Source organism: Orcinus orca, chromosome 8 (genome assembly GCF_937001465.1).
Source record: "Orcinus orca chromosome 8, mOrcOrc1.1, whole genome shotgun sequence".
Lineage (NCBI taxonomy): Eukaryota > Metazoa > Chordata > Mammalia > Artiodactyla > Delphinidae > Orcinus > Orcinus orca.
In genome coordinates, this window is record NC_064566.1 from 95,085,686 (window position 1) to 95,206,276 (window position 120,591).

At 43.6% G+C, this 120,591-nt stretch overlaps 4 protein-coding genes and 1 long non-coding RNA gene across 32 annotated transcripts; 3 read left to right on the forward strand and 2 right to left on the reverse strand.

Annotated features, from left to right (window-relative positions):
- The first annotated feature begins 6,311 nt into the window (after positions 1 to 6,311).
- On the forward strand, positions 6,312 to 82,554 carry KMT2A (lysine methyltransferase 2A). 11 transcript variants are annotated; one of them, XM_049712896.1, is made up of 37 exons: positions 6,312 to 6,785; positions 8,884 to 8,982; positions 32,253 to 32,322; positions 35,514 to 38,167; positions 39,493 to 39,670; positions 40,729 to 40,963; positions 42,830 to 42,894; positions 43,326 to 43,703; positions 44,231 to 44,304; positions 45,282 to 45,413; positions 45,990 to 46,103; positions 49,596 to 49,742; positions 50,168 to 50,263; positions 50,475 to 50,595; positions 51,591 to 51,713; positions 52,138 to 52,322; positions 53,313 to 53,486; positions 54,226 to 54,336; positions 54,640 to 54,713; positions 55,851 to 56,044; positions 56,370 to 56,476; positions 57,538 to 57,675; positions 58,696 to 58,854; positions 59,128 to 59,245; positions 59,368 to 59,446; positions 60,510 to 60,670; positions 60,867 to 61,052; positions 61,264 to 65,509; positions 66,398 to 66,478; positions 67,827 to 67,891; positions 68,978 to 69,148; positions 69,989 to 70,063; positions 75,076 to 75,254; positions 75,417 to 75,520; positions 76,551 to 76,634; positions 77,052 to 77,181; positions 77,637 to 82,554. In XM_049712896.1, the coding sequence occupies exons 1-37, from the start codon at positions 6,333 to 6,335 to the stop codon at positions 77,910 to 77,912; spliced, it is 12,036 nt and encodes a 4,011-aa protein (XP_049568853.1). In that variant the 5' UTR covers positions 6,312 to 6,332; the 3' UTR covers positions 77,913 to 82,554. The 11 variants fall into 11 exon arrangements, with proteins under 11 accessions (XP_049568853.1, XP_049568855.1, XP_049568856.1 ...); XM_049712898.1 differs by having other exon boundaries at positions 55,854 to 56,044; XM_049712899.1 differs by having other exon boundaries at positions 51,591 to 51,704.
- On the reverse strand, positions 82,364 to 87,167 carry LOC125965095 (uncharacterized). Its single transcript, XR_007478594.1, has 4 exons — positions 87,030 to 87,167; positions 84,983 to 86,575; positions 83,219 to 83,325; positions 82,364 to 82,884 (listed from the first exon to the last, which is right to left on the reverse strand). It is a non-coding gene; the product is annotated as an uncharacterized LOC125965095 (long non-coding RNA).
- TTC36 (tetratricopeptide repeat domain 36) lies at positions 83,228 to 87,048 on the forward strand. The gene is made up of 3 exons (XM_004273338.4): positions 83,228 to 83,362; positions 84,365 to 84,553; positions 86,716 to 87,048. The coding sequence occupies exons 1-3, from the start codon at positions 83,245 to 83,247 to the stop codon at positions 86,976 to 86,978; spliced, it is 570 nt and encodes a 189-aa protein (XP_004273386.1). The 5' UTR covers positions 83,228 to 83,244; the 3' UTR covers positions 86,979 to 87,048.
- Positions 87,164 to 110,831, forward strand: TMEM25 (transmembrane protein 25). 16 transcript variants are annotated; one of them, XM_049712911.1, is made up of 10 exons: positions 87,164 to 87,297; positions 87,822 to 87,915; positions 88,183 to 88,494; positions 88,953 to 89,243; positions 89,450 to 89,581; positions 89,875 to 89,905; positions 90,060 to 90,160; positions 90,302 to 90,388; positions 95,242 to 95,385; positions 108,700 to 110,831. In XM_049712911.1, coding segments are annotated over exons 2-10 (1,170 nt in total). In that variant the 5' UTR covers positions 87,164 to 87,297; positions 87,822 to 87,845; the 3' UTR covers positions 108,702 to 110,831. The 16 variants fall into 16 exon arrangements, 14 of the variants coding, with proteins under 14 accessions (XP_049568868.1, XP_049568865.1, XP_049568871.1 ...); XM_049712913.1 differs by lacking the exon at positions 87,164 to 87,297 and adding an exon at positions 87,389 to 87,409; XM_049712912.1 differs by lacking the exon at positions 87,164 to 87,297 and adding an exon at positions 87,497 to 87,630.
- Positions 99,927 to 116,155, reverse strand: IFT46 (intraflagellar transport 46). 3 transcript variants are annotated; one of them, XM_033434499.2, is made up of 11 exons: positions 115,988 to 116,155; positions 115,152 to 115,248; positions 108,983 to 109,119; positions 107,229 to 107,303; positions 106,980 to 107,073; positions 106,405 to 106,533; positions 104,590 to 104,711; positions 104,167 to 104,233; positions 101,150 to 101,210; positions 100,779 to 100,864; positions 99,927 to 100,419 (listed from the first exon to the last, which is right to left on the reverse strand). In XM_033434499.2, the coding sequence occupies exons 2-11, from the start codon at positions 115,188 to 115,190 to the stop codon at positions 100,324 to 100,326; spliced, it is 906 nt and encodes a 301-aa protein (XP_033290390.1). In that variant the 5' UTR covers positions 115,191 to 115,248; positions 115,988 to 116,155; the 3' UTR covers positions 99,927 to 100,323. The 3 variants fall into 3 exon arrangements, with proteins under 3 accessions (XP_033290390.1, XP_049568875.1, XP_049568874.1); XM_049712918.1 differs by lacking the exon at positions 115,988 to 116,155 and adding an exon at positions 111,603 to 111,682 and having other exon boundaries at positions 115,152 to 115,203; XM_049712917.1 differs by lacking the exons at positions 115,152 to 115,248; positions 115,988 to 116,155 and adding exons at positions 111,603 to 111,682; positions 114,166 to 114,189.
- Positions 116,156 to 120,591: the final 4,436 nt, after the last annotated feature.

Genomic DNA, 120,591 nt, shown 5'->3' on the forward strand with positions numbered 1-120,591 from the left:
TCAGAAAGCACAGAGGTTGAAGGTAAGAACACCAATCAGAAGACTTACTATAAGAGTACAATTTAGGGACTTCCCTGGTGGTGCAGTGGATAAGACTCCACACTCCCAATGCAGGGGGCCCAGGTTCAATCCCTGGTCAGGGAACTAGATCCCACATGCATGCCACAACTAAGAGTTTGCATGCCACCACAACTAAGGAGCCCTGGAGCCACAACTAAGGAGCCTGCCTGCCGCAATGAAGAGCCGATGCAACCAAATAAATATTTGTTTTTAAATTTTTTTTAAATTTTATTTATTTTTTGGCTGTGCTGCGTCTTTGTTGCTGCGCGTGGGCTTTCTCTAGTTGCGGCGAGCGGGGGCTACTCTTCGCTGCGGTGCATGAGCTTCTCATTGCGGTGGCTTCTCTTGTTGCAGAGCACAGGCTCCAGGTGCACGGGCTTCAGTAGTTGCGGCTCGCAGGGCCTAGAGTGCGCGGGCTCAGTAGTTATGGCACACGGGCTTAGTTGCTCCGGGGCATGTGGGATCTTCCTGGACCAGGGATCGAACCTATGTCCCCTGCATTGGCAGGCGGATTCTTAACCACTGTGCCACCAGGGAAGTCCCATAACTATTTAAAAAAACAAAAATGAGTACAATTTACAGGTAAACAGGAAGAGAGGGAAAGGAAATGCTTTCGTTCAACATTTCCTTCAAGTTTCTACAAGGTGAAGCAGTAATAATCAAATAATAATTATTCCTATTATTTTTTTCTCTTTGAGAGATATAAACTTTGATCATCGGTACAGTTTCAAATGGAGACAACTTAACTGATTTTAAATAAAATGTATATTTTTAAAACCCAGCACATGCGACTGCCTCTGACAAAATAAGACCCCTTGGATATAAATCCCAAGGTCCAACAGTGCAGCTGGGAAGGGTCATTTATTCCACAAATATTAATTTAGCTGATACAGACACTGCTTGGCACAGGGGATACAAAGAAAAGCAATATACAGCTCCTGTTCTCAAGGAGCTCACGGCCCCCAAATTATCTAGTCTTTGCCTTTGGCCAGGACTACACCTAATCCTTTACAGAAAGCCAGCTGTTCATGCTGGGGTGATTATTTAAAGTCCTTTTAGTCACAGATATAGCTATACCTAATTCTTTTGGAATGGAAACTCATGGAAGGGGCAGTAGCAAAATGCAACCATTGCTTCCTTAATGGAAGGGTGCCTTCGTAGAAGAGTAATGGACTTGGCTCTTCCTTCTACAGAAGAAAGCAGGATCTAAGGACTCTGAACAGTCCTCTCTGTTCAGTGATGATCAAGCCTTCCTATGGGCAAGCTTAAATGACTCAGCCACCATTCTTTTCTTAGTTCCATGACTTTGGGGACTACTAATGCAGCGTTTTCCACTGGGGGCCTGTTTGGAAAAAGGAAATTGCTTATTTGAGAGGGGGTATCTTCACCAATGACTAAGGAAGTGTTTCTATCTGAATGCGAGAGAATGCACTTTACTTGGATTAGGTCATTCAGTCTTCATAATAATCCTGTGAAGTTGCTATTAATATCCTTATTTTTTTTTATTTTTTTATTTTTTTGCGTTATGTGGGCCTCTCACTGTCGTGGCCTCTCTCGTTGCGGAGCACAGGCTCCAGACGTGCTGGCTCAGCGGCCATGGCTTATGGGCCTAGCCGCTCTGCGGCATGTGGGATCTTCCCGGACCAGGGCACGAACCCGCGTCCCCTGCATCGGCAGGCGGACTCTCAACCACTGCGCCACCAGGGAAGCCCTAATATCCTTATTTTTGCAGATTAGGAAACTGAGGCATCATGAGCCTAGGTGCCTGGTTCAAGATCACATAGTTACAATGACTGTATCTGAGTCCATGTTAGTTTCACCACAATACTGGTTTGCGACTAGAAATCTTTCCAGACAGGAGAAAAGGGAATGAACATCTAGAGGTCCCTTTAAACCAGAAGCAATTCATGAGTTTGCAGGAAGGGGCAAAATTTGGGGTGCCCTTCTTAAAAATTTCCTTATATCATTTGGGAAAAAATTTTAAATATGTGCGTGTCTTTTAAGTTGGCAAAAATCAAGAAGTTAAATAATCCTTTTCGGAAGGGTGTGGAGAAAGCACTCAGACATTGCTGGTGGCAGTACGACTAGCACAATCCTTACAGGGCGGCAACTCAATCTTTACAGCGGACAACATGGCATACATTTATCAAAATTATAGGTGCACATACCTTTTTTTTTTTTTTTTTTTTTTTTTTTTTTTGCGGTACACGGGCCTCTCACTGCCGTGGCCTCTCCCATTGCGGAGCACAGGCTCCGGATGCGCAGGCTCAGCGGCCATGGCTCACGGGCCCAGCCGCTCCGCGGCATGTGGGATCTTCCCGGACCGGGGCACGAACCCGTGTGCCCCGCATCGGCAGGCGGACTCTCAACCACCGCGCCACCAGGGAAGCCCTGCACATACCTTTTGACTTAGCAAATTCCACTTCTAGAAATGTATACAACAGATATATTTGCATGCTTGCAAAGTAACATATGTTCAAGGTTGTGCACTGCAGCCTTGTTTGAAATAGCAAAAATTTGGAAATAAATGCCCACTAACAGAGAACTGGTTAAATAAAGTATGCTACATCTATTCCATGCAGCCCCAAGAATGAGGAAATGCTGTCTACTGACCAGAATGATTTCCAAGATATAGATTTCTAAGCAAGATACAGGAAATGGGTTTGATATTTTTTCACTTGAGGAAAAACTTCTATACGTATTTGCTTGTAAAGGTACAGACTACCTCTGGAAGAATATACAAGAGACTGATAATCGTAGTTGCCCCTAAGAAAGGATACGGTATGACTGCGGGAGGAGAGGGTAGTTAAAGTAAGAGTGGAGTGAAAACTTTATTTCTTTAAATTTTTAACCATATTAATATATTATGTAGTCAGGAAAAATAAGCTGAATTAAAATTTAAAATAAAAGATTAAATAAAGCACATGCAGTTTAAGGTAACTTATGAGTAAGGCATAGAATGCCTTTTTTCAAAAATACATTCACATTGCTGTGAAGTTATTTCTACATCCATCCCCATAACTCTTTTCATCTTATAAATCTGAAACTCTATACCTATTAGACAATAACGCCCCATTCTCCCCTCACTCTGTCCGCTGGCAACCACCATTACTTTCTGTCTTTACAATTTTGACTACTCTGAGGACCTCAGATAAGTGGAATCATATTGTGTTTGTCTTTTTGTGTCTGGCTTATTTCACTTAGCATAATGTCCTCAAGATTCATCCATGTTGTAACATATTACAGAATTTCGTTCCTTTTTTTAAGGCTGAATAATATTCTATTGTATGAGTATGCCACATTTTGGTAATCTGTTCACTGGTTGATGGACACTTGGTTTGCTTCCATGTTTTGGCCATTGTGAATAATGCTGCCATGAACATGGGTATACAAATATCTCCTCAAGATCCTGCTTTCAGTTCTTTTGGGTATATACCCAGAAGCGGAACTGCTGGATCATATAGTAATTTTTTTTTTCCCTCAAGGAACCACCATACTGTTTTCCACAATGGCTGCACCATTTTATATTCCTGCCAACTGTGCACAAAGGGTCCAATTTCTCCACATCTTCACCAACACTTGTTGTTTTCCTAATGGGAGTGAGGTGGCATAGTATATCTTTTGGGGAATCAGCAGTATGGTTAGTTGATAGTGGTGTCAGACCCCAATGAGATTTGGTCTTGCCACTTACTAGCTGTGTGACTTTGGACATTACGCCAGTTTCCCCACTGGTAAAATCAGAATTATCTCGGAGGGTTGGTGAGAATTGAATGTGCATAAAGCACTCAGGCTCACAGAAAGCACTCAAGAAATATCAGTTATTATTCTTTCCACCTTAAAAGCTCCAATAATAAACCAAATTCCGACTCGCTCTGGCTCCTTCTGGACGAGTCAGGAGGCAAAGAGACAAACTAGATGATTTTATCAAGGAGTTTTCTACTTAGAGGCTTGAGTCTGAGGACTTCACACAATCTTCACAGACATTCTTCCTTCCTGCTGTCCCCACTCAGCCTGCAGACCTCCCACCTGTGCCCAAAGAAGAGTGCTTGAAAGGAAGAGGTTACTCAGAACCCAGCCGGTTTATGTTTTCTCAGGGGCGGAGGTCGGGAAGAAATCCTGTTGACACAGTTTTGTAAAGCCTGTCACTCAGTCCCCTGCCTATTACCTCTGCAGACCGTTATGCATATTTAAGAAGGGGGGGGGCGGCAAATACAAAAGAAAAATAAGCGAGAGTGAGTGAGAGAGGGAACAAATCAGGATGCTTGAGGGAATCCACGTGGTCGCCAATCTGTAACTGATCAGAGCAGCGACACTGAAGCAAAACCCCCAACGCCTAACGCTAAATATATTGCAATGGAGAAACCGTCCACAATGGGGTGTCTATGTCCTTAGCAGAGTCCTGGGGCTGCCGTTTAAGAGACTCTCCCCGTACTCCCACCCTTTTTGCACCTAGTAAACCACGCGATGTAACAACGGAATCTGGTTCTGTGTGTGCGCTGTGGGAGTGTGAGCTTTGCAAACCATCTGGGCTCCATCCTGCGCGGTTGGAACCACGATCGATCCAGGACGAGTTGGGGGAGTTGGAGCTTGCCTGTGTCTCCTTCCTCTCCCTGCTCCTCTCTAGCCCCCACCCCATCGTTCGCTCTGCACAAACGTTCGCGGGTGGAGGGACGTAGGTTTTCAGCACCAGGAGGCCGTGGACCTTCTCTGGAGGCTGCAGTGCACCCTCCAGAGGGCCAGAGCTGATTGCAACCTGCTCACCACGACCCTCCCCCTCCTCCCCAAATTCGCTGCCCCAGGCTGTTATATTACAGGCGGGGCGCTGTACCGGTGCGGGAGTCCAGGAAGGCTGCGTGACCTTCCAGCGAACTCCACCTCGGCCAGGGGTGGGAGGGATGGAGGCTGCCCCGGGGCCTGCTGGCTGTGTATCGATCCCCCAGCCTCAGCCAACACAAGTTCTCCCGGTACAAACCCCTCCCTCCCTTCTGTGCTTTCCCAGCCTTGCAGGCTTCTAACGCCTAGCTTGTGGCGCCCTCCTCTCTTTCCCGCAATAAAGTGAACCGGGTGGGTATGCATCCCCCGCCCTAACCCTCCCCTTCCCCCTCCCCCCTCTGCCTACTAACCCCGCGCACAGAGCTCGCCGCCGGCGGGCCCCTTCCACCCAGTGTATCATAATGCCCAACGCTCTTCTCCTCCCCCTCTCTTAATCAGAAACGTGGTCGCGAGCCCCCCAGCTCTGCGTGCATACATTAGGGTCTGCTTTGCATGCAGCGGCAGGCAGAGAACTGAGGAAGAAGGGGCGGGGGCGCTTTTGCCCGCCTCTTCCCTCCAGGCCCCGTTAGCCACCCAGTTTCAGCTTCGTTGTAACGCCGCCTCGTTAGCGGAGCACGCCGCGGCCCCAGTGCCCGGGCTGAAGAAACACAACCCAACTCTGCAGAAGGGCACCAAAGCCAGAGGTTTCTCAGCCCCGAGCGCACAGTAGGGCGAGGAGGTGGCGAGAGGCCGACCACTCGGTGTGTGCATTTTGGAGAGAGCTCCAGCCTGAAAATGGGAGGGGCTCTTTTCTTATTATTTTTTAAAGCGCATTCATTGAGGCCCTTTCTATTTTGCATATAGTAAACTGGGCAACAATTCCGTCTTGCCTGTAGCACAATAAGGGCTCTTTTATTCTAGAAGCGTTAAATCCGGGCTAACCCCTCTCGTATCCGTGCCTCGAGGCGGAGAAGGCGCACTCGTCCCCGGCCCGGCAGCCGCGTTAGACTGGAAGCTGCTCTCCCGGGCGGTTCGATTCCCAGCGCATCCCGGGAACGTGTGTAATCGGCCTCTCGGCTCTAGAGGCTGCAGGCGGCCGGCCTCCCTCCGCCTCCATCCTTTCCGTAGTCCTCGCCCCTCCCCCTCTCCCCGGAACCCGCGCTCCGCGTCGGGCTCCTGGGCTTCCTTCCCCCCTCCTTTTCCCGAGTAATGCCGCTCCCGGAGGGCGGGGCACGCAGTTATCCAGGTTGCGGGGCGGGCGGGCGGGCGGCAGGCTGCGGCCCGGGCCTCGGGATGGCGTAGCAGCGGCCTGGCGTCGGCAGCGCGGGGCCGAGCCCGCTATACAGCTTGCTGGGCCGGCTGGCGCGGCCCGGCCCTCGGCATAGCGGCCACGGGGTGCAGGCGGCCGGGCGGCGCCGAGCGGGCCAGGCAGGTTCCGGGGCCCGCGGCCCCCCCCTCCGCCTCCCCGCCCCCCTGTGTTGTCGCCTCTCCCTCTCGCTGCTTCACTTCACGGGGTGAACATGGCGCACAGCTGTCGGTGGCGCTTCCCCGCCCGACCCGGGACCACCGGGGGCGGCGGCGGCGGGGGGCGCCGGGGCCTAGGGGGCGCCCCGCGGCAACGCGTCCCGGCCCTGCTGCTTCCCCCCGGGCCCCTGGTCGGCGGCGGCGGCCCCGGGGCGCCCCCCTCCCCCCCGGCTGTGGCGGCGGCGGCGGCGGCGGCGGCGGCGGCGGCGGCGGCGGCGGGAAGCGGCGGGGTTGGTGTTCCAGGGGGAGCGGCCGCCGCCTCAGCAGCCTCCTCGTCGTCCGCCTCGTCTTCGTCTTCGTCATCGTCCTCAGCCTCCTCTGGGCCGGCCCTGCTCCGGGTGGGCCCGGGCTTCGACGCGGCGCTGCAGGTCTCGGCCGCCATCGGCACCAACCTGCGCCGGTTCCGGGCCGTGTTTGGGGAGAGCGGCGGGGGAGGCGGCAGCGGAGAGGTAAGGGGGCGAGGAACCCCCAGGTCCGGGGTCTCGACCCTCTGCGGAGCCCCCTCCCCTCCCCCATCCGGGATTGTGGAGCATCCCAATTCGGGGACCATCCTGGGGTCCCTGACCCGGGGCAGATGGCCCTCCCATCTCGGGACCCCCATCCAGGGGTGCAGGCCCCCAGGCGTCCCCACCCCGGGGTTCGGACCCATCTGGCCGAGGGCGTTTGACCCCCCACCCTCCTTCCCCTGACCCTTCCCCACATCCTCTGGCACAGACCCCTCGCCCGGGTTTCCCATCCCGGGACTGAACCCCTCCTCCCTTTCACAGATTACCTCATCCGAGCGAGATTCCTCCCTCCCTCCCTCCTAGAGACTTGATCCCGCCACATCCCCGCCTCCCTCTCTGGGCAGATGTTTTACTCCTGGGGCAGTTTTCCTCTTGGGCATCTCTCGGGGAATGGCCTCATCCAAAGCCACGTTCTTCTCCCACCCTTGGGGACCGATGTCCCTTCTAGCACCTTGCTTTCGAAAACCTGATGAACCCTCGCTCCGTCCCCGGGCCAGGTCCCTACACTACCAGCCACTCCCCCTTCCTTCACCTCCACCCGCACCCCCCCTACCCCCAGCGGAGAGGTTCTCCCCTCATCCCGCCCTTCCCCACCAGGAAAAAGCTACTTTCCTCTCCACCTTGCCTCCCTTCGCCTTCTTTCCCTCTGAAGATAACGGCGATCTCCTCCTACAGCAGTCTGTTTCCCCCATTTTACAGAGCTGCAGTTTCTAGCCTATTGGTAGCAGGGGATTACTCTACCTTCACTCCACCCTTTCCCTCCTTTAGAATGAAGGATTAGTGGCATCTTCGAGGGGAAAATTGTCCACTGTTCCCTAGGCTCAGAGAAGAGCAGCTTTCCACCATTCCCCCTGGAGAGGAGGCAGGTTTTCCCTCCAGCTCTGGGGAAGGGGGCCCCCGTGAGGGGCGGTGTTTGTGGGGTACTTGGGCAGCATCCTCCCAGGGGAAGCAGCTGCTCTCCTACCCCACCCACTGCGCCTGAGAGCACGCAGTCTTCAAACCTAGCTCCCTCCCGCCCTTCTCCTTTTCTCCGTCATTTCATTATTGATCCACCTTTTCCTAGGCCAATCCTGGGGCTTGGAAGGGGTGGGGGAAGCAGGGTTGGGGTGAGGAGAGTAGATAAGGGACAGTTTTACTGTAGTGCGGTGGTGGTGGCTGCTTCTGGTTGAGAGAAAGAGGGTTATGAAGAGGTTATGAAGCAAAGTTATTCCTTAGAAGGAGTTAGCATTCTCTCTCTGATTTGTTTGAGGGGGACCCAAGGTGGATGAAGAATCTCCAGCTTTGCCCCTTCCCCATTTAGTACTGGGGCGAGAATGGGGATGCTTTGATAGGCATTATTCAGCTCCCTTCAGCCAAAAGGAAAGTTGCCCTGGGAAGGGAAGTTGAGTTCAGGTTCAGCCAGTGGCGTTGCGCATTTGTTTTACATTGGATGCAGAAGGGGGAGTTTGAATCGTAGGGGAAGGGGGAGAATGGGATGGGGGATGCTAGGAGGAAGAGCAGCTGCTAGGGGCTGAAGCGGAGGGGGGTAGGGGGTTGCTGCTTTGGAGTGCTCTTGATTGAAACAGAAAGGGAAAGATAACAACCAGCCGTTTCCTGCGTGCTCTGCCGTTGGTGCACACAAAATATCCTGGGCAAACCCCTCGTCCCCTATTGTGCCCCGCACCCCTTTAGATCTACAGAAAGATCCTGGGCAGAAGGGGAGGGAGGAGATCCCAGGGACCCTGGCCCCTCCTTTCAAGGAGCTGGCATTTTTTAGTTGTTAGTCTTCCTGCCTCCTTTTTTAAATCGTTTCTAAGGCATCCTGATCAGGAGACTGACAACAACCCGCCTTCTGACAGAGCAAGGAGGACATGATGGGGGCGTGTTCCTTGCGATGTAGCTAGCTGCAGCGTCCCTTTTCCCTGCCTCTCTCTGCTCTCTCTCCACCTCCTTTTCCCAGCCTTCAGAAGGCAGCTGCAGTCAGCAGGGTTGTTTGAGACTATTTATTGGTTGCTGTAGATTATTATTTTTTTTTTGAAAGGCCAATTCTGTATTTTTTAAGCTAACAACACAGATCCCATGTAGTTGGAGAACCAAAGGCCTCATACATGACAAAAAGACTGAACCGTTCAGGTTACTTGCATGGAGTTGGTGCTTAAATGTGAGTTGATTTTGCTTTTTTAAAAGATACAGCAGCAAAAAAAAAAAAATAGACTTACTGACATTTCATTTACCTGCTTGTTTTCAAAATTGAGACTTGCCTGGTTATATGTAGAATATTAGCCCCATGTATATTTGAGTATAATAAGAAAGTCTCTATTAGGAGAAGTTAGTCTATTTTTAAGGGGATCCTGAGAAGCATTTTCTTCTTGTTTAGCATGCTTATTTATTTTATACTGAAGGACCAAGTATTCACATTCCAAATGTTGTTATCACATATTCAAAAGCAAAGTTTTATGCTGACAGCTTCCAATCATAGCTTTTCAAGAGACTGGTTAGAAAGAGAGCCACCTGGATTCAGGGACCTAATGTCTGGGCACCAGAATATTTTATCTGTTGGTCTTTGACAAATCACCTTTAAAGTTTTAATCAGGTGCTAACATTTTCTTATCCACTGGCATTATTTTGCTTAGCAGTAGTATGTAGTGTAAAGCCTGTCAAGGAAATGCAGTAATTTCAAATAAGATCATATTAATACCTTTTTTCTTTAAAACTTTTGCCTGAACAGTAGTTGCTACTTCATCATGAGGAAAGTGGTTGACTCCTTACATTAAACTTCAGTATTTTTTCTGAATTAGGCTTGAATGAGCTGTTGTTCCATTGGTAAGCCTTTTATGTGGTAGTTTGAGTTAATCTAGGATGGGTTAATGGTATGCATTCATGAGTGCTAACCCATGGTATGGCTTAGTACTAAACCATGTGATTATATCCTTTGACCTGGTTGTTTTCAAGGTGGAAACCAAGCATTTTGTTACAGAGTCTTACAAATCAATGATAAAGTTCCAACAAGGAGGTTTAGGGTTCCCACGGGCTGACATAGAGTTCTAAAGATTGTTTCTCAGAAGTTGCTCACAGATCTGTATCAAGGCTTGTGTGGATTCATGAAGACATGGTTTGTGATCCAAAAGGATTCTAGCCTCTTTAAATTCTGGTTCGCTTTCAGTGAATAATGACTATAACTTCATAACAAAACGTAAGTTAATACTTATTGAATACTAAGCTAAGGTGGTTGAAAGGTGACAGAACTTCCATATCAGTTCCCTGTTTAAACTCCTTTAGCTGTAGAAGATTTGTCCTTTACTGCCATAGGTTCTGAACTTCCCTCGGGATTGATATCTCTCTGAGTAATAACTACATGTAAGAGTTCTTCATGACCAAGGTCTGTCAGAATGGGATTATTTTAAAAAATATATAGATGTTGCTGAACTCCTATTTGGGCTTTCTGTGTGACAATTATGAAGTAGAATTAGAGTTTTATTTGATTGAGCACTGTGAGAAATCACGGAGGTCTGCTTTTCCGCCTTCCCTTTCCCCTGCATGGTGTCAGGGTCCCACTTTTCTGAGGATTGTTTCAGGTGGTATATATGTGACTCTACTTTGCCATCTAATTAAACACAGTACAGCATCCTCTCTGTTGACTAGAATTTGGGCTGTTTTAATGTGAACCCCAGAAGTGGTCTATTTATCAGCAAGTAATCTTTATTACTTTCATAATCCAGTTACCATTCCTACCACCTCACAAAATGTTAAAAGCAGAATTTCCACCCTGATCATAACATGGCGAACTTTGATTAGATATAAATGGAAACCGAATCACAACATTGGTATGTATTTGTCTGTATTTGAAATGGCAGTTTAGTTCGGGTGGACTAAGGTGGGCTCTTGGGTTGGGCTTAGAAAAGATGGTGGTCCTGGAGTGGGAGAGTGTCTGTGATTTTTTTTTTTTTTGGATGTTCGTTGGGCATATGTGCCAAGAGTGGGAGTTGCTCCTTCATTACCTTCACAGCTAATCCTGAGCTGGGCAGAAGGAAAGTGAAGCAGAGAACACAAGTAGACTAGAAGAAGCCCCTCCACGTGAAAGTCGATGGACATGGGCTCTCCTCGCACTCGTCTCTGTCACTCACCAGTCTGGACAGTTTCACTTTTAACTTGAAATTTCCGATCAGTAAAATGAAAAGGTTGGGCTAAATGTCAGCGCAGGAATCTTTTCTGCTCCAGTATTCTGATTCCTCTCTGTTATATTAATTATTTGCTCAGGTCAGAACTTCTTATTCTGAATTTATTTAAAAAGTCAGAGTCAGTGAGCTTGTTTGGTAATTTTTTTTTTTCTTTTTTGGCTGCATTGGGTCTTTGTTGCTGTGCGCGGGCTTTCTCTAGTTGTGGCGAACGGGGGCTACTCTTCGTTGCGGTGCGCAGTCTTCTTATTGTGGTGGCTTCCTTCTCTTCTCGCGGAGCACGGGCTTTAGGTGCGCGGGCTTCAGTAGTTGTAGCACGCGAGCTCAGTAGTTGTGGCTTGTGGGCTCTAGAGCGCAGGCTCGGTCGTTGTGGCGCACAGGCTTAGTTGCTCCACGGCATGTGGGATCTTCCCGGACCAGGGATGGAACCCGCGTCTCCTGCATTGGCAGGCGGATTCTCAACCACTGTGCCACCAGGGAAGCCCTGTTTGGTAATTTTTAATGTCAGAGTGTACATTTGCCATTAAACTGCCATTATTATTGGGAAGAGAAATTTGAACTTGGTGGGATAGTTTTCATTGTATGGAAAAAAATGTAAGGATTTTATGGAAAAAGTTCTTTGCTGAAGTTGACCAATTTCATTTATAAGAAAAGTGAAGATAAAATTTTAAGTATAACTCATTATCTGGTGTTGAGAGGCCCTCTTGTTTGGCTAAATTTGTTTTCATGTTTTCAATATTGTAGATTCCTGACTCTCCAAAAGGGAAGTTATTTTCAGTCTAGGTGGTATATTCCTTTAGATGTGTGAGCTTTTAAATGAAAAAAATCCAATACACTAATGTATTTACAAATCCAAAGTGATGGTACCTACATTGCAGGGAGTAGTTGTTAATATGCTCTAAAACGTAGTTTAGTTTGTACTGATCATCACAAGTGCAGTCTTTAGAACTTTTCTTCATCTTTCGCTGAAAGGCATATCACTTGTCCCCATCTTTACCTTCCATCTAATTATCTTAAGGCACATGCTCTTGTAGGAAATCATCGTTCACAAAATAGTGATTGATCTTTTGATTGGAAGTTGAGAAGAGAAAATACTCCCATCTTGACTCCCCTCCCATCTCTGCTCACCTGGGAGCTGGCCTTCCATAGAGCAGCTGTGCAGGCTTAATACCCGTTGCCTTCCTTGCCCTGTGGCTAGGGGGGGTGGCCAACACTTGTTTCGCTTGCTCTGAGGCATAACAGACTGCAGTGCCTCTCTCTCCTTTGGAGACTCACTGTTTTAATTGTAGGTCTCCTAATTAAGATCTCTTTGTGCCTGCCCACATTCCACTAGTGTTGGCACAGAACTTCAGCTTCCTTCTAGCACTTAACTGAAGGCCTTCAATCCGGCCTTTTGTGAATATCTTGTCTCTTTCCATTCTTCCTCTGCCAAGGTGGAGAGCCCAGTGGCATAGACCTATGAGAAAGGGGGAAGCTTTGTGACTATCACTACTTTGGGAGGAATTTATTCTAGGATTGCTGGGATGGGACCTTCTTTTGTTTGCATACGTTATTTTCAGGAATTAAGAAAAGTTAAATTACTAATGAGTCTGACATGAGGTACCTACATTTTAGTCAGATTCTTAACCCTATAGGCACTAGTAGGAAGAAGGAAGCTAAAGAGTTTACTATTAAAAAGTGTTTGTTTGGGTCTTATCTAGATTGATTTAAAGCTTGATAAATAAAAGCTTATGGAGTAAATCACAGACTTCGGGGTTTTGTGGTTGCGAAGACAATCAATCAAATGAAATTACTGATTGTTCCTAAATTGTATCAGATTTTAAAGCATAGAGTTAACTTTCATATTTGAATTAACTTTTTTGATTAGAAAAGACTGCAGGAGGATCTAGAAATTATTGAGTTAATTAAGAAAACTCTTGTAGCCTCCAGTGTTTCCTGAGAAGATCAAGAATTGGCTAGGTTTCTAGAGCAGTTTCAGAAGCAGGGAAAGTAATTTTTCTGGAAAATGTAGCTTCACTTTAGTTCGCGTTATGTTAGTGCTCAAAATACAGCATGTCCTTTAACGGATCTATATGTGCCATGCTAGAGGAAATGCAGTCTTTATTAAGAAGAAGGAATCTTGAGTCCTTCACCTGGACCCAGATGGTTTCATTGATCACATCAGTATGAGGCGGACAAAGGGCTACTTTTTTGTTGTTGTTATTGTCATTTCCTTGGTTGTGAAGAAGGCCTGAAAGAAGGAAGTTTATGGCATGCATGAAATAAAGCTGGAGGCCTGCGCTCTTATACCTGAGTGGGTGGTTTTATGGCCTAATTCTCTAATTGCTGGCATTTATGACAGTGTGGATGCAACTGGCCCTGTGGCTGAGGTGGATTATGTTGGGAATAGGGAGAGAAAAGGGGTCCTTTTGTTAGCCTTTTCATTTTCCCCCTCAATAACTTCTCTGAGAAAGCCCTGAGGAAATACAGAGACACTTGGACTGAGGGAATGGCATCCCATAAAATGGTTCTTTATGTTTTTAAAAAGGATGAGCTGCTTTTCTTGATCTATCCAAAGAAATCCATACCACCACTGTTAAATATTTCAATGAGCTTTGTACCTTGTCAGGTTACACACCAGGGGAAGCCAACCAGGAGGCTGGAGGTGCTGCTAGGCGTTTGCTTTTAAAGACTAAGACATTTGAAAGAAGAATGCTGCTGTGTGACTTGCAGTTGTTTTGGATGATATAAATCCCCTTGTAGGATTCGTATGAAACTTCTTAGAGTTCAAACTTGGTTTAACTTTTTAGATTTTGAATGCAACTATTCTAATGAGTTTTAGTTTTAAGGAAACAAAGATATAAATGTAAGAGTTAGTTGGCAGTTTTCTGTGCAGTGTATGAAAATTCCCCTTTCTTTGAAATGAGTAGTTGTTTTTCTGTTGGACAAATAGACTAAAGGGATTTCCCCAGCTGTTTTACCTTTAATTATCGCTTCAGCAGTGCCTTGTGGGGCACCAGTGGGTAGGAGCTATTCAACTGCCATTTATTTCTGGAGTTGGAGTTTTTTCCATATATTTTATCTGTTTTCTTGAATTTCTGTGTTTTGGGTTTGGTTGGAATGTTTGGGTGTAGATGTTTTGATGTCTCTCATCATTGAGAGCTATGAAGCTTTCTAACATTCGAATTGTTTTAGAGAGATCCAACCCTTATGGTCCACGCTTTGCTGAAGCATCATTGTTTCATTCTCATTTTACAGCATCAAAGTAATTGTGGCTTTCTGTCTTGAATTAGGGGAGTAACATTACTTGTGAGGGGTGTTTTTGGAGAAATTTTTTTCACTAAGCTCTCCTTTGTACCATCTCAGTTCTAAAAACTGGGGAGTAGTTAATCACACGTATCTGTAATAAATATCTACACCTAAAGGAATAAATATTTACACGTGCTTGTATTCAACTTCTGTCCATCCATGAGTATTGACTGATTTTTAGATCAAACACAAGCATACAACATTGTCCCTAGATTATTATTGCCTTTAATTATAAGCAGTAAAACCATGTGGATAACATCTCTTTAAGCTTAGTTAATGAGGAAATCCTTTTGTAATCTCTCCAGCAAGGATTTTTTATTTGTGCATATGTAAATACCTTTACAAAGGAAGGACAGAATCTCATTATGTAATCTGTAATAGTGTGAGATAGTACAGCACAGTAATTAAGAGTTTATTAAGACCATGGGCTCTGGGTTCAGACTGCCTGGGTTCAAATCTTGGCTCCACTATTTATTAGCTGAATGACCTTGAAAAACTTTCTTAACCTCTCTGTGCTTCAGTTTCTTCATTTGTAAATCAGTGGTAATTGTGCTTCATAAGATTATTGTGAGGCTTAATTGAAATTATGCATGCAAAGTACTTAGCACTTTGCCTGGTACAGAGGGATCCCTAATTATTATTTAGGACTCAGTAGGACTCAGATTGTAAGGACAGGAGTGCTTAATCTTTTTTTTTTTTTCCCCCACCGAGGTAACAGGTTTTTTTTACTTGGAGGTATACATATATATGTGTACACATATATACCTATTCGAGTGCTATAATCTTGACTTTAGAATGTTCTTGATTTTGGTATGGGTGTCAAGTTCATCAGTAAGCTAGGTGGAACCAAACTGAAGCCAGTTACACATCTTGGTAACAGTGGGTACCGTTGGTATCCAACTAGAATGTTATTAGCGATAAGGCATAAAAGGGAATAAAAAGAACAGGACAGTAAATAGGCAGGTAGGTAACCAAGGAAGGCAGTGCCTTCATGAGTTGCATAACTGTCAAGCCAAGACAGCTATATTGGGGTTGCTACCCTTGGTCCCTGTAACTAGTGTTCCTTATCTTTTTGAGTATGAGTACTTGGTGATTTCCTAAAACAACTCCGAGGTTCTTCAGGCTTCTTGGCCCCCAAGTTCAGATTCATTAGTCTATACTTGGTAGCTATTTGACATTTGTTCTCAAGTTTTAGCTTAGGGAGAGTGGAGAGTAAGTGTTGGTCTGTGGAGATCAATGCAGCTAACAATTTAATTACAGAAGAAATGCTAAGTTGTAGGTTGGAACTTAACTTGAGAAATAAAAATAACCACGAGCAGAATAGTCAAAAACAAATTAAACTTCACCTAGTAGAGGATAATATGCTTAAGGAGGAAAAATATAGTTCTCTTTTATCTCACTTAAAAAAAAAAGGGTTTGGGCTTCCCTGGTGGCGCAGTGGTTGGGAGTCCGCCTGCCGATGCAGGGGACGCGGGTTCGGGCCCCGGTCCGGAAGGATCCCGCATGCCGCGGAGCGGCTGGGCCCGTGAGCCATGGCCGCTGAGCCTGCGCGTCCGGGGCCTGTGCTCCGCGGCGGGAGAGGCCGCGGCAGTGAGAGGCCCGCGTACTGCAAAAAAAAAAAAAAAAAAAAAGGTTTGCTGAAATACTTAATACACTGCCTTTTACAGATGAAGAAACCGAGGTACAGACACGTTAAATAGGTTTCCTTAAGTCGTATGGCTAGTAAGTGGCAGAGCTAGAATTCAAATCCAAATCTGTAACTATTCGAAGGCTTGTTCACGCTCTCTGCACTGTGGTACCTTCAGTCCCTTTCTCTTCTCAGCCCATCCAATAAATTTTTGAGGCTTGTCTGTGATACTATTGTATTGTTTCTTTAATGTGTCCCTGTTTTTCTGTTTTTACCATCCTACTTTAAATTTCCATTACCTTTGCATGGATTAAAACCATAAGCTCCTAACCGGTCTCACTGCCTTCCTTTTCACTGTATAGTGGTGCCAGTGGTTTTCTTAAATACAGATGTGATTCTGTCACTTTATTCCTAAAACCCTTTGACTACTCACTGAATGTAAAATAAGATTTAGAATTCCCAGCCCTTTATAATCTAGCTGGCCTACATTTCTACATTTTGAACATTATCTCCTGAACACACATTTTCACTTAAAGTGCTTCAACCATATTGAACTACCAGTCTATTAGATGTTCTCCACAGTCTGTGTGTACCTGCCTTTACACCTTTGCTAATGCCTTTCCTTTGCCTTATAATGTTTCCCATCTTGACCTGCCTCTGACTTATTCATCTTTCATGGCTCAGTTCAGATCCCCAGATCCCAACTCTTCCGTGAAGCTTTCAAGATACCACTACTAGCTGAAATTCAACTTCTTTCCTGTTTTCTTACTGTACTTTACCTACCCTTAAAGAATTTACTCCAGAATACTTTGTGTTGTAAATACTTTTGATTGTGTCTGTCTTTCCCCCAATAGATTATGATTTCCTTAAGACACAGACCATTTCTGAGTCATCATTTGTGTTTTATATTGTTTACAGTGGTGACTTTTCATATAGAAGGTGATCAGTGAATGTTTGTTGAACTGAAAATTTGGTATACATACAACTTCTAGGAACACTTTGCAAGGACATATCGCATAAGCTATTATGTTGTTGAAGACTATTAGCAGGATAATTTTGAGTAATTTTGAAAAATAGTAAGCTAACTTAAGTACCGCAGAGGAAAGTCTTAAGAGCCATCAAAGGACATTTTTGTAAAAGTACCGATTAGGGCTTTAAAAGTGATGTTGAGTGTTATAAAGCAGAAACTAACACACCATTGTAAAGCAATTATACTCTAATAGAGATGTTAAAAAAAAAAAAAGTGTTGAGGAATCCTGATGGGATGGCATCATCTTTTTTTTTTGCGGTACGCGGGCCTCTCACTGTTGTGGCCTCTCCCGTTGCAGAGCACAGGCTCCGGACGCACAGGCTCAGCAGCCATGGCTCATGGGCCCAGCCGCTCCGCGGCATGTGGGATCTTCCCGGACCGGGGCACGAACCCGTGTCCCCTGCATCAGCAGGCAGACTCTCAACCACCGCGCCACCAGGGAAGCCCGGCATCATCTTTTATATAGATAATGCTGGCACTGATCACCCACTTACTTGAGTGTTGTTTCCACTTCTAGGTTCCTCAACTTAGAGGGGATGAGGGTACCTTGGAGAGTTTTCTGAGGAGACTCAAAAGATGATTATATGATTGGAAGTCAGACCTATGAGGAAAGGTTGGGAGAATGAAAAGTTAAGAGGCAACTTAATAACTCTTCAAAAAACATGAATGGATCCATTATTAGGAATGGTAACCAGCTGTTTTCCAGCTCTACTGATGCTAAAATAAGAGAAAAATAGGTTTAAATTGAAGCAAAGTAAGGAACTTGTTGCTAATGATGGTTTTCATTATAGTGATGGCGAAAAGATTACCGAAATAATTTTATGATCTTCTCTGGAGGTGAATTTTAAAGGACAGGAGTCCTGCCTATGTATGTGTAAAATGACTTCTCAAGCTACCTTCTCATTCTCTGAATCAATAAGTATATTTCTATTTAGATCCTAGAGGGCATGGATCATGTTTTATACTTTTTAATATTCCCCAAGGGGTCCTAGGGTCTCACTGGCTCCCTAAGAAGTATTTGAATTGTCAGTTTATGGCAATAATTAACTTTCAGTAGTAAGCTCCAAAGAAATGTCTTTATGAAATGATTTTTTTGTGTGTGAAATGATTTTATAGTGGTTTTATAGGAGAATAAAAACTTAGAAAATGAGCTAAGAGGGAGCTAAGAGGGAAACCTTAAACATCAAGAGAAACCAGGGAAAGTAGTAGATGTGGTCTCAATATAGGAAACAAATAAATATTTGTAGCTTTTATGTCCATTTTCAGTTGTAGTCTAAAGAGCTGTGCTTCAGAATATCCCTTGTTAAGGGTATCACTGCTTGTGGATGCATTATAACAAGTGCTTTGTAAATCCTTTCCAGTCTAATAAGTTGGCTTCATGTGAATGAGGATTATAAAGGCCTCTGACCCTTGGCTTTTGAGGCCATGAGGAGGGCTTACATTACTTAGAATGAAACCTTTTTAGATATGTTGGGTTGCGAAAAGCATTTCCGGTACAGTCAGAATGAAAACTGTGAATTGGGATTATTCATATAGATTACCAAAAGTCTGGGCAGAGCTGATATTAACACCAGCTCATTTTCCTACTAGCTCTTAGTCGCAAAACCTTGAGTGGGTTATTGAAGCTTTAGGACTTTGGAATTTAGTACTGGAATTGTGTATAATTTCCTTCTTGTAGATAAATGGATACTAGGCTTATTTAAGGTTATTTGGCTTTAAATATTAAAAATATAATGAATATTTTCTAAGTTTCGTATAGTAAATGCTGTCTACTGTTAACCAGATCATCTCATAAAATGACTGGAGTTCAAAGGTGAAGCTGGATTGTTGCAGGGATTCTGCAAGTGGTGGCAAAGTGAAGGGCAGCTTGATTCCCTAATTGTAAAATTGGTGTCATTTGAGAAACTGGGAATTAGAAATATAAGGGAGGCATACTTTTCCCGTAACTTTTTTTTTTTTAATTTTTATTTATTTTCTTTATTTATTTTTGGCTGCATTGGGTCTTTGTTGCTGTGCGCGGGCTTTCTCTACTTGCAGTGAGCCGGGCTACTCTTCATTGCGGTGCAGCGGGCTTCTCCTTGCAGTGGCTTCTCTTGTTGCAGAGCACAGGCTCTAGGCGCCTGGGCTTCAGTAGTTGTGGCTCACAGGCTCAGTAGTTGTGGTGCACAGGCTTAGTTGCTCCGCGGCATGTGGGATCTTCCTGGGCCAGGGCTCGAACCCGTGTCCCCTGCATTGGCAGTTGGATTCTTTTTTTTAAAAAAAATAATAATAAATAAATAAATTTATTTATTTATTTATTGGCTGAGTAGGGTCTTTGTTGCTGCGCGCAGGCTTTCTCTAGTTGTGGCGAGCAGGGGCTGAGTGGGGGCTACTGTTCATTGCAGTGCGCGGGCTTCTCATTGCGTTGGCTTCTCTTGTTGTGGAGTACGGGCTCTAGGAGCGCGGGTTTCAGTAGTTGCAGCATGCAGGCTCAGTAGTTGTGGCTCACGGGCTCTAGAGCACAGGCTCAGTAGTTGTGGCACATGGGCTTAGTTGCTCCGCGGCATGTGGGATCTTCCTGGACCAGGGATCGAACCCGTGTCCCCTGCTTTGGCAGGCGGATTCTTAACCACTGCGCCACCAGGGAAGCCCTGGCAGGTGGATTCTTAACCACTGCGCCACCAGGGAAGCCCCTTTTCCCGTAACTTTCAATTGCTCCTCATACAAGTAGAAATTCAGAAAACAAAAGATTATAAAACGGCAAAGAATAATTCTCATGATTCTTTTTTTTTTTTTTCGGTACGCGGGCCTCCCACCGCCGCGGCCTCCCCCGTTGTGGGGCGCAGGCTCCGGACACGCAGGCCCAGCGGCCACGGTCCACGGGCCCAGCCGCTCCGCGGCACGCGGCATCCCCCCGGACTGGGGCACGAACCCACGTCCCCCGCATCGGCAGGCAGACTCCCAACCACCGCGCCACCAGAGAAGCCCTCTCCTGATTCTTTATTCTACTTGAGAGATTCCAGTGTTGACTAATAAAATACCAGGGACTTTTTTTTTTAAGTAAGTTAATGCCACCTAATGTGTGCTTCTCAGAATGTGGTGATGAAACTTCCAAATATGATGTAGTAGTCAGAAGAGTCAGTTGGTTTTTTAAGTTAGTAAGAACACAACTTCCCAACTCATATATTGTACATTAATTCCTCAAAAATGTTAGGTCAAAATTGTGTTGGCTGACTTAGTAGCTTTGTTGTTTTGCCAAAGGGATTATTTACTTTTGTCATGTAACTTCACTTTGCTCCTTCAGAAAACTGGCTTTTTGGAGAGATAACTCTTTTTACCTTTAGAGGAAAGAAAGTTGTGAATTTCTCAATGTTACTTTAGTTGCTGTTGATCATTCGACAGCCCAGAAGGAAAGATGCAACCTGACTTTTGCAGCAAGATCAGAACAAGCTGGAAGAAAGAACTACAAATTTTATAATAGAAACTTGTAGTTGAATGAACATATAGCTCAAAATGAAGTTAACTGCTGAAAGTTGGCATATGGAGGACCAAAACCTCTTGTAATAAAAAGAACCATCTCTGAAAACAGTGTTGGTGTTTGTTTAATTTTTCCAGCCTATTCAAGTGGATCTAGTCATTTTGTGGTACTTTCCTGTTAAACAGAGACGAATAAACCCTGTCATTGTGCTGATTAATTTAATTTCTACAGTATATAAGTGGGCTTATTTCTTTTGCTTCAGCAAGTAGATAAACCAGTTCAGACTTGGAACCTAGGAGTTTGGAAGTCCTGATTTTTGTTTGTTTGTTTGTTTTTTAAGGTCGTGTGAAGTGATTTGGGGCATTGCCAAGAATCTGTATAGCTTACTATCTGATGTAGTGCATTCATTTTGCCTTTTTTTTTTTTTTTTTTTTTTTTTAAGACAATGAGCTTCTTTTTGTCGACCTCTTTTTCCGGAGCAGGATGGGTGGAGTTCACCTGTCTCATTTGTTTAGCTGTTTTGAGCATCTTTGCTTCTTGCTCTTGTTGATAATGGAGTGAGGATGAGGAACTACTTCTTTCTTTAATTACAAAGTGGGTATCATTTGTATTTCTTAGGTGAGAGTTGCTAGGTAGAATTGAATTAAATATTTGAAAACAATTTCATTCTTGTGTGGGTGAAAATTTTACCAACTATTGTTATTGAAGAACATTGTGTTACTGTCTTTGCACTCTTTAATCCTAGGTGGCTTTGGGGGTTAACATTTCTCAGTATCAGGCAGAGATCATATTTAAAACAGTGTAAATCTCTTCCTATCTGTTTTGCATTCAAACAGCCACAGTTCTCTTTGAGGCACCAGTAGCCAGAGAGAATCTGGCCTTGGCCCTGTCCCTGCCATTCTGTTGACAAGAGACTATGATGTCAGTTCAGTAACTGTGTACATTTCTAGACTGCTTGGATTTCAGAAACCATCTTGGCTTAAGAAGTTTGTCTCCTGATATCTGTGTAATTGACTACGCTTGAGTATTTTATTCTTTTCCCTTCTTATAAATTCAAAAACACCATTGTTAAATTCACTTTTTGGAAATGATTTACAGGTGTCACTATCTTTTTTTCTTTTACAAATGGTGAAAAACTGCTTGCAAAGAGGCTCATCTTCCTCCTAAATGGCATTCATAAACATAGCACTCTACAGAGTAAGAAACGGTGACTGGAAATCTAATCTGTTTTTCAAAGAACATCTTTTATGTACCAGGCAGATGACCAAGTATTGGGGCATTAGCATTGAACAGGTCCCTTCCCCCCTTCCCTCATGGAACTTACTGTCTGATTTCTCTTTACTGAGCTCGGCTTAAAATATAGCATGAATATAAATACTAAAATTATAATACCTTGCAAGATACTTTGGAAGTTGGTAATTTGAAGGCCAAAGAAAGCTCTCAAAACTAATATTAACAGAACTGTTCTTGGGAGCAATTCAAATAGTAGTCTTCATTTACTGATTTACTGATTCTTGAGAGTCAGTTATACCAGGTGTAATATGTGAATCAAGATATGAATCAAGATATTTAAAGTACGCCCAGGGTATTTTTTTTTTTTTTTTTTTGCGGTACGCGGGCCTCTCACGGTTGTGGCCTCTCCCGTTGCGGAGCACAGGCTCTGGATGCGCAGGCTCAGCGGCCATGGCTCACGGGCCCAGCCGCTCCGCGGCATGTGGGATCTTCCCGGACCGGGGCACGAACCCGCGTCCCCTGCATTGGCAGGCGGACTCTCAAGCACTGCGCCACCAGGGAAGCCCACTCCCAGGGTATTTAATAGCTTTCCCCTTCCTGTTAAAAGGGAACTTAAGCACTAGCACATCCTTTACTGCCTTCTACAACTGAAGAAGTGCCACTCTCCACTTGTACTCTGGATTCCATCCCCTCTCATCTACTCAGGGTCATTCCTGCAGTTATTCCCCCTCTCTCCTGCATCACCAGTTTCTCTCTCATCAACATATAAAACTGTCTTAATATAATCCTTGTTTTAAAAAACCCTTGACCCCAGGTCCTCCCCCAGCTACTACCCAATTTTCTGCTCCCTTTCACAACAGAACTCCTTGAAAGTGCAGTATGTAATTGCAGGTGCCACTTTCTCACCTCTCAGCCACTCCTCAACCCCTGCAATTGGGCTTTTATCCCCATGACTCTAGGAAATTGCTCTTATCAAAATCCTCAAGGGCCTCTCTCTTGCCAGATTGAATAGATAATTCTCAGTCCTCCTCCTGTTCAACCTTTGGGCAGCATTTGAACCAGGTGACCACTCCCTTCTTGAAACACTCTTTTCTTGGATTCTGTAACACTACACTCATCTGCTTTTTTCTTAACTCATTGGTTATTAATTTTCAGTATTCTGTATGGCTTCCTTCCTCTGCTTAACTCCCCTGAATGCTGGCGTCACCTAAGAGTCTGCCTTTGGCCACCTTCTCTATCTGTGCACTTGTCCTCAGTGACCTCATCCAGGCCTCATCTGTATGCTGAGGACTCCTAAATCTTTGTCTCTAAACCTTGACTACTTCTTTGAGTCCCAGGCTTGTATTTCCAGCTGCCTATTTGACGTTCCATTTGCGTAATAATAATAAGCATGTTGAGTGTTTATCGAGTGTTGTGGGTCAGGCAGTATTCTCAGTGCTTCTCATGTATCATCTCACCTAATCTTGCCCACCTGCTGAGGTAGCCACTGCTATTCCCAGACAAGGAAACAGATATGCATTGAAGCACTTGGATATTTAGTAGGTATCTTACACTTCCCATGTCCAGAAAGTCTTGATTTTCTCCTTTCTCCTTGTTTCAGAATGACTCTGCCCTTTACCCAATAGCTCAGGCCTAAAATTTGAGAGTTATCCTTGATTTCTCTCTATATTCACATTCCAAATAACCCATCAGCAAATTCTGTCTGTACTACCTCCAGAATACCTTAAATCCAACTTCCTCTTATTAATTCTCCTACCAAAACCCCACACTTGCCCATTATAATCTTTTGGTTGGACTATTCCCTTATCTCCCTGCTTGTGTTCTTACCTCAGTGAAGTTTGTTCTTCACAGAGCAACTGTAGATTCCATGTGTAAATCAGTCAGATCTTACCATTCCCTCACTTTAAACATGTTGGTATCTCTCCCGCATCTCCCTTCTCCCCACTGCTTGGATAAATCCAGATTTCTTACCCTGTCTGGCAAAGCCGTACATGATCTGGCCTCTGGTCAGGTCTGCTTCTTCCAGCACCACCTCTTCTCATCTCACTCATTCTGCTGCACGGCCACACTGGCCTTTTGGTCTGTCATACATGCCATGCTCGTTGCTGTCTCTGGGCCTTTGCACTTACTATCTAGCTAGAATACTATGCCACCTAGATCTTTATATGTCTGTCTTTTTCTCATCATTTAGGTCTAAATCTGGGTTCAGCCACTTTTTTCTGCAAAGGGCCAGATGGTCTCTGTCGCAATGACTCCCCCCTGCTGTTGTGGTCCAGGAGCAGCCATAGACAATACAGAAATGATGACACATGGGGCTGTGTGCCAATAAAACTTTATTTATGCACACTGAAATTTGAATTTCTTATTAACTTTCATGTGCATAAAATATTCTTCTTTGGATTTTTTTAACCATTTAAAAATGTTAAAAACCATTCTTAGTTCATGGACTGAACAAACCAGGTGGCAGTCCAGATTTGGCCTGTGGCCCACAGTTTGCCAAGGTCAGAAGCCTTTTCTGACCACCCTAGTGAAAACAGCCCTCACAGGTAACCCCCATCAATCCTTCACGCCCTCATTGCGTTCTTTATTTGTTACATGGTTATTTTCTCATGGGGCAGGAATTCTGTCAGTTCTTCACCTGTGTAGTCTAAAACAGTGCCTGGCAACACTCAGTAAATACTTGCTGGAGTGATTGAATGCCAGTCCCATTTGAATTTTGGCTGTAGGCTGCTATCTGCTCTCCAGTTATTCAGTCTCTTTCCTACTCTAATTTCATATGTATGTATCTAGAATAAACTTCAAACTTCAGAGTTATGCCTTGTCTACATTCGAGACCCAAAGGTAGCTCCTGCTGTGTATTGGATGAGCTTTGACCATACCATCCTAGAATTAACAAGGTTCTGATACTTTGTCTTCGATCTTGGCCCTGCTGTGGCTACCCCTTTCCAACCAAATCAATTTTTATCAATTTTTGCATCTGATTTCCCACTTCTCCCCATTACCCCCTCCCATTTATTCTTTTTTTTAAAAAATATTGATCGATTGATTGATTGATTGATTTGGCTGCACCGGGTCTTAGTTGTGGCACTGGGGATCTTTGTTGCAGCATGCGGGATCTCTGTGGGGATCTTTAGTTGTGGCATGCGGGATCTAATTCCCTGACCAGGGATCAAACCTGGGCCCCCTACACTGGGAGCGTGGAGTCTTAACCGCTGGACCACCAGGGAAGTCCCCCCCCCCCATTTATTCTTTTTTTTTTTTAATTCTTTTTTTTTTAAATAAATAAATTATTTATTTATTTTGGCTGCGTTGGGTCTTCGTTGCTGCACGCGGGTTTTCTCTAGTTGCGGTGAGCGGGGCTACTCTTTGTTGCAGTGTGGTGGCTTCTCTAGTTGCAGAGCATGGGCTCTAGGCACGCGGGCTTCAGTAGTTGTGGCATGTGGGCTCAGTAGTTTTGGCTCGCGGGCTCTAGAGCACAGGCTCAGTAGTTGTGGCGCATGGGCTTAGTTGCTCCGCGGCATGTGGGATCTTCCCAGACCAGGGCTCGAACCTGTGTCCCCTGCACTGGCAGGCGGATTCTTAACCACCGCGCCACCAGGGAAGCCCTCCCATTTATTCTTAATCAGCCATTGTCCATGATTTATTTCCTTTAGAGCTACGGTCTAAAAAACTTTTGTAGGTTGTGAGCTGCTTTTTTTCTTTGAGAATCTGAAGAAATCTGTGTCTCTCGTCTGGCAGATGCCCATATAAACAGAGTTTTGCCTGTGATTTCAGCAAACTCTCTAAGCTTAACTCCTGCCTATCAACTTGTCTGCAACTAAATGCACGCTTAGCCCCTTTTCTGATAGAGAGCTCCCTTCCGTTGCACTTTGTCTTCATTCTCTTTCAGTGCCAACCCCTCCTCCCCATCCCTTTCCCATTTATTAGCGATTTGCTGTTGAGAATTTTCAGTCTCTTCCTGGCTGCTGTGTTCTCTTTCAGCATGTAAACACATTCAACTCAAAAAGTAGTCCTGGGGCTTCCCTGGTGGCGCAGTGGTTGAGAGTCCGCCTGCCGATGCAGGGTACACGGGTTCGTGCCCCGGTCCGGGAGGATCCCACATGCCGCGGAGCGGCTGGGCCTGTGAGCCACGGCCGCTGAGCCTGCGCGTCCGGAGCCTGTGCTCCGCAATGGGAGAAGCCACAACAGTGAGAGGCCCGCGTACCGCAAAAAAAAAAAAAAAAAAAAAAAAAGTCCTGGACTTCCCTGGCTGTCCAGTGGTTAAGACTCCACACTGTGGGGAAACTAAGATCCCACATGCTGTGCGGTGCGGCCAATAAACAAACAAACAAACAAATAAGTAATCCCCCCAGGCAAATCTTTTCTTACGTTGTGCCCATCGTGTCCTTTCCCATGTAATTGAGTTTTTCCAAAAAAGTGGTCAATACTGACTTCCATTCTTGTCACTTTTTAATCACACCTTGACCCACTGCGCTTTGGTTCCTCCTGCCTCTAACACTGCCTTGAAGTTGCCCTTGGTAAGGTCATAGGTGACCTCCCAATTTTGATATCCTCTGTACAAAATCCTTTTGTATCCCTCCCCAACTTGGCCATCTCTTGATGCGTATTCTTCCCTTGACTGTTCTGTACTTAGATACATGATCTGTCTCCTTGGCCATTCCATCTCTATCTCCCCCCTTAGCGTCCCTTTCCCCTGTACGTGAAGTGTGGGTATTCCCTGGGGATCTGCCGTGTATCCTCTTTTTCTCTGTATTCTCTCCCTGGGTGACTGTTTATATACACAGTTTCAGCATTCATAAATTCATTGAATCAGATGCGTTTTCTCCAGATCATTGTATCTTACAACTTGGACAGACATTTCAAATTCATGCGTCTAAACTGATTTCCCTCCTGCTCCTAGAAACCTCTCTTCTTTCTTTTTTCCCAGTCTTATAAATATATCACCATAAACCTAATCAACCTAAGCCCAACACCTGCAAGTCTTTACTGATTCTTTCCATCCCCTGAACCCTTTATATTGAAACCTTGTTCATTTTGCCTCCTAACTGTCTATGGAATCTGCCCTTTTCCTTAATCCCCATTGCCACTGCAGTCATTTTATAGCTGTTCTTACTGCCTCTGGTTTTAAAGGCAGTCTCTACTTCCCCACTGCTGTCATAGTGATCTTTTGAAAATATAAATCTAATCATGCTTCTCTCCTGCCCGAAAGTGTTACTGATGAGCTGTAGCCCTCAGGATGAGGCCCACACTTCCTTGAAGATAAACTTCAAACTCAGAAAGGCATTTAAGGCCTTTCATGATCTGCCTCTGCCTTTTTTCCTCCTCAATATCTTATGCTCCTTTCCCACATCAGCTAGGGCCTCAGCCCTACTGAACTGTCTGTAATTTCACTCCATGCCATGCTCTTTTGTATCTCTGTGCCTTTGTATGTGTTATTCTCTCTGCCTGAAATATCTCCCTTCAACCCTAATTTACCATCCTTTAGAAGTTTGAGTAAGCTTTCACCCTTTCTGCAGTGGCTTTCCTGACTCTTTCTCCTTGACTGGGTTAGTCACCTTTCTGCTGTGCTTCCATATTCATTTCTCTGGCATGTGTATTCCTCTGGCATAGCAGGAAACACACTGCATTCCATTAGTTTTTGTGTTTTTTTAAAATTAATTAATTTATTTTTGGCTGTGTTGGGTCTTCGTTGCTGTGCCAGGGCTTTCTCTAGTTGCTGCGAGCAGAGGCTACTCTTGGTTGCAGTGTGTGGGCTTCTCATTGCCAGGCTTCTCTTGTTGCGGAGCACGGGTTCTAGGCGTGCTGGCTTCAGTAGTTGTGGCACGTGGGCTCAGTAGTTGTGGTGCACAGGCTTAGTTGCTCCGTAGCACATGGGATCTTCCTGGACCAGGGCTCAAATCCATGTCCCCTGCACTGGCAGGCGGATTCTTAACCACTGCCACCAGGGAAGACCCCTCCCTATGAATTCTTAAAAGAAGAATCTTATTGTCTAATTCTTTTGAGTGCACCAGTATTTTATGCTACTGTGCTATTACCACGTAATGTTTTTTAAACAGTGTACTGCATTTCCTTTATTTTCATTTTACAAACATTTATTACTCTAAATTTGTGCCAGATACTAAAATACAACAATGAATAAGTAAACTTTCCCTGTCTTTAAAGAGTGAGTGCTCTAGAGAAGGAGACAAACTTGTAAACACATTCTTTATCCATTATGCTAATTAAGTACTGGTGATTATGTATGTCTTTAAAATGCAGCGCTAAGACCTTGGTATTTTATTTTTTAAATTTATTTATCTTTTTGGCCACACTGCCCAGCTTGTGGGATCTTAGTTCCCCAACCAGAGATCGAATGCAGGCCCTTAGCAGTGAAAGCACAGAGTCCTAACCACTGAACCACCAGGGAATTCCCAAGCCCTTGTTATTTTAGAGCTTGTAGCGATAGACACTCAGAGAAATGTGCCAGCAGCAGTGTAGCTAACTGGAATAAATTCCCAAAGGAGAAGTGTTACTCTTCTTTAACTAGAGCTACTGAGATGCACAATATGCCTCCTTGACGTTTCTTCGTCTTCTTTAGTTGTTCTTAGTAATTTTCTTAGTTCTGTGGCCTCCTCATATGATGGAACCATATATGATGATACCAAAAATTATAAGCCTTCAAAACAAAGAATTTCAAACAATTACGTATCGGGTGCTTTTGATACTGTCTATGGTTTTTGATGTTATTTTCAGTTGATTCATCAATAAACCTCTGTAGATGAAGAAATTTGATTTTTTTTTTTAACTCGAAAGACTAACCATTTTGGAGACAGAAGAATGCTAAGGTACTTACCATCTAATTCAGTGCTCTGAAGTGCTGAGTCTCTTGCTAGAAAAGAAAGAAGGTTATGAGAGGTTATCCTAGGCCTTATTCATCAAAGGCCAGGTGTGGCCAAGCTTGTTTAATAGAAGAGTTTTCAAAATAGCTTTGGAACCTCCACATTAGATTGGGAGGTGAAGAACTCCAGGTGAATGGTTTCTGCTCTGACTAAATTGGGAAGAACTTACGGGAGGAGCTAAAATCTATTTTAGTTGGGGGTAGGAAGGAAAAGGCATTGACTTTCTCAGTTGCAAGTTTATCAGATCACTGGTATTACTAGGAACTGTGTCGCATCTAATCACTGCAGATGATTTAGGTCTCGATTACTTAAACTCTCTCAGATTTCTAATGCTGGAGTGGTGCCTAGTACAATACTGAGGCATGGAGATAGACATTGCTATCCTTTGGAAGAATTTTGAGATTTGTTGACTATTTCTCCATGAACCTAATACAAATACAAGTGGAAGAATGAACTATTCCAAGATTTAAGCCAGTTTTTTATTCCAGAATATGAATTACGTAGTAATTTATCCTTCACCGACTTTTTAAGGGATTTTGGCTTTCTAAAGGAAGGCTGAGATTGTGCACCTGCCTGTCTGCTTTAGCTACTTCTTGGGAGCAGGATCATGTCTTACTACTTACCTTTGCATTGGGAACAGATAGCATATAAATGGTTTTTGAATGAATGGACAAGTAAAAGAAATAGTGTTTTGTTTGCAGAGTTGTCCTAGCAGTACATAATTCCTTGAAATACAGAACTTCATGTATTTTTCTAAAATACCTTCGTCATTACATTTTATCTGTAAACATCATTGTCTGTAATACTTTGGGTTCACTTAGATTCACTTGTGGAAAACATATTCCTGTTGCTTCATCACAAATATAATAGCCACTAAAGGATTAAAATTCTGCCATTAAAATAAAAATCAAATGTTAAGATATTTATGGGTAACGTAGAATTTGCTAGTAAACGTATGTTTGGAAGTTCTCAAATAACCCCTAGAGGTAGGGGTAGGGATAATAAAGAAATTCCACACATGTATTATTTTAGAATTAGCTTTCACTTGGGAAACAACATTAGCTTCATTGCATTCCTAATCTCCGGAAGCTAAATATGGTCCAACAGTATTTTATGGTGCTCAACTCGGCAAGGATATTTTTCTATCTTTGGAGGTAAGAAAAGGGTAAAATCTTGACGATCTAGTGACATCATTATCCAGAAGGAATAGGTTTGTTGCCTCTTGCCTATAGTTTGTCTTGGAGTGCTGTGCTCATCAGAGGAAGCCAGAGTGAAAGGAAAAGTATGGATGGCTGTTTGGGCCCAGTTTCCAGGAATACTTCATCCTGTGTAGCGTGGGGTCTTCTGTTTCCTCTCTTCACGAGTGTCCAGGCTTATGATGCCATAGTGCCAAACGTGGATTTAATTGCAGCTTCTCTTGTTACCTTTTTTTGTAGACATTTTGACTTAGTCTTTTGATTTCTAGGCAAGCCTAAATCCCTGGGAAGCTAGCACTGTTACCTTGTTTACTGCATCTTCCAGGAACCCCATGTGTTTAAAGGGGGTGATGGGAGCAACAGGAGAGGCAAAAAGGACTTCATTTGTAGCGCCTTCTTGCAGCATTTTTTTCCCCAGTGCTTTCTCAGCTTGGTTTTCCTTAGATTTTGGGGAACTTCTACGTGGAATTGGAAGTTCAGAGTTAGCTGACCAGAACTCTTTAACATAACAATGATGGCTTTTGTTTTTGGCTAAACTGTCTGGATTGTTTAAACAATGGGTGCTTATTTTTTTAAGCATGCTTCAAGAAGTCAGTCTATATTTGAAGTGAAAAGAAAGCTCTTGGGTGGAAGTCAAGTCATTCTTTTCTTATTCCAACTACAAGACCACAAAGAAAGAGTTAATGCCTTCTGTCATTTTGGAAAGTACTTGGAAACTTTAAACATTGGCAGAGTTAGTTAAATTACTGCTTGACAGCTCAGTAGTACTCTTTTGGAGCACACTGAATTAGGGTTGTACAGCTACATATTGTGAAAGTTAGAAATATAGAAAAGTGACTCACTAAGGTTGCTGATAATAAACATAGCAATGTGGATCTCTTATGTTTCTTTTAAAGATTAAACATTTTTCATTACTTCAGCTGTTGGTTACTTTACCTGTTGGCTATTGTATGTATAGTTGCTAGAACTCTCTCATTGCAACACTTGGAGCATAGAACTTATGCATTTAGCAATGTAGTCCCCTGGCAAGCGTTAGGAAATCCTCAGATGTCTTTGTGAAATGCATAGATTAGCAGTTGTTCCATAAGGATAATGCAGGGAAAGAATGAATTAAATCAGAAACTTTAAGGATTTGAAAATGGGTGTCATGTTACTTTAATAGTAGCTGAAAGAATAGGGTATTTTGTACTGTAGGTGACTTATTGGATTCCTTTACATATTTATTTATAGTTTTAGATTGTAGCCATTATGGTAGGAAGTTATTTGCAAATAACTGTATGATCTTGGGCAAGTCATTTGGCCCTTCAGAACTTCAACTTCTAAAACCACATCAATAATACGAACTACAATATGGACACCACATTATAGTTTTATGAATGATTTTACATAAATTACATAACTTACATAAATTATTTCATTTATTCCTTACAACGCTCCAATAAATAAAAGAATTGAAACCTCAGACAAGCCCTTCCCTCTCTTCAGTGGTGGCACGTGCCAACAAACGAGAGGATGAAGTGGCCCCCTCTACAATTGGGGGTCTTTAACTGTTGGAACTTAGTTTGGGGATTATCAGTATAAATTGGAGGTACAAGAAAATCTGTCTATAATTCCTTATTTCGTTCTTGTTTTATGTGGATTTTGTTTCTGGCATCTGAAATTCTTATCTCTTTGTAGAAAACTCTTAGCTTCTGAATCGGTGAATTTCTATTAATCAGGTTGTTTAAATAGACCATATTTCTTGACAATTTGTTCAAAATCGTTTAAATCCTTAGTATTTTCTTAAAAGGCAGGTTAAAAGTTAGAGGTAAAGAGAAGTTTTTGCCTTTTCTCAGTATGACTGAAAATAAGATGGTTCCTTCAGTTATTCTTGGATGCATTCTTGAATTGGTGTAGTCAATTCATCATCCCTTTCACAAATGCTGCTGCCCACCATTAAGTCTCTTATCACAGGGCATTTAAAAATGATGCCATAAAATGCATGTTGAGAATCTCTGGATCTCAAATGTATAGAAATCACATCTAAATGTCAATTCCTGAGTTAAGGAACTGACGATAATGGCAATTTCAGTCTCTATTAATATTTAGTAGACAGGAGATTATGATATTGTAGATTATTCCTTATGTGTCTATAGACTTAACTACCTGTTGAAAAGGTATTTGTTTTATTGGGGCTGTATATTTCTGCCATTGTACTGATTTGCTTACTTGAATTAAAGTCATTCTTTAATTGTTTTGGGCTGTATCTATAGTTTGAAATTTAGGACTGTCCCCTATGTACTGTGCACCAAAGGTGACTTATCAATGCATTGTTCAATTACTACACAGCTCCTATTGTCTGTAATGAAGCCATATGGCTGGGTCCATTTATTTCAGTATTAAGTTATTTTATAATAATATCCATATGAATGATGATGAGTAATACATAGAGGCTAAATTTTCCAAATTCATTTGTGTCTCCTCTGGGCATTTCTTTGGGATATGTTCAGATTCATGTTTTTTTTGTTGTTTTTTTCCTGATTTTAAAATAATTTTCCTTTGTTATAGGATGAGCAGTTCTTAGGTTTTGGCTCAGATGAAGAAGTCAGAGTACGAAGTCCCACAAGGTCTCCTTCAGGTATGGCCAGTTAAATGCATGGCATCTTTACGTTTTGTTTGTTAAGAGACTGTGACTTCCCCTTGCCTTCTTTGCATGTAAAGGGTGGTCTTAAATACTGGGGTTTTTTGGGTGCATCCTTCCCTTTCCCTCACACTAAGTAGGAAATGGCTTATGAGCTAGACCTCTTTAAGGGACTTCTCTGTCAGGCCGCTTTTGGTTTATCCTTGATAATGCTTCTCTATGGGAACCACCAGAGGCATGGGGGCTGGATTTCCATGGAATGCTTGCAGAACCTGGTAGGCAAATTGAAGGTTACCTACTGAGAGCAGCATCCTCACATTTACACATTTTGAATTGTGTGGCAGTAAATATGACTTTGGAAATAATTTGGCCATTGTTTTTTACAGATGAAATTTGGTCTACTATTGTCAAAGAACTAAAAACAAAATGTTGGCACTGTATGAAACTATTTTATCTGATCCTTGAAAAACTGTGTTAAAATAAAGAAAATAAAAACGACATGGGTATTTCCATTTATTAGCAATATTTGTCATTGTTCTCAATAAGAATATATCTAGAATGTCTTGAAATTCTAGACTTAACAGCAGTTTCCTGCAAGATGATCCTCAGTGGAAATAACATTTAATGGCTTGCAGAATTGTTCTGTATAGGAGAGGGCTATAGATCTTTTGATGAAAAAAACATTCCCCATCTGTGCTGCCATTCTGACTTCTTGTATGGTTGTCTTTGATTTTATGTGCATAGACAGTCTAGTTAAATATGATGTTGTTAGCTGTGCTTTTGGTTCTTGATGTTGACATAGTTTGTGATGTTTGTTAGCATTTGCATTTCATTTGAGTCATCATATATTATATAGTAATCTAACTCAAACACATAAGTTGACAATTTTTCCTTTCCCAAGTGGTGGTGGTATTGCCATTCTAGTTGAGAGGACTTAGCCAGTAGTATTCCAGTATCTGTGCCATTTAGACAGTAGCAATATTCTCTTTAAGATGTGATGAAATCTTAAAACTTCGTATCAGGTGATGTTAGAGATTGTCTGGTCTAACCCTTCATTTATAGATAATAAAATGAGGCCCAGAAAAGACATGATGAGCAGTTTACTTCTGACTGATTTGTGAGTTCTTTGAATGTGTTGTGGATTATGGAAGTTAGCAGAGCAGGACTCTTCTCTATTCTGCTTTTTCTCCCTGTCCACCAAGAGCTTTTTTAAAAAGATGGATAGAAGAGGTTTTCAGAATTAATAAAGGCCTATGAGTAGCCAGCTAGCTTCAAGTCTACCAAGATTGTAAGGAATCTTGTGATGTACTTCTGGGTAGGAGTTTATTTTGTTAATTCACAACCCTTTCTTGATGATTTCCTCAAGTTTTTTTCTTGGCTGTCAGTGTACCTTAAATGTTGTTTTTTGTTTGTTTTTTTAAACCATCTGTGTATACTTTATTAAGAAATGAAACTGTTTCTCTGCTGTCTTCTAGTCCATTACTTTCGTTGTAATTAGTATATATTGAGAACAGATTTGTGAATCTTAATCTATTAAGAGAGGTTTCAAGTTAATTGGTGAGGAAAGCATTTATATTTAGAAAGCTCAACAATAAGACCTTTGTTGATTTCTGTTCTGTTAGAAAGCTGGTTCCATAGTCTAAAATGTTCATCATAATGGCATAAATCTCTTCTGGTGCCTCTTAGGGGAGGTTTTAATCTCAGAAGAATGTTGAGTCATATAAAGCACTGAAAAGTCACGAGAGAAGAGATGATATGATAGAGGAGGCAACTCATAATACATTTAGAAAGTACAGACTATATGTGGTGATCAAGCTGTGGTGTATATAAATCAAATCACTATGTTGTACACCTGGAACTAATGTATTGTATGTCAATTATACTTCAATAACAAAGAATACATCTTTAAAAAGAAAAGAGAGTACAGACTATACAAAGAATTTTAGGGAGTTCCCAGGTGGTCTAGTGGTTAGGATTCCAGGCTTTCACTGCTTTCAGTGCTGGGGCCTGGGTTCAATCCCCGGTCAGGGAACTGAGATCCCGCAAGCTGTGCAGCATGGCCAAAAAAGAAAAACAAAAACAAAAAAAGAGAATTTTAGAAAACAGTGGTTTTTCTGAAGTCTCTTGATAAGCAGCAAATTGAGCTGATTTATAAGTTGGCAAATTCCTTTTATTTAGAATAGAAGAAATCTGATTTAAATTGTCAGTTTGCTCTTGACATCAATTATGGTTAAATCTTTTTTGTAATTTGAGACTAACTAGTTCAAGAACCTGTAGGTAGGGGAATAGATTAATGGACATCTCATGTCATTTCACTGATTAGTTCACCTACCACTGAGTTCAGTGATCTTATTCTGATGTCTCATGAATGAATGTTTTTCTTTTCAGTGAAACTTTTTTTTTTTTTTTTCGGTACGTGGGCCTCTCACTGTTGTGGCCTCTCCCGTTGCGGAGCACAGGCTCTGGACGCGCAGGCTCAGCGGCTATGGCTCACAGGCCCAGCCGCTCCGCGGCATGTGGGATCTTCCCGGACCAGGGCACGAACCCGCGTCCCCTGCATCGGCAGGCGGACTCTCAACCACTGCGCCACCAGGGAAGCCCCAGTGAAACTTTTTAAACTTACTTTGGCAAAGCAGATTGAAAATATAGGAAGCTGAGCTGCCTATAGGAGTTGGTATATTATTGTAGCCTATAGAAGTTGGTATGTTGTTGACTGAAGAGCACCTTGTTCAGATTTATTAAAGCCAAAATTCTGAGTTTAAAAAATGGGATGACTTACTATAAATGTGTTCTCAGATATTAACTCTTGGTGGCTACTATATGGAAAAGCTCATACAGATTTTTTTAAAACACACCTTTTTTTAATTCAGAAAAAACCTTCTTGTTCACCCAAAGTTGTAGGAAAATTAGTTTTATATATTAATTGCTCAGTTGAAAACCTCTTATCATCTTAGTTTTTCTATCAAAAAGGTAGTTAAGTGTTCTTTTAGGTAGGATGTTATTTACTCGATTTCTTTGAGGCAGGTTTTTGGTGAAAAGAAACTAAGCACAATTAAGATGTTTTTTGACTGATTAGACCCAGGTAGAGTTCAGTACAGAATGGCTTGTGCTAAATTATATTCAGCTTAGTTAAGACCTAAACTACAAAGCTAAATATATGCTCTTCATTGTTTAATTTCTATACACAGTTAAAACTAGTCCTCGAAAACCTCGCGGGAGACCTAGAAGTGGCTCTGACCGAAATTCAGCTCTCCTCTCAGACCCATCTGTGTTCTCCCCTCTAAATAAATCAGAGACCAAATCTGGAGATAAGATCAAGAAGAAAGATTCTAAAAGTATAGAAAAGAAGAGAGGAAGACCTCCCACCTTCCCTGGAGTAAAACTCAAAATAACGCATGGAAAGGACATTTCAGAGTTACCAAAGGGAAACAAAGAAGATAGCCTGAAGAAAATGAAACGAACACCTTCTGCTACATTTCAGCAAGCCACAAAGATTAAAAAATTAAGAGCAGGTAAACTCTCTCCTCTCAAGTCAAAGTTTAAGACAGGGAAGCTTCAAATAGGAAGGAAGGGGGTACAGATTGTACGCCGGCGAGGAAGGCCTCCATCAACAGAAAGGATAAAGACCCCTTCAGGTCTCCTCATTAACTCTGAACTGGAAAAGCCCCAGAAGGTCCGGAAAGACAAGGAAGGAACACCTCCACTCACAAAAGAAGATAAGACAGTAGTCAGACAAAGCCCTCGAAGGATTAAGCCGGTTAGGATTATTCCTTCTTCTAAAAGGACAGATGCAACAATTGCTAAGCAGCTCTTGCAGAGGGCAAAAAAGGGGGCTCAAAAGAAAATTGAGAAAGAAGCAGCTCAGCTGCAAGGAAGAAAGGTGAAGACACAGGTCAAAAACATCCGACAGTTCATTATGCCTGTTGTCAGTGCCATCTCCTCGAGGATCATTAAAACTCCTCGGCGGTTCATAGAGGATGAGGATTATGACCCTCCAATTAAAATTGCCCGACTAGAGTCTACACCGAATAGTAGATTCAGTGCCACGTCCTGTGGATCTTCCGAAAAATCAAGTGCAGCTTCTCAGCACTCCTCTCAGATGTCTTCAGACTCCTCCCGGTCCAGTAGCCCCAGTGTTGATACCTCCACAGATTCTCAGGCCTCTGAGGAGATTCAGGTACTTCCTGAAGAGCGGAGCGATACCCCCGAAGTTCACACTCCACTGCCTATTTCCCAGTCCCCAGAAAACGATAGTAATGACAGGAGAAGCAGAAGGTATTCAGTGTCAGAGAGAAGTTTTGGATCTAGAACGACGAAAAAGTTGTCCACCCTACAAAGTGCCCCCCAGCAGCAGACCTCTTCCTCGCCACCTCCACCCCTGCTTACTCCACCGCCCCCGCTGCAGCCAGCCTCCAGTATCTCTGACCACACACCTTGGCTCATGCCTCCAACCATCCCTTTAGCATCACCATTTTTGCCTACTTCTGCCGCTCCCATGCAAGGGAAGCGAAAATCTATTTTGCGAGAACCGACATTTAGGTGGACTTCTTTAAAGCACTCTAGGTCAGAGCCACAGTACTTTTCCTCAGCAAAGTATGCCAAAGAAGGTCTTATTCGCAAACCAATATTTGATAATTTCCGCCCCCCTCCACTGACTCCTGAGGATGTCGGCTTCGCGTCCGGGTTTTCTACATCTGGTACTGCTGCTTCAGCCCGATTGTTTTCGCCACTCCATTCTGGAACAAGGTTTGATATGCACAAAAGGAGCCCTCTTCTGAGAGCTCCACGATTTACTCCAAGTGAGGCTCACTCTAGGATATTTGAGTCTGTAACCTTGCCTAGTAATCGAACTTCTGCTGGAACATCTTCTTCAGGAGTATCTAACAGGAAAAGGAAAAGAAAAGTGTTTAGCCCTATTCGATCGGAACCAAGATCTCCTTCTCACTCCATGAGGACAAGAAGTGGAAGGCTTAGCACTTCTGAGCTGTCACCTCTCACCCCACCGTCTTCTGTCTCTTCCTCGTTAAGCATTTCTGTTAGTCCTCTTGCCACTAGTGCCTTAAACCCAACTTTTACTTTTCCTTCTCACTCCCTGACTCAGTCTGGGGAATCTGCAGAGAAAAACCAGAGACCAAGGAAGCAGACTAGTGCTCCGGCAGAGCCATTTTCGTCCAGTAGTCCCACTCCTCTCTTCCCTTGGTTTACCCCAGGCTCTCAGACTGAGAGAGGGAGAAATAAAGACAAAGCCCCTGAGGAGCTGTCCAAAGAGCGAGATGCTGACAAGAGCGTGGAGAAGGACAAGAGTAGAGAGAGAGACCGGGAGAGAGAGAAAGAGAATAAGCGGGAGTCCAGGAAAGAGAAAAGGAAAAAGGGATCAGAAATTCAGAGTAGCTCTGCTTTGTATCCTGTGGGTAGGGTTTCCAAAGAGAAGGTTGTTGGTGAAGATGTGGCCACTTCATCTTCTGCCAAAAAAGCAACCGGGCGGAAGAAGTCTTCATCACTTGATTCTGGGACTGATATTGCTTCTGTGACTCTTGGGGATACAACAGCTGTCAAAACCAAAATACTTATAAAGAAAGGGAGAGGAAATCTGGAAAAAACCAACTTGGACCTCGGCCCAACTGCCCCATCCCTGGAGAAGGAGAAAACCCTCTGCCTTTCCACTCCTTCATCTAGCACTGTTAAACATTCCACTTCCTCCATAGGCTCCATGTTGGCTCAGGCAGACAAGCTTCCAATGACTGACAAGAGGGTTGCCAGCCTCCTAAAAAAGGCCAAAGCCCAGCTCTGCAAGATTGAGAAGAGTAAGAGTCTTAAACAAACTGACCAGCCCAAAGCACAGGTACTCTTTTCCATCTTGCCCATTAAAATCAACAGTTTCTCGAGCCCCGTCTAGGAGCAAGTTTTAGGCTGAGTGTTTCAGTTAGATCCAGGTATGGGAATCAGGAAAAGATGGTGGCATTCGCAGTGGTCCTTTACGGACGGGTAGGATTTTGGTAGGTAGAAAATGATAGGGGAGAAATTTTTAAGGAGAGGAAACAGTGTAGGGTAGAGATAGAAAAGTATAAAGCATACTTGAGGAACGGGGATAGCTGGACTGGTACGTGTAGGAAAGCGGTGAACCAAGACTGAAAGGTACGTGGGGCCACATTACCCTGAATGCTGAGTTGTTTTGTACTTAATGGGTTTGGTGTGATGGAATCTGTGACTTAATTTTGAAGATGCATTTTTGCAGTCAGATTGTTTTACTGTTGTTTCCTATAGGAAACAGGGACGGGGGGAATCTCTTCCTCTGAGCTGTGAGTGATCAGACCAATAGAAAATAGGTATCTGCAGAATACATATGAGAAGCACTTAGCCTCAAGTTGTGATACAGAAAAGCTGTACAATTCAGTTAGTTAAGATGATGACAAACAGATTTTTGTAAAGAAGAGCTTTTTTTTTTTTTTTTTTTTTTAATTAACAAAGCGAGCTAGGCACTGGTCTTTTCTGAGAAAACCTGCCAATCTTTAGATTGTTTTTAAACATTGTCATGTAGTAGATGCGTGTTTATACCAACGTGTCAAGTTAGGTTAAGATGACCACAAACTTAGGTTTTAATGTTATTCAGCGTAGGGCCACGTTTACATTTAGTAATTCTGCCAGTTGAGAGGTCTAGCGGGAATATGATGAGACTTATTTCCGACACCATTTTGGATGTTTTAGGTTAACCTCCTAGTGGTAGGAGCCGTGGCTCTTTAAAGTGTGAGACATTTCTGTTTGGAGCCGTGGCCTTTTATACTTCCATTTATAGGTTATTTCCCCCTACTTCTCTGTTGATCAGGGAAATATAAGAAATAGTCTGTGGCTCGATAAGCCCAGTTTACACGAGAATGAGCTTCTTGATAATGCAGACTGGCAGCTTGATTTTTTTTTTTGAGGAAAATTTTAAAGAAGTAGTATAATTGGGAATAGAAGCCTAGCTGATTTCTGTTTTTTGATTAGAGTCCTTTTCTGCCAATTTTAGAAGTAGGTGATTTCTATATATTGATGTGGCCTATCAGCTGGGAATAACTAGAGTTGTATGTGTTGAATCTATAAGTTAATCAACTATACCTTGGCTTCATTCAATTATATTTTCAACGCATATGGTTGTTATTGTTTGTTTTTGGCTTGCCTCCTCCTCAGGGTCAAGAAAGTGACTCATCGGAGACCTCTGTGCGAGGACCCCGGATTAAACACGTCTGCAGAAGAGCTGCTGTTGCCCTTGGCCGAAAACGAGCTGTGTTTCCTGATGACATGCCCACCCTGAGTGCCTTACCTTGGGAAGAACGAGAAAAGATTTTGTCTTCCATGGGAAATGATGGTAGGTCGGGGATGTCAACCTTGAGGTCTGAGCAGACACTGGGTTTGTTTGCTGATCATCCTGGGAGTGCCCAGTAGGCTCTTCATAGCATTATATGTTAGGCTGGGTCCTCCAAAAACCAGATGGCGGAGGGTGGGGGGATTAAATGTGTAAGGGTGTTATTAGAGGAAATGCCTGAGAGAGAAAATGGGGAGGGAGTCAGGAAAGGCTGGGAGAGCTGTCAGACTGCTCTGTAAGTCTGACCCTAGTGAAGGAGAGTGGGAAGGAAGGCTGGGCAGAATCTTCCTGGATGCCGTGCAGTGTGAGAAAGCTCGGCAAGGCTGTCAGGGAGCCCTTGAGCAAACATTGACTGTCAGAGGAGTCTCGTGTCTCCCTGGAACAGGCCTACCCTAGTATCCCTGCCACGCTTGTCACTGCCTGAGAGCAACCTCTGTGGTAATTGTGGCCTCTGTACCCCTGGATTTCAGAGCACAGCAGCTGGAGGCCCTGTGGTTTCAGGTCTGTGAGGCACGTTCTCATGGGTGACTGCTCAGATGAAATTTAGAGGTTTAGAGAGTCTTCAGAAGCATTCAATTCATATTCTTTTTTTTTTTTAATGCTTTCTTTACTTTCTTTTTTGTAATCATATTTTCTTTTTTAAAAAACATTAATTATTTTTTGTATTTTGGCCACGCTGCGTGGCTTTCAGGATGTTCCCCAACCAGGGATCGAACCTGGGCCCCTGCAGTGAAAGTGCCAAATCCTAACAACTAGGTCACCAGGGAACTCCCTCAATTCATGTTCTTGACTTTCGGTTACACTGTATTTTGTTTTCATTGTTTGGATTTCTGCTTTCCTTAAGCTGCAAGTTACAGGCATTTTTAAACATTTAATTATTTAAAACAGGCTCTGTGTTCTGCATATGAATATTTTTATTGTAATGAATTTGATTTTTGGAGTCTCAATTAAAACAAGGTTTGAATGTATATACTAACATCAGTAGATTTTGAGAATCTCCCCTCTGCTCCCAGGAAGGAGCCAGATACTCTGTCAGAGCTAATGCCACATTTCTTTAACAGACAAGTCATCGATTGCTGGCTCAGAAGACGCCGAACCTCTTGCTCCGCCCATCAAACCAATTAAACCCGTCACCAGAAACAAGGCGCCGCAGGAACCTCCAGTAAAGAAGGGACGGCGGTCAAGGCGGTGTGGACAGTGTCCCGGCTGCCAGGTGCCTGAGGACTGTGGTGTGTGCACTAACTGCTTGGACAAGCCCAAGTTTGGTGGCCGCAACATAAAGAAGCAGTGCTGCAAGTGAGTGCACATCTCTCTGGGGGGCTGGTCTCAGCCACTGTCCCGCTTGTCACAGAGAAAATGCGCCCGAACGCCCAGTGTGGTTGTACCAAGTCACCTCAAGTTGCAAGATGAGTTGTACGCTTGGATTTTGGGCTGTGCTGGGTTTGGGCTGTGCTTAAATCAGAAATCCTCAGGTGCAGTGCTGTGAATGTTCTGTATCTGCTCAGGTCGGTGTGGTAGCCGTTGGCATATGGCTGTTTAGCACCTGAAACATGGTTGGTGTGACTGAAGAACTCCCTGTAATTTTAAATTCACATAGCCACGTGTGTCTAGAGCTGCCGTATCAGTGCAACTCTGGAGGGTTTCTACTTAATCAGCAATGAGTTTAGGCCTGCTATTTATCAGGTCAACTGAAATTACCTTTATCTTTATGGCATTCAGGAAATATTGGTGACATAAGTCTCTCCACTCGCTAACTCTCAGCATATTTTCATACCTATGAAAGTCTTCCCCCACCCCGCACGCTACTTGCGGAATCTTAGTTCCCCAACCAGGAATCGAACCCGGGCCACAGCAGTGAAAGCGCCGAGTCCTAACCACTGGACCACCAGGGAATTCCCTGGAAGTTTTGATTACTCTAACTTTTTTCCCTTTTTCTAGTCAGTTTGTGGATGCACTTTCTACTCTCTGGGATAATTTGTTTAAAGTGGATCAAGAGAATTGCATAAATAAATTTTGGTGGTTGAGTATCTCATCAAGTGCCTGGCACCAGGAATGGATATTATCCATAGATGTTTGCTGAATGAACGAATAACATGAAAGTGATTTATATAAAACATAATTGGGAGAAATGCTGCATTACTTACTTAAGGGGAGACAGTTTCTAGGAGACACTGAGAAGTTCTGTGCTTTGGTTTAGTCTGGCCTTAAGCAAGAATCTTGTCTCAGTCCCATTAGTGGAAAGAAGTGAGACAATTCACAGAACAGCAAAAAAAATGTACATGATAGCAAGATAAAATGGCACTAAATTTAGGGGTTGCAGTGGATTCAGTTCAATATTAAACTTCAAATTAAGTTTTGAGTTTCAATAAACTGAGGATAGACATATCTCTCAAAGCCCTGAGATAGACCTGTAGCATTGTAGTGGCAGACAAAGGACTCGGGTAATTTTAGTCCATTTTGTATTCAGATTACTATATGAATAATAATCTCATAAGGGAGCAGAACTGATTTGGCTGCGAGAAATAACGATTGATCGTTTTGTGTGTGGCGCTAGTCAGTACTGGGTTGCAAGACATTTGAGTCCCATTTCAAAAATAATTTGATATTTGCTCCTTTTAGATCCTCAAGGTAGGTGAAATTGCTGATCAAAGGATTTAAAGGCTTGAATTTAAATAATGAGCAGTCCTTTTTTCAACTCTCAAAATGAACCTGAGTAAAGGTTCATGGATTCTTTTTTTATTTTTTTAAAATTAATTAATTAATTTATTTTTGGCTGCGTTGGGTCTTTGTTGCTGCGCGCAGGCATTCTCTAGTTGTGGTGAGTGGGGGCTACTCTGTCACGGTGCAGGGGGCTTCTCATTGCAGTGGCTTCTCTTGTTGAGGAGCACAGGCTCTAGGCGCGCGGGCTTCAGTAGTTGTGGCTTGTGGGCTCTAGAGCGCGGGCTCAGTAGTTGTGGTGCTCGGGCTTAGTTGCTCCGCGGCATGTGGGATATTCCCGGACCAGGGCTCTAACGTGTGTCCGCTGCATTGGCAGGTGGGTTCTTAACCACTGCGCCACCAGGGAAGCCCAAGGTTCATGGATTCTTGCAGACAAATTAATACGTGCTTCAATTGCTTCTCTCCTAAATGAAGTTTACTTTATGGTATCCCTTATTATTCTAGGATGAGAAAATGTCAGAATCTACAATGGATGCCTTCCAAAGCCTACCTTCAGAAGCAAGCAAAAGGTAGTGTTGTCAAAAGATCTTCCCCCAAATGCTTCCTGCTTTAATGTCATATAGTTGTGTACATCTAGTGTAAAGAGAATACTAGCCTTTTTTCAAGTACTGCTGTTTCCCAGGGAGCTGTTGGTTGTTGAAGCTGGGTGATAGGTACATGAGTGTTCATTTTACTCTTCCCTTCACCTTGGAGTATGTTTGAATATTTCCATAAGAAAAATTTTTTTAAATTCATACAAAAAATTACATTATATTTCATTTCCTAGAGTAATAAGAGTATACCTGTTTCACTTGCCAACTTGGCATTAACTTTCTTGAGTCTTCCAGTGTCAACTTTAGTTGTAGGAAACTGAGACTAAGATTGTTACATTCCTATACTTATATTTTAAATAAAATTTTCTCACAGAAAAATAATCTTGCATTTCCCCCCCCACCCCCAGCTGTGAAGAAGAAAGAGAAAAAGTCTAAGACCAGTGAAAAGAAAGAGAGCAAAGAGAGCAGTGTTGTGAAGAGCTTGGCGGACTCTAGTCAGAAGTCTACCCCGTCAGCAAGAGAGGATCCCGCCCCCAAGAAAAGCAACAGTGAGCCACCTCCGCGCAAGCCTCCGGAGGACAAGAGTGAGGAAGGGAATGCCTCCATCCCAGGACCTGAGGCCAAACAAGTGGCCACGCCCTCTTCCAGGAAGTCCAGCAAGCAGGTCTCCCAGCCGGCACCAGCCATCCCCCTACAGCCCCCCAGCACAGCACCACCGAGAAAAGAAGTCCCCAAGACCACTCCTAGTGAGCCCAAGAAAAAGCAGCCTCCACCTCCAGAGTCAGGTGAGTGAGGACAGCAGGAAGAGCTGCCGAACCGGAAGTACCAGCCCAGGACACTGACATCTTAAACAGCATTTGGAAACCTGAAATGTATATTGTTAAGTCTTTGGTACAAGAAAACTAGCTCTCTTTTAAATATTTATTTAATTTTTTTTTTGGCTGCGCCGGGTCTTAGTTGTGGCCCAAGGGATCTTTTAGTTGCGGCATGCATGCGGGATCTAGTTCCCTGACTACGGATCAAACCCGGGCCCTCTGCATTGGGAGCGTGGAGTATTAACCACTGGACCACCAGGGAAGTTCCAATTAGCTCTCTTTTAACTGTTATATAATAATAAAGCAATAGAAGCAAAAACCAGTTAAGTTGGAGATACTGTCTTAATTTCCTATTCAAAGCCTAGAGTTTAAATGGTTTTTTGTTTTTTCTAATGCCCCTTTCTTTGCAGGCCAATCAGTGCTAGAGTCATCGTTGCTATTTAGCATTAACTGTCAATTTAGTGGCATCTGACGGCAGTTTATTTTGAATTCTTTAGGTCCAGAGCAAAGCAAGCAGAAAAAAGTGGCTCCTCGCCCCAGTATTCCTGTAAAACAAAAGCCTAAAGAAAAGGTGAGGAAAGATTTGTTTCCCTGCCATTTGTCAAAGATGTGTTCTATTCTGTAGGGAAATAGCCTTATCCTTGACATTTACGTGATTGAGTGAAACTGCATTTCTGCTTCTGTGTAGATGGCAGTGGAATTTCTTAAAATTAGCAAACTTCAGGTTTAGGCTTTAGCTCACTTCCTTTTTTTTTTCTTTTTTTTCCCGTTGTTGTTTTCCCCTTCTTTGTAGCCCCACATGCTTATGCTTATGCTGCAGGCTGATGAGTATAATTTTTTCCCCCTCAACGTCCGTTAGCAGTATTTGTCTATAACAATCGCTCACTATTTTTATTATGTGGAGAGAGAGGTCTTAAAGACTTTTCCAGTTCTTTCTGTGCCCCCATAGTGGTGTGCATGCACGTCCAGGCTGATGCTCTCGAGAGCATCAGCAATGCTGAAAAGAGAGACAAATGCCAGGTTCTTATTAAGTCGTGTTCCAGAGTTACTGTCCAGTTTCAAACTGTGATGATGAAGCATGGTTACATTGGCAAATCTGAAATCATTGACGATCACAGAGCTGGGAAAATTGTTTTGAATCTCATAGGCAGGTTACACAAGTGTGGAGTGATCAGCCCCAGATTTGATGTGTGCAACTCCAAGATCTAGAAAAATGGCAGAATAACCTGCTCCCATCTGGTCAGTGTGGTTTCATTGTACTGACAACCTCAGCTGGCATCGTGGACCACGAGGAAGCAAGATGAAGACACGCAGGAGGGAAAAGCCTGGGATGTGTTTTCTAGGGGTATAAATACATACGTGCCAATAAAATGCTTCAATGGAAAAAAAAAATTCTCCTGAAGATTACTTGTCTGTTTCTCTAGGATACTTATATTGGAAACATGTTTTCCAGATCTATTAAGATTTGTCATTTGCATTATTATCTGTTGCAAGAGTGAAGGCAGGCAGGGTGTGGATTTGTTCTTTATCCATCTTCTATCCCCATAGGAAAAACCACCTGCAGTCAATAAGCAGGAGAATGCAGGCACTTTGAACATCCTCAGCACTCTTTCCAATGGCAATAGTTCAAAGCAAAAAGTCCCAGCAGATGGAGTCCACAGGATCAGAGTGGACTTTAAGGTAAAAGTGTTCAGTGACCATGGAGTATATTGAGTGTTGTGGACTTTAAATCGAGAAAATGATGTTACCAAAGGTGATGAAAGAGAGGAAATTCATTCGGGGGGCGGGGCGGACGAATGAAGCTCTGCCATTAATAGATGGGTTCAGGTGTGTGAGAACTCCGGTCGGTGTTACCAGGTCAGTCTGTGAACTGACTGAAGTACAGAGGCACGGAGCCAGTCCTGCCCATCCTGAGCTGTAAAGTGCTTTTAGATGAGAACAGTATCTGAGGAAGTGCTTCTTTCACATAGGTATTATCAAACCATGATGATCGCTTGAATCAGCAAAACTCTAAGGGAAATTCAATCCCAGTAAATCTTTGCATTGTAGTTAACAGGTGAGCCTTTTAAGAGTTTGTGTCTGAGATTTAAAATTTTTAAAGCGGCAGTTATTTTGAACTCATTGAGATGAAATATTCTCGACATTCTGGTGTCACTCTAATTTTATGCTTTTCGTCCTTATTTTCAATGCAGCGTTTTTTCAGTGCAGCGTTGTGTCGTAAAACTGTCAAAATTATCTTTTCCTCTCTCTCCGCAGGAGGATTGTGAAGCAGAAAATGTGTGGGAGATGGGAGGCTTAGGAATCTTGACCTCTGTTCCTATAACACCCAGGGTGGTTTGCTTTCTCTGTGCCAGTAGTGGGCATGTAGAGGTAAGATATCCTGCTTCTTGGTACCCCAGACAGTATACTGATAGATTATTTTGCTGTGATGAAAGAAATCATTCTATTCTGTTTTGTTGGTATATAGCAGGCACTATATCCTGTTGAAACCTGCAAATGCAATGCTTTGAAGTTTTTTAGAAATTTCAGGAAGGAGTCTGCTTTTTATTAGAGTAGCAGGTTTTTTTTTTAGAGTAGCAGTTATTGAGTGTGAAAAGTTTAATAGTTTCATCTCTTAAATTCACTCATTAGTAGAGTTCTGATTTTTTGCTAGATGTCCAAACATGGAAGAAATAATGTTTTTCTAGAAAAAGAGATATGCTGTTGATAGTTGTTTTATGTTGAATAGCAAAACTTCCTTGTCTATAAAGAACTCTTAGCAATTAATAAGAAAAAGGAAAACACTCAGTAAAAAAAAATAGTCTAAGGGCAGGAGTATATAATTCACAAAACGAGAAGTAAATACATGGTGGGAGGGGAGCGTTAAGCCTTCCGATTACCAAACACTGTAAATTAAAGCATGATAAAAAGGATCAAGTGGAAATGGAGACTTTCTGTTTCTGGAAGTCTAAATTAGTTACAGTCTTTCTGAGAAGATTGTTTGGAAGTATGTATTTATCTTTAAAATGGGTATACCCAGCAATTGCACTCCAGGCATTTATCTTGAGGATATAATTAGATAAATTATATGTGTATGTATGTTTGTATACATGTATGTATATAATAAACCCTTCTATATGTATAAATATTTGTGTATATATAATAAACAGAAGGGTTTATTTCAGTATTTATGATAATAAAAAATTGGAGACAACCCGAAAAGTCATCAATAAGGGGCTGGTACTTCGGTTAAAGTAATTATAGGACATGCGTATAATGGCACGTATGAAGTCCTAAAGATGATAATATAGATTCATATTGACATGGAAAGATGTCCATGACACATCACTGAGTTAAAAGAGCAGGTCACAAAATAGTATGTAAAAAGCATGATCCCATTTTGGTTTGGAAAAATGTTTTTGAAATATATATGTAGAAAGAATTCTGAAGGATGTACACCAAAATCTTAAGAGTGTAGTTGGATTGTAGTTGACTTTTGTTTTTTCTGTATCTTTTTGAGTTTTCCTGCAGTGAGTATGTGCCACCTTTACCATAAGGGGAAAAAAAGGTAGCACAATTTTAACTAGGAAGCAGTAATTTGTCATTCGTACAGTTCTCAATTCCTGAATACCTCCTTAGGTTATTATTTGTCACATATGTATTCTAAGGTCATAAAGAAAACCCAAAGCCAAGTTGTAATCCAGATGTTGAGCAATCATTGAGACTCACTAACTAAGACATTCAGTCCTGCCCACTCGCTATTTTAAATTACACATTAGCAAGTGCAGACAATTAGAGTTCACCAAAACTGCCTCTGTGATTTAGTTCAATGCAAATCCTTTATGTATGCAGATTATATAATCCGATACGCTATTTTTCTTCTACATCTTTAAGCTTTCTAAATAATTTCAAAAGTAAACTATCAGACATAAAGTAATTTTTCTGCAAAATTATATTCACAAATAACCGTATGCTGAAAGTTATATATTAAAGAGTGACTTTTTAAATGAAAATGATACCAGTATATGGATTTTTAAATATGTGAAGAAATAATGGGCAAAAATTAGCAGCTTAAATAGTAATGGGATGAACAATAATTTGGAGGTGTAAGTTTTGTTTTCCTTGGGTTTTTTATTATATGGTTGTATCTTAAATATAGATTTAAGAAATTTAGAAAATATATGACATCATTATATGATAAAGTATATGGAGAAATGCAAAATTGTCATTGTAAACGTTCAGCAGTATTTTTTTAAAAAATTTAGTGATTCAGACATTTAATAAAGGCATTAAAAAATAAATTTAGTGATTCAGACGTTTAATAAAATAAAATAAAGGCATTAAAAAAATAAATTACATTACATTACATTAGCAAAATTATTGCCTGGTATTCGTTAAGGAAATATTTTCTTAGTGCCTGTTACGAACAATATATTGTTCTAAGTGCTGGAGTTGCTTTAGATAGCGTTGAAACTGAGACTGTTCAGTCTATATAAGTGCTAGGGGTCTACTGTACCTCTTTTCCTACATAATCTTAACTTTTGTTACATCCATATACATGTTACCCACAGGAATAACTTATTTTCGTAACACCAGTACTTCAACTTCTGTGTTAAAACAGGTTTTTTTTTTTCCAGAGTATAATTGCTCTAATTTAAATTGCGTAGCTGTGACAGCAATCCCACAGGATTCCTAAAAACTGAAATTAGAAAATGAATAGCCCACTGCCTACATTGCACTCCTAAAGCATAACCAGTGCTTGATGAATTTTCCCTCCATCCAAATTTTTTAAAACTTTTTATGTTGACATGATTTCAGATTTACAGAAAAGCTACAAGAGTGGTACAAAGAATTCCCATAAACCCTTTACCTGGATTCCCCAAGCATTAATTTTTTTTTTTTTTTGGCGGTACGCGGGCCTCTCACTGTTGTGGCCTCTCCCGTTGCGGAGCACAGGCTCCGGACGCGCAGGCTCAGCGGCCGTGGCTCACGGGCCTAGCCGCTCCGGGGCATGTAGGATCTTCCCGGACCGGGACACGAACCCGTGTCCCCTGCATCGGCAGGCGGACTCTCAACCACTGTGCCACCAGGGAAGCCCAATATTTTCTTTTATTGGAGTAAAATTGCTTTAGCGTTAATATTTTTAATTTGCTTTATCCTTTTCTCTTTGTATATGTATTGTACAAAATAAGAAATAAAATATGTACACACATTTTATATGTAGACTTTTTTTTCTTAAAATTTGAGAGCAAGTTGCAGACATATGCCCTTTTACCTCTAAATTTTATACTGTGTATTTCCTAAAACCAAGGACATCCTCTTATATAACCACAATATAATTATCAAAATCAGGAAATTAATGTTGATATATTACAATTATTTAAGTAGACTTTAGTTTTGACCAGTTGTCCCACTGATTCTTTTATGGCAGAAGAAAATTATGAGTCACACTCATTTGAATTTCTGAAAATCTCTTTATCAGTATGAAAATAACTTATTTCTAAAATTAGAGATGGGAAGGACAAACCAGAGCTTACAGTCATTTAGTAGATTATAGAGAGCCTTTAAAGCCATCCCTATTTCCCCTTACCCCACTCTTTTACATTGCCTTAGCTCTTTGTTGATACCTCTTTTATGGCACTTAAGCACATTCTGTGAAATCTTAGATTGTATCTATTTAGTTATTTTATAATTCTACTATTATTACTACTTTAGTCCCCTGAAACTCCCCAGTATTCTCCTTTTTTAACATAGTCATTGCTTAGTGAACATGTTGAATACAGTATGTACACCACTACTCCTAAAGCTCAAAGTAAGCAGATAGGATTTGGTTGATATTTCTACGTGCTATTTGACCGCCTCTGTGTTCCCTTCTTACCCTAGTTTGTGTATTGCCAAGTCTGTTGTGAGCCCTTCCACAAGTTTTGTTTGGAGGAGCACGAGCGCCCTCTGGAGGACCAGCTGGAAAACTGGTGTTGTCGGCGCTGCAAGTTCTGTCATGTTTGTGGAAGGCAGCACCAGGCCACCAAGGTACGACGCTGAGTAATGGGGCCACTTACAGTATTACTCTGTATCTCCATTTCTGCCTTTTAATCTAGGATTTCGTACGCACGTATTTCCTCTGTTGGCTTAGCCTGTTTTTACTGTTTAACTGGGTGTAATCGATTGCCTATTGTTGTGTTTTAATTTAATTTTGGGAGTATAGCAGAAAACGTGGCATTGGATAAGATCCTCAAAATAAACCAAATCTCCTTTATCAGAATGTTCACCACTGAGTGCCTTTGGCAGGACATAAATCCCTATGCCTTGAGAGTAAATAATTTATGAGGAAATTTAAGCCGTCACAGTGATGTGCTGTATTTACTTGATGATAAGTATGAAATGGGGTACTAAGTGACAGGTGTCCAGTGAAGGTGAGGTGATGCCCACCTTTTTGCCTTCTTATTTTCTTACAGCAGCTGCTGGAGTGTAATAAGTGCCGAAACAGCTATCACCCTGAGTGCCTGGGACCAAATTACCCCACCAAACCCACAAAGAAAAAGAAAGTTTGGGTGAGTTTCTCACACAATGGGCAGTTTCAGAGAGAATTGTCATGGGACTGTCAGGCGTGCACAAATTGTAAGAGGGCTATCCTGCTTGAGGAAGAAAAGCCGTCCCAGTAGAGAAGTCAACTCTAGAAATGGATTGCATTTGAGACCTTCTTAAATAAGAAGAGATATTAAAAATAAGAAGTTCCTATTGAATTTCTTTCATGTCTTCCAGATCTGTACCAAGTGTGTTCGCTGCAAGAGCTGTGGATCCACGACTCCCGGCAAAGGGTGGGATGCACAGTGGTCTCACGATTTCTCACTCTGCCATGATTGTGCCAAACTCTTTGCTAAAGGTACCTCAGAAAAGCCAGTTTTGTCAACTTTTAGAGGTTGTACTTAGTGTTTGGGAGGTGAACTGGACACTGCAGTGGAATGAAAAGGTCTCACCATTCTTGTCCAGGATGCCATTTAGACAAATTTCCTAAGTTTCTGGTCTTGCTCTTTTCCTTACACAGAGGCTTAGAGCAACTAGGAAGGTTTTGTTATCTTTGGGGGGATGAATCAAGGAGACTTTTTGTAGTAACTCACCACAAAGAAATGCTCTAAACCAGTATTTCCCAAAGTGAGGTATATATCCATTTGATTGTTTCAGAAATGACTTTAGGTGGTACTGAGTCAAAGATTTGATCTTAATAGTTGTGCTAGAAAAAAATTATAGCCAATACATTAAACTGACTTAGGATGATAACGATATAAAGTTCACTATTGAAGTTATTTAAAATAAGCAAATCAATGTTAAGTCTATTAAATAAAAAATAATAAGAGGTGATACGTGGATAAAACAAATTGATGAAGGGTGTATATTTTTCCGAATTTTAGGAAGCACTGCTCTAAGCTGTAATGTAAAAGCACTAGGAATAAGGGAAAAGTGTAAATTAACTGTGTTTTTTTACTCCCATTACCCTCTCCTCTTTTTTAAAAATTTAAACATTTCTTTGGAATGTTTAAGAGAGAAAGTTCTCTCTTCCATTCTGTTACCTATAACAGAATGTTATCTATAAATATGTTATCTATAAATATTTATGTTATCTATAAAATCTACCTCATGACCTTTAAAAATGGGTCTAAAGAAGAGAACTAGTGGCATATTCTGAGAGCTCAGAATAATCTTGACACTTTACAGATGTGTAAACATTCCATGGTAGATGCATGCTGGCATTTGTAAGTAGTTTCAGAAGCAGAATATGGTGGCTGGCATTTTACATCACATTGGCATATGTGGGTCAAGGGCTTTAGAGGCGTTGGTATGTGAACCAAAGCTCTGCTGAAAACTTTGCTTTGCTTTCAGGAAACTTCTGCCCTCTCTGTGATAAGTGTTATGATGATGATGACTACGAGAGTAAGATGATGCAGTGTGGGAAATGTGATCGATGGGTCCATTCCAAATGTGAGAATCTTTCAGGTACAGAAGGTTGGAGTCTTTTTATTACAGTTTCCTTCTTTCTTGGTACAGCTGCATTTACAGCCCCCAAAGTACTATAAACATAAAATTATGGTAGTGTTGTTACTTGAAGTCTTTTTAAATTTATTTTTTAGTCTCTAAAATAAGAACATTGTGTTAAATTTGTGCTCATTTATCTTGAACACATTCTTTAAGATATTTATTCGCTGTCCTTTGTGGACACCATAACCTATTGATTCTCCAGTGACTAAATCCTGAGTTAGTGTTAATAACGTCCCTTCCGAGATCAATACGTATGAGTTCTTCAGGGGTGTGAGAGTCTTAATACTGTTCTAACATGCAGCTTGATATTAAGTTCAGTGGAATAGCTTTCTCTTTTCCCTGTCTCCCACTCTTCAGAGCACTTCATCATTGTAGGTTTTTGTTTTCCCAGATGAGATGTATGAGATTCTGTCTAATCTTCCGGAAAGTGTGGCCTACACTTGTGTGAACTGTACTGAGCGGCACCCTGCGGAGTGGCGACTGGCCCTTGAAAAAGAGCTCCAGATCTCTCTGAAGCAAGTACTGACAGCCTTGTTGAACTCTCGGACCACCAGCCACTTGCTGCGCTACCGACAGGTAGGCCCGTGTCTCATTTTGTATTCCGAGTGGTGGTTTGTGCCTAATCATGGGATGTGTGCGTTTTTGTGTGTGTGTGCTTTTCAGTTTATTTTCTTTTGCCTCACTCTTTATTTAGTTTTGTAGAGTTCCTTGTTTTGGCCTTAGACTATTAAGAAAATTTTTAGCACCAAGAGTAAAACCCTTCTCTGGGGTAAGAAGAAGGAAGGGGCCATATCTCTTTCAAAGGTCTTGCTGTTGTAATATGAAATTTGGACTTTGTATTCTGAAGGCCATGGGGAGCCCAATGAAGGACTTTACCCAAAAGAGTAACCTGATCAGAGTTGCTTCTTAGAAAAAAATAAAAAAACAAAAAAATGATTCTGACTGGAGTGAGAGGAAGGATTGGAGATGACTGAGCCTACAGGCAGGAGCCGCGGTTAGGAGGCAATGGTGGTGCTCGAGGCAAGAGGGAGCAGGATGGTGGCCTGATCTGCGAGGGTGGTAGTGGGGCCAGAGACCCTTCGGCTCCAGGAAAGTTCCAGGGCTCCTCAGGACACGAATTGAAAATCGCTGCTCCTTGTCCATTTAAGTCATGAACTATATACATAAAGTAGTCATTGGGAACACAGGTATAATGTTGGAAGAACCATATGGATAGCTTTAACTCAGAGCTAGGCTGCTGCTTTATCTTTTAACAGAGTCTGTTTTTTGAATAGGAAAATTAGCTGTATCTGTGTCTTACTCAAAAGGAATTGGACAGTTTCTGTTTCTTCATACTAGGTTGGGAGTTATCAAGCAAAGCTCCTCAGTGATCCTAGCCAAGCTATTAGATAGCCAGCTCGTTTTAACTTTCCTTTTCTAGTATTTGAGAAATCTCTGATTATTTTCAAGTTCTTTAGGTTTTATAATACGCATCATTCAGTACCATCTTTATTCATTTTAGTAGAATCTACATAGGTGCCTCATTTTCAGTGTTAGATAAAAGAAACATATCTTTCCTGACGACAGGCTGCCAAACCTCCGGACTTAAATCCTGAGACAGAGGAGAGTATACCTTCCCGCAGCTCCCCAGAAGGGCCTGATCCACCAGTGCTTACTGAGGTCAGCAAACAGGAAGATCAGCAGCCTTTAGATCTGGAAGGAGTCAAGAGGAAAATGGACCAAGGGAACTACACGTCTGTGGTATGTCTATACAGCAAACTACCCAAATTTCCAGCTCCAGTTTAGCTTCCTTGGGTCTTTTGGGGGATGAGGCTGGGTGTTAGCATTAAAGGATGGTTTGTATTGTATTTAGAAATGTCATGTGGTTTTAAATACCTAAAAATATGTGAGTCATTTTAGTTCTGTGTTTTGGAAGATGGGTTATGATAGGGAAGGTAGTGTCTTTTTATTTGGCTTTCACCTGAGTTCTTCAAAAATTATTTTTATATTAAAATTATTTTTATATTAATACTGTTTATGGAAAATTACTAATGTGCAATTAATTGGTTTGCCCCTTTTGAGATCACATCTGAATAATATGTCTTTTTATAATGGATGTTCATTTCTAGATAGATGCCTTTTAATTTTATGATTTTAAGGAAGTGTAGGAAATGATCATCTGTTATCTCATGGTCCGTGTTTGCTATTCAGTTGTTTATTCATTTTAGTCTAAGTAAAAAATCGTGGCCCTGTTTGGTAACTTACCAGGATACAGCTAATTTATCTGCATTCTTACCTTATTAGCCTGGCATGTCTTGACTGCCACAAGTTAATTATGAACTGAATCCCAAAGGCCTCCACTGAAGAGAAATTGCACTGTATTAAAATGGGGTGTCCGTTTTCTATTGGTTCTCTGTGCTGGATGATTTAGGAGGGAAGAGGAAGTGGTTTTGAGAGCACACTGTTCTATGAATGATTAATGCTTTGTTTTTGTATACAGTTGGAGTTCAGTGATGATATCGTGAAGATCATTCAAGCAGCCATTAACTCAGATGGAGGGCAGCCAGAGATTAAAAAAGCCAACAGCATGGTCAAGTCCTTCTTTATTCGGGTGAATGATATTAATACTTCATGTCATTGATGCTTAATCCGTGGGTTGTTACCACATGAACAGAACAGACTTGTTCTCATCTATGTTTTGCTTTGTCATGTGTATAAATCATTTTTCGTTTAATTCGTTCCTCTGATTCTTTGGGAGGAGATTAGTGAGGTTCCAGAGTGGATGGATCTTTCCTTTGGTGGCCTGAAATCATCCTCATATTGACAGAGAAGCTGGTGTGAAGTTGTTGGTTTTTATGTGCTTTCCAAATGAATGGTCACATGCTTACATTTTGTTTGTTTGTTTTTCTGTTAGCAAATGGAACGTGTTTTTCCATGGTTCAGTGTCAAAAAGTCCAGGTTTTGGGAGCCAAATAAAGTATCAAGCAAGTGAGTAAATTCAGTATTACTTTTTTTCGCTTCATCAGCTAGAAATCTGAGCGTTCTTATATTTTTATATTGAGGGGGTTTTTTAGACTAGGTTTTAATATTAAAGATTAATCATTTGAAATGCCTTTTTAAAAAAAATTAATTTATTTATTTGTTTGTTTTTTGGCTGTGTTGGGTCTTCGTTGCTGTGTGTGGGCTTTCTCTAGTTGCATGAGCAACTAGTTGCGCGAGCGGGGGCTACTCTTCATTGTGGTGCGCGGGCTTCTCATTGTCATGGCTTCTCTTGCTGCAGAGCGCGGGCTCTAGGCGCGTGGGCTCTAGGCGCACAGGCTTCAGTAGTTGTGGCACGCGGGCTCTAGAGCGCAGGCTCAGTAGTTGCGGTGCATGGGCTTAGTTGCTCTGCAGCATGTGGAATCTTCCTGGGCCAGGGATCGAACCCATGTCCCCTGCATTGGCAGACGGATTCTAAACCACTGCGCCACCAGGGAAGCCCTGAAATGCCTTTTTGTTGCTGGTTTAGAGACAACACTTAATGTTTATTGCAGTCTGCTGCCCTTTTTTTCTTTATTTATGTATTTGTTGTTTTAGGGAACTTGTGGCATATGTACAATACATGTACTATATATATAGCCCAGTTATAACTGGGTTCTATCTTATTTAGGAGTTTATTAATTAATTAATTTACTTTTGCTGTGTTGCGTCTTCGTTTCTGTGCGAGGGCTTTCTCTAGTTGCGGCAAGTGGGGGCCACTCTTAATCGCGGTGAGTGGGCCTCTCATTATGGCGGCCTCGTTGCGGAGCACAGGCTCCAGACGCACGGGCTCAGTAGTTCTCAACAGTTCTTGATTCTCCATGTTTAACCTTAAATTTTTATTCCAGTAAATCCTTTTGGCACATTGATAAGGTTATCATTTGTTTCTAGATGTTTAACCAAGAGTCACAATACATCGGGATTATATTTTTAAAAATAATAAAGTCCTGTGTAGGCAGTTTTCAAATTCTGTGACTTGTTCTTACAGTTTGTGAAAGGCTTGTGCCCAGGCCTGAGACCTGATGATATCAAGAATTTGACTGTTTTGTACAGTTCTGGGTATCTTGTAGGAGTTCAATAAATACTTGTTGAATCAATTATTTCCAGCAGTGGGATGTTACCAAACGCAGTGCTTCCACCTTCACTTGACCATAATTATGCTCAGTGGCAGGAGCGAGAGGAAAACAGCCACACTGAGCAGCCTCCTTTAATGAAGAAAATCATTCCAGCTCCCAAACCTAAAGGGCCTGGAGAGCCAGACTCACCAACTCCTCTGCATCCTCCTACACCACCAATTTTGAGTAAGACACCAAATGAAGACTTGTTATCCATTTCTCTCTGGGTGCAAATGATTGACTTTGTGACTCTAAATTTAATGTACTTCCGTATTGGAAAAATTTCCTGGTGATCCTTAAATGTAATAAAATCATTATTTTTGCTCACTTGGAATGTTAACAGAGAATTGATACAAGTAATGTAATGGATAGTAAGGTAGCATAACTTGGAACACTTTTTGAAAGTGTTGATTTCATAGGCTCTAGGCTATCTAAGCTGAATTGTTTTCTTTTTTCCTGGATATCAGACATAGTATTGCCAATTTTAACTGTATGTCTTCTGGGTTCCAAGGTACTGATAGGAGTCGAGAAGACAGTCCAGAACTGAACCCACCCCCAGGCATAGAAGATAATAGACAGTGTGCATTGTGTTTGACGTACGGTGACGACAGTGCTAATGTAAGTACCTTGGTGCACTGGGTCCTGCTTAGTAGACTAGCCAATAATGACCTCTTTGTGTCTAAACTTGGTGACCAGTGCCGTTTATTCAGTGAATATTTGTCACTTAGTTTGTGGCATTTGGGGGTTATTTTTCTATAACTGATTTAATTGATTTAAAAGATGAGTTGCCTTAAATTAACGTGCTGATATCTTGTAATTTCTATTGGCAGTTCCTCAAAAAAAGATTCTATGAAAGTGAATAAAACAGAAGTTGCGCATTAAATAGCTTGTGTTTCATGTAGTCGTTAGCAGTGTGGTTAAGGTCCCCGGGTCTGGTGGTTTGCCTGGATTCATTGCTGTGCTTTGCCGCCTACTTGTTGACCTTGGCAAAGAGTTTTACCTCTCTGACCCTCAGTTTCATTTTTTTTTTTTTTTTTTTTTAATTTATTTATTTATTTATGGCTGTGTTGGGCCTTCCCTGCTGCATGCAGGCTTTCTCTAGCTATGGCGAGCAGAAGCTACTGTTTGTTGCCAAGGCATGTGAGATCTTCCCAGGCCAGGGCATGAACCTGTGTCCCCTGCGTTGGCAGGTAGATTCTTAACCACCACACCACCAGGGAAGTCCCTCAGTTTCATTTTTAAAGTGAGGATAATAATAATCTTACCTCAGAATGGTTATGAGGATTAAAGGAAATAATGTATGTAAAGCCTTATTTGGGTCCTGGCACATAGTAAGCTTACAGTTTTTTTAAAAAAAGGTTTTTAAGGCAAGCTGAGAGAACTGGCTTTGAAATATGGTATTAAAGAAGTCAGTGGGCACTTCTGTAAACCTAACACATATTGCTTGTTCTTTAATCCTTTATGATTATAAAATATTTCCAGCCTGTGGAAAAGGTAATGGAAAAAGGTGAGAAGTGAAAACAAAGAAACTTTGAATTGTGATTTTTGTGTGCACCCCTAAGTTAAAGAATTAGGCTTGATTTACTGAAGTTATCCTGAATGAGGTAAAGCTAATACCAAGGAAAACCCTATTTGACATTATATTCTTCAAAGAAAAAAGGAAATCTCTTGTTTCATAGGATGCTGGCCGTTTGCTGTACATTGGCCAAAACGAATGGACACATGTAAATTGCGCTTTGTGGTCAGCAGAAGTGTTTGAAGATGATGATGGATCACTGAAGAACGTGCATATGGCTGTGATCAGGGGCAAGCAGCTGGTAAGAACCTGTGGGTGAATGTTATGGAAGAGACTCCCTCTCAGTTTCCAGATGTTCTTTCTGGGGCTAAACGCTGCCTCGCTGGTGTTTCTCATAGCTCCTTCAGAATGGTTAGCCAGCAGCAAATATTGGTGTACCCTGTAGGCAGATTGCTAGTCTGACCCTTGGAGGATGGGTACAAAAGAAATAGAAAACAAAGTCTTATCTAGTTGGGGAGATAATTCAGATGCCCAAGAAAGGTATTAATTTATTAAGTGATTTAGACAAAATGACCTCAGAGGTTCCAGTTGAATCAGCACTCTGAGGCTCCATAGGGTAAACCCACAGAATACACACACGAAGATGTGGAAAGTGATTGGTAGCAGCTTAGAGTAATCAGAAAAGGCTATGGAGGAGTAAAATTTTTAAAGCTATATTTTGATGGGGGGAGAAAATGAAGGATTATCAGGAAGAAACAAAAAATAGCACATGCATAAGAAACATAAGTAAAATGTGCGGAGAGCACAAATAAAAAGTCTTCCCTGGAGAGGAGCCCAGACTGTGACTGTGACAGAATGAGGTAGTAACATACAGCCTAGTTGAAGGAAATCTTTGAATCACATAAATTCATCAGTTAGGCCTAGTAATTAAGAACTGTTACGTCTCTGACTAGTATAATCTTACCAGAACTGAGTTCTTTCGGATATAACAGCTTTCTACCAAGATAATGTTTTTAACATCGATCTTAAAAGTTTCATCTTCTCTAAATCAATTGTGTATCCTAGAAAAAACTGTTTTGATTCAAGTTCTAAATCAAATTGTAATATTTAAATTTAATAATCATAGGCCGCATGGGCCATAGGAAAGAAAGGATTTGTAGAGGAGGTTTTATGGCTCATATCACTTCTCTGTAATTCAGCAGATTAGCAATAGCGAAATGAATTGTGGGAAACCCGGAATGGGGTGACTCTCTAGGGGAGATGGAAAATGGCTAAAACTTCTGAAAGTCTGACTTGGACTCTGTTCTTTCTGGGTTGTTAGAGATGTGAATTCTGCCAAAAGCCAGGAGCCACTGTGGGTTGCTGCCTCACATCCTGCACCAGCAACTATCATTTCATGTGTTCCCGAGCCAAGAACTGTGTGTTTCTGGATGATAAAAAAGTATATTGCCAACGACATCGGGATTTGATCAAAGGCGAGGTGAGACAGCTTTAGCTGCTTCTTGAATTCTCTAGGAAGAGAGGCTGAAAATAGCAAGATGGTAAACTGTATTTCACCATCCTCCTAGGTGTTCCTAGTAGGTGATTCTAGGTATTCCTAGAATCCCCTCCTCTTAGGAGCAATAACAGAGGCACTGCTAGTGAAACAGAAGGGTGATTTTGAGATATGCTCTGCACTTTCCCTCTGAGTCAGTATCATGAGTATGGTGTGCAAAAGGGATAGCCTAATAGCTACCCTGGCTTTTCGTTTAAGGTGGTTCCTGAGAATGGATTTGAAGTTTTTAGAAGAGTGTTTGTGGACTTTGAAGGAATCAGCTTGAGAAGGAAGTTTCTCAGTGGCTTAGAACCAGAAAATATCCACATGATGATTGGTATGACATGGGCCTTGGTTGTCGGGGAAGGCTGGCTGTGGCACTGGGGTACTTCCTAGTGTTCAGTTAGAAAGTGGGCCTTCTCATGATTGCCTCTGATCAGTTCTTCTTTTCTTACTCAGGCTCCATGACAATTGACTGCTTAGGGATTCTGAACGATCTCTCTGACTGTGAGGATAAGCTCTTTCCTATTGGATATCAGTAAGTAGCTCTGTAGAGAGAAGACGGCAGCCCCACCCCTTGAGCACCCTGAAGCAGTGAGTAGGTCATTAAATGTAGAGCCATACTTGTTAGCGACTTTTAACTAATTCCTTCTTTTTTTTTTTTTTTTTTTGCTACTTCTCGTAGATTGGGACTAAAGTATCATTTTATGTCAGCTAGATCCAGTTGTAGAAGGAAAGTATTGTTGACATAATTTCAGAATCATTTCCAAATAAAACCTAGGTAGAAAACACCAGGCCAGTCTCTGAAGGTTCCACTAAATTCTGTTCACTTCAGTTCAGAAGTCCAGTTTGTTGTCAGGGATCAAACACCTCATGCCTCTGTCCTCATTTTACATTTTACAGGTCTTTCTAAAAATAACCCCTACAATAACAATCAAATAGTCCAGTAAGAATTTGTAATCTTTCCCACATGAAGCAAATTGTTTAAACTTCTAGCAAACTGACGATATAAATTTAAAATTCGCTTCCTCTCTCTTCCCCTTTGGAGTCTCCCTTTTGTTCTATATACTCTGATTTATTCTGCATTTCAATTGTGAAAACACAGTCTCTACTCCACATTTAGCTGGCAGCTCTTAAAGAGCTAGGCTCCGTCAGCATCCAGCAGACTTGAAGCAGTTCCATTTCTCTTGTCTCGTGGGGCTTTTCTCCCAAAGGAAATATGCCAGGTTTGTTCTTTCCTCACTTTGTACACATGGTGGGGCAGTTATCCCTTCCTGAAGGCCAATAACTATTTCTTATAGTATCAATAGTTAGTTGGGTTTTTTTTCTTTGCATTTTAGGCTGTTTTACTAATTTTGTCCCCTGCTTACAACACAATAAAAAAGGATTTGATGCTGTTTTCTGAGAGGCCAGGAAAAACCAAGGACTTCAAAAAACTTGGAAGACCCTAACCAGGAGACCCTCTAATAAGAATCCATGAAATAAAGCTACATTTTATAAATCAGGGAGGCCAGGGAACCTAGGCTGAGAAGAGGTTTTGACAAATGTCAGTCTCTGCTTCTGTCCTCGCACTCACGGTGATCGTTACCATCTGCGTGCAGGTGTTCTCGGGTGTACTGGAGCACCACGGATGCTCGCAAACGCTGCGTGTACACGTGCAAGATAGTGGAATGCCGTCCTCCGGTTGTAGAGCCAGATATCAACAGCACTGTTGAACATGATGAAAACAGGACCATTGCTCACAGTCCAACATCTTTTGCAGGTTAGTCTTTAATCAAGATGGGACTTGAATTCGATTTGGGGGAATATTGTGATTGACGGGTGGGAAAAAGGCATTGCTTTGGGAGGTCACATTTGCTTCTGTTTTGGTACTTACCTGACAGCTGGCTTTTTCTTGGTTCATTTGTTTGATATCTTAATTAAACTTTTTTAGTAAGAGTTTTTATTTCCTGCCACAGAAATTTCACCTAAAGAAAGTCAAAACACAGCTGAAATTGTAAGTCCTCCATCACCAGATCGACCTCCTCATTCACAAACCTCTGGTTCCTGTTTCTATCACGTCATCTCAAAGGTCCCTAGGATTCGAACACCCAGCTATTCTCCAACACAGAGATCCCCTGGCTGTCGGCCACTGCCTTCTGCAGGTAAAAGACTTCACTGACCTACCCGACCCAAGGAGGTCAGCTCAAAGATTAGTTTGTAATACTGTCAGGCACCTTTATCGTGGTGACTTCTGCCAATGGAAAACGTTGATTTTCCGTTAGCTGTAAACATATCTAGCCAAGTCATTGAAACCAGTGGTATAGCACATGTGTCCGATCTGTAATGGACTGTATTACTTTCTCTCTCGTTTAGGAAGCCCTACCCCAACCACTCATGAGATAGTCACAGTGGGTGACCCTTTACTCTCCTCTGGACTTCGAAGCATTGGCTCCAGGCGTCACAGTACTTCTTCCCTGTCACCCCAGCGGTCTAAACTCCGGATAATGTCTCCAATGAGAACTGGGAGCGCTTACTCCAGGAACAGTGTTTCCTCAGTCGCCACCATAGGGACTGCTGCAGATCTCGAGTCAAGTGCCAAAGCGGTTGATCATGTCTTAGGGCCACTGAATTCTAACACTAATTTAGGGCAGAACACTCCCACCTCTTCACATCTGCAAAGGACGGTAGTTACTATGGGCACTAAAACCAGTCACTTCGATGGCTCTTCATCTTCAGAAATGAAGCATTCCAGTGCTTCAGACTCAACATCCAAGAGCTCCTCTTCGAAGGGAGAGAAGACCAAAATGCCGAGTTCCAAGAACTCAGAGGGATCGGCACATAATGTGGCTTACCCTGGCCTTCCGAAACTGGCCCCACAGGTTCATAATGCAACAGCTGGAGAATTAAATGTTAGTAAAACGGGCACTTTTGCTGAACTGTCTTCAGTGCCATTTTCTTCTAAAGAGGCCCTCCCGTTCCCGCCACTCCATCTGAGAGGGCAGAGGAATGATCGAGACCAACAGACAGATTCCAACCAGTCAGCAAACTCCCCTCCCGATGAAGATACTGAAGTCAAAACCGTGAAGCTATCTGGAGTGAGCAACAGATCGTCCATCATCAACGAACATGTGGGATCCAGCTCCAGAGACAGGAGACAGAAAGGGAAAAAATCTTGTAAAGAAATGTTCAAAGAAAAGCATTCCAGTAAATCTTTTTTGGAACCTGGTCAGGTGGCAACTGGTGAGGAAGGAAACCTAAAGCCAGAGTTTGTTGATGAAGTTTTGCCTCCTGAGTTCATGGGGCAACGACCATGTAATAATGTTTCCTCTGATAAGATTGGGGACAAAGTCCATTCTATTCCAGGAGTCCCCAAAGCTCCATCCATGCAAGTAGAAGGGTCTGCCAAGGAATTACAGACACCCCGGAAACGCACAGTCAAAGTAACACTGACACCTCTGAAAATGGAGGGTGAGAGTCAGTCCAAGAATACCCTAAAAGAAAGTAGTCCTCTTTCCCCTTTGCAGATAGAGTCAGCATCTCCAACAGAACCAATTTCCACTTCCGAAGGTCCAGGAGATGGTCCAGTCGCCCAAGCAAGCCCGAATAATACCTCATCCCAGGATTCTCAAAGTAATAACTATCAGAATCTTCCAGTACAGGACAGAAACCTAATGCTTCCAGATGGCCCCAAACCTCAGGAGGATGGCTCTTTCAAGAGGAGATATCCCCGTCGCAGTGCCCGGGCACGTTCTAACATGTTCTTTGGGCTCACCCCACTCTATGGAGTAAGGTCCTATGGCGAAGAAGACATTCCGTTTTACAGCAGCTCAACTGGGAAGAAGCGAGGCAAGAGATCCGCTGAAGGACAGGTGGACGGGGCTGATGACTTGAGCACTTCCGACGAAGACGATTTATACTATTACAATTTCACTAGGACAGTGATTTCTTCAGGTGGAGAGGAACGGCTGACACCCCATAATTTATTTCGGGAGGAGGAGCAATGTGATCTCCCCAAAATCTCACAGTTGGATGGTGTTGACGATGGGACAGAGAGTGATACTAGCGTCACAGCCACAACGAGGAAAGGCAGCCAGATCCCAAAAAGAAACAGTAAAGAAAACGGAACAGAGAACTTGAAGATGGATCGGCCTGAAGACACTGGTGAGAAAGAGCACGTCATTAAGAGCTCTGTGGGCCACAAAAATGAGCCAAAGATGGATAACTGCCACGCTGTGAGCAGAGTGAAAACACAGGGACAGGATTCCTTGGAAGCTCAGCTCAGCTCATTGGAGTCAAGCCGCAGGGTCCACACAAGCACCCCCTCAGACAAAAACTTACTGGACACCTATAATACTGAGCTCCTGAAATCGGATTCAGACAACAACAACAGTGACGACTGTGGGAACATCCTGCCCTCAGACATTATGGACTTTGTACTGAAGAATACTCCGTCCATGCAGGCTTTGGGTGAGAGCCCAGAGTCCTCTTCGTCGGAACTCCTGAATCTTGGTGAAGGTTTGGGTCTTGATAGTAATCGTGAAAAAGACATGGGTCTTTTCGAAGTGTTTTCTCAGCAGTTGCCGACGACGGAAGCCGTGGACAGCAGTGTCTCTTCCTCCATCTCAGCAGAGGAGCAGTTCGAGTTGCCGCTAGAGCTGCCGTCAGACCTCTCTGTCCTGACCACCCGGAGTCCCACTGTCCCGAGCCAGAACCCCAGTAGGCTAGCTGTAATCTCAGACTCAGGAGAGAAGAGAGGAGCCATCCCAGAAAAATCTGTGGCCTCCTCTGAAGGTGACTCCTCCCTGCTGAGTCCAGGAGTAGATCCCAGCCCTGAAGGCCACATGACTCCTGACCACTTTATCCAAGGTCACATGGATGCAGACCACATCTCCAGCCCTCCTTGTGGTTCGGTGGAGCAAGGTCATGGCAACAATCAGGATTTAACTAGAAATAGTAGCACCCCTGGCCTTCAGGTACCTGTTTCCCCTACCGTTCCTATCCAGAACCAGAAATACGTGCCCAACTCTACCGATAGCCCTGGCCCGTCTCAGATTTCTAATGCCGCTGTCCAGACCACTCCGCCCCACCTGAAACCAGCCACCGAGAAACTCATTGTCGTTAACCAGAACATGCAGCCACTTTATGTTCTCCAGACTCTTCCGAATGGAGTGACCCAAAAAATCCAGCTGACCTCTTCTGTTAGTTCTGCACCCAGTGTGATGGAGACAAACACGTCAGTATTGGGGCCCATGGGAAGTGGTCTCACCCTAACCACAGGACTCAGTCCAAGCCTGCCGACTTCCCAGTCTTTATTCCCTCCTGCTAGCAAAGGATTGCTCCCCATGCCTCATCACCAGCACTTACATTCCTTCCCTGCAGCTACTCAGAGTAGCTTCCCACCAAACATCAGCAGTCCTCCTTCAGGCCTACTTATCGGGGTCCAGCCTCCTCCAGATCCCCAGCTTTTGGTCTCAGAAGCCAGCCAGAGGACAGATCTCAGTACCACAGTAGCCACTCCATCCTCTGGACTCAAGAAGAGACCCATATCTCGCCTGCAGACCCGAAAGAATAAAAAACTCGCTCCCTCTAGTACCCCTTCAAACATCGCCCCTTCCGACGTGGTTTCCAACATGACATTGATTAACTTCACACCCTCCCAGCTTCCAAATCATCCCAATCTGTTAGACTTGGGGTCACTTAATACTTCATCTCACCGAACTGTCCCCAACATCATAAAAAGGTCTAAGTCCGGCATCATGTATTTTGAACAGGCGCCCCTGTTACCGCAGAGTGTGGGAGGAACTGCTGCCCCGGCGGCGGGTGCAGCCACCATGAGCCAGGATACCGGCCACCTCACGTCAGGGCCTGTGTCTGGCTTGGCCTCCGGTTCCTCCGTCTTGAACGTTGTATCCATGCAAACTACAACCGCCCCTACAAGTAGCGCGTCCGTTCCGGGGCATGTCGCGTTAACCAACCCGAGGTTGCTTGGTAGCCCGGATATTGGCTCCATAAGCAATCTTTTAATCAAAGCCAGCCAGCAGAGCCTGGGGATTCAAGACCAGCCTGTGGCTTTACCGCCAAGTTCAGGAATGTTTCCACAACTGGGGACGTCACAGACTCCCACTACTGCTGCAATGACGGCAGCATCTAGCATCTGTGTGCTCCCCTCGACTCAGACTGCGGGCATAACGGCTGCTTCACCTTCAGGGGAAGCAGAAGAACACTATCAGCTCCAGCATGTGAACCAGCTCCTCGCCAGCAAAACCGGGATTCTCTCTTCCCAGCGGGATCTTGATTCTGCTCCAGGGACCCAGGGCTCCAACTTTACCCAGACGGTAGATGCTCCTAATAGCATGGGGCTGGAGCAGAATAAGGCTTTATCCTCAGCTATGCAAGCCAGCTCCACCTCTCCTGGGGGCTCTCCGTCCTCTGGACAGCAGTCAGCAAGTCCCTCAGTGCCGGGGCCCATGAAACCCAAACCAAAAATCAAACGGATTCAGCTGCCCTTGGACAAAGGGAGTGGCAAGAAGCACAAAGTCTCCCACTTGCGGACCAGTTCTTCTGAAGCACACATTCCAGACCAAGAAGCCAGCACGACACCCCTGACCTCAGTCACAGGGTGAGAGATGCAGACCTTGGCTCTGCTGGGTCTGAGGGGTTTCATGCTCTGGAGTAGAGGCTGTTGAAGTGGTCTTCTGGGAGGGACACACCTCGGCCCACGTTACATTACTTGGGTTTTCTGGGCTTTGATTTGATTTTTTTTTTTTTTCCCCCCCTCACAGTGCTGATTTATGGAGTAAAATTTAGTTCCATCCGTTGGCAGTTGGTCCCTTGGATAGAACCACATCTTTTTTTTTTGGTATGCGGGCCTCTCACTCTCGTGGCCTCTCCTCTTGCAGAGCACAGGCTCCGGAAGCGCAGGCTCGGCAGCCATGGCTCACGGGCCCAGCCGCTCCGCGGCATGTGGGATCCTCCCGGACCGGGGCACGAACCCGCGTCCCCTGCATCAGCAGGCGGACTCTCAACCACTGCGCCACCAGGGAAGCCCAGGACTATGTCTTTCATTGCTCTTTGCTCTGACTTAGAACAGTGCTGCTGTTTGCGCCTGTTTCTTTTTCGCTGAGGCTTAGTTAGGATACTAAGGGATGATTATTCCTGTCTGGAGGGCAAAACCACCTGTTGTAGATCTCATGGTGTCCTTTTCTGAAACATTTTCATTAAAATATATGTAAAGTACACAAAGTGAATTTTTATCTAGGTATGCATCCATGTAGCTGCCATTCAGATCATAACATAAAAGATTTCTAGTCTTCCAGAAGGCTCCTGGTGCCCTCTCTTAGTCAGTACCCCCCAAGGTAACCACTGTCTAACCCGTATCACCACGGGTTACTTTTCTCAGCTCATAAATTTTATCAGATCCTGTTAGATTCTTCTTTAGACTGACCTCCTTGTTGGGTACATATTTACTGTTGTTTTTCTTGAAAAAATACAAATGATTCTGTTCCAGGGCTCCAGGAGCAGAGGCTGAGCAGCAGGATATAGCTAACGTGGAGCAGTCGCCACAGAAAGAGTGTGGGCAGCCTGCAGGGTAAGTGTAAGACTTAGTTCCCAGAGGTGAAGCACTCAGTTCTGTCCACCTCATTTAGAAAATAGTCCTTCCTGATTTGTGGTTGTTTTTTTTTTTTTTGGCCAAAGTTTTTTTAATGGAATTAATACATGCTTTTAAAGAAAAAAACAAAACAAAACACAGAATTATTTAAATAATGGGTAACGGTTCCATGTTCTTCCTGCCTACCCTGTTCCCAATTTATTGCCTAGAGGTAATTGTTGCTTGTAATTTGTTTTCATTCACACCAACATTTCTATGCCTACAGATATGCATGGTGTACATTTGAATCTGTATATACCTTTTTTTTTTTTTTTGCGGTACGCGGGCCTCTCACTGTTGTGGCCTCTCACGTTGGGGAGCGCAGGCTCAGCGGCCGTGGCTCAAAGGCCCAGCCGCTCCGCGGCATGTGGGGTCCTCCCAGACCGGGGCATGAACCCGCGTCCCCTGCATCGGCAGGCAGACTCCCAACCACTGTGCCACCAGGGAAGCCCCCGTATATACCTTTTACATAAAATAAATAATGCCGTACATACTGTTCTATACTTGTTTTTTTCAGCTATTGTATCGTGCACATATCTCTGTGCCACTTCATTTTTTAATGGCTGCCTCCAGTTCTGTTGTGTAGACCTACAGTAATTTATTTAACTAGTTCCCTCTTGATCTGCATCTGAATTGTTTGCAGGATTTATTTAATTATAAAAGGTGAAAATAGGTATGATTTACTGGTTCATCATGCAGGCTGCTTTTTTTTTTTTTTGGCGGTACGCGAGCCTCTCACTGCTGTGGCCTCTCCCGTTGCGGGAGCACAGGCTCCGGACGCGCAGGCTCAGCGGCCATGGCTCACGGGCCCAGCCGCTCCGCAGCATGTGGGATCTTCCCGGACCAGGGCACGAACCCGCCTCCCCTGCATCAGCAGGCGGATTCTCAACCACTGCGCCACCAGGGAAACCCAGCTTTTGCTTTTAATTAAACCAGCTAATTCACTTAAGGAACTCCGGAACTGCTTCTAACAAGCGTCCTTTTATTTTCTTCTAACAGTTAAGGGTATGAGAAGAATTTTAAGGACACAGTCTACAACTCCAAAAGCAGAAAATTCATGTCAAATGTTTGGGAGAGAATCTCACAAAAGATAGTTGATGTTATGTATCTTACAGTAGTGTGGTGGTGTGTTCATTCAACAGGTTGTTCACAAAGCATGCTGTGGTTCATGTCTAGTGGTTGTTTTGTATAACTGATACAGCTGTATGGTAGATTGTGGACAGTTTTTATCTTTGAATTGAAGAACTAGCTGGTGTTACATCTCACATTTGGTTTTCTTTTCATGTAGGCAAGTGGCTGTTCTTCCTGAGATTCAGACAACACAGAATCCAGCAGATGAACAAGAAAATTCAGGTATGTGGGTGGGTAACGGGTTAGAATCAGAATTTCCAAGCCAGAAGTACTGTAAAAGTCACCTTCTCTACCTACTGATTTTCTAGATTAAAAAAAAAAAAAAAAGTCAAAGCGCTAAAGATGTTAAGTGATTGGCCAAAGGACACGAAACTAAAACCTATAAATACTCTTCTGCTCTGTTTGCTGTAACAGCAGTGTGACTGAAATAGCTCACAATAAGCTGTCTTCATCCTTTAGTTGTCACTAGTGAAGACCAAGAACCATTTTTATTATATAATATAGCCAGATGTAGGTTATGGCTCCAGATACATCTCCATAGCACTTCTGTCCTGATGCATTTCATCAGTAAACAACTAGTCGCTTCAAGACTAGAGAACTCTGGATATAAGACTCTGTCCTTTTCCGTTGAGGGGATTCCCAGAAGAAAACCAGGCAGAGAAAATGCTTAGCCATACGATTTGGGATGCAGTCACATTCTGCTGATTTGCTGATTCCTGCAGAGGATTGATACGTCTCTGCAAGAAGGCAGTGTGTGGGGTGGTGGCTGAGAGTACAGACTCTGCAGTCAGCTAGGTTGAAATCCCAGCTTTACCACTTACTAGCTCTATGAACATGGGCTGCTCAACCTCTCTCTGCCTCCGTTTTCTCACCTTTAAAATTTAGATCATTTCTCACCTACCTCATTGGATTGTTGTGAGGTTTATCTGAGTTAATACAGGAAGTTCCTAGAAGAGTGCCTCATAGGTAGCGTTTCATACATGTTAACCATCGTTATTTTTTAGCTTTGACTCTGTTGAGGGCAATTACTTATTGAAAAACTGTCAGATTGTCATACCAGAAACTACCAGAGAGACAGCATAACTTCACATTAAAAAAAAAAAAAAATTCTAGTTTTGGTCACTTCCTAGCTCTAACCTCAGGCAAGCTGCTCCACCTCTTTGCACCTCAGGTTTGTTACCTGTAAACGGGAGTAAATAAAACCAGCTGTGTGATGCTGTTAGGCCTGGAGACAAAACGCGCATAAAGTCCTCAGTAAGTGTTTGCTGTGGCATCCACTGTGGCCCCTGTCTGTTTTCTCCCTCACAGAACCTAAGACAGCGGAAGAAGAAGAAAGTAATTTCAGCTCTCCACTGATGCTTTGGCTCCAGCAAGAACAGAAGCGGAAGGAAAGCATTGCTGAGAAAAAGCCCAAAAAAGGACTTGTTTTTGAAATTTCAAGTGACGATGGCTTTCAGATCTGTGCGGAAAGTATCGAAGGTGAGTGGATTAAATTAGGTCAGCCCAACAGCACAGGCTCTGCTCAGCTAGGGCTGCAGTAGTACCATTTATGTGAGCAGCTCCATATGAGATAGATTGAAATGGAGACACTAGGAGGCAAGAGGCCACTAGTGAGAGTATTATTGCAATAGAGATGTCAGGTAATAAAGCCCACTTCCAGTAGAAGAAGAAAGGAAAGGAGAGAAGAACAGACACATTCATGATTGCTTGGATATAGAGGGTTGAGAGAGAGGACTCAAAGATGCCTCTGAAGATTCCGGCCTGGGTGACTGAAAAAAAAAAACATATGTGAGGAGAACAAAAAAATAACTAGTTTGAGTGTACACATTCTGCGTAAGATGTATTTGAGTGTGGAGTGTGGGAAAAATCCAACAGATAGGAAGAGATCGTAGACTCTTAGGTTAGAGCTGGAAGGGATTGTAAAGGTTTTCTAGTTACACCCCTTAATTGTAAGGAACTGAGAGGTTGTGATCTCCTTCCCACAGTCCTGGTTAACCGTTAGTGCTGGTATTGTTTTGGTTAGCAGTAGAGGGAGTAGAGTTAATACCACACATTCAGGTTTGGGACCTGGACTACCCTCAGGGGAAGTGAGTGCTTTGAGGATGCAGGGGTCATTTTCAGAAGGTGGGAACCTCCTCACCACTTCTGTATCCTTTGTAACAGAAAGGAGCACTGTTGGGTGGGGCACCTTCCCAGCTTCTTTCTTATTCACTGAACTGATTTAAACTAAGAAAACAACAAAAAGCTGTTCTAGCAGGGGATCTTTTCACATCATTGGTATTAAGAGATGTTTGACTGAATTATCTTATTTCCTCACAGATGCCTGGAAGTCATTGACAGACAAAGTCCAGGAGGCTCGGTCAAACGCCCGCCTAAAGCAGCTTTCATTTGCAGGTAATGCTGCAGCGGTCATTTTACTCCTGTCTCAGTATCCTCTGGTAACTTGTGGGTCTAAGCTACAGGGTTGATTTCACCAAAAAAAAAAAAATCAACCTTTTTTTAAAAAAAAAAATCATTTTTCACAGCTTTACTGAGATATAAACCTTACACTACACAGTTTACCCATTTAAAGCATACAAATCGATGGCTGTTAGTGTACTCACAGAGTTGTGTAAACCATCACTACTGTGTAATTGCAGAACATTTTCATCATCCCTAAAAGAAGCCCCATACCCACTAGCAGTCATTCCTCAGCCCTAGCCCCTGGCAGCCACTAGTCTATTCTCTGTCTCTCCGGATGTACCTGTTCTGTACATTTCCTACAGAAATGAATCATACAATACGTGGCCTTTTGTGACTGGCTTGTTTCATTTAACATGATGCTTTCAAGATTTCTCTCTACTGTAACGTTGTCTCAGTACTTCATTCGTTTTTTTCTTTTACAGATGAATATTTTTTATTGTGGTAAAATACACATAACATAAAAGTTACTGTCTTAATTATTCTTTTATTTTTTTTAACATCTTTATTGGAGTATAATTGCTTTACAATGGTGTGTTAGTTTCTGCTGTATAACAAAGTGAATCAGCTATACATATACATACATCCCCATATCTCATCTTAATTATTTTTAAGTATACAGTTCAGAGGTGTTAAATACATCCACCTTGTTGTGCAGCCATCACCACCATCCATCCCCATAATTTTTCATCTTGTAAAACTGAAACTCTGTATCCATTAAACGATGACTCCCCATTCTCCTCTTCCCCCAGCTTCTGGTAACCACCATTATTCTTTCTGTCTTTGTGATTTGTAACTATTTTAAGTACCTCATATAAGTGGAATCATACAGTGTTTGTCGTCTTGTGACTGGCTTAGTACACTCAGCATAATGTCCTCAAGGTGCATCCTTGCTGTAGCATGTTGCAGAACTTACTTCCTTTTTCAGGCTGAATAATATTCCATTGTATGTATGTATCACATTTACTTTATCAGTTGATCCATCTGTGGGCACTTGGCTTGCTTCCAAATTTTTGTTGTTTTTTTTGAATAATTCTGCTGTGAACATGGGTGTACAGAGATCTCTTTAAGACTTTGCTTTCAATTCTTTTGGGTATATATCCAGAAGTGGAATTGCTGGATCATATGGTGATGCTATTTTTAATTTTTTGAGAAACCACCATACTGTTTTCTACAGTGGCTGTACCATTTTACGTTCCTACGAATGGTACACAAGAATTCCGATTTCTCCGTATCCTCACCAGTACTTATTGTTTTCTATACATATCCCTAATGACTTGAGATGTCGAGCGTCTTTTCATGTGCTTATTGGCCATTTATATATCTTCTTTAGAGAAATGTTTATTCAAAGTCCTTTGTTTATATTTTCATCAGGTAGGTTGTTTTTTTGTTGTTGAGTTTTATAAGTTCTATGTATTCTGGATATTAATCCCTTATCAGACACATGATTTGCAAATATTTGCTGCTATTCTGTGGGCTGCCTCCATTTTTACTCTGGATAGTGTCTTTTTTGCTTTTTGTTTTTTTTAGATTGGTGAGGGAGATATTTTGGGGGCAGGAAAATATGGTTCATAGGTCCTGCTCTGTCCAACGGTGGCAGTCATTGGGTGAACTATAATTAAATTTGTACATGGCCTCTCCCAGGAGTCACTCTGAAATGATTACTGATAATATGTGTAAGATTCTGCTCCTGGAGGAAACCAGCATCCCAAGCTCAGTGTTCTCAGTCTCAATTTGAGTAGCTCAGCCCTTTTTGCCAACGGCACAAAGATTGCTTTCATTTATCCATGTCTTTTGCTGCCACATGGAATGGTGGTTAGAAACCATGAACTCTGGAGACAGAAACTGAGTTCAAGTCCCATTTCTGCCCTTTCGCTATCAGTATTATTTCAGGTGCAAGCTAATTTACTTCTTCAAGGCTTAATGTCCTTAAGTGGGAATATTAATGCAACCTTCAAAATTTGTTGTGAGGTTTAATTAAAATAATGAACCTGGGAATTCCCTGGCGGTCCAGTGGTTAGGACTCTGTTCTTACTGCCGAGGGCCCAGGTTCAGTCCCTCATCGGGGAACTAAGATCCCACAAGCCGTGCGGTGCAGCCAAAAATTAAAAAATAAAGTAATGAACCTGACATGATTTATTTAAGTACCCTAATATGCCAAATTAAGATCATTATCCTGACTGAAGGGATTTGAGATAGAATTCAGAGAAATCACTGAATACTAGCTTTTTTAAATAGTATCGATGCACAAAATTTTTTAATCATCATGAAGTCCAATTTGTTTTTTCTTTTGTTACCTGTGCCTTTGATGTCATATCCGAGAAATCATTGCTAAATTCAGTGTCATGAAGATTTTGTCCTATGTTTTCTTCTAAGAGTTTTATAGTTTTAGGTCTTACGTTTAGGTCCTTGACTCATTTTGAGTTAATTTTTGTGTATGGTATTAGGTAAGGGTCCAAGGGTTCTGTGACATTAAAGCTGAGACCTGGGCTTCCCTGGTGGCGCAGTGGTTAAGAATCCGCCTGCCAATGCAGGGGACATGGGTTGAGCCCTGGTCCGGGAAGATCCCACATGCCGCAGAACAACTAAACCCATGCACCACAACTGCTGAGCCTGCGCTCTAGAGCCCGCGAGCCACAACTGCTGAGCCCACGTGCCACAACTACTTAGCCTGTGCACTAGAGCCCACGAGCCACAGGTACTGAAGCCCATGTGCCTAGAGCCCATGCTCCGCAACAAGAGAAGCCACCGCAATGAGAAACCCGTGCACCGCAACGAAGAGTAGCCCCCGCTCACTGCAACTAGAGAAAGCCCGCGCACAGCAACAAAGACCCAACTCAGCCAAAAATAAATACATAAATTTATTTAAAAAAAAAAAATCTGAGACCTTTCTGTCTCGGGTACCTTCCTGTCTTGTTCACCTTTGTTTTCCCAAGATTCTGTCCGGCACAGTGGAGAGATGGAAAGAATGCGGGAGATATAGTAGGTGCTCAGTAAATACTTGTTGGATGAACAAGTGAATGGCCCACACGAGAATAGATTGTTCCCTGTTGTAGTACTTTATACTACACCTTTATCTGGTTGCTTTCACATTGCAAGGTCTGTGTTCATATCTGCCTCACTCTGCCAAGGGCTCCTTGAGAACAGGGGCCGTGTGTAACTCATCTTTCTTTTCCCATTATTGACACAGTGTCCAATCTCATTGTAAGCCCTCCAGTGACGGTTGAACACTAGAGTTGAACGCTCAGCCTAAACATTAAAATGAATTTTGTGAAAATACACTTAAGTATGTTTTTTAATGGCTTTTTCTACCTAGGAATCCACAGCAATCTGAAACTCCTAGGAAGGAATTCTTAGGGAAAATCAGTGTTGTATAGAAAAAAAAAAATGTTTGCCGTTGTCTTATATGACTTCAAGCTCTTATATTGTCGACTTGTGTTTTATACTTTTATAGGTTGAGTTCTAATCGGAACAACGATTGTGATCATAAGAATGTTGCTTATCTGGAGACTTAACTTTCTGCTTGCCACTAAAACCAAATTATATCCCTTAGAGATTCTTGTAAGTGAAGTGGAAATTAGGCACCTGATAATAACTTTCCCCTCTTTTAAAAAATTATACAAGATGTAGAATTCTAAAATTTGGAGAAGCTAATCACCACAATAACAAATTGGTGGACGGCGTCCCACCTCCTAGAAGTAATTGTTAACATTTAAACACGGATATCCTTCCAGCCATAGCATATGGCTCCAGATTACACTGGGGTTACATCTCTATACATATGCTTTATAACACAAACGGTGTGTCTGTTGGAACTGCATGTGTGATCCTAACACAGTTATGCCTATGAAATAGTATCTTGTCCACAATAGATGCCATTATTATTTTGGTATCTATTAATACCAAAAACAATCATTGTAAGTGATACACTATTTATTTAACTTGCTATTTGCTAGTGTTAAAAAGAGGTATGGCAATTACTACTATGTCCCATCCTTTAAGGAAAGAAGCCAATCATTTTATTTTTTTATTATTATTTTTTTAAATATTTATTTATTTATTTGGTTACGCCGGGTCTTAGTCACAGCACGTGGGCTCCTTAGTTGCAGCAGGCGGGCTCCTCAGTTGTGGCATGCAAACTTTCAGTTGTGGCATGCATGTTGAATCTAGTTTCCTGACCAGGGATTGAACCTGGGTCCCCTGCATTGGGAACACAGAGTCTTAACCACTGCACCACCAGGGAAGTCCTGAAGCCAATCATTTTAGAAAGCCTTTCACCATCTATGCCAGCAGACTTACATAAATGTCTTTTTTTAAGTAAAAAGAAATAAGAAATGCTCATTAATGGAATAAGACTAAGTGAGTAAAACAAAGTGGCTATTGAGTGTATTTCTCCATAAGCTCACTGTAACAGCACGGAAGAGAGTTCTGTGTTAGGGGTTCACTAACATTCCTTATAAATTTTAGTGAGGTGCCTGTGTGCATGTGAGCTTAGTACTCCATTACCTGTAAACAAAAATGGGATCATAGTTAGAGTTATACAGACCAAGGTTCAAATCCTGTCACAGTAGCTATGTGACCTTGGGTGTGAGCCTAGGTTTACTTACCTTGAGATGAAGCTGGCGCTTCCTGCCTGGTGTGGTCATTATGCCATGAAATGAAATAACACATATAGCATTTCTGTGTACATAGAGAACATAGAAAATAGTCCATAGATTGGTGGCATGCTTTATTCACTTAATCTATCATGAGTGTTTTCCATATTGATGGATCTGTATCCGCATCATTTTAATGGCTATCTAATGTTAATTTCTAGCTTGTCTTTAGTATAATTCACCCTTGAGCAGCCTCTGGCAGAGTGATTCCCTAGCTTAGGCATTTCTGTGGTTGTATGTGGCTTCCTATTGGCTGGGCTCCTCACTACCCTGGTGCCTTTGATCCTGCAGGTGTGAACGGTTTGAGGATGCTGGGGATTCTCCACGATGCAGTTGTGTTCCTGATTGAGCAACTGTCTGGTGCCAAGCACTGTAGGAATTACAAATTCCGTTTCCACAAACCAGAGGAGGCCAATGAGCCTCCACTGAACCCTCATGGCTCGGCCAGGGCTGAAGTCCACCTGAGGCAAGTTCTCTTCCTTTCCATAAGCAGTTTGAGGTCTTGATTTTATGATCTAACGATATAATTATTTTCCCACTTAACCTTTGAGATTTCCAGTGTTAACACTGTCCTTCACTGGTTCTATTAAAGTATTTCTCTAAGTATATTTTCATCTTTTGGCTCCAGGAAGTCAGCATTTGACATGTTTAACTTCCTGGCTTCTAAGCACCGGCAGCCTCCTGAATACAACCCCAATGATGAGGAAGAGGAGGAGGTGCAGCTGAAGTCAGCTCGGTAAGTCTGGAGTGGAGAGCGGTCCTAAGAAACGCTCTCTATGAGTGAAATGCCATTTGCGGCAACATGGAAGGACCTCGAGATTATCCTACTAAGTGAAGTGAGTCAGAGAAAGACAAATACCATATCATATCACTTATATGTGGAATCAAAAATATGATACAAATGAACTTGTTTACAAAACAGACTCACAGACACAGAAAACAAACTTTGGTTACCAAAGGGGAAAGGTGATAGGGATAAATTAGGAGTTTGGGATTAGCAGGTACAAACTACTGTATATAAAATAGGTAAACAACAAGGTGCTACTGTATAGCACAGGGAACCATGTTCAATATCCTGTAATAAACCATGAAGGAAAAGAATGTGAAAAACAATATACGTATAGGGCTATCCCTGGTGGCGCAGTGGTTGAGAGTCGGCCTGCCGATGCTGGGGACACGGGTTCGTGCCCCGGTCCGGGAAGAGCCCACATGCCGCGGAGCGGCTGGGCCCGTGAGCCATGGCCACTGGGCCTGTGCGTCCGGAGGCTGTGCTCCGCAAAGAATATACGTATAACTGAATCACTTTGCTATACACCAGAAACTAACACAACATTGTAAATCAACTATACTTCAATAAAAAATTTAAAAATAAAATAAAAAAATACTCTTTGCTTCCCTCTGTTGTAGTTTTGCTTAGATCACAATTTCCCAGATAACATTTAAGAAGACTGAAATAGAGTTTGTGTTGAAGTAACAGTAGCTGGCTGGCAAAGAGAGGAATGTGTTTTAGAGGAGAAATTCAAATAACTGTAAGATGTATATTTTATTTTCTTTAACTGTAGTGTACTCTGTCAGCTTTGCATGTACCACCACAGACTTCATATATAACATACTATATTTTAGGCCTAATTTTATAAGGCATTTGTTATGCTTGGGATTGAACACACAGAATAGTGTAGTCATACGTTCTAGGAACCTTTGATCCAAGACTCAAAACTGATGATTTCCTGAAGAGAATTCATTAATAACGAACCGTCTCTCTTTAGGAGGGCAACTAGTATGGATCTGCCAATGCCCATGCGTTTCCGGCACTTAAAAAAGACTTCTAAGGAGGCAGTTGGTGTCTACAGGTATGGCTAAAATTGTAGAAAGAATTATAGAAAACTAATGAAGTTTTCCAAAATCAAAGTGGATCAAATGCTGGAGTGACCTCCCTCATTCAGTAAGTGAGGTTTTTATCGATATTTCTAATTTAACCTGATGTCCTGGGACCCTGCAGCTCCTTGTGTTGAACTAGGAATGTAACACAGTAAGCTTTAAAGTATTGCTGCTTCTGGTGGGCTTTGGAACGGAGAAATCTTTAATCCTGGGCTGTTTGTTAGAGTGATTAATATACTCAAATCAGGTGGGTCCAGATTCTTTCCAAGTCTCTGTCTCTCCTGGGGAACTAATAGACCAGGAGATTTTATTCATTTATTCATGTATTCACACATTTAACCTTATTTGCAAAATCTGCAGCTGATGTCTTTTCCGTCTTTATGTCCTAGGTCTCCCATCCATGGCCGGGGTCTTTTTTGTAAGAGAAACATCGATGCAGGTGAGATGGTGATTGAGTACGCTGGCAATGTCATCCGTTCCATACAGACTGACAAGCGAGAGAAGTACTATGACAGCAAGGTGAGTTCCACACTTTCATTCCCCAGTTCTTTCGTTATAGAAAGGGGCCATCAACTATAAAGATGATCCCTAGATTGCAGAAGAATTAGTATATTCTAATTAGACTTTTTTTTTTTTTTTTTTTTTTTACATTTTAACATCTCTGAATTTGTAGTGGGCCCAGTCCACTCTCGGGATTAGCACACAAAGATACTCTTTGAAGGTTTGTCTGAATGGATCCCAGGATCACAAGCACACAGTTCTCTTGCCTGTGGAGACATTAAGAAACCTCTAGTCTAGTGCCTGTAATCTAGGAATTTGTCATGGAAGCATCCTGAAAGATGGGAGAAATCCAGAAATTTTACCAGAAGAACCTGTTCATCAGTGGCTAAGGTCACATCAGAAAAAGGTTGGGAAATGTTGTCAAGCCTGCGCTGTAATAAATAACAGGTTCTTCTCCGCTCTCCTTCCTGTAGGGCATTGGCTGCTACATGTTCCGGATCGATGACTCCGAGGTGGTAGATGCCACCATGCATGGAAACGCTGCCCGCTTCATCAATCACTCATGTGAGCCTAACTGCTACTCTCGGGTTATTAATATCGATGGGCAGAAGCACATTGTCATCTTTGCCATGCGCAAAATCTACCGAGGGGAGGAACTCACTTACGACTATAAGTTCCCCATTGAGGATGCCAGCAACAAGCTACCCTGCAACTGTGGTGCCAAGAAATGCCGGAAGTTCCTAAACTAAAGCTGCTCTTCTCCCCACTGTTGGAGCACTAGGACCCAGGGCCTCCAAAACAGTGCCGAAGGCCTTTGCCAGCAGCCAGGAGTTCCAGGATTGAGTGGGCACAGTTGAGGGGCCTCCGTGATGGCTGGGCTCCCTTAGGTCCCATATTCACATTATACATGTGATCATAGTCCTGGAGAGAGATGAGGTCTCGAAGAAAAGATCCGCGATAGGCTTTCTGCTGGGGCCCCTCTGATTGTGTGCCGTTAAAAAGCGGGAAACGGGTCCCTAGCAGACTTGCCTGGAAGGAGCCTATAGAGGGTTAGTTATGTTGGGAGATCGGGCCTGAGCACCTCCTCAGAGAGAAGTTGCCATCCTTGCCTTGGCCTTTCCAGAGCACTGTAAGCAAGGGGTCAGGCACAGCCCCAGTGCGGGCGGGGTTGGTTGCCAGCCGGGCCCAGCCTGTAGCCGTGTGTTGAACAAAGACGGTCTGGTGGTTTTCCCTACGATGCTCCCACTTGAGAGTTCCCTTCTGGTTGGGAGACAGGATTTCTTAGCACCTTTGGTGTCAAAGGCTGTCTTGGGGTTGTGCCAGTTCATTACCAGACGTTGAGCCTGTGGGCTGTAAGTGGGAGTGTTACCCCCCATGAGCCTTATCTCAGACAGTCACCTTCCTAGACAATAGGAGCGGCTTCCCTCTCATTCCTTCTCTTCACTCCACTTTTCTCATCCCCCGTTCTGCATCCCACTGCTTTCCCATGCTCTCTGGGTGGTAGGGGAGAGTGACTCCCTGCTCGAGGACACTCCCTGTTGGGCATAGGATGTGCCTACAAAACGTTCCCTGAGCCTGTAAGCACTCCCAGTGGGGAAGTGGACAGGAGCCATTGGCCATAACCAGACAGAATTTGGAGACGTTTTCATAAAACTCCACTGAGAGTTTTAAAGAAATATATGTAGCATGATTTTTTAGAAGAGGAAGATTATTTAAATAGGAGTTGAATCATGCAACAACCAGAGTATCACAACCAGGGTAACCCCTGGGCCCCATTCCTAGGATGTGATAACTTTATTTTCCCCTTGTTAAGACATAGGAAGACTTAATTTTTCAATGGTCAGTGTCCAGTTGAAGGCAGAACACTAATCAGATTTCAAGGCCCAAAACTTGGGGACTAGACCACCTTGTATCGAGGGAACTCTGCCACCTGCACAAAATCTATGGATAAAGTAAATTAAATGACACTACTGCCCTGATTACTCCCTAGGATGTGGTCAAAACAGCATCAAATGTTTCTTCTCTTCCTTTCCCCAAGACAGTGTCCTGAACCTGTTAAATTAAGTCATTGGATTTTACTCTGTTCTGTTTACAGTTTACTATTTAAGGTTTTATAAATGTAAATATATTTTGTATATTTTTCTATGAGAAGCACTTCATAGGGAGAAGCACTTATGACAAGGCTATTTTTTAAACCGCGGTATTATCCTAATTTAAAAGAAGATCGGTTTTTAATAATTTTTTATTTTCATAGGATGAAGTTAGAGAAAATATTCAGCTGAACACACAAAGTCTGGTTTTTCCTGCCCAACTTCCCCCTGGAAGGTGTACTTTTTGTTGTTTAATGTGTAGCTTGTTTGTGCCCTGTTGACATAAACGTTTCCTGGGTTTGCTCTTTGACAATAAATGGCAAAGGAAGGTCCCCCCAACTCCATCGGGCCACTCCCCTCCTTCCCAAATCGAAGCTCCTGAAAAGGCTGCGGTAGGATCTCGACACAGCAGTTTCTTCTCTTCTTTCCTGCCCTGTCTCTCTCCTTTCTGGCACAGCTCAGTGCTGAGAGGTGGGAACCTACACTTCCCTCGTCTTTCCTCCTTCAGAGTTAGCAACCAAGCTGAATGGCAACCTGACATTTTCCATCACCATCTGCCTGATAGGTCACCTCGTTCCCTCTCCCTCTGCCCACCAAGTCCTCATGCCTGCAAAGACCCCCCCGGATCCCCCTGTGCCCTCTTTTGGGGCAGCCCGTTGAAACTGAAGCACAGTCTGACCACTCACGATAAAGCAGATTCTCCTCTGCCTCTGTCAGCTACAAGGTTTCAGAGCAGCGTAGTCCAGTGGAGGGCGAGGCACCTTTTCTCGCCTCGAGAAGCCCATTTCTACGGAAGGAAGTCTAGCGAAGCAATACGACTCAGCCCAGCGCTCTCTGCCCCGGGACTCGTGGCTCTGCTGTGCCTTCCATCCTGGGCTCCCTGTTCTTCCGTGACCTTAATTAAGAACTTTGGTGGCTCTGCTGGAACATTGTCACTGTTTTCACTGTCATGCAAGGAGCCCAGCACTGTGGCCAGGAAGGCAGAGACTCCCTGTCATCGTGGAGAAGTGTCAGCAGGGGGCTGGGGAAAGCGCTCTACCCAGACCTCACCTCCCTTCCTCCTTTTGCCCGTGACAAGATACAGTGGCCCAAGGGGTTCCACTAGTGTCTGGTTTCCTTTATTATTGCACTGTGTGAGGTTTTTTTGTAAATCCTTTTATTCCTATTTTTTTTAAAGAAAAATACCTTAAGCTGCATTTGTTACTGAAATGATTAATGCACTGATGGGTCATGAATTCACCTTGAGAAAGACCCAAAGGCCAGTCGGGGGTGGGGGAAACTCAGCTAAATAGACCTAGTTACTGCCCTGCTAGGCCGTGCTGTACTGTGAGCCCCTCCTCAGCTCTTTCTACCAGTCCCAAACCCTGAGGCCAGGGGAGGAACCCCCAGCTCTCCTTCTCCTGCCAGCTGCAGATGGTTTGCCTTGCCTTTCCACTCCCTGTCAACCGCGGAAATGAGGAATTCCTCTTAGAGCTCAGCCTTGAGTCCATTGCCAAAATTCAGCGTACCTGCCAGCAACTTGGGGAATAAGCTAAGGTTTCCCTACAAGAGGGAAAGAAGGCAAAAAAAAAAAAAAAAAAAAAGGCATAGCTATCTCCAAAACACCTCCGAGTTTCTTTTGAAAGTGACCAAGGGAATCTCCGCACAAAAGTGCAGACTGAGGAACTGTGGTGGGTCATTCCCAAGAATCCCCTAAGGGGCATCCCGAAGGGAGTAACAGCTGCAAACCTGGTCAGTTCTCAGTGACAGAGCCAGCTCACAGCTTCGCTGCTAGAACCTGTCGTGGCTGCATTTCCTGGTGGCCAGTGACAACTGTGTAACCAGAATAGCTGCATGGCGCTGACCCTTTGGCCGGAACTTGGTCCCTTGGCTCCCTCCATTACCGTCCGCCACCTCCAGCCCGGCCCCTCCTGTTTTTAGACCAATGACAAGAATCAAGGGGGAAGCCCTGGCAGCTACATATACGTTTTCAACCAGACTCCTTTGCCGGGATCCACTCCACCACCCCGCTTGCCTCTGTCAAACCCCCGGCCAATGCCGTGAGCACCATGCAGCTCCCTTGATTTAAGAAAAAAAAAAAAAAAAAAAAAAACAACAACAAAAAAACAAAAAAAAAACCTTTTAATGAATGTATCTTTCTAAAGGACTGTCGTTCAATCAAATATCTGAAAATACTAAAGGTCAAAACCTTGTCAGATGTTAAGTTTGATTTGGGATTTTTTAAAATAGAAATCAAGTTGTGGTTTTTTTGGGTTTTTTTTTTTAAAGGAAAAGCGGGTCATTGCAAAGGGCTGGGTGTAATTTTATGTTTCATTTCCTTCATTTTAAAGCAATACAAGGTTATCTAGCAGATGGTTTTGTGCCGAATCATGAATACCAGTCAAGTCTCACACTCTGAAAACTTGCAACTTTTTTGTTTTGTTTTTCAAATAAATATAAATATGATATATATAGGAACTAATATAGTAATGCACCATGTAACAAAGCCTAGTGCAGTCCATGGCTTTTAATTCTCTTAACACTATAGATAAGGATTGTGTTACAGTTGCTAGTAGTGGCAGGAAAATGTCAGTCTGGCGCTCCTCTGATCCCCCCCCCCCAATGGAGGGGGACCCATCCTAAGGGGATGGCGGAACAGTCCATTTCTGGGATCAGAGAGAAATGCAGAAATGGTGTCACCTGGATTTTTTCTGCCTGTGAATGTTGCCAGTCAGTACCTGTACTCCTTGTTTCTCTATTTTTGGTTATGAATGTTGGGGTTACCACCTGCATTTAGGGGAAAATTGTGTTATGTGCTTTCCTGGTATCTTGTTCCGAGGTACTCTAGTTCTGTCTTTCAACCAAGAAAATAGACTTGTGGTGTTTCTTTTATTGAACTTTTAACAGTCTCTTTAGTAAATACAGGTAGTTGAATAATTGTTTCAAAAGCTCAACAGATGACAAGCTTCTTTTCTAGAAATAAGACATTTCTTGACAACTTTATCATGTATAACAGATCTTTCGGTTTTTTTTCCCTTGTGTTCTTCCAAGCTTCTGGTTAGAGAAAAAGAGAAAAATAAAGGAAAAAAAATGTGTCTAAAGTCCATCAGTGTTAACTCCCTGTGACAGGGATGAAGGAAAATACTTTAATAGTTCAAAAAATAATAATGCTGAAAGCTGTCTACGAAAGACTGAATGTAAAAGTAAAAAGTGTACATAGTTGTAAAAAAAAAAAGGAGTTTTTAAACATGTTTATTTTCTATGCACTTTTTTTTATTTAAGTGATAGTTTAATTAATAAACATGTCAAGTTTATTGCTGCACATGGTTGAACTTTCTTTTGGCTTTGGCTGAGGTGGCCTAATGGGAGGGGCGTGGCCCGTGACCTGATTACAAAGTCCCTTCCACAGTCCTTTCTTTTAAGGGGGAATCGTGAAATCATTTCCCACTCTACACTCAGGCCCCACTCTACACTGTCTCTCTTAACCATATTTTCTCCCCTTATTCATCAGTGATGTATGTTCAGGACCTAATGAACTCTGGATATGAGGAAGGGGTCAAGAAGACAAAGGAATAGTTCCTTTACTTTGTACATATCCCCCTTCTTCATCCACGGGTGGTCAAGCGTTGGCTTCTAACGAGTTCCTCCCAATCTATGAATATAATAAAATGAAAGCATTTCAGGGAGAGCCTGGGCAGTACCCTCTCTTTGCTCCACTCCACCTTAAAGCTGAAATGCAATTTATTTACTCTGTTTCTCCCTAGGACTGGGGTGGGGGTAGGGAGGCAGTTGAGAAATGTTTGTAAATATATTCTGTCAAGCCAGGGTCACTATCCCCAGGTTAAAGGGGGCCGAGTTTACACTGCAGCCAAGGAGTGGTCAACACTCCTCATGTGGGCTGGTCCTCAAACGGACCTCCTCCCTCTGGATCAGCTGGGTGGAGGCTCGGCCCTCACCCCTTTTTCCTCCCTCTCACGGGGAGTCACCTTTTTGGATTTTGGAGTTGAGTACCATGGGGACTCCAAATGATCAGGCAGTGTTGCAGGCCATCTTCAACCCCGACACTCCGTTTGGAGACATTGTTGGGTTGGACCTGGGAGAGGAAGCAGAGAAGGAAGAAGGAGATGAAGGTCAGTATTCGACCTTGGAGTATAGCTCTCCACATTGGCTGGTCTGCTGCCTCGCTGGGGTGGCAGAGGTAGGTGGTCTTACGAGGGCCCTTGTTCCACGACCCTTGGATGACGATTGCTGATCCTCAGTGCACTGACGGGGGCTTGGCAAGGGTCACTGTGCCCAGAGGAGAAAGCCAGGTTTCTCCTCCACCACCCCCCTCTGAACTTACCTCCCCGCTCAGTTCACCCCATGGTCCAAGCTTAACTGTGCTGATGGGGAGAGGGGCCATGTGAAACGCTCACGTCTTTGTCACTACAGAGTACGTCACCCTCCACAGCAGGGAAGAGAGAAACAGGGCAGGGGGTGGCTCAGCTAAACGTCTCCAACCTAAGCAAGTATTCAGTGTCACACACCTTACAAGCCAAGCCCTGAGCTAATTCTTCCAGAGCGAGTACGCTCACTGGCTTTTCCACCAGCCCCTAAGGGGGCCTGCTTTCCGCGTCAGGGGTTTTTGATGCCCTTTGTTTCTAAAGGAGTGAAACCTAAGCCTTAATGAAACTTCAGGCTGAAAAGCTGAGAGAAACACTGGAAATGGTTTTCATGACCCGGGTATGTCATGGAGGCCTTCCTGTTGGAAGCAGTGGAGTAGAACAAAACAGAGACAGGCTGAAGAGCCAGAAAGACCTGGGTTCAAATCCAAGCGGTGCAGCTTATGGGCGGTGTGACCTTGAGCAAATCATTTAGCTACAGGCTAAGGAGTTTGGGTTTCATTCTCTTGGCAGTGGGGAGCCAACCAAGGCCCCTTTCCCAGGTCCCTTTGGAACTTTAAGCAGTGCTAGCTCTCTGCCTTGCTGACCTCAGTTCCCCCTGCCCCAAACACTGCATCTGACTCCTGCTGTGACCTACACCCCTGCCCAGTCAGCCTTGGCTCGTGTCCCAGGTTTCCAAAGCCCCAGGTGGCTTTTGCTTCCTGCTTCCAACTGCACACGTGTCCCCTCCTGGCTCCCTCCCTGGCACAGATGGAGTTTTCCCTCGAGCACAGCTGGAGCAGGCCAAGGCCCTGGAGCTGCAAGGGGTGATGGCAGCAGAGGCTGGCGACCTCAGCACAGCCCTGGAGAAGTTTGGCCAAGCCATCAACCTGCTGCCTGAGAGGGCCTCGGCTTACAGCAACCGAGCCCAGGCCCGGCGACTCCAGGGAGACGTGGCAGGTGAGGGGAGAGTCCCTGGAGCCTGTGCAGAGGGGCCGGGGAGGGCACAGACCAGAGGCAGTGTGTCTGTGGGGCTTGGGCATGGGGCGTGGGAAGTCACTAAGCCCCTCTGGAAGGTATGCCTCTACCCATAAGAGACATACCGTGGGCTCGGCTAATTTCTTCGGGATATTGTGAGAGTCAGGGGGACTGCATTCCATTTACTTATTGATAAAAATTTAATGAGAGTCTACCATTCTAGCAGTGGGCTAGGTGCGGAGGATTATAGTGCTTATAGCAATTACTGTGTGCCAGGCACTCAGCACTTCACATGTGAGTTGTAGTCATTCGTATCATCCTCACAACAACCCTAAAAGGTACGTGCTATTCTTATCTCCATTTTACAGATGAAGAAACTGAAGCATGGAGGTTAAGTAGCTTCCTACTCACACAGCTGAGAAGCGGCAGAGCTGGGATCTGGTCCAGGTGGCAGGGCTCCAGAGCCTGTGCTCTTAATCCCCACATGATAATGCTTCTCAAGAAGCTCACAGCCTAGAGGGTAGAACAGACACATAAACATAATAGCAGCATAACAAGCTGACAGGGCTCAGCATGGGATCTGTTCCTGAGGGGTGAGTTTTGAAGGATGAGTAGGCGTTAGCTGGACAGAGGGCAGGGAGTGGGAGAAGGCACGGCCTGTAGAGGTCCTGAAGTCGTGGACAGGTACAGGGAATCTGGCTGGAAAAGGGAGTGCCGGAAGAATGGAGCCTCTCCAGAGCCTGGAGAGGTAAACAGGGGCCAGAGAGTGAACAACTGCGAACGTTAGGCCGAGATCGGACTTTGTCTCGAAAACACCGGGAATCACTAACGGGTTTCAACTAAAGGGTAAACCACAGAAGCCTAGTTGGGAACTACTAGACTATCGAGACCCGTGGTGGTAGAGGTGTTCCTGGGGCCAGGAATGCCAGGCTGAGGAGTTTGCACTCCATTCTGGGAATATTGGGGGACTCTGAGGGCCTTTCCCAGGCTTGTCTGCCACTTGGCTTTGGCAGAGCAGGGCCATAAAGGCTGCTGGGACAGCCTGCAGACCAAAACCCCAGACAGCATCAGAGGGGATTCTGCCTGGAGAAGGCCTTCAATTCCTCCTGACCAGCTCCTCTGAGGGAAACCAAGGAATGCTGTGATTAGAAAGCTTCTCAACCGACCAGTCAGGATGGGGAGCAGAGCCTCTGCTGGGTTCCGGGGACCAGAACACACAGAGAGCAGGGAAGATCAGCCTCGCTGAGGATGCTGCTGGCGCTCCCCCAGCGCCCTGCCCTGACAGGCGCTATAGACTAGAGAACTTGAGTGAATTGAAGCAGAGCCCAGAAGAAATGCAGCTCGGTACCCTCCAGTGGATACCAGCTGGCTGCCTGAGGTTGAGTTCACAGCTCTGATGCCTAATAAGCCAAGTATTTATGAGGATGATAAAAACAAAAATGCTGCAGGCCAGCTCTGGCTCCAAGACCTCTTTCAAAGAAAATTAGATACAAAATAATGAAGACCGTGGAAATAAAGAATGAGAAGAGGCAGTCAGTAGAGAACACAGGTGAGAGAAGCGGTTTTAAGGCATCAATGGAAAAGAGGAGAGAAATGTCTTCAAAAGTTAGAGAGGGACTTCCTTGGGGGTCCAGTGGTTAAGAATCTGCGCTTTCACTGCAGGGTCACAGGTTCAATCCCTGGTCGGCGAATTAAGATTCCGCATGCCCCGCGGTGCGGCAAAAAAAAAGGACTTTATTGTATAAGACATGGTTGTCAGTTAATTCTAATGTTTTTGGACTCTGGGATTCGGAGTCAGTCACCTGGCACATGGTAGATGGTTAATAACGTATGCGCGCCTGGCAACAGGGCCAGATTCATGACATAGTGACCCTCCGTCCGTGTTTTGATGTATCAGATGGTGGAAAATAACACGGACAAGGCGAGACCTGTACTTCAGTCCCAGCTCTGCCACTAACTGCTGTGCAGCCCAGGCCGAGTCTTGCCAACTCTTCCAGTCTTCATCTGCGTAAAGGGAGTAACAATACCGATCTCTAGGGTCAAGTCTAGGCGGGATGTAAACGGCCGAACCCCAGAGCCTCCACTCGGGGCCGGATCGCTTGCTGGCCGCGGCCCTGACCCCCGCCCGTCCGTCGGTCCCGCAGGTGCCCTGGAGGACCTGGAGCGCGCGCTGGCGCTGAGCGGCGGCCGGGGTCGCGCCGCCCGCCAGAGCTTCGTGCAGCGCGGGCTCGTGGCGCGACTGCAGGGCCGGGACGACGACGCCCGCGGGGACTTCGAGCGGGCGGCGCGGCTGGGCAGCCCGTTCGCTCGGCGCCAGCTGGTGCTGCTCAACCCGTATGCGGCGCTGTGCAACCGCATGCTGGCCGACATGATGGGGCAGCTGCGCGGGCCCCGCGACCGGCGCTGAGCCGCCGGCGGGCGGGCGTGAGGGAAGGGGGGGCGCCCGCAACCAATAAACCTGCCGGCTCTCCCAGCCACCGCCTGTGTCTGCATCCTCCGCCGTCCCCGCAGGGAAGGGCGCTCAAGTATCCCCCGCGCGGGAGGCTGTCTGCGAGGCCCGGGACGTGGCCCCGGAGCCGCCGCCCTGGGGGAGGGGGGGGGGGGGTCCTTCGGGCCGAGGTCGGGCATCGATTGGCCCTGCCTGGCGCAGCCCGAGCCCCTGCGGATGACTGCAGTGCTCATCAGACCTGAGCAGTCGCTCCGGCTGCTCTCGGGGATTGAGCCAGGTGAGCCGCACCGGAAGGCGGGGCGAGGCGGGGGCGGGCATGCTTCGCGACCCCCGCGTCCCGGATCCTCTTCTCTTCGGCCCAAATCCGGAGGAGGGGAGAAGGGGCGTAGGTGGGTGAGGGAAGCTGGCAGGAGAGAGCCGGAGTCGGGAGAAGGACGGTCCCTTTGGGGGAGGGGCACGTGTACCCGAGTGTTCACGCGCGCGCGCGCGCGCGTGTGTTTCTGGGCCGGGTGCGGGCTGCACGGTTGCAGGTTGCTTCTGTGTACCTGCGAGCGTGTGCCTGTTTGTCCCGTGGAGTCAGCGCTCAGTTCTGTGCCCGCAAGGTGTACAGGTACGTGCTGGCTGGTTTGGACCTTTGGGCTCGACCATTTGCGTCCTTGCCTTCACTACTGTGGATCATTCTACATTTGTGTTTCCGCGCATGGTTTATTTTTGTTTCTGGAGAGTAAATTCCTGGAGCAGTTATTAAGCTTGTCTGCTCTCACCTGGCTAACATCGAGGCCTGCCCCCTTCTCTCGGCAGCCTGGGGCCCAGGCCGGGGCCACCATGGCGCTGCCTCCAGGGCCAGCTACCTTCCCGCACACACTTCTGCTCCTGCCGGCCCTTCTGAGCTCAGGTACACCCCTGTTCATCCCTTGGCCATGCATTTGTGTGGTCAAGTCCCCCTCTGTCCCCTCCTTGCCTGCACCTTCAGTTTGGGTACCCATTCCAGGCACCAGAGTTGGGTTCCCTTCATCCACCTCCCCAAGGTCCAGCCGTCCCTGGTTAGAGAACCCAGGTGCTCTGTCTCTTGGCCTGCTGCCCTTCTGTAACTGGACCTCATCCCGGCCACAGAACAGTACTAAGCCTCCACCAGCTCTCCACAGAATCCCCTGTGTTCCAGGTTGGGGGGAGTTGGCGCCACAAATTGATGGTCATACCTGGGCAGAGCGGGCACTTCGAGAGAATGAACGCCACGCCTTCACCTGCTGGGTGGCAGGGGGGCCTGGCACCCGCCGATTGGCCTGGTACCTGGATGGACAGCTACAGAAGACCAGCACCTCAAGACTGCTGAGCGTGGGCAGGGAGGCCTTCTCTGGAGGCACCAGCACTTTCACTGTCACTGCCCAGCGGGCCCAGCATGAGCTCAACTGCTCCCTGCAAGACCCAGACAGTGGCCGGTCAGCCAACGCCTCCGTCCTCCTCAATGTGCAATGTGAGTGCTCCTCAGGTGGACAGAGACAGAGGTTCTCTGCCCAGGGACCCCCAGCAGCCACCAGGCAAGTGGTCTGGTAGGACATTTAAAAAACACTTAAGCACTCTGCAAATATTAACTCACTTTATCCTCACAAAAATCCTATGAGGTAATTACTATTGTTGTCCCTATTTTGCAAACGACAAAACTGAAGCACAGAGAGGTTAAGCAATCTGCCTAGGGTCATACAGCTGGTAAGCAGCAGAGCCAGGATTCAAATCTTGACATTTTGGTTCTAGTGTTTATACTCTTAATCTTCATTTGTACGAAATGCTGCCTCTCTGGCAGACCCAGCCATCCTGTTTCCCAGTGCCCCCTAAGGAGCAGTCCAGACCCCTGGCTCCCTTCTGGGTTTGGGAAGAAAGGGAAGGCGTGCAAGGGGCTGTGGTGGGAACATACTTCTCTCTGCTTTGCACCAGTTAAGCCGGAGATTGCCCAGGTTGGGGCTAAGTACCAGGAAGCTCAAGGCCCGGGCCTCCTGGTCGTCCTTTTTGCCCTGGTGCGTGCGAACCCGCCTGCCAACGTGACCTGGATCGACGAGGATGGGCCGGTGACTGTCAACACCTCTGACTTCCTGGTGCTGGATGCCCAGAACTACCCCTGGCTCACCAAACACACCGTGCAACTGCAGCTCCGCAGCCTGCCACAGAACCTGTCCGTGGTGGCCACCAACGATGTGGGTGTCACCAGCGCCTCGCTTCCGGCCCCAGGTGAGCACTGCCAGCCACGGGCCCAGCAAAGCCTCGGATGGGTGTGGGATCGTGGTGCAGAAACAGGAAGGCTTGTTGCCTTTTGGGCGAGTCTGGTGAAAGCTGTCCCTGGCCACCTGGGGCAAGGAGGACAGAGTAGTGACCTGTGGCATCTCAGAGTTGGGGGGCCCTGCCCGTGTGGAACCTAACCAGAGAATGACCTGCAGGGCTCCTGGCCACCCGGGTGGAAGTGCCACTGCTGGGGATCGTTGTGGCCGGAGGGCTTGCCTTGGGCACCCTGGTGGGGTTCAGCACCTTGGTGGCCTGTCTGGTCTGCAGGAAAGCGAAGAAGACCAAAGGTAGGGCCAAAGCAGGGCGGGGGCAGAGGGTGGCTGGGGAAGGGGAGGCGAGGTCAGGGGGTGGGCAGCAAGGCCATGGGCAGAACGTCTCTGACAAGTGGTAGGACAGGTCTTCCTGGGCATGGCCATGATTTAGACCACGTGCATCCCAGGTAGCAGGGCCAGGCACTGGGAAGCCAGTCTGGGCATCTGAGAGACCCCTTGCCTGAGGGTTCTGGGCCTGAAGAGAGCAGGGGGCAGAGCCCAGAGCAGGTGGGCACACTGAGACACTGCTGTGGTTTCTTTCTCCTCAGGCCCCTCCCGGCGTCCATCCCTGATCTCTAGGTAACTCTCCCTGGAGCTGTGTGGATGGGCCAAATGGAGAGGCAGCATGGGGACGGGGGGATCCTGGGCTTTCTGGTAGTTTGGGAACGGGCCGCAAGCAGGAGTCTGTGCCCGCTGGTGCCAGGGCCCATCCAAGCCTTTTTCTGCCCTGTAGTGACTCCAACAACCTGAAACTTAACAACGTGCGCCTGCCGCGGGAGAACATGTCCCTCCCGTCCCACCTGCAGCTCAACGACCTCACTCCGGACTCCAGAGGTACGTCCAGGACCCTCTGTTGGCCCCAGCTTTATCTGTGGAGGTGCTTCTGAGAAAAAGAGAGACCCTGGGCCTTAGGAGGGTCTAGACCCCGCTGGGCACACCCTCATCCCGGGCACCATCCCCTTTGTCACCCCACAGGGAAACCAGCGGACCAGCAGATGGCTCAGGACAACAGCCAGCCAGAGCTTCTGGATCCGGAGCCCGGCGGCCTCCTCACCAGCCGAGGTATGGGAAAGGGGCCTGCTGCCCGGCTCCCCGGCCCTTTTGCTTGTGCCAAAGGCCTCTGAATCCCCAAGGGGCAGAGAGTGGTCTCCCAACTTCCAAGGAATGAGGGTGACTGAGTCTCCTGGGATCTCTGACCTGCAGGTTTCATCCGTCTCCCAATGCTGGGCTACATTTATCGGGTGTCCAGTGTGAGCAGTGATGAGATCTGGCTCTGAGCTGAGGCCAAGACAAAGGGTGCATTCTTGGCCCCTGGGCACCCTCCCGGTCCTCCTCCAAGGCCTGGCCACATTGCCAACGGGAAGAGGCCATGCCACTGCCACTTTTGCTTGTCCTCTGGGTCACTGGTATCCTTGGCAAGGCTGCCAGGTGGACCTAAGCCCTTGTTCCAACTCTGGTTGAGGGCCTGCATGATTGCCTGTGCCCAGGCGGATGGGGCTGTCTGTCCAGGTGTGCCTGGAGGTCATGCAGCATCTAAGCTTGGCATGGCATGATCCTGTCGGCTTGGGGCAGCTCTGCCCCACACCGGTGCTCCTCAGCACCGTGTACAGCAGGCATGGGGCAAGCCTGGTTGGGAGGGCCCTGCACGTCCTGGATCTCCTTCCCATGCTATGCAGCTTTGTTCCCTCAGGGAAAATTTAGGACCCTGCTAGCTGTAGAGAACCAACCTGCCCTTTGCACAGGAACTCACCTCTGGCCCAGCAGCGCTGGCCAAGCACAAACCAGTACCCTTTGCTGCATACCTCTCTGCCCCAGCCCCCTCTTGGGCATCACAGGTTATACATTGGACCTTCTCCACTTCTTCACTTGGCACTAGACTTCCCCTCTGGCCTGGGCCCTGGTGGTGCCAGCGCCTGGTGTTAGCACAAGAAAGGGGAAGAATGGGAGGTGAGAAGTCTGGTGCGTCCAGGCCTGCATGTAGCTATGCCTTGTTTTCTTACAGTGTTAGCACTTTAAGCACATCTTCCAGGGAGGGGGTGAGCAAGGGCCCCAGGGCCCTGTCTGGGGCTTCCCCAAGTCTGGCCTTTTTATGGTTCACTGTGAGTGCCCTGAGCCGTCGAGGTTGACGGGTTCCTGCTCAAAGTATCCACCCCGCTATGGGACCCCAGCCCTGACTACCCCATCAGCAGGAAGCTGTTCTTCCTGTCCCATCCTCTGTTCTTTAGGGGATGGCCATAGTGGCACATAACTTGACAGTGCTGGAAACCTTAGGGGAACATGGAAAAAGCAGGGAGATCACATATCCCAAAACGACCCAAGAACACTTTTGAAAAGCAACGTGGAAAAGATTGCAGATTAACAGAGTGCAAAGTGTATTTTTCCCTTCTTGATATCTTGTTTTGTAATTTTTCTCACGTTACTGCCGAGGACAGTGCTGAGCACGTGGTAGATTCTCAATAAACTTGACTGAGTGAATGCTGTATATCTGTTTCATTCCCTCGAATATGTTTTTTTTTTTAACTGAAGTATAATTGATTTACAAAGGTGTGTTAGTTTCAGGTGTACAGCAGCGTGATTCACACACACACACACACACACATATTCTTTTTCAGATTCTTTTCCATTATAGGTTATTACAAAATATTGACTATAGTTCCCTGTGCTATACAGCAGGTCCTTGTTGTTTATCTGTTTTATATATAGCAGTGTGATATTCTACTCTTAAGTCTTTTAAATCTGGAAAAATTAAAAGACACAAAAAGAATTTATAGTGCATCGAGGTAAACATTTTTTAACACCATGTGGTCTGTTCTAATTGAAAGAATTACTACTTATCGCTATATACAGCAGTGTGTATCTTTTTTTTTTTTTTTTTTTTTTGCGGTATGCGGGCCTCTCACTGTTGTGGCCTCTCCCGCCGCGGAGCACAGGCTCCGGACGTGCAGGCTCAACGGCTACGGCCCACGGGCCCAGCCGCTCCGTGGCATGCGGGATCCTCCCGGACCGGGGCACGAACCCGCGTCCCCTGCATCGGCAGGCGGACTCCCAACCACTGCGCCACCAGGGAAGCCCAGTGTGTATCTTTTAATCCCCAACTCCTAATTCTATTTTATGGATGAGAAATACTCCACTGTGTGTGTGTGTGTGTGTGTGTGTATCATCCTCTTTATCCATTCATCTGTTGATGGACACTTAGGTTACTTTCAAGTCTTGGCTATTGTAAATTGTGCTGCTATAAACACTGGGGTGCATGTAACTTTTAGAATTAGAGTTTTTGTCTTTTCCGGATATGTGCCCAGGAGTGGGACTGCTGGATCATACAGTAGCTCTCTTTTTAGTTTTTTGAGGAAACTCCATACTGTATTCCATAGTGGCTGCACCAATTTACATTCCTACCAACAGTCTAGGAGGGTTCCTTTTTCTCTATACCCTCTCCAGCATGCTGAAGTGTTTAAGGGTGAAGTGTACTGATGTCTGCAACTTACTTGAAATGTATCAAAAAGTAAGATAGACTGACGAATGGATAGGGAGGTATGGACGTGTGATAAAGCAAAATGTTAATTGTAGGATTTAGTTGGTGAGTATTTAGAATTCACTGTACAATTCTTCCAAAGTTCTTTTATTTAACAGTTTTCATAATAAAATATCGGCGGGGGGGATCCCTGATCTGGTTACTTCTCTGATATTTCTGAAATCTTTTTGATCTAAGGATCATGGAATTTTCAAGCATTACTAATACCCTTAACATGACAGTTCAATCTTTCCTGGGAAAGAAGACCAATTTTTATTTTTTATTTTTGGCTGCACTGCACAGCTTGCGGGATCTTAGTTCCCCAACCAGGGATTGAACCCGGGCCCTCGGCAGTGAAAGCGTGGTGTCCTAACCACTGGACCGCCAGGGAATTCCCCAATTTTTATATACTTTACTCACCTAATCTTTAATCTTTACTCTCCAATAATAGGCAGGTCACTAGTTACCTTGAGCTGGAACATACAGCAGTCCAACATTTTGGGCAGGCACAGCTCAGGCTGCATTTTCCCACCTGGACTATGTTTTACTGAATTTCTCCAGACACAATAGACTATTTAATCAAGACTTGTAAAAATTAATGTTCAACTTTGTGCACTGCTGGTGGGAATGTACATGGTGCAGCCACTATGGAAGCTAGTATGGCAGTTCCTCAAAAAGTTAAATATAGGGCTTCCCTGGTGGTGCAGTGGTTGAGAGTCCGCCTGCCAATGCAGGGGACGCGGGTTCGTGCCCTGGCCCGGGAAGATCCCACATGCCGCGGAGCGGCTGGGCCTGTGAGCCATGGCCGCTGAGCCTGCGCGTCCGGAGCCTGCGCTCCGCAACGGGAGAGGCCACACAGTGAGAGGCCCGCGTACCGCCAAAAAAAAAAAAAAAAAAAAAGTTAAATATAGAATTACCCTATAGATCCAGCAATTCCACTTCTAGGTTTATTCCCCAAAGAACTGAAAGCAGGGACTCTAACAGTTATTTGTACACCAATATTAACAGCAGTGTTATTTGCAGCAGCCAAAAGGTGGAAATGCAAATGTCCATTAACAGATGAATGGATAAAGGAAATGTGGTATATACACACGATGGAATATTATTCAGCTTTTTAAAAAGGAAGGCCATTCTGACACATACTGCAACATGGATGAACCTTGAAAACATTATGCTACGTGCAGTAAGCCAGATACAAAAGGACAAATTGTGTATGATTCAACTTATGTGGTACCTGGACTAGGCAAATCCATAGAGACAGAAAATAGAAGTTACTGGGGACTGAGGGAGGGAAAGGAAGGAATTGTTGTTTAATGGGTCCAGAGTTTCAGTTGGCGATAATGAAAAAGTTCATAAGCTGGACAGTGGTGATGGCTGCCCAACAATGCGAATGCCCTTGGATTGTACACTTAAAAATAGTTAAAATGGTAAATTTCATGTTTTGTGTATTTTACTTTGATTTTTAAAAAAATTTTGATTACTGATTCAATCTTCTAATTATAGGTCTTACAAATTTTCTTTTTCAGTATTGGTAAGTTTTGTGTTTCTAGGAATTTGTCCATTTCATCTAGGCTATCCAGTTTGTTGGCATACAACTGTTCATAGTACCCTCTGCTCTTTTTCACTTCTGTAGGATTGGTAGTAATGTCCCCACTTCCATTTCTGGTTGGAGTTATTTGAGTCTCTTTCTTAGACAATTGGCTAAAGGCTTTTCAATTCTGTTAATCTTTTTGAAGAACCAACTTTTGGTTCTGTTGATTTTCTCTATTGTTTTTCTATTCTCTATTTCATTTATCTCTGCTCTAATCTTTATCATTTGCTTCCTTCTGCTAGCTTTTTTTTTTTTTTTTGGCTGCGCCATGTGGCAAGTAGGATCTTAGTTCCCTGACCAGGGATCGAACCCACGCCCCCTGCGTTGGAAGCGTGGAGTCTTAACCACTGGACTGCTAGGGAAGTCCCCCTTCCGCTAGCTTTGAGTTTAGTTTGTTCTTTTTCTAGTTCCTCAGGTTGCAAAGTCAGATTGCTTATTTGAGATCTTCCTTCTTTTTTAATGTAAGCAATTACAGCTATAAATTGCCTCTGAGCACTGCTTTTGCTGTAGCCCATTAGTTTTGGAATGCTGTATTTTTGTTTTCATTTATGTCTAAGTATTTTCTAATTTTCCTTGTGATTTCTTCTTTGCCCCATTGGTTGAGAGTATTGTTTAATTTACACAAAATTTTTCAGTTCTCCTTATTGTTTTCTAACTTCATTCCATTGTGGTCTGAGAAATTACTTTGTTTGTTATTTACCTTTTTATTTTTTTTTATTTATTTATTTTAAAATAAATGTATGTGTCTTTTTGTGTTTTTTTTGCGGTATGCGGGCCTCTCACTGTTGTGGCCTCTCCCGTTGCGGAGCACAGGCTCCGGACGCGCAGGCTCAGCAGCCATCGCTCACGGGCCCAGCCGCTCCGCGGCATGTGGGATCTTCCTGGACCGGGGCACGAACCCGCGTCCCCTGCAACGGCAGGCGAACTCTCAACCACTGCACCACCAGGGAAGCCCATGTATGTATTTATTTTAAAATAAATGTAGGTATGTATTTATTTTTGGCTGCGTTGGGTCTTCATTGCTGCGCGTGGGCTTTCTCTAGTTGCGGTGAGCGGGGGCTACTCTTCGTTGTGGTGTGCAGGCTTCTCATTGCTGTGGCTTCTCGTTGTGGAGCACGGGCTTTAGGCACGTGGGCTTCAGTAGTTGTGGCACATGGGCTCAGTAGTTGTGGCTTGCAGGCTATAGAGCTCAGGCTCAGTAGTTGTGGTGCACGGCCTTTGTTGCTCCACGGCATGTGGGATCTTCCTGGCCCAGGGCTTGAACCCAGGTCCCCTGCATTGGCAGGCAAATTCTTAACCACTGCGCCACCAGGGAAGTCCCACACATTTTTCATTTTCACCAAGAATTTTATTGAACAATGTATTCACTAACCGAATGAACTTTTTGGCCAGCCCAATGGCCAGCCCAATATTTCATGGATATGGAATCTTCTAATCTCTGACAGTGGTTCTCAAATTTGTCTGCATATTGAACTAATCTGAGGAAGTTAAAAAATATGGATTCTTGTATCCTACCTCCAGAGATTGTGATTTCATTAGTCTGGTGTGTTGTCTGGGAGAGGAAACTTATCTTTAAAATATCTCCAGGGCTTCCCTGGTGGTGCAGTGGTTGAGAGTCCACCTGCCGATGCAGGGGACACGGGTTTGTGCCCCGGTCTGGGAGGATCCCACGTGCCGCGGAACAGCTGGGCCCATGGGCCATGGCCGCTGAGCCTGCGCGTCCAGAGCCTGTGCTCCGCAACGGGAGAGGCCGCAACAGTGAGAGGCCTGCGTACCGCAAAAAAAAAAAAATCTCCAGTTGGGACTTCCCTGGTGGTCCAGTGTCTAAAACTCTGCACTCCCAATTCCGGGGGCCTGGGTTCGATCCCTGGTCAGGGAACTAGATCCCACATGCCGCAACTAAGAGTTCACATGCCGCAACTAAAGATCCCACGTGCCGCAACTAAGACCCAGTGCACCAAATAAATATTAAAAATAATAATATATATATATATCCAGTTGATTCTAACATGCAACCAAACTTGAGAACTACTGCTCTATGAATATTATAGTTAAAAAAATTTTTTTCATATCTTGCCTGCTTTGCTTCTCTGATATCCTTTGTACTGTTTTTGTCTTTTTCTGGCTTTCTTCAAATGCCTGGTGACGGTACATTCACATTTAAGAATGAGAGTTGCAAGCATGCCTGCGCACACATACACACACACACATGCACAAGAATGAGATACCTGCAAGCTGAATGGAAGTTGATGGTAGGTAGGGGGGACCAAGTAAGTCCATAAGCTTGAAGACTCTCTGTCAATATCTTTAGGTCTTTTCTCTTTGGCTGATCAGTTTCCCAAGGGAGGACTCCTCCGATATTGTGCTTTGGAGGGCTAAGCCAGAAGAGGGCTGAGGGTCTCATTGCTCATTCCTCTATTTTGTCCTCTTATTTTAAATATGGCCCCTTATCCCTGTCCTCAGAATTGCTTGGTGTTCTCATGTCCAGAGGCGCCTTGGTTTAAAGGGGACTATCTTCTGCCAGGGTAAGGAGGTGGGCAGCACAGATAGGGAAGGTTCTGGGGATCCCACCTTTCTACAAACCTTCAGCCAATCCTCCTGTCTGCAGCCCCTCCCTGCACACATGCCATCAGAAATATCTGACATTTTCGATTCCTGATCCTTTCCAGGACTCTGCAGTGTCAAATGGCTTACTTCTTATTGGTTTCTCTGTCCCTCTCCTCTACTGGAAATCAAGTATCAGGTTTTTTCCCCTCCCCCTGCCCACTAAATCTGTTACCACTTGTCCATCTTTCAAAATTGTATTGCTCTCTGGTCTATAGTCATTTTCTTTCCTATTATCTGTCCTTGCTGGTTTATACCTTTAAAAAAAAATTCCTATACTGTCATTTTAGGAAGGTTAAAGGAGGGAATGCAAATGTAAATACTTGTGTTCAAGTTTTATTTATTTAGAAATGTAGAGAGCCTGGGATAGCAGAAGGGAGGGACACTTCAAGCCAGGAAAATAGACTGCATAAAGGTTTAGTTAGAAGAGGGAACTCATGAATCATGTGTAGAGCATGGCAAGCAGGCTGGTTTTGTGGTTTTCGCTGGGGAATTAGAAAAATGAGAATCTCGGGCAGGGAGAGAATAGCCAAATGGAAAGTCTAAAAGGCCAAGTGAAAAATTTGTACTTAGTAACATAATTATTAGATCTTACATTTTGTGGCATTTAATCTTTTCACATATTTTCACCCATAGGACAAGCCTAGGAGTTAAGTTAGTGTTTATTATAACTGTTTCATAGCTAGAGTAACTGAGGCATAGAAGTTAACTTATTTTTCTAGGGCCACAGATCAAGTAGCCAAAAGAGAGTAACCTCAGATTGTGGAGGAGGAGGAGCCCACGATAGAAACAGTGTCTGAAGTGCTCACCGGACAGGTCAGTGGACGTGCTAGGGTAGGGAGACAGGCTAACATTACAGGCCTGCGCATCAGCCGGTAACTCAGGCAGCTGATCCTCATTATTTGCAGATTCTGTATTTGCGAATTCACTTACTAAAATGTATCTGTAATCCTAAAATCGATACTTGCAGTGTTTTTACAATCGTTTGCAAACATGCTTAGAGCAGTGAAAAATGTGAGTCGCCCGACACGTACCTTCCCAGCTGAGGCTGAACAAGGCGACATCCTGCCTCCTGGTTTCGGCTCTCACACTCTAAATGAGTGCCCTATCCAAGATGTACCTAATGCCTCATTTCTTGCTTGTTGGTGGTGGTTTCAGTGTTTAAAATGGCCCCCCTGGACTTCCCTCATGGTCCAGTGGCTAAGACTCCATGCTCCCGATGCAGGGGGCCTGGGTTCGATCCCTGGTCAGGGAACTAGATCCCACATGCCACAACTGAAAAAAAAAAAAAAAGATCCCCCGTGCCACAACTAAGACATGCGCAGCCAAATAAATACAATAAATATTTGAAAATAAATAAATTAAATGGCCCCCACCCGCATAGTGCTGAGGTGCTGGCTAGAGTTAACTAAGTGTAGTAAGGCTGTCATGTGCCTTACAGAGACAGTGCGTTAGATAAGCTTCATTATGGCATGACTTACAGTGCTGGTGGCTGTGAGTTCAATGAATCAATGGTTGCTGACGACAATGTTATGACAGAGGCACACAGGAACCTTACCTTATATTTCCCCCAGGAGCAGTGGTTCAGTATTTGCTAATTGTGTCTGCGGTGACTTGATAGAACATAGCTACTGTGGATAACGAGAGTCGACTATACTTACTAGAGCTGAGTCTCAGTTCTAGCCAAAGAAGGCAGTCTGATTGTTCCCTGAAAACCTGATGGAGAATCTGAGTTCCTATCACGTTTTTGCCTCTCTTTTTCCTTGAGTGAAATGTGAGCATTAATGGCATCCATCTGGGAGCAGAGCACCTGGTCCCAACATGGTGTCAAAGTGAGGCCTGAGCTCAGATGTTCCTGCTCAAGTTCAAGCATGAGATGAACATCAGAGTTGGCTTAAGGGTCTGTAGGAAACGATGCCCCTCCTGTCTCGTGTTTCTCAGGTATGTATTAGGCTGTAGCATCTTACTGTAATTTTCCGCTCCGATCAGTTCTTGCCCCGTGTATCAGTACTTGGCTCCATTACCCGCCCAGCTGCTCAAGCCAGAGAACCTGGGAGTCGCCCTTTCTTCTCTTCCCTCCCCCACATTCACTCTATCACTAAGTTCTGTTGGTTCCACCTCTCCTGGTTGCTTATCTGTTGTCTCGTACCCCACACCTTCCCTTCTATACTTTATGCTGCTTGATTTTCCAGATTCCCTTGCCAGCTGTTAATTTCTGCCAGTGGGAGGCACCAGCAAGCTAGGAGAGGGTGGGATAGAGGAGGCAGCAGTGCTTGCCCAGGGTGGCTGTAGTAGGGGTGAGGGTCTCGGACCTGCTCAGCCATCCCAGCCACTGTGGCAGCTCTTCTGTTTCCAGCAGTGGACACTCCCCTTTAGCCTCTTGTTCCTTCAGCACTCTCCATTCTCCCTTTTGTTTCTTCAGCCCTTCCAACACTTTTGTAACCAACTGCCCATACTTAAATTAACATCCTTTGTTAGAAATAACTAGTATGGTTTCTGACTGGAGCTTACTTAGCTGATAAAACCTCCAAAATATTTCCTGAATCTGTCCATCTCTACCACTACCACCCAGTCCAAGACACCATCATCTCTCACCTGGGTGACTGCAATAGCTAGGCTCCCTGAGACCACAACCAGGCAGGTCTGGAGCTAGACAGGCAGGTAGCCTGTAAGGCAGATAGCACTACCTGGTGGGAGACCCCCAGAAAAAATAAGTTCTGGGAGAAAAAAGTTCCCCCTCTGTTGCCAACCTTGGAGGACTGGGGTTTGATTTTATTTCACAAAGTTGATTTGCTTAAACTGCTATTCACTTAATGCCTATTCCTAGGCCAAGTTCCTTATCTCTGCCTATGCTCAGTCTGGCTTCTCTCTTTCATATTTCAAGGACAGCAGGATAACCTGAAAGATAAGAGCATTTTATTTGTAAAATCTTTGCCAACCAACTTTAAGAATGAAAGAAAATAATTCTATTGCTATCTCAAAAGAACATCTTTTAAGCCTTCCTCCCAACCTGAGCATCCTGGGATCCCAGGAATTCCAGAGATTCTAACTCACATCCCCACAGTAGTGTAGATGCATAATTAATTTCCATGGGAAGGAACTCTGACACAGGCATTAGCCATTTAACGACCATGGCAGTGCTTTCTGGCAGAGAGGGCAGTAAGACGTGCGCTGTCTCCGAATCAAGCTGTGAGGCAGGCAAGGCCGCCAAGTGGCTGACAGTGATCCCTCCTTCTCAGATGGGGCAGAGAAGCCAGCTCAGCCGTGAAACAGAGTGACATGGGAGGTGTCTCAGCTGAAGGTTAATGTCTCTGCATCTCCTGCTTGGGAGGTGGAGTTGGATGGAGGGGTGAATGCTTTCTTGCCTTCAGCTAGAGCTTTAAAATGCTGTGAGGAGAGAGAGGGAATGTGAAGGATTGAGGACATACTAGATACTACATTTTAGCAAGAACTAACCTTGCTTCCTGCTTCCATTCATTAGGCCACTTGGTTCTCCTGTGAGAATGAGTGTCCACTGTAGATCCTTACCTAGCCTTGTCTAAGGCCCACATTGCTTCTACTTCCCCTTCCTTTACAAGCCCCACCCCTGCCTGCTTTGCAGTTCCCTTCGTTATGGGGAAGGGTGATGGTAACTCCAGGCAGAGACATTCTCCATTGTCACAGGACAGAATCACAGCAGACCCAAAATAGTGGCGACAGCAGCAGTCCTCACTACAGCTTAAGTCAATCTCCAATGCTGGTCTTACCTGTGAGTTCTTGAATTCCGAGTAGAGGGAAAAGAGCAGGTGGAGGGACTGAATCCGACTCTTGTAGATGGGGATGTCTAGGATGGCTGAAATCAAGAACTCCCGTGAGCAGAAATAAACAAAAATCCGGAAGCTATGGGGCATTTCTGTTTAGGATGGCCAGTCCCCTCCCAGACGGGATGTGTGACTGTAACTCTGGGGGTTAAATACCCAGCAGGTAGTCACATAAACCCAAATACCACCCTCGCGTGCTGCCAAATAGCACAACGGGCTTAAAGTAAAGGCTGCAACTCAGAGTGAACCGGCCTTTTCAACAGCCCACAAGGACTTTATCCAGAGATGGGGGTCAAGGAAGGGATGGAAGGGCTCACCACAGATCATGTCTATGTACTGTGCCAGGCTGCAGTCAGTCTCTGCTGTGGGCAGGCTCACCTAGGAGGGGCACGGGATGGACCCGAGTCAAAAGGCTGAAATTTCAGTGGTCCTAGCATCACTCACTCTCTCTGAAGCAAAAGAGCTCCGAGCATAAGGGGTGACATGGGCTGAATTGTGTTCCCCCAAAATTCATATGTTTTAAGTCCTAACCTCTAAGTGCCTCAGATCATGTGCCTATATTTGCAGATATGGTCGTAAAAAAGAGAAGTTAAAATGAGGTCATTAGGGTGAATCCTAATCCAGTATGACTGGAATCCTTATAAGAAGAGGAAATTAGGACCTAGACACATACAGAGGGAAGACCATGTGAAGACACAGGGAGGAGACAGCCAAGGAGAAAGGGTCTAAAAGAAATCAACTCTGCTGACAATTTGATCTCCAACTTCTAGCTTCCAGAGTGTGAAAAAATAAATTTCTGTTGCTTAAGCCACCCAGTCTGTGGCACTTTGTTATGGCAGCCCTAGCAAATAATACAACGTGCCTTTTCTTTTCCCCCTGATCAGTAAAATGGTTATACTCATTAACCACCAAAGTAGCATATGATATAACAGGACCAAAATATTTTATAAGTAAAATATACTGCCATGCAGTCTTCCTGTGTGTATTTGTGAAGAAGAAACTGGACCCAAGTTATGGCCAAGTATTTATAGTTACTTGGTGTTAGAAGGCCTAATGGTCCTTGGACACCACAGGAACAGAAAAAAATGACATGACATCTCAGCAGGCTCCAGATCTAAACTAATATTGTAAGTTTAAAAACCACTGGCTTCTTAAAAATTTTTTGTTCTCTTTTTACAAAAATCAGAGTAGATGGTTCTGCAATTTCCTTTTTCCATGTAACAACATGTCATTGGTATTTCTCTGTATCAGAGCAAAATAAGGCCAAATGATACTCCATTGTGTATTTCACTGAATGGATGTACTACAATCCATCTATTCAATTCCCTAATCAAACAGTTTTCTTCAGCTATAGCTTTAAAATGCTGTGAGAAAAGAGATTGTTTTCAAATTTTTTGCTTTTACAACAATTTCTCAATAAACATGTACCGAAAACTCTGTCTTCATGGAGCTTATATTTTAGTAGGGAGAAACAAAAGACAAAATTAGTAAGGTATACAGTATGTTAGAAGGTAAGTAGCATGGAGAAAAAGCAGGGAAAGAGCTTGGGGAATGTGGTGAAGCAATTTTAAGCACCGTGGCCAGGAAGGACCTGTTATCATCTTTGCTCAGTTTTCTTTTCTTGATATGTAAGAGCTTTTTGCTTGGACAGTAATGTCACATATATATGTAAGTAACTTTTTTTCTTCTTGGCCGCACCACGTGGCATGCGGGATCTTAGTTCCACGATCAGGGCTCGAACCCGTGTCCCCTGCATTGAGAGCGTGGAGTCTTAACCATTGGACCGCCAGGCAAGTCCTGTATAGTTTTATTTTTGTTTTAACTGTTTAATTCATTTAGAATTCCTATATGCATATGGTTGAGGCTTAGATCTATTTAATTCTTCTCAAATGGCTGGTCAATCATCTCATCACAACCCATCCTATCTCTAATCATTTAATTCCAAACTAGTTTTTTTTTTTTTTCTTTTGGCCACGCAGCACGTGGGATAATTAGTTCCCCGACCAGGGATCGAAGCCACGCCCCCTGCATTGGAAGTGCGGAATCTTAACCACTGGACTGCCAGGGAAGTCCCTCTAATCATTTAAAATAACCATCTTTCTTATACAACAAATTTCTACATTTACATGGGTTTGTTTCTGGATTGTTATGTGCTGCTGATCTATTTCTATTCCTAACCAGTACATTATTGTTTTATTTACTACAGCTTTATAATGTGTTTCTAATGTCTGACAGGGCAAATCCTCATTTTTTCCCTAAAATTTTCATGATTAGTCTTAAAAATTGATTCTCTCAGATAAACTTTGTTACCGAATTTTCAGTTTCTAAAACAATGCAGTTAAAATCCTAATTGAAACGGCCTTCCATTTCCACGGTGAACTGGGGAGGACTGACAGTGCTGAGCGATTGACCCCTCCCTTCCAGGAACATGGCTTGACTCCTCATTCACTCAGAGCTTGTGTCTGCCCTTCACTAAAGTTTTATAATTGGTTTTCAAAAGAGTCTTGACAATTTCTTATTAAATATATTCCTGGGCACTTTTTAAAAATTTAGGATCATTATGAATAGGACTTCAGCTTCTTAGAATAGCATATACACCTCTGTGGAAAAGGTGGAGTCTAAAGTGATAACACAAAAAGTACATATGTTCCTCAAAAGGCATGTACTCATAGTAGTAGGACAATAATATTACAGAGTAATCTGTAATATCCCCAGACTGGAAGCTACCCAAATGGCTATCATAGAATGGATATATTCAAACAATGGAATACCATACAGTTGTGAGAACAAATATATAACCATGATGTCTGAACAATATGGATGACTCTCCATATGGATGAACAATATAGATGAGCAAATAAGACACAAAGGAACATGATTATATTTAGATAAAATACAAAACTGGCAAACCTAGGGAGTTCCCTGGTGGCCTAGTGGTTAGGATTCCGGCTTTCACTGATTCCAGGTTCAATATCTGGTCGGGGAACTGAGATCCCGCAAGCCATGTGGCATGGCCAAAAAACAAACAAAAAAACTCACAAAAAACCAGGCAGACCTAATCTGTGCTATTAGAAGTCAGGAAAATAGTCACGTTGGGAGGTGGAAGCCTGAGGGGCTTCCAGGATGCCAGAGATGTTCTGTTTTTTTGATCTGATGTGTTGGTTACACAAAGGTGTTCAGTTGGTGAAAGTTAACCAACACTTATATGTATGTTTCTGATTTTGTATTATACTTCAATTTAAAAGTTAATGATAACAGTAATACAAGAAGAGAGAAAACACTGGGCCCTAGAATGAATGCCACACTTTCTTAGCTCCTGCTACCTTCCACTCACCTTTCCCAAAAGCTCTTCAAACTCTGGAGACCATTCCTGCATCAGCATGTCAATATCGGGCATAGGCCTACAAGTAAACGTGAATAGAGAACATGGGCAGGTATCAGCAATCTCTGCATCAGGATATTCTAGACTGAAGGGAGATTCTCAGTCTGGCACATTAGGATTTCAGGAGAACATAGACTGGGTGGGCCAAACTTACCCAGGACCTGGGGTTTGGAGAAGCTGGCTAAGTAATAATACCAGATAAATCCTAATCTTTATGTCTGCACTCTTAGCCAGTAGCAGCCAGGATCCATAGATCCTCAGGTTGATATATCTCAAATATGTCCCAGCCTTGGGACCCCCTTCTCAGAAGCAATGGCTTCACAGGTGGTGAAAGTTACCATGGGTTACTACAGTGAAGAATGTACTATTTCTTACCTGGTGTAGTGCACAGTCGCAGGGGGCTTGGAGCGGTGTAATTCAGAGATGCTCTCAATCCATGTGTCAATGGCTTTGGGATTCTTTTCTGCATCTTCCAGGCTCTTTACTTTCATATGTTGCTAGAAAAATAAGGGGAAAGCCTGGCTGATGGCACTGAAGGATGTTCTTTTGTTTGTTTTTCTAGAATTTTTTAAAAAATAAATTTATTTATTTATTTATTTTTGGCTGTGTAGGGTCTTTGTTGCTGTGCGTGGGCTTTCTCTAGTTGTGGCAAGTGGAGGCTACTCTTTTGTTGCGGTACACAGGTTTCTCATTGCGTTGGCTTCTCTTGTTGCAGAGCATGGGCTCTAGGCACGCAGGCTTTAGTAGTTGTGGCACACGGGCTCAGCAGTCGTGGCTCACGTGTTCTAGAGGACAGGCTCAGTAGTTGTGGCACACGGGCTTAGTTGCTCCGCGGCATCTGGGATCTTCCCGGACCAGGGCTTGAGCCCGTGTCCCCTGCATTGGCAGGCGGATTCTTAACCACTGCGCCACCAGGGAAGCCCCTGAAGGATGTTTTTTCTGTTGTTGTTTTTTTTTTTTTTTTTGCAGTACACGGGCCCCTCTCTATTGTGGCCTCTCCCGTTGCGGAGCACAGGCTCCAGATGTGTAGGCTCTGGATGCGCAGGCTCAGCGGCCATGGCTCACGGGCCCAGCCGCTCCGCGGCATGTGGGATCTTCCCAGACCAGGGCATGAACCCGTGTCCCCTGCATCGGCAGGCGGACTCTCAACCACTGCGCCACCAGGGAAGTCCTGAAGGATGTTTTTACTCTTGTTTTTACAGAGTGCCTCATCATATGCTGCTATTTCGTATTCAAGGTAGCTGCTGAAAAGGGAAGCCTGCCAGGAGCCAAATGAAGATTGTAGGAAACCCTGATAAAATCTTCTGGAGCCAGGGGAAGGGGGCAGGTCAATAGGACAGGAATGACCACAATAAGATACCATTTCACACCTACTAGGATGGCTAGAATAAAAAAGACAGACAATACCAAGTGTTGGCGAGGATGTGGAAAAATTGGAACTCTAATTCATTGCTGGTGGGATTGTAAAATGATTCAGCCACTCTGGAAAACAGTTTGGCAGTTCCTCAAAATATTAAACAGTTTCCATATGGCTCAGCAATCCCACTCCTACCTATATACGCAAGACAACAATATATGTGCATGCAACAACTTGTATACGTTCATAGATGCAGAATAATAGAAATGGAAACAACTGGTAAATAGATAGACAAAATATGGTATGTCCATACAATGGAATATTACTCAGCCATAAAAAAGGAATGAAGTAGTGACCAGGGTTTAAGAGCAGGGGAAATGAGGAGAGGAGTGACTACTAGTGGGTATGGGGTTTCTCTTTGTTTTGTTTAGGTTTTTGGCCCCACCTCACAGCTTGTGGGATCTTAGTTCCCCCACCAGGGATTGAACCTGGGCTCACCACTGTGAAAGTGCTGAGTCCTAACCACTGGACCACCAGGGAATTCCCAAGGGGGTTCTTTTTGGAATAATGAAAATGTTCTTAAATAGTGGTGATGGTTGTACAGCTCTGTGAATATACTAAAAGTCACTGAATTGTTAAAAGGGTGAATTGTTAAAAGGGTGAATTTCATGGTAGGTAAATTATATCTTAATACAATTGTTACTGAAAAAAATAGGGCTGGTTGAAACCATAGCCATCCCTTTTAATAGGCAGTAAGTCAACTGTTCAAATACTAGCAAGGCTTCTACTCTCGGCCCCCTGGAGCTGGGGCCTGTGCTAGGCTAGTATCTTACTGTGACGTTGTGCTGTTTGGAATTCTCTGTTAACCAAAGTGAGAGCACTGTAGGGTCCGACTGCTTTGTAGAAGGCTCATCCAATACCAGTAGGCCAAGGCTGTCAGGCTTTCCATCAGGACGTGGAACCTGGTTAGGAGAAAGGTAAGAAAGCAGAGAAAAAAAACATGGGAGGGATCTAAAAAGGTACACTTGCTTCCAATAAGCTGAAGAGGAAGAACTCTTCTGGTTCATCATTATTTCTAGTATTAAAAAGCATGCCTGTATATCATGCTGTACTAAAGTACTACCTAGAAAAAAATACATGATCTATAGGACCTTAGATATAAAGCTGAAGTCATGGATAACCAGGAGGCAGATATATGACAAATTTTTAACACCTAGTGAGATAATCAATTATTACCTAATAGCAACAAGTATAATTTGGAGTTGAGAGCAAGTTAAGAACTCCAGTGAAATGAAGAATATATATTAAGGTAGCTATTGGTAGTCAGGGAAATTAGTGGAACTGTTAGAGTGATAGAGGGGTCAGAAGAAACACCTAAGGAGTCAGTTTTAGGATGTTCTGACTGTACCTTTAAGAATGCATCAATATCCCCGACAGCTGGGATAAACTCAGGAATGAAAGGTTTCAGTTTGTGGTCCAGGTCAATCAACTGAGGTGTATACCTAGGAGATATTGCCACGGGAAGGTGGAAACTGTCAGAGAAACTTCCTTTATTATTCAGGCTGAAAAAACCTAAGGGGAATGGCCATGTTTCAGACTAGAGGAAGGAAAGGGCAAGGCAGGGCTGGGGATTATGGTGGGAGGGCCTGGTACTCACCTACTGATGTACTGGAAGAGTTCCTTAATCTCAGCAGAAACTGGCAAATGCTCATAATCTGCAGGATCATAGGCACTGGGGAAAGGAAAATGTGGTTCAAGGTAGCCAGAGAAGAGCAGGGGTTGCTGAGCCCTGGTTCAGCCCGGGTGTTACTCTGGCCACAGGGCATATGACTCTGGACCTAGTTTCTGCTCCACCCACATCTGCCTTTTCTGAGCAGCTTGCAAGGTAACTTTAAAAGTGATTATAATTAGCTCTCAGCTATCTCTGATAATGAAGAACAGAGCTACAGAAAATCCAAAACATAATTTACAAAAATTTTAGAATGTAGCAGAAATTGTTTTCCCTTTTTTTTTGAATGAAGGGGATGAAGAGAAAAGATGGAATGAGATCTTAATTTCTGACATGAAAATGGTTTACCCCAAGAAAAAAAGGAATTTTTACAAAGATGTTTTTCAGTGTTATTTATAAAAGTAAAAAATTAGAAACAAAATGTCCAGCACTTGAGAGATGGTTAGATATGTCAAGATGAATATCGCAGTTATTAAAAATACTTGTATTAATACATGAAACGTATACAGTAAAAAAGTAGTAGAGTACATATTAATGACTATAATTAAGTAAAATGTAATGAATTGACAAAGTATATAAGTGACTAGGAAAGTTATTTAAGGTTCTTCTGGGAAGAGTTGCTTAACAAAAAAACTAAATAGTTTATATTTCCCCAGATTATAATTTATGGAAGCAGAATCATGAAGTAAACTGGGAAGCATGAAAAGTCAGTCTGGTATTAAACATTTGCGTAATTTACTTAGTGTCTACCTTCAGGTGGATAATTCAAAGGTAACTTTTTATTTTTATTAAACTACTTCATTGAATAAAGTATGCATGCACATGATAGGAAATAAAAGGTACAAAATGTATTCAGTGGAAAGTTATGTCCCCTTCCACCCCTGTTCCCTTACCACCAAGTTCCCCTCCCAAGAGTAATCAGTATTATTAGTTCCTAGGGCAGCCTAGAGATAGCTTATGTAACATTTGTTTTATACACGTGATAGCACAGCCTAAAGACTTCTATACCTTTTTAAAATGTAACAGTGTCCCTTGGAGATTGTTCTTTACAGTGCATAGAGTGCTGCCTCATACTTTTTAATGGCTAGAAAGAATTCTACTGATTGGCTACACCAGTTAATTGTATTTTAAATGAATGGGCTTTAGAATCTACTTTGATTAAAACCTACAAGGGTGGGTCATGATTAATCTAGCACCAGAGCTGGAATATGGTGAGGGGAATTTTTACTGAAGCATCGTGCAGGAACATTTTGCCTCAATACAGGGTTCCGGATGCACCTATTCTCTACCCGTCCTAAAAGGGTCTGAGCCTAAAATAGAAATGTTCCTGTGCATGCATGTTTTCCTTGCTAAATAGAAATGCTTTGGTATGTGTATAAATTTATCTTCTCTTCCCTAGAATGTGAACTCCTTGAAGTCAGAGACCATCAGTTAAACTGACTCAGCAAATCCTCATGAAATCCCTGAGCCCACAAGTGTTTCCGATAGTGCAAGTGACATCACAGGATTCGGGCAGTAGAGCCGAAAAAGAAGGAAAACTCATTACACTGGGTTTCTGAGCATCTGATAATCCTAAATAGAGGAGATCAAAAGAGCTGCTGGAATTTCACTTCTCAGTGACGTCCTCCTGTCCAGTGTTTTGAAGGACGCGTTTTCCTCCTTGGCAAGGGGGCTTTTCTCACCCTTCAAGAGGGGCTCCATGCTCTTCATCATCATCATCGTCATCATCAGAATCAGTTTCAGATGAGTCATCATCGTCGTCATCATCGTTTTCACTAAAGCCCCGCTGAGGAGTGGGCTGCGAGATCTTCTTTTTCTCCTGAGATAGGGCAGGAGATAGAAAGGTCCAGGTAAGGAGAAATTTAGTGTACCTTTACCCAGTTCTCTCCTAGTGCTCTAACCAGAACCCTCCCGCCTGACACCAATTCACTGGAAAGAGAAGGAAGCACTCCCAAGAAGGGCCTCGAGAACCTTCTTCTGCTCCTCCTTAGCTACTGAGTCCCCACTTTCTATAACCATGGTCTCTTCCTCTGCTCGAGGCTTGGGTATAAATTTTATCGAATACGTATCTCTTTTACCTATTACTTAGGAGATTCTGAGAACTCTGCATAAACTTTATCCAGTCAGCTTCAACTCTAAAACTGAGGGACTTCTGAAGAAGAAAGCAACTCTAAATATAATAGTTATTTTGGGAAGAAATGGGGGAAGATGAAGTAGGGAAGACACACTTTAGGGAATCTTAATACTCACAGAGATCACAGGGAGGAAATCTAGTATTTAATTTGCAAGACTGCCCAGGGTAAGCTGCTTGTAACTATCAAAAGAAGAAAGTTCATAATCAACCCCGGGCCTGGATTCTGACCAGCAGTTCCGGAGACTGTGGGTTTTCCCTTTCCATTCAATGGGTATCTGACCTATGCATGGTTCCCCTCCCTTCCCCCGTAAGTTAAATGCAATGACTGTACATTATATCTCAAGATAAGAGACTCTTCTGTCCTTGGCATTACGACCTACCTTTCTGGGCTTCTGGTTCTAGATGCACCACCCCACCCTCAAGCTGACGAGAAGGGGTAAGGTGGTGCTTGGGCTTGCTGGGGCAGTTGGGACAGGGTCCATGTCTTTGACTTTAGGGCCTGGAGCCTGTGGCATGCCCTCACTTAGGACCTAAAGGGTGGCCAATTGGCCCCCTTTAAAAATAGGTTTTTCAAGCTTGGTTTCCATATGCCATATGGCTTACACTGAGGTTAAGAGATAATTGGTTCTAGTTTTTTGAATTATTTAATGTTTCTTTTACATTAAAGCAGCTACTGACATATAAAACTGTGACACATTACAGGACATCAAAAACTTCTTTGGGTTACATTCTCCTCTAAGCATAACACAGATTTATTATACATAGATAAAAATATATTTTAACTAATCTGTAACATGTGAGACTGATGACACAGTTGCAGAATATGCCTTATTGGTATACAATTGGTAAGAATCTCCCACAGTGTTCTTTCCTAATTCAAAATCTGCCCAAATTATTCTTGGTCACATGGGAAGCAGTCTGGCAAGGAGAGATTTTTAAGAATATCGTCAGCTCAAAGATTATTCAAAAGTGGATCCTATCTGCTGATTCTGGGTGCATATTAAATTGGAAAGATAAATGAGCCTTGAATATTGACTACATCATGATGAAAAGTAGAAAAATTTAGGGTGAATATACAAAATTAGGAGGTCAATTTAGGAAAATTGTTCACTTTTCTTTTGTCTGCTTCTTCAAAGTAGTGCTTTGCAAAATCTCTGACCTATGGGAGAAGACTTTATATACCACAGACAAGATGCCAAAAAATGACTTTGTAGGTAAGATGTCAAACAGCACACTAGTCACAAAGTGGGGCTATCTTAAAACATGACCTTTTAGACTTTCTATGAAATCCGTCTCTGTTGCTACAGCTTTCTGCATTACTTCAAATATTCTCCTTCACCTGAGTTTTCAAAACGCCTGTTCTTGGAGGACGATTAAAACATAACCATTGGACCATGTGCTAAGCCTAAACACAGGGGCTGTTAGACAGTGCACATGTGCAAATTTAAGGCGTCTTCTCATCCCACTTTCAGAAACGGTGATTCTCTTGGTTCATAGAATAACACCAAACATCTGGGCCTTAAGACTTCAAAACTAAAGTGTCTTTCACAAAATACTAGCAGTATCACAACTGTTGACAGTGAACCAATGCCACGATCAATCATTCCAAACTTTCTTTATCATAAGAATGACTTGGAGTGCTTGCTCAAAATATACATTTGCAGGCTTTTACCTTCAAGATTCTGATTAGGCAGTTCTGGGTGGGGACTGGAAATGTTTTTCTAAATTTTTTTTAAAAATTATTTATTTATTTATTGGCCATGCCACGTGGCATGTGAGATCTTAGTTCCCCGACCAGGGGATCGAACCCATGCCCCCTGCAGTGGAAGCAGAGTTCTAACCACTGGACCACCAGGGAATTCCTATCTGTTTTTTTTTTTAAATAAGTACCCCAGTTGATTATTATGACTAGAAAAGTTTGTGAAACACTGGCCTGTGTTATATGAAATTTCTCACCAAAACATCAGCTATAACAGTAAGCTTTATTGCAGAAGGAGAGTCAAAATCTTAATGCTCTTGCCTCGTGACTGTCCTCCACGAGCTCAAAGGAACCCAATCACTGGAGGTGAGTATTTAAGAAATGTTTGCTACTGAACTAGTGTCATTTCAAACTAACTACTAAAAATTCAAAGCAGAAATTTCACAAGAAGCTGTGGGTTATACTGCACCTTGTTATTTTCCTCTTCGTACTCATCACTGCTGTTGTCAGCCATAGTCTTGTTAGGAAGATGGGTGGAACGACGAAGTCCTTGGAAGAAAAGTTTTCCCTTTAGGTTATTGTTTTTTGGGGTTTCTAAAAAATATTTATTTGGTTGCGCTGTGTCTTAGTTGTGGCAGGGGGGCTCCTTAGTTGTGGCACGCAAACTCTTAGTGGCAACATGCATGTGGGATCTAGTTCCCTGACCAGGGATCGAACCCAGGCCCCCTGCATTGGGAGCATGGAGTCTTAACCACTCTGCCACCAGGGAAGTCCCTAGGTTATTGTTAAAATGATTTTCAAAGACAGATATTTTTCATTTATAATATTTTATGCTCTAACCATTTTATGAAACAGGGTTTATAAGAATATCTAGCTGAAAGACAGGAAACTGAATTCTAGTCATGGCTCTGTCAATTCAATTTGAGATATACTTACTAAGTATTACTATGCTTAAGGCATTAGGTTAGACATTATACTAACTGATTATCTGCCATTACATAAATAGCATAAAATCTGCCCTTAGTTTACATATGGTGAAATGAGGTTAGTAATTAGTTAGTAATTAGTAAAGCAAAAGGAGTGCTGGATTTATAGTCAGAAGACTGGGTTTATAGGACAACTCTATCAGGTGGACAAAATGACTTAACCTCTCTGAGTCTCAGTATTCCCACTTCTAAATGGGGTCAGTAATATTTCTCAGTCAGGATTGTTGTAAGGATCAATTGAAAACAATTTTATGTGGAAGGAAATGACCTACTTCCTGGCAAATAGTAGTCACAAATATGAATCTGAATCACTGTCTATAAGATAAAAGCAATAAAATATTCTGAACAATTAAAAGCATAACCAGATGTAAGATATTATTAACTGGCATGAAAACATGTTCAATGATTTCTAAGTCAAGTGAATGCCCACTAAACACCATTTTTCTCCTTTTAAATTGCCTAAACTGAAAGCAAATTATAATGTCCACGGCTGGCAAGATTATAAATGTGCTCAAGTCAAAAACCTGGGTGTCAGGGGACTCCCCTGGTGGTCCAATGGGGAAGACTCTGAGCTCCCAGTACACAGGGCCCCAGTTCAACGCCCGGTCAGGGAACTAGATCCCGCATGCTGCAATAAGAAGCCTGCGTGCAGCAGCTAAAAGTTCACATGCTGCAACTAAGACCCAGCACAGCCCAAACAAATAAATAAATAAATATTAAAAAACCAAAAAAACCTGGGTGTCAGGTAACTAACAAGGACCTACTATATAGCACAGGGAACTATACTCAGTATTTTCTAATAACCTATAAGGGAAAAGAATCTGAAAAAGAATATATGAATAAATAAATATAACTGAATTACTGTGCAATACATCTGAAAGTAATACAACATTGTAAATCAACTATACTTCAATAAATAAATATGTATGACAGGCATTAAAAAATTAAAAATTAATTAAAAATTTAAAACAAAAAAATAAGTAGGTCAATGACCTGGTTAAAAAAAAAAAACACCTGTGCATCTAGGTATACATACACCAAAAGACTGAAAGCAGGGACTCAAACAGATACTTGTACACCAATGTTCATAGCAGCATATTCACAATTGCCAAAACCACCCAAGTGTCCATCGACAGACAAATGGATAAACAAAATGTGGTTATACAAACAATGGAATATTATTCAGCCATAAAAAGGAAGGAGATTCTAACACATGCTACAGCATGAATGAACCTTGAAAACATTAAGCTACGTGAAATAAGCCAGACAGGAAAGGACAAACACTGTATGATTCTGCTTATGCAGTACCTACAATAGGTAAATTCATAGAGGCAAGGCAGAATAGAGGTTACCAGCAGCTGGGGGGCGGGGGGGGAGGGGAGGGGAATGGAGAGTTATTGTTTAATAATAACTGTTCAGGATGATGAAAAAGTTCTGGAAATAGTAGAGATACTTACGCAACAACACGAATGTACTTAATGCTACTGAATTGTACACTTCGACATGGTTAAAATGGTAAATTTTATATTAGGCAAGTTTACCACAATAAACAAACAACCCTGGATGTCATCCTTGATTCCTAACTCAAGAGCTAAATCCAATCCATCAGCAAGTCTCAGTGATTCTACTACAACAATACCTCTAGCGTTTGCCAACTCTCTCTATCCTCAACTTCCTCCCCACATCCAAGCCACTGTCACACCTCAACTCAGCATGGCGACAGTCCTTCTAACTGGCTCCTTGCTTTCACCTTTGCACCCTTCAATCCATGCCATGCATAACAGCAGTATGGCTTCTAAAGCCCTGCTTGTTATACCTCCTGACTACCTCTGAGGTTACTCTCTCCTACCATATGCTGGTCTCTTTCAAGTCCTCAAAGTAACCCAAGTTCTTTCTGGCCTCAGGTCCTTTTCACATTTCACTAGGGGCTCCCTCTTCCTGGCCTACTTTTCCTCTGTGTCTAAATCCTTCTCACCTTTCAGTTTCAACCATCACCTCCTTAGGTCTTCCCTGACCCCTCCATCAAAAGTAGATCCCACTCCTCACCAGTATTCTCCATAACATCAAACTCTTTGCTTCCCATCAATGCACTTAACACATTTGTAATTGTGTTTCTTTATTCATTTGGCATCTGTCTCCCATAATTACAGGCATCAGGATGGCAGGGTCAGTGTCTCTTTTAATACTGTATACCTGGGAATTCCCTGGCGGTCCAGTGGTTAGGACTCTGAGCTCTCCCTGCCGAAGACCTGGGTTCAATCCCTGATCGGGAAACTCAAATCCCACAAGCCACGCGGCATGGCCAAAACAAAGAAACAAACAAAAAACTGTATACGTAGTGCCAAGCATAAGGCTGACAGATAATAGGCATTCAAAAAATGTTTGTTGAACAAATGATCGTGTCAAGTCCTCTAAAAATATTCTGTTGAGGTTTCAATTGGAATTGCAGGTTAAGGATAGGTAACTGAAGCATCTTCAGAACTGAGCAAAAGAGTTTTGATAAATTAAACAAACATGAACCCCCGGCAGACTGTGGGCAGAACAGTATCATGAAGTAAATGGCGATGGGGAACACTGGTTAGGTTGATGGAAGATCCTGCAATCTGGGTGGCTGTGTTTTCTCCCCCCTTAACTATTTGGAAAACAGAAGCAATGGCAAGTAACTTGACTCTGAAAGCCAACATCTGCTAATAGAAAATAGAAAATTCTTGGGGACAAGCATGAATCCATCCTGCAACCCTCAAGGCGGTACCTACCAGGGTCAAACGTATTCTCCATGTGGTAATAGACAATTGTTTTGTTTCTGTTTCTAAGAAAGTACGGCTAAGTTCTAAGCTACATGCCATTCTAAGCTACATGTCATTCATGTGAGATAAACAGTTTTGATTCTCATGGTTTATTTGGAGATTTTTTTTTTTTTACAAATTTTGGTTTGTTTTTAGTAACCGCTGACTTACAATTGCAAAACAAACAAAACAAAGAGAAGAACAAAAAACAACCATTTCTTTCTTTCCTCTTCATGCCTCTCTTACCTTTGTGTCTTGTGGTTGGAGCATAAATACTCGCAACATCTTCAGGGTTGTTAATCTCTAGACGCTCATCATATGTCTGGTTTTCAACGGTCTTGGTCTAAGCAAAAGGAAATATGAACAGAGCTCCTATCACGGGACATTAAGCACTCTGTGGGGAGGTGGATTCCAAACCAGCATTGGTTCCTCTTCCTTACCCAAGACACCAGTTTTACCTGAAACCTTCACCATACCCCCCCATTCAAACTTTCCTTAAGGCTTCTTGGCCCCAGGTCAAGCAGTTAAGTCATTCTGCTGCAGCCCTTATTTAGGAACTGCTGGCAGGCTGGCTGAGGAACGAGGGAATCGTGGAGAGAAACGACAGCCAACTTCTGAAGCAGCTCCCCAAAGCTGTAAGATACCCGCGCAAGGGCAAAACAGTATTTGTCTGTAGATAATGGCTGTCTCCTCCGGTTCGATCAGTTTCGCAAGGCGGCCGGAGCTTCTCAGGGGAGGCTGTAGAGGCTCTAGAAAGAGTTCTGTCTCTGGGGTTACCTGGGAGGGAGGGGCGTTCCCCGAAGACAGGGTAAACTCCAGCCTCTTGGTCCCACCCAATAATCCCGAAAGCATCACCCTCACCCCCACCACACCACCCCCGTCTTGTATGTCGGATCCCACTTAAGTTTCTTGGGGAGTAAAGGAAGCAGGATGGTTGGTGATGGCGTGAAGGAAGGAGGGAAAGAACAGTTGTCAAGAAGATGGGAAGAGGTGGAGGGGAGATGGGGAGAGGGAAGGGGAGTCCTTTCTATTCCTCTACGGTGGGAGAAAGATCTCTTTCTGCTAGGGTGAGTACGAATTACCTGTAGCCCCTCTGAATCCGTCTCCTCTGTGGAAAGAACCCCAGCCTAGGGCTGGGGTCTCACTCCAATCTCAGGCCAGGCCACTTCTACTTGGAAGAAGGCCAAGGGCTTCTACTCGGAGCAACCGGCCTGTTGTCAGTCGCTAAGCAAAAAAAAAAAAAAAAAAAAAGGAGAGAAAGAAAAAATCGCGATACTTTCTTTCACTCTCGTGAGACCTTCTCCACTCGCGCGTTAAGTCTCTTCCAGCATTGAAGGATCCAGGGAGGATCTAGAGGGCCTCGGATCCTGTTTGTCTAGGGTTTCAATAATTTTGTCTGTGGCGGCATCTAGCGGCCGGGGGCGGCAAAGCTGACGGATGAATTTCGGTTCGCATAGAGTTAGCCTTCCAATCCGGAAATATGGTGTGCCTGTCTCCCCCAGGACAAGGAGCACTGGGTATGCAATTCCTAAGTCAGTCCAATCAGACTTTAGGCAAACTCGGAAGTTTAGCTAAATTCCCAGGACACTTTGTACGACCTTTTATAGTATTTATATTACATTATAGTCCTTCCCCTCCACTGTGTCTCATTGCATGGGACATAACTTATAGTACTATCAAATTATTCATTATCTGAGATTCAGGTTTAACCCATTCTCCTGAATTTTTTAAAAACATCTATTATTGGAGTATAGCTGCTTTACAATGGTGTGTTAATTTCTGCTTTATAACAAAGTGAATCAGCTATACATATATCCCCCATATCTCCTCACTCTTGAGTCTCCCTCCCACCCTCCCTATCCCACCCCTCTAGGTGGTCACAAAGCACCGAGCTGATCTCCCTGTGCTATGTGGTTGCTTCCTTCTCCTGCGTTTTTTTTTTTTTTGCGGTACGCGGGCCCCTCACCACTGTGGCCTCTACCATTGCGGAGCACAGGCTCCGGACGCCCAGGCTCAGCGGCCATGGCTCACGGGCCCAGCCGCTCTGTGGCATGTGGGATCTTCCCGGACCGGGGCACGAACCCGTGTCCCCTGCATCGGCAGGCGGACTCTCAACCACTGCGCCACCAGGGAAGCCCTCTCCTGCATTTTTATTTGCTTAAGAAGACTGTGGGCTTCTTTAGGGCAGGGTCTGTGTCTAATTAGTTTTTAAGCTTTTCACAGATCAGTGCATTGCATAAATCAGGCACTTTCAAAATGCTCATTGTGTGGATGAATGAAGGAATGAATGAATGAAGATATAAGGAACAAATATTTCAAAACTACAGACATACTTAATTTGGGGAGTCAGAGGGAGAGAAACAAAAGAATTTTGGAAATTTGATCATGAAAACCTGCCAGAGGAAAGCGAAAATTGGCTTTAAAAAGGGAAATCAGAGACACCTCTTCTGAGACACTTCTGGTTAAAAGGGAAATGCAAAACGTTAAGAAATATTTTGTCATGTTATTGCTAACAATAATGGATATGTATTGTTGAGCATTTAGTATGTAGGAGCACTTAGAGTAGATAATCTTATTTATTAATATGTAATCTAACTTCGTAACTTTATGAGATAGATGTTACTGCCAATATACAGATTAGGTAATTGAGGTTTAGGAGAGTTAAAGTAACTCGCCTAAAGTCACCCAGGCAGTAAGTGCAGAAAATGGGAGTCACACACAGGTCAGTCTAATTCCCAAGTCTCTGCTTTTAACACTGTGACATACTGCCTCTAAGGTACTCCTCACGAAGCATGCTTGCAGAGGTGCTTTTCTTCTGCAGTTTAATTCAGCTAATTTCATATTTCCAAAGAATCAGTATCAGTTGGTCCTTGCTGAACTTTGGTGGTCCATATTGAAGGCCCCTGGAAGTTGCCATAATAAAGCAATAATTCCAGACAGAATTTTTACTTTTTTAAATTAAGAATTTTTTCATTTTTTTAGACTCACAGACATAGAGAACAGACTTGTGGTTGCCAAGGGGGAGGAGGGTAGAGGAGGGATGGATTGGGAGTTTGGGATTAGCAGATGCAAATTATTATATATAGAATGAAGAAACAACAAGGTCCTACTTACAGCACAGGGAACTATATTCAATATCTTGTAATAAACCACGATAGAAAAGAATATGAAAAAGAATATATAATATATATATATATACGTATATATATATAACTGAATCACTTTGTTGTACACCAGAAACTAACACAACATTGTATGTCAACTATACTTCAATAAAATAAATTTTAAAAATAATTTGTTCGGGGGTTCCCTGGTGGCGCAGTGGTTGAGAGTCCGCCTGCCGATGCAGGGGACACGGGTTCGTGCCCCGGTCCGGGAAGATCCCACATGCCACAGAGCGGCTGGGCCCGTGAGCCATGGCCGCTGAGCCTGGGCGTCCGGAGCCTGTGCTCCGCAATGGTAGAGGCCACAGTGGTGAGGGGCCCGCGTACCGCAAAAAAAAAAAAAAAAAAAAATTTGTTCATCTTTTTTAAAAATGTGTGTTTTTAATAACAAAAATAAACAATACGGTTTGATATATATCTTTCCAGACATGTGAAGTTTAAAAGTTTTCGATGGTGGGTTTAATTTTTTTCATCTGTTATTGTTTTGGGGACTTCATTTAATACCGGTTAAATCTTGATTCCTTTTATCTAAAGTGTATAGAGTTTTTAAGAAAATGATTCTCTGAATATGGTCTTCCTCAGTATGTACTTTTGTGTTTATTCATATTTATGAAGGGATACTTTGGGGAAAATAACAATTCTAATTCAACCCTTTGCTTAAGTCCTTAATCTTTTTAAACTACAAAGGTACTTAGTAGTTCTTATCTTCCTGCACAGTTTTTTAATGTTAAAAAATTGGGTACGTGTAAAGGAAAATATCCTATTACAATAGAAAAATCGAAAATTGCTGATTGGTAACCTTCCTATGCAAATTAAATTGTCCCAATTGGCATAAAAATCTCTGGGCATCTATCAGTATACAAACATCTAAGCTCTTTATGGGCCTTTGATTTATTAATACTATAATTTCTAATTTATACCCATTTTAAACAAAGTTTTAAAGAAAAGATATTTGGTCTTTGTTTCTTTTCTTTTTAAAATAGAAAAAAAAAGTTTTCGAGCTTTGTAAAGATTCTACTAGAAAGCCATTGGAAATGGAATTGAAATGAGTAAGAGAGAGAATTCTATAATGCAGTGCTCAAGGGTACAGGTTGTGAAGTTGAGCAGCCTTTGTTTGAATCCTAGCTTTGCTACTTTCTAGCCCTGACACCTGTGGTAAAATGGCTTTCCTCTCTGTACCTTGGTTTCCCCACCTGCAAAAGGGAGGTATTAATGGTACTTAGAGAATTCTTGTGAGGATTAAGTAAAATAATCTGGGGAACTTCCCTGGTGGCACAGTGGATAAGACTCTGTGCTCCCAATGCAGGGGGCCTGGCTTCGACCCCTGGTCAGGGAACTAGATCCCACATGCCTGTTGCAACTAAGACCCTGTGCAACCAAAAAAAAAAAAGTAAAATAATCTCTGTGAAGAATTTGAAGTAACGCCTGGTACATTGTAAGTGTTCAATAAACATTAAGGAGTACACAGGAGATATAGAGAGGCAGTGTGACATAATGAGAAAAGCTGAGTTTACATCTTGGCTTTACCACTTGCTGGCTGTATGAATTTGGGCAAATGCTTAACTTTTTTGATCCTCAGTGTCCTTATCTGAATTGTTGTGTATAAGGATTAGAGATAATACGTGTAAAGTACCTGACATAAAATAAACACTAAATAAAAGATTGCTGTTTATCCATTATTGCAGCAATAATGGATCAACAGTTGAGCCACTAACATGGCATAAAATAATGTGGGGAAGAACTGCTGAATCACTTATAATCTGAAAAGTCTGACGTTTGGCATGGAAGACTACCCATACAATCAGAAGACCAGATTTGAATCTTGTTTCCATTATAGAACTAGAAGTTTGGGTACATTTCTTAAACTTGTCATCATTTTCTTCATTTACAAAATGGACATAAGCACAGTAACTGCCCTGCTTCCTACACAGTTTTTTGAAAAAAAGATATAATTTACCATAAAAAGCTACCCTTTTAAAGTGTACAATTCAGTGGTTTTTAGTATTTCACGAGGTTGTGTAACCACCACTTCTAATTCCAGAACATTTTCATCACTCCAAAAACCAAAACTCATTCCTTATTTCTCCCCTCCCCCAGTCCCTTGCAGCCCTACTTCTTGTCTCGATGGATTTGTCTACTCCAGATGTTTCATATAAATGGAGTCATACAAAGTGTGGTCTTCTGTGACCAGCAATTTTCACTTAACATAATATTTTCAAGGTTCATCCATGTTGTATCATATATCAATACTTTATTCCTTTTTGTGACTAATAGTTCATTATGTAGATATACTACATTTTGTTATGGACACTTGGAATGTTTCCATTTTTTGGCCATTATGAATAATGCTTGTATGAACATTAGTGTACAAATCTCTGTGTGAATGTATGCTTTTAATTCTCTTGCGTATACACCTAGGAGTGGAATTGCTGGGTCACATGGTAACTCCATGTTTAACTTTTTGAGGAACTGCCAAACTGCTTCCCAAAGCAGCTGCACTAGTTCACGATCCCACCAACAGT

Excerpts from the sequence above, each read along its gene's own strand:
- TMEM25 (XM_049712908.1), top strand. The coding sequence starts at position 87,846 with ATGGCGCTGCCTCCAGGGCCAGCTACCTTCCCGCACACACTTCTGCTC. Across the intron at positions 88,495-88,952 it reads CGTCCTCCTCAATGTGCAAT|TTAAGCCGGAGATTGCCCAG; the intron begins GTGAGTGCTCCT and ends GCTTTGCACCAG. Across the intron at positions 90,389-95,241 it reads CGGCCTCCTCACCAGCCGAG|GCTCCGGACGCGCAGGCTCA; the intron begins GTATGGGAAAGG and ends TGCGGAGCACAG.
- IFT46 (XM_049712917.1), bottom strand. Across the intron at positions 107,074-107,228 it reads CTCTTCCAGTACATCAGTAG|GTATACACCTCAGTTGATTG; the intron begins GTGAGTACCAGG and ends AATATCTCCTAG. Across the intron at positions 100,420-100,778 it reads CGGAATTCAAGAACTCACAG|CATTTTAAAGCTCTAGCTGA; the intron begins GTAAGACCAGCA and ends CTCTCCTCACAG.
- TTC36 (XM_004273338.4), top strand. The coding sequence starts at position 83,245 with ATGGGGACTCCAAATGATCAGGCAGTGTTGCAGGCCATCTTCAACCCC. Across the intron at positions 83,363-84,364 it reads GAAGGAAGAAGGAGATGAAG|ATGGAGTTTTCCCTCGAGCA; the intron begins GTCAGTATTCGA and ends TCCCTGGCACAG. Across the intron at positions 84,554-86,715 it reads ACTCCAGGGAGACGTGGCAG|GTGCCCTGGAGGACCTGGAG; the intron begins GTGAGGGGAGAG and ends TCGGTCCCGCAG.
- KMT2A (XM_049712896.1), top strand. The coding sequence starts at position 6,333 with ATGGCGCACAGCTGTCGGTGGCGCTTCCCCGCCCGACCCGGGACCACC. Across the intron at positions 39,671-40,728 it reads GTCTTCCATGGGAAATGATG|ACAAGTCATCGATTGCTGGC; the intron begins GTAGGTCGGGGA and ends TTTCTTTAACAG. Across the intron at positions 75,521-76,550 it reads GTGCAGCTGAAGTCAGCTCG|GAGGGCAACTAGTATGGATC; the intron begins GTAAGTCTGGAG and ends GTCTCTCTTTAG.